Here is a 144,179-nt window from a genome sequence, read left to right as displayed (position 1 = left end):
TTTTCATCCGAGAATCGCATTGTAAAACTCGCACTGGCTGTTTGCTCTCCTGACCTGAGCTTGACAGTTGCATAGTAATCCATCATGCTGTCATGCTCGGGTCAGGAGAGGTGCTGGCCAGTCCGTTCAGTGCGATGTGATTATCGCAGGAGAAATACACCAGTGTGACTCTGCCCATATATGCTAAAACTGATGGTGTAATTCGGCGCTGGAAATTATAGGTTGGTGAGTTTAGCCTCTATTGTGGGCAAAATATTCAAATATTTTCTAAGAGATTACAACCTGATGTAGGTTACCTTAAAACCCATTATCAAAATGGGTTTGTGAAGGATTGCTCCTATCAAATTAATCTGTTCATCTTTAAAAAGGAGGTGAGGTCTAGACTGGACCAGGGTAAGGCTATGGATGTCCTCAATCTGGACGTTTCAAAAATGTTCAATACTTTACCCCAGAAATGGTTGGTACATAAAATGAGAGCAATGGGATAAGCGAGAAAATACGTGTAAATGGGTTATCATCTAACTCAATAATGGCATAAAAAGGGTGGTTATTAATGACACACAATCTGATTGTGTCACAGGTACCACAAGGGGTAGTAGTGAATGAATCACACTGACCATGGCTCAGTATTAGGCTGGTTTCACATTAGCGTATCTGTGCACAGCGTGCGATGCGCATAGATCCGCATGCGTCACGCGTACCTATATTTAACATTGTGTACGCAGGGACATGCGTTTACATCAGTTCGCATGCGGTTGCGTACGGATGCGTTGTTTCGCGGTGTGCGGCGCTGTCCAGCAAACGCAACATGTTGCATTTTTGAGATGTCAATTATGTGTAGTCATGCGCATGCGGATGAGTGCGTCAAAACAATGCATTACTGTCTATGGGAATGCATTGGTACGCAAGGACATGCATACGCATGCGTTCGAAACTCATGCGTACTTCAGAATGAGCAGGTCCAGGAAATTATTTCACCACATGCTAATTGCCAGCTGTATAAAAGGAAGTGTGGACACTGCAAGGCCATTACTCTCCAGATTCTGGATGTGAACACAAGACTGTCTATGTAAGTATAGACTAGAGGCTTTGAAAATGTCTGTCTGTCTCTACAGTCTGTACTAACTTTTTTTTTCTGTTCCTTGTAGACTGGTTGCTGCTCTGGTCCCAGACTACTGTTGTGGCTTGCTTCTCCTGTCCAGGATTTCTTCGTCCCGGTGGTGTGGTATTGGCCCTTCAGTTCTCCTGTCCAGGATTTCTCCTTCCCAGTGCTGTTCTGCTGTCCTGGTGCTGTGCTGCTGTCCTGGTGCTGTGTTGCTGTCCCGGTGCTGTGCTCCTGTCCCTGTTCTGTGCTGCCTGACTGCTGCACTGTTGGACTACTGCCTGTAATGTAAGTATGGGTGTCCATTGTGTTTTTTATTTTTATTATTCTTTTTTTGTGTTGCTCTTTACAAGTTTAATTTTTCTTCTCTGGTCTTTTCTGTAGTGTTTCATTTGACTGCTGCCTGCTATTCCAACATGTCCTCCAGTGAAGCTTCCCAGAGTGGACATGACACTAATTATGTAATCAAATTTGATATACTGATTGGAATGTATTGACTGGCAATACTATAAATGTGGTAAATCATGTATTTTCTTTACAGGTACCTTCCAGTGTGGAAGAGCTGGAGCAGTTGAGTGGAAATTAATCTTCCCAGGGTCATTGGCCTCAAGTTTCTGAGGAGGAAAAAATGGGATGTAAGTAGTCTTTTCATTATCAGAGTTGTAATTGAATTTGTTTTCAGTTTTACTTACCAATTCTTCTTTTTTTGATCTATAGGTTCCACAACCAGAGTGTCACCCTCATGCCCTGACTGATGAGCGTGTGCCAGGGGGTTGTGGCCCCACTTTGCCACAAACCTGACTACCCTGGAAGGGGCGTGACTAAGACAGCTGCCTTGGTTTTCACTGAAGCCTCTGATGGTGAGGTCAGGCTTGTGCGGCAGGCAGTTGCCGGGTGCCTCTCCAGGGTGGTGTCAGGCTGTGGCTGCTGATCCCACTTGGGGAGAGGGTATGGGCGACAGGCACGAGTAGCAGACAGGCAGGTGAGCACAGCGGGCATGGCTGAGACACTGGCAGGAGGGCACAACTGAGATACTGGCAGGTGGGCATGGCTGAGACACTGGCAGATGCAGGCACAGCTGAGACACTGGCAGGCGGGCATGGCTGAGACACTGGCAGGCAGGCACGGATGAGACACATAGACAAGAACCAACTAGAAAGGCACAGGGACACGGGCTGGAAGGAGTGGTGTATGGTAGGGTCCTGTTCACACTGTGGGTGCAGGCACTGGCACTGACAGGAAGGAATGGTGTATGGAGGAACAGGTAGAGACCTACTCACACAGTGGGTGCAGGTACTCGTACAGACAGGAAGGAATGGTGTATGGAGGAACAGGTAGAGACCTGTTCACACAGAAGGAGAACCGCAAGGCTGCAGAGAAGGGCTGTAGAGCGGCAAGAGGTTTTGCAGCAGAATCAGAACAGAGTGGAACCGCAAGAGTACAGAGCACAGGCAAAGCCACAAGAGTGCAGAACCCAGGCAGAGTCACAAGAGGGCAGAGCTGCAAGAGTGCGGAGCACAGGCAGAGCCGCAAGAGTGTGGAGCACAGGCAAAGCCGCGAGAGTACAGAGCAGGCAGAGCCGCAAGAGTGCGGAGCACAGGTAGAACTGAAAGAGTACAGAGCAGGCAGAGTCACAAGATTGCGGAACAGAGGCAGAGCCGCATGAGTGTGAAGCATAAGCAGAGGATACAAGGAAAGACACAGCAGGGAAAGAAGCCACAGACAAGGAGACAGAGAGACGGAGGTAGGACAGAGTTCAAACAAGGTAATGGTACAAGACAAGGTACAGGAACAAAGACACAGGGACAGAGGGAACAAAGACCAGGATATTCTGCCTCCTGGAGGGCAGCAAGGACAAGTACAAGATAAGGTCAGGAGCAATAGTACAGAGGCCAGGATATTCTGCCTCCTGGAGGGCGGACAGACAAGTACAAGGCAAAGCTTGGAGTGAAGACTCCAGAGAAGGCAAAACACAGAACAGGACCTGGCAGCTCAGTAGCAAGACACTAACTGAGTTAACACATTGCACAGGCCCCTACCACCGGGTGGAGCTGCTCTAAATACTAGAGGCCTCTTGGTAATTGGTCTGGGACATATTAGACAGGTGCACCCTGACTCCATAAGAACCAGGGAGTTCTGGCGCCACCCCCCTATGCACACAGCCAGGAAGCATGCCGAGAGCAGGCAGGAAGCAAGAGGCAGATAGCATAGAGCTGGCAGCAGACAGAAGTCACAGCATGCCCTGGAGCAGTGAGAAAGTTGGTGTGTGGGGGATGGGAGGTCATGCAGTGATGCCAGCAGGGTTGTAATGCAGAGATTGATAACGACCAACTCATTCAATCTGTGCAAGAGCGAGCAGCATTGTGAGACCCCCGTGATCTTAATCATTCTGACTCAGCATTGATTTGATGACTCTGGGAAGAAGTGGCAACATTGCTGCTGGCTGATTGGGACCATGCTACGCCACATGCCAGAAAGGATTTTTGTAAGTATTGCAATGTGGTCTGATGTGACAGTGAACCTGGTAATGTAGGTGCATTGTTTTACAATAAATTTTATTCCATTTTTTACCCCTTCATGGTGAAGAGAATAAAAGTCTGTTGGCGTTCGATGAAGGATCACTTCAATAAGGACATGAGAGAGGAGATTCGGTTTCAAAGTGGTGGTGCTGCAACGCTCCGAAAAAAATAAATACATTGTCTACTTTTGTTTCTGAGGCCTGCGCTTAGTCAGCGAACGTGAGTATCTTTTGTGTTGTACAACTATTATTTAAACAATATAATTTTTTTTACTAATGTTTTTCATTTATTTTCCACACAGAACCTGGTGCAGCACAACACAACCTAAATCGTACTCAGTTGGAAGGGGCCCCTCATCGACCAACCAACGAACAGGCCCAATCCCAATCATCCACCAGCGATGGAGTAACCAGGCTGGCTTCACAGGCTGGGGAACAGGCAGCCGGTCCATCTGGTTTTCCCCTCTTCCATCCCTCTGCCACTGGTTTTGTTGGGTCTTCTCGTCAGCGGCAGAGGGCCTGGGAGAGGCCAGTCATGCCAGAGTTTCTTCACTTAGGCTCGATCTTCCAAGATGGTCTAAAGGCGGTTTTAGAAAGACTGGATAGTGGGTTCACTCTGGTGAACACACTTTTCCAGGAAGTCCACAGATGCCTTGACTACCTGGAAGCCGACCTTCAGAGACCGGCATGACATTTTTTCATCAATAGAGTGGTGCGTGTCGGAAAACCTACCACCCGATCTCCAGCTGAACGTGATGCAGGCCTGTCAGGATGCTTACAACAGGCATTGCAGCAATCCCGATATCAGCAGCAGGCACAAACTTTGTTTCCTACAGGTCAACAAGGGTCAGCACAGCAGCAGTGGCAGAATCCTCTAGCACCTTTCCAAACATCTCAAGTAGAGTTGAGCGAAACGGGTCGAAAAAATTCAAAAGTCGCCGACTTTTGGCAAAGTCGGGTTTCATGAAACGAAACCCGACCCTAGGATGAGGTCGGCCACGACGTCGGCGACTTACGCGCCAAAGTCGCGTTTCAAAAGTTTGTTTTGCGCTCTTTTTCAGCCAATCAGGATCCACGGACACTGTGGGCAACGTGATGACCTAGGCATGGGTCACCACCATCTTTCAGAAGGGCATGCAAGTGATTGGCTTGCTTTGGTGGGCGTCACAGGGGGTATAAAAGGGCGTGCACGCCGACCGCCATCTTACTTCTGCCGATCTTAGTATAGGGAGAGGTTGCTGCTGATTCTGTATAGAGAGCGTTAGGCAGGGAAGAAGACAAAAAAACTGCTTCTGCTGCTAGCGATTTGGCCTGCACAACACAGAAGTCACTGTGTGTGCAGTGCAAGGGGAGGCTATATTGTGGTGTATCAGTGGTGTTGGTTGTTGGGCTGCCTTTTAAGGCTTCCTGACACGCTGGCATTGCTGTTTACCCACTGCTCCGCAAACTGCTTTTTTAAAAGCAATCCAATCTCCCTTATCCTCTAGTCACTTTTGTCACAGCTGTGCCATCGAGCGTGTCACATAGCGCTCAGATATCAGTGGGCCCCACACAATCCACAAGTGTCCAGTGTCCAAAAGTGTGCGCAGAGATTCAAAATCTCCATTATCCTCTCGTCACTTTGGTCACAGGCAGCTGTGCCATCGAGCGTGTCACATAGCGCTCAGATATCAGTGGGCCTTACACAATCCACAAGTGTCCAGTGTCCAAAAGTGTGCGCAGAGATTCAAAATCTCCATTATCCTCTCGTCACTTTGGTCACAGGCAGCTGTGCCATCGAGCGTGTCACATAGCGCTCAGATATCAGTGGGCCTCACACAATCCACAAGTGTCCAGTGTCCAAAAGTGTGCGCAGAGATTCAAAATCTCCATTATCCTCTCGTCACTTTGGTCACAGGCAGCTGTGCCATCGAGCGTGTCACATAGCGCTCAGATATCAGTGGGCCTCACACAATCCACAAGTGTCCAGTGTCCAAAAGTGTGCGCAGAGATTCAAAATCTCCATTATCCTCTCGTCACTTTGGTCACAGGCAGCTGTGCCATCGAGCGTGTCACATAGCGCTCAGATATCAGTGGGCCTCACACAATCCACAAGTGTCCAGTGTCCAAAAGTGTGCGCAGAGATTCAAAATCTCCATTATCCTCTCGTCACTTTTGTCACAGGCAGCTGTGCCTTCGAGCCTGTCACATAGCGCTCAGATATCAGTGGGCCTCACACAATCCACAAGTGTCCAGTGTCCAAAAGTGTGCGCAGAGATTCAAAATCTCCATTATCCTCTCGTCACTTTTGTCACAGGCAGCTGTGCCATCGAGCCTGTCACATAGCGCTCAGATATCAGTGGGCCTCACACAATCCACAAGTGTCCAGTGTCCAAAAGTGTGCGCAGAGATTCAAAATCTCCATTATCCTCTCGTCACTTTGGTCACAGGCAGCTGTGCCATCGAGCGTGTCACATAGCGCTCAGATATCAGTGGGCCTCACACAATCCACAAGTGTCCAGTGTCCAAAAGTGTGCGCAGAGATTCAAAATCTCCATTATCCTCTCGTCACTTTGGTCACAGGCAGCTGTGCCATCGAGCGTGTCACATAGCGCTCAGATATCAGTGGGCCTCACACAATCCACAAGTGTCCAGTGTCCAAAAGTGTGCGCAGAGATTCAAAATCTCCATTATCCTCTCGTCACTTTGGTCACAGGCAGCTGTGCCATCGAGCGTGTCACATAGCGCTCAGATATCAGTGGGCCTCACACAATCCACAAGTGTCCAGTGTCCAAAAGTGTGCGCAGAGATTCAAAATCTCCATTATCCTCTCGTCACTTTTGTCACAGGCAGCTGTGCCTTCGAGCCTGTCACATAGCGCTCAGATATCAGTGGGCCTCACACAATCCACAAGTGTCCAGTGTCCAAAAGTGTGCGCAGAGATTCAAAATCTCCATTATCCTCTCGTCACTTTGGTCACAGGCAGCTGTGCCATCGAGCGTGTCACATAGCGCTCAGATATCAGTGGGCCTCACACAATCCACAAGTGTCCAGTGTCCAAAAGTGTGCGCAGAGATTCAAAATCTCCATTATCCTCTCGTCACTTTGGTCACAGGCAGCTGTGCCATCGAGCGTGTCACATAGCGCTCAGATATCAGTGGGCCTCACACAATCCACAAGTGTCCAGTGTCCAAAAGTGTGCGCAGAGATTCAAAATCTCCATTATCCTCTCGTCACTTTGGTCACAGGCAGCTGTGCCATCGAGCGTGTCACATAGCGCTCAGATATCAGTGGGCCTCACACAATCCACAAGTGTCCAGTGTCCAAAAGTGTGCGCAGAGATTCAAAATCTCCATTATCCTCTCATCACTTTTGTCACAGGCAGCTGTGCCTTCGAGCCTGTCACATAGTGCTCAGATATCAGTGGGCCTCACACAATCCACAAGTGTCCAGTGTCCAAAAGTGTGCGCAGAGATTCAAAATCTCCATTATCCTCTCGTCACTTTTGTCACAGGCAGCTGTGCCATTGAGCCTGTCACATAGCGCTCAGATATCAGTGGGCCTCACACAATCCACAAGTGTCCAGTGTCCAAAAGTGTGCGCAGAGATTCAAAATCTCCATTATCCTCTCGTCACTTTGGTCACAGGCAGCTGTGCCATTGAGCGTGTCACATAGCGCTCAGATATCAGTGGGCCTCACACAATCCACAAGTGTCCAGTGTCCAAAAGTGTGCGCAGAGATTCAAAATCTCCATTATCCTCTCGACACTTTGGTCACAGGCAGCTGTGCCATCGAGCGTGTCACATAGCGCTCAGATATCAGTGGGCCTCACACAATCCACAAGTGTCCAGTGTCCAAAAGTGTGCGCAGAGATTCAAAATCTCCATTATCCTCTCGTCACTTTTGTCACAGGCAGCTGTGCCATCGAGCGTGTCACATAGCGCTCAGATATCAGTGGGCCTCACACAATCCACAAGTGTCCAGTGTCCAAAAGTGTGCGCAGAGATTCAAAATCTCCATTATCCTCTCGTCACTTTGGTCACAGGCAGCTGTGCCATCGAGCGTGTCACATAGCGCTCAGATATCAGTGGGCCTCACACAATCCAAAAGTGTCCACTGTCCACAAGTGTGTGCAGAAATTCTAAATCTCCCCTGTCCTATAGACACCTTGTACCTTGTTTTACATTACTATATAGTTTGTTGGATTTTGTCTACATTTCTACCAAAAATGAGGAAGGCTGGTGGAAGAGGTCGTGGAATTTGGGCGGGGGTTGGCAGCTGGTAATGATGGTGTTGGTGGTGGATCTGATGGTAGTGGCAAGAGCAAAATAGGACCGAATGCAGGAGGTGCTGACCCTGCGTCATCGTCTGGCTACATAAGGCCTCGAACGCTTAGTTTTCTAGGAGTTGGCAAACCACTTTTAAAGGCAGAGCATCAGGAAAAAGTTTTGTCTTACATTGCTGACTCAGCCTCCAGCTCTATCGCCTCCTCTTCTTCAGTTGTAAAAAGTAAAAGCACTGAGTCGTCATTGGAGGCTCATGTTCATGAACCACACCTTTCCTTGTGTCCTTCACCCCAACCAAGATTGAAGGATGACGCAGGCCATACTACTGATTACTCCATGGAGCTGTTTTCACATACCATGCCTGGATTATCAAGTGAAATGGTGAATTACCCAGGCCAAGATGAATCTGACATGGAGTGCACTGATGCACAGCCGCTGATGGATGATTCTGCTGGTACATTCACTCAGAGCACTACATTGTCCTCGCAGTGTACAGAGCCAGATTTTGACCCTGATGAGACTCAGGTGCCCCTTCCCGCACACTATACCACCATACACGGTGACACAGAGAAAGGTGCACATGACATAGAAGAGGAGGTGATGGATGACCCAGTTGTTGACCCAGATTGGCATCCATTGGGGGAAGAGGGTGCTGCTTCCAATAGCTCAGATGAGGAGCATCCACAGCAGGCATCGACATCGCAACAGCTGTTATCTGGCAGGCCCGGAGCACTCCAAAGACAGGTTCCAAACATCAAAAGAGTTGCTGGACAGCTTGTCCAGAGGGTCAAAAGATCACAGCGTGCTAGGCCGCAAATTGTCTGCCAAAGTAGGAAGAGTGCAGTGTTGCACTTTTTTGAACAAAATCCTCATGATCAGGCCAAGGTTATCTGTAAGAAGTGCACAAAAACCTTTAGCCGAGGGAAAAATCTGAAAAATTTGAATACCAGTTGCATGCTTAGACATTTAACCAGCATGCACTTGCAAGCGTGGACACAACACCAAACCTCAAGTGCCACATGTGCAACTGATCACAACGAAGGTAGTCAGCAACGCTACATTGTTTCCCCCACTGTAAGCCCACCGGTTAGCACAGCAGCAAATGTTGAGGTGTCGTTGCAAGACCACAGCAGTCAGGGAATCCCACTGTTATATCAACGAAAGACTGATTCTAGGCCATCAGAAAGAACACCAACTCCATCACCATCATCAACCCTCTCTCAGTCCGCCCTGTCCACCGCTACTTCCACCATATGCAGCTCTCAAGTCCAGCTCACCCTCCCAGACACGATGAGTAGGTCAAGAAAGTACTCAGTCTCTCATCCGCGTACACTGGGTTTGAACGCCCACATTGCCAAACTAATCTCGTTTGAGATGATGCCCTTTCGGTTGGTGGAAAGCACAGCATTCCGCGAACTCATGGCCTATGCAGTACCACGCTATGACCTACCCAGTTGCCACTTCTTCTCTCGCAAAGCCATCCCAGCCCTCCACCATCATGTGAAAGACCGCATTGTCCATGCACTCAAGCAGTCAGTGAGCGGAAAGGTGCACCTCACAACTGATGCATGGTCCAGTCGGCATGGCCAGGGCCGCTACGTGTCCATCACTGCGCACTGGGTTAATGTGGTGGATGCAGGGTCCACAGGGGACAGCGGTGGTGGGACAGTGCTGCCTAGCCCACGGTATAGGAAACAGTTGGCTGTAGGCGTTCGACCCTCCTCCTCCTCCTCCTCCTCCAGAAGCGAAAGCTCGTCCACAGAGCGCAGTCGTACGAGCACTCCATCTGCAGCTGCCACTGCTGCACACGATGTGTCCCCCTATCGAGCAGCTAGTGGAAAGCGTCAGCAGGCTGTGTTGCAGATGATGTGTTTGGGCGACAGACACACCGCCGAGGTGCTGGCCGAGTACTTGAAGCGACAAACTGAGTCATGGCTGGGCAGTGTACATCTTGAGGCAGGCAAGGTAGTTAGTGATAACGGCCGTAATTTTGTGGCAGCCATAGCCCTTTCAAAACTCAGCCACATACCTTGCTTGGCTCACACCTTGAACCTGGTGGTGCAGTGCTTCCTCAAAAATTATCCGGAGTTAACAGCCCTGCTCCAGAAGGTGCGAAGACTGTGCGCGCACATCCGCCGGTCGCCTGTACACTCCGTTCGTATGCAGAAGCTGCAGCGATTGCTCCACCTTCCCAACCACCGCCTCATTATCGACATTGCAACAAGGTGGAACTCCATCCTGCACATGGTGGAGCGGCTGTGCGAGCAGAGGCAGGCCATAATGCATTTGTGGGAGGATACACGGCCAGGCACTTTGAGAGCAGACATGGAGTTGACAGGCATGCAGTGGTCGAAGCTGAAAGACCTTTGTAAAGTCCTTCAGTGTTTTGAGGAATGCACACGGCTGGTAAGCGCAGACGACGCCATCCTAAGCATGAGCATCCCACTTATGCGTCTGCTCATGCAAACTTTGACGCACCTTAAGGAGCAGGCGTCTGCAGCCAATGTTGATGAGGAGGAAGAGGAGGAGGGAATCCTTGATGACATTCAGCCATTGTCTGCTCAGGGACCTCTCCTGGACGAGGTGGAGGAAGAAGAGGAGGAGGAGGATGATGGGGATGATTACTTAGGGGAGGAGGATGCATCTCGTGGGGCAAGTGAAAATGTTGGCGTGGCAAGGTCTGGTACAGGGTTTGTGCGTGACTGGAGGGATGTGGATTTGCCAGAAAGTGCTCCTCCACCCAGCACTCGCAGTGCATCATTGACACCGGGAACATTGGCCCACATGTCAGATTATGCCTTGCGGATCCTAAAAAGGGACCCCCGCATTGCCAAAATGATGAACGATGACGACTACTGGTTGGCCAGCATCCTGGATCCACGCTATAAAGGCAAATTACAAAACATCATGCCACAGGAGAACCTTGACCTAATATTGGCTAATAAACAAGCAACTCTGGTAAATCGGTTGCTTGAGGCATTCCCAGCACACAGCAGCGGTGATGGTTCTCACACGAGCCGTACGGGCCGGGGGCAGCTTGGCAGAGGTGTTCGTGGTGCACACAGCAGAAGTGGCGTTGGAGACAGGGGTTTCATGACAATGTTGTGGACTGATTTTTCAAATACCGCTCACACAACTGGTAATACTGCATCGATGGAAAGTGACAGGAGACAGCAGTTGTCAACTATGGTAACAAACTACTTTTCCTCCCATATCGATGTTCTCCCACACAGGTCATTCCCCTTTGACTATTGGGCCGCTAAACTGGACACCTGGCCTGAATTGGCCCAATATGCCTTACAGGAGCTCGCTTGCCCAGCTGCAAGTGTGCTATCGGAAAGAGTCTTCAGTGCAGCTGGATCAATCCTGACAGAAAAAAGGACCCGTCTGTCAACCCAAAATGTGGATGATCTAACCTTCATTAAAATGAACCACGCATGGGTTTCCAAGGATTTTGTCCCACCTTCCCCTGATGACACATAGGGTGACAGAAAAATGGCTTGCTTTGGTCCACCTCTTCCTGGTACTTCACCTATTTCGCCTTTTGCATCAGCTGAATGTCCAACATCAACATATGCCACTTTCTAAAACTCCCTAACTGTGCTGCCTCCCCCCCATGGCTGGGGTCACCACCTACCGCACGACACCGTGCGAGTGCCGTTGCCCTGGACAGGTGGGTAGGCCGACTCTTGGGCGCGGGCACTGGCACAGGGTCTCTCATAGTGCAATCAAGTGTCTCTGACGGTGGTGGTGCACACCCGCCGTCAGACACACCGCTGTACTATGAGGGGCCCAGTGCCAGTACCGACGCCCACGAGTGGGCCCCCCTTGCTTGGGCAGGGCCCCAGCATTTGCAATCTTTACCTCTCCCTGCTCCTCCGCTGTGTAATCTGGGCCGTCAAATCCATACTGTGCCTGACACCGTCTGAGCCTGCCTCCTGAGACATATATTTTGAATGTGTACGCTATCCATACATGTTATCCGGGGATACGGTACCCTTTCTAACCTTTGTGCAATCACGTGCAATCCATACTGGGCCTAACACCGTCTGAGCCTGCCTCATGCTGTATAGACATATATTTTGAATGTGTACGCTATCCATACATGTTATCCAGGGATACGGTACCCTTTCTAACCTTTGTGCAATCACGTGCAATCCATACTGGGCCTAACACCGTCTGAGCCTGCCTCATGCTGTATAGACATATATTTTGAATGTGTACGCTATCCATACATATTATCCGGGGATACGGTACCCTTTCTAACCTTTGTGCAATCACGTGCAATCCATACTGGGCCTAACACCGTCTGAGCCTGCCTCATGCTGTATAGACATATATTTTGAATGTGTACGCTATCCATACATGTTATCCAGGGATACGGTACCCTTTCTAACCTTTGTGCAATCACGTGCAATCCATACTGGGCCTAACACCGTCTGAGCCTGCCTCATGCTGTATAGACATATATTTTGAATGTGTACGCTATCCATACATGTTATCCAGGGATACGGTACCCTTTCTAACCTTTGTGCAATCACGTGCAATCCATACTGGGCCTAACACCGTCTGAGCCTGCCTCATGCTGTATAGACATATATTTTGAATGTGTACGCTATCCATACATGTTATCCAGGGATACGGTACCCTTTCTAACCTTTGTGCAATCACGTGCAATCCATACTGGGCCTAACACCGTCTGAGCCTGCCTCATGCTGTATAGACATATATTTTGAATGTGTACGCTATCCATACATGTTATCCGGGGATACGGTACCCTTTCTAACCTTTGTGCAATCACGTGCAATCCATACTGGGCCTAACACCGTCTGAGCCTGCCTCATGCTGTATAGACATATATTTTGAATGTGTACGCTATCCATACATGTTATCCAGGGATACGGTACCCTTTCTAACCTTTGTGCAATCACGTGCAATCCATACTGGGCCTAACACCGTCTGAGCCTGCCTCATGCTGTATAGACATATATTTTGAATGTGTACGCTATCCATACATGTTATCCGGGGATACGGTACCCTTTCTAACCTTTGTGCAATCACGTGCAATCCATACTGGGCCTAACACCGTCTGAGCCTGCCTCATGCTGTATAGACATATATTTTGAATGTGTACGCTATCCATACATGTTATCCAGGGATACGGTACCCTTTCTAACCTTTGTGCAATCACGTGCAATCCATACTGGGCCTGACACCGTCTGAGCCTGCCTCCTGAGACATATATTTTGAATGTGTACGCTATCCATACATGTTATCCAGGGATACGGTACCCTTTCTAACCTTTGTGCAATCACGTGCAATCCATACTGGGCGTGAGAACGGCTGGCGAGCTGTTAAGCAAGCTACAGCACCTGGCCAGACAAGTACAGGGATTCCCTAGCGAGGAGACTTATTTGATTGTTTTCAATGTTGGGACAGCAATTTTTGGGGAGCACTATACTCTGGAGAATGATAGATGGGGCCCACCATACACTGGAACATTCCAAAGGTGGACATCAGACACTGGAGCAGCATTTACAGGGCCCATTATACACTAGAGCATTAGAAATGGGGCCCATTATGTTTGGAGCATTATTTGGGCCCATAAGACAGTGGAGCTTCATCCATGGGGACCAACATATACTGTAGCATTATGTGGAGCTCATCATATACTGTTTCAAACATTATATGGGACCAATGATTCTGTATGGAGAAATAGATGGGCCTCGTCATGAGATGTAAAAAGTGAGGTATTTTTCATTGTACTATACCGCTATTTATCTGCCGTATCGGAGCATGATGAGTTGTGGTATGTGTTAAAGGGGCGCTCTTTCGCCCAGGGCACATGAAAACCTGCAGCCAGCCCTCCCCCCCCACAACTTTAGCCAAATAACCCCCATTTTTCAGTGCGTAACTTGTATTATGAAGTTAAGGTTGACAAGCTTAAGTAAGAAGAATTGATGCTTTTGGCATTCAAATGGGCACTGTAGGTGTGTTTCCTGTCCTCCTCTCACTGCCGACTTTTATTCCCCATTGACTTACATTGGGTTTCGTGTTTCGGGACGACCCCGACTTTTCCCTATAATCGGACGATCTTGCTCGACCCGTCTTTTGGAAAAGTCGGGTTTCACGAAACGAAACGCGACCCTAAAAAACCAAAAGTCGCTCAACTCTAATCTCAAGGACTTGGATACCGCAACAACCGATGACAGCGCAAGTGACTTATCCACCACCACCACCGCTGGATATTATGACTGTTCCTACAGTACTCATCTATACCATGCAGCCGAGTGCAGCAGCCATGCAGCTTTCAACTTCCACCATGCAGCCAAGTACAGCAGCCATGCAGCCTTCAACTTCCACCATCCAGCCGAGTGCAGCAGCCATGAAGCCTTCAGCGTCCACCATGCAGCCGAGTGCAGTAGCCTTGCAGCCTTCAACTTCCACCACACTGCCCAGTCCAGTACCATGCCAGCACACTGCAATAGAGGCCACCACTCCCACTCAGCCAAGCAAGAAGCACAGAGGTACCTTAAAAAATAGACTCCCACTAATGACTCTGCTCAGAAAAATGAAAATCCGGAGCAAAAAAAGTCGGCAAAAATTGTACCCACCACCTCCACCCTCACCTCCAAATGTGTCTCTATTGTCAAATATGTCACTACCTTCCCTTGTGTCTCTCCCTTCCAATTTTTCTATCCCTTCCCAAGATTCTACTCCTAATGTGCCGTCTACTCCCAATGTGTCCAGTCCTATCCATGAGCCAATTCTGCAATTTATTGCCCCTTCCCCTATAACCCCTTCATCATTGACTACCACCCAATCATCACAGCTCAACACCACTAAGGTCCACAATATCTCACTGTCAGACAGACCCCGAACATAAACCCAAATGTTGGTTAATGGAAAATAAACAGTTTGTTGTTGGTAGATAAAGTTTTTATTTTGCTTGCACAATCCCTGTGTATTCTTTGTCTCTTTATGTGAAAACACATACATGTGTGTATTGTATTGTTGAGTGAAGTAGTAATGGGTGTTTCACTGGAGGTGTTTTATTAGTAGTAAAACTGTGAAAAATGAGGATGAATGAACTCATGGAGATCAACATCCAACACTGCGGAGACACCATCACATGTTTCTCAGCGTAGTGATTCTAGAGCAATGCCCCCATCCCTTATGGGAAATATGTAAAAACATGCAAAACACAAGCCGCGGAGACACCATCACATGTTTCTCAACGCAAGCAATGACTAGCCAGGTCTTTCCTCGGGAAGGAACAACCACGGGAAGGGCATTCTCCAATGAAGTAAAACCAGCTGTCTGTGGATGGATACCATGTTTTGGCATAGGTTGTTTCCTTCATTATACCTTTAGCATATTGAATACGAAATCGGAAGTTCCCATAATGCTATGAGCCAGTTTGATTTGATTCAGCCAATGAGGAAACCTCAGAAGTGTGGGCACATTCTGTTAGGCATGTAGGCATGTTAACTAATGGCATGGCTGTGATTGGCTGCTGAAATGATGTCATGATGCACTATAAAAGCCGCCGCCGTCATCTTGGGATCACTCTGCTGTGAATTCAGTTAAGGACAGGCTGTTGTTCAAGACTCTGAGGGACAGTTAGAGATAGCGATTTGCTATATAATGTTGTGCTTTACCCAGGCTACATTATCAACCACTGTAGCTTTCTTTTGCCTTGCAGCGCTGTTCACAGCTGTCTGCAAGGTCTGTGTGATGCAGCTCACGCTGTGTAGTGTGTCCTGCAGACACCTCTGGCTGTAGGCCGCTCAGCATGCGTCACTGCCTCATACATATTTATTTTTGTTTTATTGCTGCTCATTTTTCATTAATTCTCCTATTAGTGTGCATCCATCCATATCCATCTACATTGGTTGCAAACACTATGTATGAGTAGACAGCAGAGCCTTTCTGCAGCCTTTCAGTGCTAGTGCACAGTTCTCTGCACTGTTAACGGCTGTCTGTGAGGTCTCTGTGTGTGAGTGCAGCTCACGCTGTAGTGTGTTCTGCACCACCTCTGGTTGTAGTCCGCTCAGCGTGCGTCACTGCCTCATACATTGCTCTTTTTTGCTGTAGTGCTGCTTATTTTTCCAGAATTTCTCCTATTAGTGAGCTTCCATCTGTATCCATCTAGATTGGTTGCAAACACTATATAGGAGTAGATAGAGGAGCCTTTTTTCTGGCTTGTGCCCTGCAGCCCCAGCCAGATTAGTATTAGCCTATTTTTTGGAGCCACATAAATAAAGTTCACCAAACACGCCACTTGACAGTTGTGTAGGCCACATTAGCTCATATTAAAGTGTAGTCCACACACTTTATAACATTAGTGTTTCGTATACCTGTTAGCAGCTGTTCAGGAATAAGCACACTAAGCCCCCCCTTTGTACTTTTCTGCCTATCTTTATCAGTCTACCAAGTCTACCAAGATGAAGAAGGCAGGGAGTAAGACACGTGGTCGTGGGCGTGGAGTTTCAGCAGGGAGAGGACGTGGGGATTCTGAGCCTGCTGCGGACACCAGTGACTCAGCATCCCCCAGTTTTACCAGTGAACAGTCCTTTGTGCGCTGCTTTGTAGGACCTCACCGTACCCAAGTGCTGTGAGATGAACAAATTGAAGCCGTTGTCGGATGGATGGCAGCTAACGCATCGACTTCAATTACTTCCACATCCTCTCAGGGCCAAAGCACTGAAGAGCAACCATCTGTCTCTTCACCACCTGCCAAATTGCCCAGGCAGTCAGAGAGCCCTAGACAGGAGCCATCTCTACTTCTGTTCTCTGAATCTCTTGGCTTGGAAACAGGGGGCCAGCCAAGCAGCATTCTAGAATGTGAAGAAGAGGGAGTATGCAGTGATGCGCAACTGCTTTGTCCCTCTGAATCTGAAGAGGCAGGTGGGCCAGTGCCTATGGTCAGCACACCTCAGTATGCATCAGATGATGAGTCTCAGGTGCCACTTTCTGGTGCGTACTGTGCTGGCGAGACTACCCAGGAGAAGCAGGTGTTTGAAGAGGGGAGTGTAGATGATGAGGTCCTTGACCCATCATGGCGTGAGGATCAGGAAGGTGGTGGGAGCAGCTCTGAGGAAGAGATTCCCCGAACGGCCAAAACAGGAGGGAGAGAGAGGGGGCAGACTTGGTTGCCTGTATCCTCCACTTCGGCACCTGTTAGGAGCATTCCTCTTCCAAAACCCAAAATGGGCGCTCCCAAGACTTGCAGTGCGTGGTCCTTTTTTGACACAGTTGCAGATGACATTTGCTTTGTCAAATGCAAGCTGTGTAATCAGAAAGTCAAAAGAGGGAAAAGTGTCAGCAACCTCAATACCACAAATATGTGGAAAGATGTGCGGACCAAGCACATGGTGGAGTTACAAAGACACACTGAAGATGTAGGCCAACCTACAGCACCACCTGCCACCTCTTCAGCTCGTGTTGTAGCCTCTTCCTCCAGCTCACACACAGCTGGTTCGGCTTCCTCACAGGATCGCCATGGAAGAACCTCTAGCACTGTTGTCCAGAGACCCAGTGACATTCCACCCACAGCACCACGTACCCGGTCATCAGGGCCGGCTCCAGGTTTTTGAGGGCCCCGGGCGCAATAGTCTCAGTGGGCCCCCCCTTGAACACATACCACGATTCACGATGCACAGATACAGCAGAGAAATATAGGTATAGTACAATGCCAGATTTCACTTCTTACATGAGTGATAGCCATTGTAAATTCTACAATACCATACAGCAGAGGGGCTTTATACAAGTCAACCCCTTATATGCCAATTTTTGTGATGGGTGCTGCAGCATTTTTTTGTGTGGCGAAAAAAGCCGGACATGGCCGGATGAGGCCCTCCCGGCTCAGCGGGACAATAGTACTCAATGGAAAGTTCCGTCCGCCGGATCAGGCTTCTACCTGATCCGGTCACCGGATGGACGTTTTGGGCATGCGCATGTCCGGATCTCTCTCTCCATACCTTCGTCCCAGTTAAAGCCATGTCTGTTAAAGCCATGTCTCCTAAAGCCGGATCCCCATTTCAGGTGCCGTAAGGTGCGCCGCATCTACTTACGGCACCTCCGTTTCAGGCCGGTTCCGGCACTACATCATTTTGCCACACATGGCCGGAATGAGAAAACCGGATGTGTGAAACTTGCCTTAGATCAGTTTTAATTGTAAGAAATTTCTAGTGATGATTAAGACTAATGTAACATATATATATTTATATATATATATATATATATATATATATATATAGCGCATAAACGTTATCAAAATATAACTTCATAGCTTGTAACCCTATGAGAAAGCTGAAAAGGTAAAATTCAGAAATGATTGGTCCACCATATCATTCTTTTCCAATTGTTTTGAATGTTTTCTATAAATATTTAGAACGTATTTAATACTCGTTTTATATTTCGTATGCCCTCTAATTTTCTGGCTTTGAACACTTTGCAGACTTTTGAAACAATCTGTGATCCAGTTTTCCACACCATATATTTTGCTCGGCGGGAATAAAAAAGTGTTACTTACTAGATTGCTTTTTTTTGCCTTTGCTTGGTTTAATTTGCACTGTTGTTCAGGTCTGAAATAGGACCACAGCTTGTAGTCGCTGTTGACTGTCTCAAGGAGTATGAACCCTGGCTCATTGCACAGATAAAATGCACACTATTTTTCTGACCTGTATCAGGAGATCAGCTGCCAGTGTCCGGTGCGGCAGTCAGTGGATTGGAAGCTGCTGCAGCAGGAGCCGCCGGAGTGAGGAGCCTCATTGAGCGCCTGGGCCCGGGTGCCACTGCCAGCTGGAGCTGCCGCAGCAGGAGCCGCCGGCACCACCACTCACTGTCTTGGAGTTGGAGCAAGGACTGATGAGCCTCACTCAGCGAGCCGCAGCGCCAGCCACTCACTAGGTGTCAGGACTCAGGTCAGGAGATGTGCGACAGTGCGCCGCCCGTCGCTGATGTCCGGTCACCGCCCGGTCCCTCCATGTCCAGAGAGAGGCGCGCAGCACGCTTCACAAGCTCCTGCTTCCTCCTTCCGCCCCATCCTGTCTCCGCCTCGTCACTTCCTCCCTGCATCGCACACGTGACAAGAGACAGGGGAGGGGAGCTCTCCACCGTCTCCACCAATCAAACGACACTCCTGGGCTGCTGCTGGACTGCGATTGGCTAATGGGACGCGTCTCCTGCCGGCGCCACTGATTCAGATTCAAGGTCGCATTCCCCAGCAGTCAGACAGTGTGTCACCGTGTGTGGGCCCTTCCGTCATGCCAGGGCCCCGGCACTTGCCCGGGTACGCCGGGTGCTGACGCCGGGCCTGCCTGTCATCCTCACACTCCCAGGCCACTCTACAGTCATCGGTAGCACAGGCATGGGAGAAAAGGCGGCCATACTCGGCAAACCATTCGCGAGCACAGGCTCTGAATGCTGGCATTGCAAAACTACTGGCCCTTGAAATGCTTTCATTCAGGCTGGTGGAGACTGACACCTTCAGTAACTTCATGGCATTGGCAGTCCCACAATATACCGTGCCCAGCCGCTTTTATTTCAGCAGGCAAGCCGTCCCTGCCCTGCAAAAGCATGTGGAGGGAAAAATTAAACATGCACTACTAAACGCCGACAGTAGCAAGGTCCACCTGACCACCGATGCGTGGACCAGTAACCATGGACAGGGACGATACCTTTCCCTCACTGCCCATTGGGTCAATGTTGTGGAGCCGGGTAAAGATCTTGAGAGTAGCGCTGTAGGTGTTCTGCCAACTCCAAGGACTGCAGGAATCCAGTCTGTACACATTGACTCCTCCTCATACTCCAGTTCCTCAGAATCAGCGCTGCAGGAGCCGTCACGGTCTACCTCCACATGGACCCGTGAACGCTTACCTGTTACAACCGATATGAGCACAGCCATGGCCAAACGTCAACAGGCCGTACTGAAATTAATTTCTTTGGGGAATCGAAGCCACACAGCGCAGGAGCTCTGGAATGCCATGAAGCAGGAGAGCGGCGTGTGGTTTGTGTCAGCGAATCTCAAGCCAGGCTTGGTAGTGTGTGACAATGGCCGAAATCTGGTGGCAGCTCTGGGCCTAGGCAACCTCACTCACATCCCATGTCTGGCACATGTGCTCAACTTGGTTGTGCAGAGCTTTCTGAGGGACTATCCGGATCTTGATGCACTGCTGCACAAGGTCCGCATAGATTGCGCTCACTTGCGGCGTTCCAGCATGGCAAGATCGCTTATTGCAGCTCTGCAGCGCCGATTCTGCCTTACGGAACATCGCATCATATGTGACCTACTCACCAGGTGGAATTCAATGTTACATATGTTGGAGCGGTTGTGTGAGCAGCAGGCAGCAGTAATGGAGTACCAGCTGCATCAGGTGCAAACAAGTCGCACTGCGCGCCGGTCACACTTCACCACCACTGAGTGGGCCTCTATGAAGGACATCTGCCACGTTTTGCATGCCTTCGATGATTCCACGCGGATGGCGAGTGCAGATGATCCACTAGACAGCATGACTGTCCCCCTTATCTGCCTGCTTCAAAAAACACTGCAAGCACTAAGGGAGGAGGTTTTGGAAGAGGTGGAGGATGAGGAGTCCCAAATGCCATCTGCTTCTGGACAGTCTGCACAACGTGGCTCCTCACAAAGGCCTAGGCAGGGGACACTTTGTGAGGAGGATGAGGAGGAGTCAATGGAGGAGGAAGACATCTCTCCAGAGGACGGAGGTACACAATGCTGTAGTAGTCAGTATGTAGAGCGAGGGTGGGGTGATGCAGAGCAGGCAGAGATGATGCCTCAAGCAGGGGACAGCGTTTCTTGGGCAGTTGGGAGTCTGCAGCACATGGTTGATTTCATGCTGCAGTGCCTGAGAAACGACCGCTGCATCGCCCACATTCTGAACACGGCTGATTATTGGGTCTACAGCCTCCTAGATCCTCGCTACTGGGACAACTTACAAAGCCTCATAACACCATTGAACCGGGAGCGTAAAATGCGGGAGTACCAAGACACACTGGTGCATTCCATCATATTCTCCATTCCACCCGAGAGCAGTGCTGCTAGTGCTTTACAAAGCAGCTCTATGCGTCGAGGCAGTGGAGGAAGCTCTGCACAAAGAGGGAGCAGAGGCAGCGCCTCAGCACAAGGCAAGACCAGTATGGCCCAAATGTGGCAAAGTTTTGTGTGCCCGCCACAAATGTCTACACCATCATAGACGGCTCCAGTCAGCAGGAGGCAACGTTTCCGTCAGATGGTGACAGACTACATGTCTTGCCCTGTCAGAGTACTCCCAGACGGCTCTTCCCCCTTCAAGTTTTGGGTCTCTAAGCTGGATACATGGCCAGAGCTTGGCCAGTATGCTTTGGAGGTGCTGGCTTGCCCTGCTGCTAGTGTATTATTGGAACGCTTCTTTAGTGCCGCAGGTGGTGTACTAACAAACCGTCGCACGCGACTATCCTCCGATAACGTAGACCGTCTTACTTTTCTGAAAATGAACAAGGCCTGGATCTCGCCGGAATTTGTCAGTCCTCTTCCAGAATAAATAATTGGTTGGCAACAGTATCCAAGTCTCCTGTTGTGTTCATGTTTCTACCACCTGAACTGTAATCCCTGGTCTCCAACACTGCCAGTTGTTGCTCAGAAGTGCCGTCTGCACAGAGAAAAACACTAGCTCCTGTGTTAGTGGGGTTCAGTAACGCCAGCTGCTCCTCTGCTGTATGTTCGGCAATATCTCCTGCTCCCTCCACATTCAAACTACATCAGATTTTAAACTTGCTCCAAGTAGGCCTCAGCCTACACCATGATTGATCCAGGGCTCCAACACAGCCAGTTGTTGCTCGGAAGTGCCGTCTGCACAGAGAAAAACACTAGCACCTGTGTTTTAGTGGGGTTCAGTAACGTCAGCTGCTCCCCTGCAGTGTGTCCGGCAATATCTCCTGCTCCCTCCACATTAATCCCAACATCAGATATTAAACTTGCTCCAATTAGGACTTAGCCTACTCCATGAATTACCCTGGGCTCCAACTGGGCTGGGCTGTAATCCCTGGGCTCCAACACCGCCAGTGGTTGCTCAGAAGTGCCGTCTGCATAGAGAAAAACACATGCTCCAGTGTTAGTGGGGTTCAGTAACATCAGCTGATCCCCTGCTGTGTGTCTGGCAATTTCGCCTGCTCTGTCCACATTCACACTACTCCAGATTTTAAACTTGCTCCAATTAGGCCTCTGGCTACACTCTGTTTTTACTGTAATCCCTGGGCGCCAACACCGTCAGTGGTTGCTCAGAAGTGCCGTCTGCACAGAGAAAAACACATGCTCCAGTGTTAGTGGGGTTCAGTAATGTCAGCTGATCCCCTGCTGTGTGTCCGGCAATTTCACCTGCTCTGTCCACATTCACACTACTCCAGATTTTAAACTTGCTCCAATTAGGCCTCTGGCTACACTCTGTTTCTACTGTAATCCCTGGGCTCCAACACCGCCAATTGTTGCTCAGAAGTGCCGTCTGCACAGAGAAAAACACATGCTCCAGTGTTAGTGGGGTTCAGTAATGTCAGCTGATCCCCTGCTGTGTGTCTGGCAATTTCGCCTGCTCTGTCCACATTCACACTACTCCAGATTTTAAACTTGCTCCAATTAGGCCTCTGGATACACTCTGTTTCTACTGTAATCCCTGGGCTCCAACACCGCCAGTTGCTGCTCAGAAGTGTCTTTGGCACAGGTACTCCCTCCTGCCCAGCCTGGTTCCAGCACGCCAGCTGTTTCCGGGTTGTGTCAACGTCACTTTGCCACCAATACGTTGTCCTGTCGTGTTGCGGTGGGGTTAGCCGACTCTATTGTCCCTGAAGTTTAGGTGGTTCCTATGTGGGCAGTGGGATCTGGCAATGAAGGCTGGTTCCGTAGTGCCAATAGGACAAGCACCCCCTGTAGGACTGTGGGCTTCGGTAACTGCAGCCGGCTCGAGGCCTTGCAACTTTGTTTTTCATGGGTACCTTCTGCTACCCATCTGGGTTCCAGCACCGTCAGCTGTTTCTCGGCAGTGCCTTTGGCTTAGGTGCCTCCATCTCAGTATCCGAGTTCTAGCAACGTCTGCTGGTCCTTGGTAGTGCTTTCTAGCACAGGTACCTCCTGCTTAGTCACCGGGTTCCAGTACCGTCAGCTTGTCCTCGGTAGTGCCATTGGCTCTTGTTCCTTCTGCTACCCATCCGGGTTCCAGCACCGTCAGCTGGTCCTCGGTAGTTCCATTGGCTCTTGTTCTTTCTGCTGCCCCTCCAGGTTCCAGCACTGTCAGCTGGTTCTCGGCAGTGCCTTTGGCTTAGGTGCCTCCATCTCGGTATCCGAGTTCCAGCAACGTCTGCTGGTCCTTGGTAGTGCTTTCTAGCATAGGTACCTCCTACTTAGTCACCGGGTTCCAGTACCGTCACCTCGTCCTCGGTAGTGCCATTGGCTCTTGTTCCTTCTGCTACCCATCCAGGTTCCAGCACCGTCAGCTGGTCCTCGGTAGTTCCATTGCCTCTGGTTCCTTCTGCTGCCCCTCGGGGTTCCAGCACCGTCAGCTGGTTCTCGGCAGTGCCTTTGGCTTAGGTGCCTCCATCTCGCTATCTGAGTTCCAGCAACGTCTGCTGGTCCTTGGTAGTGCTTTCTAGCACAGGTACCTCCTGCTTAGTCACCGGGTTCCAGTAACGTCAGCTGGTCCTCGGTAGTGCCATTGGCTCTTGTTCCTTCTGCTACCCATCCGGGTTCCAGCACCGTTAGCTGGTCCTCGGTAGTTCCATTGCCTCTTGTTCCTTCTGCTGCCCTTCCGGGTTCGAGCACCGTCAGCTGGTTCTCGGCAGTGCCTTTGGCTTAGGTGCCTCCATCTCGGTATCCGAGTTCCAGCAACGTCTGCTGGTCCTTGGTAGTGCTTTCTAGCACAGGTATCTCCTGCTTAGTCACCGGGTTCCAGTACCGTCAGCTGGCCATCGGTAGTTCCATTGGCTCTTGTTCCTTCTGCTGCCCCTCCGGGTTCCAGCACCGTCAGCTGTTTCAGGGAAGTGTCAACATCACTTTGGCACCAATACATTGTCCTGTCGTGTTGCGGTCGGGTTAGACGACTCTATGGTGCCTGCAGTTTAGGTGCTTCCTATGTGGGCTGCGGGATCTGGCAATAAAGGCTGGTTCCGTAGTACCAATAGGACAAGCACCCCCTGTAGGACTGTGGGTTTCGGTAACTGTGGCCGGCTCGCGGCCTTGCAACTTTGTTTTTCATGGGTACAGTACCTTCTGCTACCCATCCGGGTTCCAGCACCGTCAGCTGTTTCTCGGCAGTGCCTTTGGCTTAGGTGCCTCCTTCTCAGTATCCGAGTTCCAGCAATGTCTGCTGGTCCTTGGTAGTGCTTTGTAGTACAGGTACCTCCTGCTTAGTAACCGGGTTCCAGTACCATCAGCTGGTCCTCGGTAGTGCCATTGGCACTTGTTCCTTCTGCTACCCATCCGTGTTCCAGTACCGTCAGCTGATTCTCTGCAGTCCCTCAGCCTTCTTGTACCTTCTGCTACATTTCCAAGTTCAAACTTTTTGAAATGGTTTTTGGCAATCACTCTGGATCTCCCTGACGACGACCCTGAAGACCACCCCAAAGAAGACCAAAGAGATGACCCTGAAGAAGATGACCAAGAGGACAAAGAACATGAAGACAACCACCAAGATACAGAACAACAAGAGACAGAAGACCAAGAAGCAGAAGAACAAAAACCAGAAGAACATTAAGCATAAGACTAAAAATCAGAGCAAAAGATATTATCTAAATTATAAGCAGAAGAAGACTAAGCAGTGTATGGGGTGAGTCCGTTCCTCCTCGTGGTGCCCCTGGAAAATGCCTGCTGCTGCAGGCCAAACTGAACGCGGACAAATCCTGTTGTAAATCTTTTGTGACAGGCAGAACGGCTGGTGTAATCTTCAAACTTTTATTGATAACAACTACAGGAATGCCTGTCACAAATAAGAATATGATGAAGAAGAATAGGAAGAAGATGAAGAAGTAGAATATGAAGAAGAATAATAGTTGAATAAGAAGAATATGAAGAATGTAAAAAAAAGACTAATAGGAAGAAGGTGAAGAAGAAGAAGATGAATAAGGTGAAGAAGAAGTTGATGAAAAAGATGCTGCTGCTAAGGATCATGAAGGAGAAAGTGTGGGAGAAGTAAAAAAGAAGGTGAAGAGCATGGAAGTAGTGAAACATACATATCTGACAAAATATAAAAAAGTTTAACATAGTCAATATCTTTGTAACTCCGAACGTCTTAAAAAAAATAATTCCTGCTATTCCATTTGATTGGGCTAAACCTCTATGCCTTTAATGTCTCCTCCACCTCCCCCTACATTATTCTTAGTTGTTTTTCTTCATGTAGAATTAACCTACAAGGAAAGAAAGAAATTTTAATTCCGATATTTCTGTCCCTTTGACTTGCATTGGTTTCCGGTACCGGAATCGGCGATATCCGATACTTTTTGGGTATCGGTCCGAACCAATCTGATCCGATATTTCACGATATCGGATGGTATCGCTCAACACTATCTGTGAGTCATTTCCTCATCCAAATGAGCCAACATCAACGGCGACAAATCAACATTCAGCATCTGCAATTGCCATGAGAACAATGGAAAAGTATTTTTTGTAATTGAAATACTCGGGATCCACTTTCAGCAGGTTTCATAATCCGAATGTGTTTCCGCTACAGCCCCCACACAGTTTGGAAAATTACAAATGTCCTGGAATTTTGCAGCATTTTCCAGCCACAGTTCAGTTATGGGTTGGAGGAAATCTTCACACAGAATGTCACATAAAGCATGACAGGTGTCTCCAACAATCCCAGAAAGGGTGGACACTCCAATCCGGAATTGAAAATGTAGAGGTGATAAGGTCTCTCTGAAAGCCAGGAATCTGCTGAACAGAAAATAGGAGAAAAAAATAAGTACATGGTTTTTCAAACAATAATACTAATGTACTAACGACATGTGTCTGTTTTTCAAAATTACCCACCTCAGGGTCACCAACAGATGTTCCTCCGAAGGAATTGCTCGACGTAACTGTGCGTCCTGCCTGGTAATGGATTCTCGGACACGTTGTAGCAAGTCATCGAAGCACTGTTCCGACATCCTCGTGTAGTCTAAAAACTTTTGCATGTTTTTACGCAGCTCTGAGTACAACGAGTGGTAGACTCCACGGCTCTCTCGGACTTCAACAATGGGGTGTTGCCAATAGGGACGACGGCGTCTTCTCCGTCTTTCTCTTCTTTCTTCTTCACAAGTCACAGCAAAGGCAACAGCCATTTTCAATTGCAAATCAAGATTAATAATGAAGCTCTCCACGCTAAGATCCATCTTGCAGCTGGATACAGCAGCAAAAGATTGAGATTTCATCATTGCAGTATGTCTATATATAAAAATCCCATGAGACATGCCCATTGGGTGTCTGGTGTCAAGGAAACTCTACTGGAAAAGCATTGGGAATATTGAACGCATGCGCAGAAACAATGCAAACACATGCAAAAATTATACAAATGCATGCACACACAGCTTTTTTTGGCATGCGTAAGATGATGTGGATAAAAAACACTGCGTAAACATGTGTTTGCATGCGTTTTTGCATATACTTGTGCATGCAGATGATACGCTGTGCATAAAAACGCTAATGTGAACTTAGAACAGTCACAGTTATTAGTGGGGAACCACAGGGGTACTAGTGGAGTCACAGGTATCAGTGGGGTACCAAAGACGGTCAATACTGCAGGGGTCATAGTTAACAGCGGGGGTATTACAAGGGTCAGTATTGGACCCTCTTCTCTTTTAATACATTTATTAATTACTTTGTTAAGGGCATGCAGAGTACAAGTTCAATATTTGCAGATTATATTAAGCTCTGTACGGTAATAAAAATGCTCGCTACACATAAATGTACTGTTTCATTCTGCACTCTGAGATGTCAGAGCTTTTCAATTCGACCAGGGATATTGCAGGATTTTTCCTGTTAGACTAATTACCAAGCTTGAAACAAATTTATATCTTTCTAATGTCGTTATTTCCTTATAATTCAACAATCACTGAATTTCCCACTTGGTCCAGTTCTTTCTAAACTACTCTCACACTCTTGTCCATGTCTTGACTTTACTCTTGTCACCCCAGTTCACACACCTCCAGCTCCTGAAGTTAAATACAGACTTTTTCCATACTTTTTTCTCTGGGAAGGGAAGTCATCATTGTTTACCTCTTCATTTTTACCTTTGATTTGGACTATTTGGTAATTGAACATATATCTTTGTGGACTTGGTCCTCGCGTAAAGAGTGCCCATTCACCTCATGTCAGTAAAATAAAAAATGGCCCTTACCTGATGATTTTATTCACAATTAATGATGTGATCATGCTCACAGTGACCCTTTCTTTGTCATACTCCTGAATGGTTGATAACAAAGAACAACAAAGATTTGTCAACACTATGAAAAACCCAAGAATCCAAAAGGGAAAATGAATTTTCCTGATTTACCAGTAGAGGGTGATCATGTACAGGGAATCGTGCTGATCGAACTTTTAGTTTAATTTAATTATGTCTTGAAGGACTAGAAATGCATGACAATTGTATTCACTTAGGAAAGGATATTTCTATAGCTCAGCAATATACATAACTTACCATAAATGTATATAAATGACTATGTGTTCTGATAGATGTTGGGGTCAGCTGCTATCCCAACTCATGTTGTTAGACTCAATAATGGGTCAACATTAGCTTGCAGGGTACTTACCTATCTGTGACACTAAAAAGAAAGTTTTCTTTTCTCCTCCGAGAGCTAATTTACACAATTTTTATATGAAGGATTACCAATAGAGATGAGCGAATATGCTCGGATAAGGTGTTATCCAAGCATGCTCGTTGTGGAGACACAGCATTGTATCTTAATTAACCAGACGACTATTTTTAGCAAGCCAGAACGAATAGACTGTTATCTATATGTGGACTTTTTAATTTGTGTTTCTTTCTTATTGGTCTAGAAAACAGACTTTTGATGTGTAAGCCTGTAATATTGACCTGTAAGTTGACATTTAATATAACATATTGTGCTCTTATCCTTGATGACTAGTGATGTTTACTGATATGCTAATTATACATTGTCCATGCCAGCCAGTTTGTTGGCATTCCAAACCAAGGAGGAAAATCTATGCAAATAAAGTACATAATCAAACAATATGACTTGGTCATCACTAGAGTTGAGCAAAACGGGTTGGTAAAATTGATAAGTCGCCGACTTTCGCTAAAGTCGGGTTTCGCTGATCGAAACCCGACCATAGCGTGAGCACGGCCATGAGGTCGCCGACCCATGCACCAAAGTCGCGTTTCCCATGATGCTTCCAGCGCCTTTTCTCAGCCAATCATCAAAAACGCACACTGTGGGCAACGCGATGACATCTGCAGCGACCACCACCATCTTAGAGAAGGGCATTCGTGTGATTGGCTTGTTTTGTGTGGTGTCACAGTGGCTATAAAAGCCCTGACTGCTGACCGCCATTTTAGTTCTGCCGATCTTAGCATAGGGAGAGGTTGCTGCCGCTGATTCTCAATAGGGAGAGCGTTAGGCAACAAAGAAAAAAAACCTGTGCTTCTTCTGATGGCGACTTCAACTGTACAGTTAGTGTGCAGTAACAGGGGAGGATTTTTGTGTGTGCAGCAGCACAGGGTGGTTATTAGGCTGCCTTATAAGGCTACCTGATAGCTGCATTGCTGTGTGCACACACATACACTGTATAGAGCTGTCTGCTTGTCAAACAGTATCTTATATCGGCTGTTTGATAACGGTCAAATCTATACAGAGACAGCGTGTATGTGTGACTCCGTAAAAAAATAGACGGAGATATTAAAATTTCCATACATACACCGTATAGCGCTGTACGCTCCTCACACACTACCGTGTACTGGCTGATATCACGGACAAATACATGCTATTTGTGTTTGACTCTGTAAAAAAACAGATGGAGATTTAAAATTTTGCATACATACACCATATACAGCTGTCCGCTTCTCAAACAGTATCGTATATCTGCTGTATGGATTACGGTCCAATCTATACAGAGACAGCGTGTGTGTGTGTGAGTGCGTAAATACATAGACAGACATTTCCATTTTTCCATACACCATATAGAGCTATCCGCTTCTCTAACAGTATCGTATATATCTGCTGTTGACTCCGTCAAAATATAGACGGAGATTTAACATTTTCCATACATACAGTACATTGTATAGAGCTGTCTGCTCAAACAGTATTGTATATCTGGCATTTGTCTTACGGTCAAATCTATACAGAGGCAGCGTGTGTGTGTGACTCCGTAAAGAAATAGACAGATTTAAAATTTTCCATACATACACTATATAGAGCTGTACGCTCCTCACCGCTACCGTGTACCGGCTGGTATCATGGACAAATATATACTATCTGTGTGTGACTCCGTAAAAAGATAGACAGAGATTTTCATTTTTCCATACATACACCGTATAGAGCTGTCCAATCTATACAGAGACAGCGCGTGTGTGTGTGAGTGCGTAAATACCTAGACGGACATTTCCATTTTTCCATACACCGTATAGAGTTGTCCGCTTCTCTAACAGTATCGTATATATCTGCTGTGTGACTACGGAAAAAATAGACGGAGATTTTCATTTTTCCATACATACACCGTATAGAGCTGTATGCTCCTCACACACTAATGTGTACCGGCTCATATCACGGACAAATACATGCTATCTGTGTTTGACATACACCGTATAGAGCTGTCCACTTTTGATACAGTGCCGTATAGCTGCTGGTTGGATCACGGTCAAATACATACTGGGAGAGCGTCTGTGACTAAGGAAATATATATGGAGATTTAAATTTTTACCTGCACCTTAAACAGCTCTACGCTCCTCATACAGTACCATATATCTGCTGGTATTTTTGTTACATTTTCACAAACATGAGGAAGTATGGTGGAAGAGGCCGTGAATGTGGGCGGGGGGGCAGCTGGTACTGATGGTGGTAGTGGTGCATCTGCTGGTTATGCCAAAAGCACAATAGCAGCTAAGGCAGGAGGTGTTGAGCCTGCATCATCGTCTGGCACAAGAAGGCCTGTAAGATTCCCTTTTCTGGGAGAAGGAAAACCGCTTTTAAAGCCAGAGCATCAGGAACAGGTTTTGGCTTACATTGCCGAAACAGCCACCAGCTCTATTGCCTCCTCTTCTGAACTTTCAAAACCTGCAAGCACTGAGTCTTCAGTGCAGGGTTCTGGTCAGGAAAAACACCTTTCCTTGTGTCCTTCACCCCCACCAAAAGTGAAGGATGCGGCAGCCCACACTTCAGATTACTCCATGGAGGTCTTTTCACATACCATGCCTGGGTTATCAAGTTAAATCCTGAATTCCCCTGTCTAAGATGAATCTGACATGGAGTGCACTGATGCACAGCCACTGCTAGATGATTCTGCTGGTACATTGACCCACAGCACTACATTGCCCTCGCAGTCTACTGAGCCAGAATCTGACCCTGATGAAACTCAGGTGCCCCTTCCCGCATACTATACCACCTTACACGGTGACACAGAGGAAGGTGCAGATGAAATTGAAGAGGAGGTGATGGATGACCCAGTTGTTAACCCGGATTGGCATCCATTGGGGGACTAGGGTGCCGCTGTTAATAGCTCAGATGAGGAGAAGGATCCGCAGCAGGCATCGACATCGCAGCAGCGGTTGTCTAGCAGGCCCGTAGCTGTCCAAAAACATGGAACAAAAGCCAAAAGAGGTGCAGGACAGCTTGGCCACACGGTCAAATTAGCACAACGTGCAAGCCCTGAAAATTTATACCATAGTAGGAAGAGTGCAGTGTGGCACTTTTTTGTCAAAAATTCTACTGATGAGGCAAAGGTTATCTGTAAGAAGTGTGGAAGGACCTTTAGCCGAGGTAAAAATCTCTGAAATTTGAATACCAGTTGCATGCTTAGACATTTTACCACCATGCACTTGCAAGTGTGGACGGACTTCAAAACCTCTGGTATCACATGTGCACCTGCTCCGACTGAAGGTAGCCAGCAACGCTCCATCACTTCCCCCACTGTAAGACCAACGCCACCGGTAAGCACACCACCAGCAATAAATGTTGAGGTGTCGTCGCAAGGCCAAAGCACTCAGGGAATCACAATGGTTTTGCAACGAAACACTGAATCTAGGGAATCACCACCAACACCATCACCCACCCCCTCTCAGTCCATCCGATCCACCGCTAGATCCCCCATATGCAGCTCTCAAGTCCAGCTCACCCTAGCAGACACTGTGAGTAGGACAAGAAAGTACTCATCCTCTCATCTGCGTACACTGGCTTTGAACGCCTACATTGCCAAACTGATCTCATTAGAGATGATGCCCCTCCGTTTGGTTGAAAGGGAAGCTTTCCGAGAGCTCATGGCCTATGCAGTCCCATGCTATGACCTACCCAGTCGGCACTTCTTTTCTCAAAAAGCCATCCCTGCCCTCCACCTGCATGTGAAAGACCGCATTGTCCATGCACTCAAACAATCAGTGAGTGGAAAGGTGCACCTCACAACAGATGCATGGTCCAGTAGGCATGGCCAGGGCCATTACGTGTCCATCACTGCGCACTGGGTTAATGTGGTGGATGCAGGCTCCACAGGGGACAGCGGCGGTGGAACAGTGCTGCCTAGCCCATGGTATAGGAAACAGTTGGCTGTAGGCGTTTGACCCTCCTCCTCCTCCAGAAGCGAAAGCTCGTCGACAGAGCGCAGTCGCACAAGCACTCCATCCGCAGCTGCCAGTGTTGCACACGAGGTTTCCCACTATCGAACAGCTAGTGGTAAGCGGCAGCAGGCTGTTTTAAAGATGTCTTTGGGCGACAACAGACACACTGCGGAGGTACTGGCTGACTACTTGTAGCGACAAACTGAGTCATGGCTGTGCAGTCTACATCTTGAGCCAGGCAAGGTAGTCAGTGATAATGGCCAGAATTTTGTGGCAGCCATAGCCCTTGCAAAACTCACACACATATCTTGCCTGGCTCACACTTTGAACCTGGTGGTGCAGTGCTTCCTAAATAATTATCCGGAGTTTTAACAGTCCTGCTCCATAAGGTGCGAAGACTGTGCTCGCACATCCGTCGCTCGCCCGTACACTCCAGTCATATGCAGAAGCTGCAGCGATTGCTCCACCTCCCCAAGCACCGCCTAATCATAGACGTTGCAACAAGGTGGAACTCCACCCTGCATATGGTTGACAGGCTGTGCGAACAGAGGCAGGCTGTAATGCATTTGTGGGAGGATACATGGGCAGGCAGTTTGAGGGCAGACATGGAGTTGTCGGGTGTGCAGTGGTCAAAGCTGAAAGACCTCTGTAAAGTCCTTCAGTGTTTTGAGGAATGTACATGGCTGGTAAGCGCAGATGACGCCATCATAGGCATGAGCATCCCAGTTATGCGTCTGCTCATGCAAAGTTTGACGCACATTAAGGATCAGCTGTCTGCTGCGGAGGAGGAACAGGAGGAGGAGGGAAGCCTTGATGACAGTCAGCCATTGTATGGTCAGGGAACTGTCCTGGATGAGGTGGAGGAAGAAGAGGAAGAGGAGGAGGAGGATGAGGGGGATGATTATTTTTGGGAGGAGGATGCTTCTCTGGGGGCAAGAGAAAATGTTGGCATGGCAAGGTCAGGTACAGGGTTTGTGCGTGACAGGAGGGATGTGGATTTGCCAGAAAGTGCTCCTCCACCCACCACTGCCAATGCATCATTGACACCTGGAACATTGGCACACATGTGTGATTATGCCTTGCGGATCCTAAAAAGGAACCCCCGCATTGCCAAAATGATGAAGGATGACGACTACTGGTTGGCCAGCATCTTCAATCCACGCTATAAAGGCAAATTACACAACTTCATGCCACAGGAGAACCTAAAGATAATACTGGCTAACAAACAAGCAACTCTGGTGAACCATTTGTTTGAAGCGTTCCCAGCACACAGCAGCAGTGCTGGTTCTCCCACGAGCCGAAGTGGGCAAAATGGAAGAGGTGTTCGTGGTGCACACAGCCGAAGTGGCGTTGGAGACAGGGGTTTCATGACCATGTTGTGGACTGATTTCTCAAGTACCGCTCACACGACTGGTAATACTGCATCGATTGCAAGTGACAGGAGACAGCAGTTGTCAACTATGGTTACAAACTACTTCTCCCATATCGATGTTCTCCCTCAAAGGTCATTCCCCTTTGACTATTGGTCCTGTAAACTGGACACCTGGCCTGAATTGGCACAATATGCCTTGGAGGAGCTTGCTTGCCCTGCTGCTAGTGTGCTATCTGAAAGAGTCTTCAGTGCTGCTGGATCAATACTGACAGAAAAAAGGACCCGTCTGTCGACCCAAAATGTTGATGATCTAACCTTCACTGAAATGAACCATGCATGGGTTTCAAAGGATTTTGTCCCACCTTCCCCTGATGACACATAGGTTGCCAGAAATTTGGCTCGCTTTTGTCCTCCTCTTCCTTGGACTTGTCAAATTCCTCAATTTGCAGCTGCTGAATGTACAGCCTACACATCAACATATGCCATTTTTTAAACCTCCCTAACTGGGCTGCCCCCCAAGGACTGGGGTCACCACCTGGCGCACACGGGCAAGTGCCGTTGCTCTGAACAGGTGGGTGAGCACACTCTTGGCCGACGGTACTGACGCAGGGCCCCTCATAGTACAATACAGTGTCTCTGACGGTGAGGGGGCTCACTCGCAGTCAGACACACCGGCATACTATGAGGGGCCCTGTGCCAGTACTGTCGCCAACAAGTGGGCCCCCCTGCTTGCGCATGGCCACAGCACTTGCAAGTTGCAATACTTACCTCTCCCTGCTCCACCGCTGTGTAGTCTGAGCAATTAAATCCTTCACAGGGACGGCCACTACAAATTTGGTGAAATGATCGATGATGGTTAAGATGTAGCTATGGCCTGTCCTACTGGCCTCTACCTTCAGATGATCATTGCCTACCATTTGTAATGGACGTCAACTCACAATCGGATGCAGTGGTGCATTATGATCAGCTTTCACAGTTTTCCCAGTCACAGACGTGTGTCATTCCTGCCACCATTTTTCAATGTCTCCTCTCATGCCAATCCATGTCTCCTCTCAGGCCTACGGCCTGTGGCTACTGTCTTTTGCACTCCAAAGTGACCAGACACATCATGAGAGGCAGTGAGGACCATGTCTACATCTCTCCCTGTGATCACAATTTGATGGAGACGAGTAACGGTGATGGGATCCACTCTACTGCTATACAGCAATCCTTTCTTCACAAATAACGGTTTTCGCTGTCTCCACAGACAAAGTAACTGAGGGTCAGCATTGCCTTTGCAAAATCTACCGGGAGGTTTTCCTGTGATTAGTAATTCCCAAATTTCTGCAAACACTCGACTTTCCGTCTGTACTTGTATCCATCTAGTTTCCAGTAGCGGAGAGTCTGGACTGGCTTACTGAGACTGAAATATATACAAAGATTTAAAAGTGCCCCAAAAATGTATACTGGTGTACGCTTCGAATACATTTCCCTTTTTCTACTTTTTATATTCTGGTGTAATCCATACTGAGCCTATGAGTGTCTGTGTCTGACTCCGGAAATATAGATGGAAATTTACAATTACCCCTAGACTGGATACACCTGGTATCTGCTGATACAATACCTGTGTTCTAAATTTTTTATTATGGTATAATCCATACTGAGTGAGCGTGTGTGGTTTCTTCCTTCTATATATACGGAGATAAAAATTCTACCCTATACTATATACAGCTTCTATCTTGCGATACAGTTCGACATTTAGTATTATGGTCAAATCCATACTGAGTGAGCGCCTGAGGGTGACTACGGGAATATCTATATGGAGATTTAAATTGTACCCTATAATATATATACTTGATATCTTGTTATCCAGTACCTTTTTTTCAACATTTTGCATTATGGTCAAATCCAGACTGAGTGAGCGTCTGAGGGTGTCACCGGAAATATATACCGAGATTTCAAATTTGCCCAACATTGTATACAGCTCTACGCTTCTGATACAGTACCTTTTTTGTTACTTTGATTCTGGTGTAATCCATAATGAGCCTGTGAACGTCTGTCTGTTACTCTGGAAATATATTTGGAGATTTAAGATTACACCAACACTGTATACAGCTGTAGGCTTGTGATACATTACCCATTTACTGCTTTTTATATTCTTGTCTAATCCATACTGGGCCTGAGAGCGTTTGTGTCTGCCTCCTGAAATATATACAGAGATTCAGAAAGTTTAAACTATACTATACAGGTAGTCCTCGACTTACGACGTTGATCCGTTCTTACGCGGCGTCGTAAACCAAATTTTGACGTAAGTCGTACCATACGTTCATACAGTACTGTACCATAATAACAGTACAGTACTGCAAACACTTAGCCTATCCAAACACCTATCCTAACACAGTACCCTACATAATTATCAATAAACATAGGTACAGTAAAATATTGTGCAGTACAGTACGTTTAATAATGAAACACTGTACTGTAAGTGCTGTAACAGTAATAAACCGTGTACTGTAATAAACAAAGATAACAATTCCAAAGAGAGAACAGGCTTATGGGGAGGAAGCTGCAGAAGGTGCTGGAGATACTGGGGCAGGTGAGTCAAGAGGGGCAGGTGAGTCAAGAGGGGCAGCTGAGGTAGAGGGTACAGGTACAGGATCTGTTGCAGGATCTGTTGCAGGATTCTCTACCTTCTTGAAGTACTGCTGCACGTTAGTTTGGAAGGAGACCATCTTCTACTCCTCCAAGATCTCCTTATAACACCTAAGGGAATCCATGACTCCTCTGGCAACCCTAGTGTACCTTTCCATGTTGGGATCCTCAGCCTCAAACCTTGACAACCCTTCTTGTATCAGGGCTAAACCTCCTGCCAAGATCTGCCTTGTAAATCTCAGGTTCTGGGGTTGGTATGTCTTCCTCTTCCTCTATCATCTGCTTCTCCAGTTGAATAAGGTCCTCAGCAGCTAACTCCTCTCCATGGGATGCCAGTAGCTGTGTGACATCATCCTCCTCCACCTCCAGATTCATTGTCTTACTCATATCAACAACGTTCTTTATGACACTAGTCACTGACTCTTGGACCTCTGTGACATCATTCACAAACTGGGGACACAGTTTCTTCCACACACCATTCATACTGATCTGCTTAATCTCATCCCAGGAATCAGCAATGTTATTCACAGCATCAAGGATGTTGTATGTTTTCCAAAAGTCCTTTAGAGTCAAGTCCTTATTCTTTTCAGTTGCTGCTAAAGCATTACCAATGACCCTTCGGAGGTAGTAGGCCTTGAATGTAGCAATGACTCCTTGGTCCATAGGCTGTATTAGGGCAGTGGTATTAGGTGGAAGGTAAACCACCTTGACATTAGGGTTAAAGTCATCCAGATGGGCAGGGTGTCCAGGGGCATTGTCCAGAATTAGCAACACCTTAACGTGGATATCCTTGGAGGTACAATACCGCTCCACGCCTGGCACAAAATGGTTGGTGAACCAGTCATCAAACACTGCAAGTGTCACCCATGCCTTCCTATTAGACTTCCAGATGACTGGTAGTTGACCCTTTGAAATGCCCTTGAGTGCCCTTGGATTCTCAGCCTGATACACCAGCATGGGCTTCAGTTTGTAGTCGCCAGCAGCACTGCCCCCAAGAAGCAAAGTCAGTCTCTCCTTGCCGACTTTATGACCTGGTGCAGACTTCTCCTCCTTGGCGATGTACGTACGGTTAGGCAGACGTTTCCAAAACAAGCCTGTCTCATCCATGTTGAACACTTGTTGAGCACAGTAACCACCCTCCTCAATTATCTCAGCCAATGCTTTAGGAAACTCAGTTGCTGCTTTCTCATCAGCACTAGCAGCTTCACCTTGCACTTTAATGTTATGGAAATTGGCATGATCCTTAAACCTTATAAACCAACCTCTACTCGCCACAAATTCTTCACTTTCACTTCCTTCGCCCTTTTCTCTTTTCAACGCCTCAAACAGTCGCCTAGCCTTCTCCTGAATAACCATAAGGCTCACAGGGATACGGCATTGATTTTGGTCTTCCAACCAAAGCACCAATAATCTTTCCATCTCAATAATAAGCCCACTACGCTGCTTTGTTATCACTGTCGCTTTCATAGGAGCAGATCCTTTCACATGTTCAAGGATTCAATCTTTATTCTTGATAATCGTTGAACGACTAAGTCCTAATGACCTGCCAATTTCTGTTGGTGTTTCCCTCTTATCAGAACGCCTTATGATATCCACTTTCACCTCCATTGTGATGGCCTTCCTTTTCTTTGATGCACTGGTGTTGTGAGTTCATTTTCCCCTTCACTACTGAGGCCCAAGGAACTCCCTCTTCTGGTAAAGAAAGGTAGTGAGCCTGATTATCAAACACCTGAGGCTGATGATGATGACTGGCTGAGTGGAGTTACTGACTGGATATAAGGCAGCCGACGCCCTTCTGCCCTGCGGGTGATTTCTCTGTGGGATCCTTGGAGACCAGTCTGAATTCCTGCTCCTCTAAAGCTAAGTTTGCTTCTCGGCTTTTTGCATTGGCACTTTGACTTTGTTTTGCTTTGTTTTTCTGGATTTCTGCCATTCCCTGCTGGGGTGTGCTGAATTCCTTTAGCTCTGTCTTCTGAAAATACCTGAGTGCTGATTTAGTTTTTGAAGCCTAGCTTCTTCAGGGCCTTTTTCATATCAGCTTGTTGGCTTATGTCTTTGATAGGGTTTTGGCAGATTGCAGACAGCAGCCTTCCTGTCCTTTCCTATCTAGGTAGTTTTTGGGCCCAGTCTATCTTTCTGTCTGTGTTAGTGTTTTCATCTTGCTTCACCATCATTATATGTTGGGGGCTGCCTATTGCTTTGGGGTCTGCTCTGGGGCAGTTTAGATTTCCCCTTTCTTTCTTTAGGCCTATTTAATTCTCCGGCTGTGATCGAGGGGTCTAGGGCATCGTAGGAACCCCCCACGGCTACTGCTAGTTGTGTTGATAGGTTCAGGGGTCTGCAATCTGATAGTTGCCAACTTCTCTGGTTTTCTGGACTTAGCTTGTATTTCTGTTTTTGCCTCCTACGGTGACTCATTCATAACACACTGGTATCAGATGAGTCTAGCTTACGTTTGGGAGCCATAATGAAGGGTGTTATGGCATGCAGGAGACTCGTTTTCCTCATGTAACTGGGTACAGTGTACAGTACTGGACTCTATTCCGCCGCTGCACGTAGTTGCACGTAGTTCGACTTACGACGCAAAACCACGTAAGTCGGAATGAGGTGTCGTATAAATCGTCGTATCCACGAAGCGACGTAACTTGAGACCGTCGTAAACTGAGGACTAACTGTATATACCTTGCATCTGGTGATACTGTACCCTCTTTCAACTTTTTATATTATTGTGTAATCCATACTGAGCCTGTGAGTGTCTGTGTATGACTCGTGAAATATATATGGAGATTTACCATTATCCCTAGACTGTATAGAGCTGTACGCTTCTGATACAGTACCATATATCTGCTGGTATTTTGGGTACATTTTCACAAAAATTAGTAAGTATGGTGGAAGAGGCCGCTGATGTGGGCCTGGGGGGCCATCTGGTACTGATGGTGGTGGTGCATCTGTTGGTAGTTCCAAAAGCACAATAGCAGCTAAGGCAGGAGGTGTTGAGCCTGCGTCATGATCTGGCTCCAGAAGGCCTGTAAGACTCCCTTTTCTGGGAGTAGGTAAACTGCTTTTAAAGCCGGAGCATCAGGAACTGGTTTTGCCTTACATTGCTGAAACAGCCTCCAGCTCTATCGCCTCCTCTTCTGAAGTTTCAAAAAATGCAAGCACTGAGTCGTCAGTGCAGGCTTCTGGTCAGGAGAAACCCCTTTCCTTGGGTCCTTCACCCACACCAAAAGTGAAGGATGCGGCAGTCCACACTTCAGATTACTCCATGGAGCTCTTTACACATACCATGCCTGGGTTCATTCTAAATGGGTCAAATTATATATGGAGCATTATTTGGGCCCATAAGATACTGGAGCATCATCCATGAGGCCCATCATATACTTGTCACGAGGGCTTAGTTCAACTAAGGCTGAAATACCCGGGGCCCCTGTGGTGTCCCTTTTACTAGGGGAAACCCTGTCTGACCCTCAACCCAGGGTTTTTGCTGAAGGTGCAAATGCCTGAGCCTCCGACCTTTCCTTATCTCCTGCTCAGCCCTGCACTTAACCCTCCACCCTCCACCCAGTGAGGAGACACACCACCAAAGCTCCCACACAAATAATGACAGACAGGGAGAACTTAAACTGCACTGCGCCACACACACACAGGAATAAACAGTAATGTGAACAGGGCACAACTAAACACAAATATGGGAAGGAGAAAGGATAACGACGGATCATACGACACCAGATATGAATCTCTCTCTTGAACACCTCCACTCCAGACCGGAACCACTTGGTATGAAACACAAGCTATAATCGGCGACGCCCATATGCCAGTAAGACTATTTAAAGACCGTGGGCGTGACTAACCTTCCAACCTGGTCTCCAGCAGGATTAACCCCCGAGAGCCTGAAGATCAAGCCGGCGCCACTGAGGCTATAGTGGCTGGAGGTGGAACTACCTCTGCCTGCCGGACGCTGTGGTGTGAACAGCGTCCGACATGACAGTACCCTGTCTTCTACGAGGGACCCCAGGGCCCTCAAGACTCATAGGACCCGGCTTGTCCGGATGACGACGGTGAAAAGAACTGACCAGCCGATCCGCATGTATGTCTGAGGCTGGAACCCAAGACCTCTCCTCCGGACCATACCCCCGCCAGTGCACCAAATACTGAAGAGTACGGCGTACTACTCGAGAGTCCACTACCTTGGCGACCTCGAACTCTAAATCGCCATCCACCATGACTGGAGGTGGCATCGGCGTCGTGTCCACCAAGCCTACCACCTTTTTCAATAAAGCCCTGTGAAAAACGTTATGTATTTTGTACACCGCAGGAAGTTCCAACCGATAAGCCACTGGGTTAATGATGGCAGAAATCCTAAAAGGCCCAATAAACCTTGGACCCAGTTTTAAAGATGGGATTTTGAGTTTTATGTTCTTCGTAGCTAACCACACCCATTCACCCACACACAGGTCCGGACCTGGCACGCGTCTACTGTCAGCCACCCGTTTGTACCTGGCACTCATGCTCAACAAACGCTGTTTCACCCGCCTCCAGACTGATGACAATTGGGCTCCTAGCTGATCCTCCTCCGGGACACCCCCGGAGTCACCCTGACGTAAGGTACAAAACTGAGGATGTTGACCGTACACACAAAAGAATGGAGACTCTCCTGATGACTCTTGGCGGTGATTATTTAACGCGAATTCGGCCAGAGGAAGGAAAGTAGACCACTCCTCCTGGTTGTCGGACACAAAGCATCGTAAATACTGTTCTAGATTTTGGTTCATGCGCTCAGTTTGTCCATTAGACTGTGGATGAAACGCCGATGAATGTGACAACTTGATCCCCAACCTTGAGCAAAAAGCTTTCCAAAACCTCGCCACAAATTGCGTACCCCTATCAGATACTATGTCAGACGGTACTCCGTGAAGTCTGACCACCTCCTTCACAAATACCTGAGCAAACGTCTTAGCATTGGGCAAAGAAGACAACGCCACAAAATGCGCCATCTTTGAAAAACGGTCAACCACCACCAGGATGACCGTGTTCCCTGCCGAGGCTGGCAAGTCAGTGATAAAATCCATGGAGATTTCTGTCCATGGCCTATTGGGTACCCCCAGAGGCTGTAGCGTGCCAGCAGGACGGGTTCGGGGTGACTTAGCCCTAGCGCACGTGATGCAAGCTGCCACGTACGAGACCACGTCCTGCCGGATTTTGGGCCACCAGAAACGACGCGATACCAGCTCTAAGGTGCCCTTCACCCCTGGGTGACCAGCCAGTACCGAATCGTGGTGTTCCTTCAACACCTTAAGCCGAAGATGCAGGGGTACAAATGATTTGTTGGCGGGAAGACCTGGTGGTACCTCCTCTTGGGCCTCGGCAATCTCCGCCTCTACCTCAGTCGTGAGAGCCGAGACCACTACCCCTTTCTGGAGGATGGGTACCGGCTCTTCCAGAGGTTCTCCCCCCCGGAAAACACCTAGACAAAGCATCCGCCTTGGTGTTTTTAGCCCCGGGACGGTACGTCACAAGAAAATTGAAACGAGTAAAAAACAATGCCCAGCGAGCCTGCCTAGGAGACAGACGCTTGGCCGACTCCAGGTAGAGCAGATTCTTATGGTCAGTGATAACTGTGACCTGGTGAGCCGCCCCCTCCAAGAAGTGTCGCCATTCCTCAAAAGCCAGTTTGATGGCCAACAACTCCCTGTTGCCGATATCATAATTCCGTTCGGCCGGCGACAGCTTCTTGGAGAAGTAGGCGCATGGATGCATCTCGCTCAAGGACGAGCCTTGAGACAGTACTGCCCCCACTCCCACCTCCGACGCATCAACCTCTACCACAAAAGGTTTAGTCACGTCTGGTTGCACCAGAATGGGGGCTGAAGCAAAACTATTCTTCAGACGCTCAAATGCACGTATAGCCACCTCAGGCCAGTTCGCCAGATCGGCACCCTTTTTTGTCATGTCCGTGAGCGGTTTGGCGACAGTCGAAAAGTGTTTTATAAATTTCCTATAATAATTCGCAAACCCAAGGAACCGCTGGAGTGCTTTCAGACTCTCCGGCCTCTCCCATTGCAGCACCGCTTGCACCTTAGCGGTGTCCATTTTAAAACCGGCTGCGGACACAATATATCCCAAAAAGGGCAACTCCTGGACAAAAAATAAACATTTTTCCAGCTTAGCATAGAGCTGGTTCTCCCGGAGCAACTGTAACACCTGCCTAACATGCTCCAAATGAGTGTCCCGATCGCTAGAATAAATGAGGATATCATCCAGGTATACAATCACAAATCTCCCCAGGACATGAGCAAATACATCATTAATAAAATGTTGGAAAACGGCAGGCGCGGTGGTCAACCCAAACGGCATAACCAGACTCTCAAAATGACCCTCAGGAGTGTTAAACGCCGTCTTCCACTCATCCCCCTGACGGACCCTTATGAGGTTATACGCCCCCCTGAGGTCCAGCTTGGAAAACCATTTCGCCCCCGCTACCTGGTTGAACAAATCCGGGATCAACGGCATTGGGTAGGGATCACGGATAGTAATCTGGTTTAACTCTCGGAAATCCAGACACGGGCGTAACCCCCCATCTTTCTTCTTAATGAAGAAAAACCCCGCGGCTACAGGCGAGGACGAAGGCCGGATGTGACCTTTGCTCAGACTCTCCGCGATGTAGTCTTTCAGAGCCTGTCTCTCAGGACCAGAAATATTAAACATCCTGGCCTTAGGTAATTTGGCCCCGGGTTTTAACCTAATCGCACAGTCATAGGCTCTATGTGGAGGCAGTTCTGAGCAACCCTTCTCAGAGAAAACATCCGCGAAATCCTGCAAAGCCTCCGGCAGGCTGGGCGTCACGGCGGACACACATGTGGCCAAGCAATTGTCTTGGCAGAAACCACTCCATTGTACTATGTCCTGAGTTTTCCAATCAATTACCGGGTTGTGCCTGGACAGCCATGGAAAACCCAGGACCATTTGAGCTGGGAGATTACGGAGGACCCTACATGTAACCGACTCAGAATGTAGGACCCCAATGTGGAGTTTCACCTCTGCCACAAACTCAGTAATCTCCCCTTGAGGGAGGGGAACAGCATTAATGGTCACCACCTGTATGGGGTGAGGAAGTTTTTCGATCTTAAACCCGGCAGTGTGTGCAAACTCCTCATCTATGAGATTGGTGGTGGAACCGCTATCCACAAACACTGATATAGGTAGCTCTCTGCCGGCGATAATAACCTTGGCAGGGAGCATACATTGAGATACCATCATGGAGGATATGCATACGCTCAGTTGGGTCTCCTCCATACCCTCTGAGCTTAACAGTTTTCCGCCGGTGTGACCCTCTTAGGTAGTACCGGGCAAACGTTAACATAATGACCTCCTTTACCACAGTAGAAACATGCTCCGGGCTTCCGGAATCCCGGAGCGCGAGGCTGAACCTGTGCCACGCCAGCAATCTGCATAAGTTCAGGGGACTCATCTACTTCAACCACACCTGCACCTCTGTTTTCCCCCAGAGGTAGCGTCTCCTGTGCCCCCTGACGAAAACGGCGATCAATACGTATCACCAAACTCATGGCAGACTCCAATGATGCCGGAGTCTCATACATCAGGAGGGCTTGTTTCACCCTCCCTGATACTCCATGAATAAACTGACTCCGCAGTGCTGGGTCATTCCACTGTGTGTCTACAGCCCAGCGGCGAAATTCCGAACAATAGTCTTCTGCCAAACGCTCCCCCTGGCGGAGGGCGCGGATTTTAGATTCCGCTAGAGCCACTCGGTCAGGGTCATCGTAAATGAGCCCGAGGGCAGAAAAAACATTATCGACCGAATGAAATGTAGCAGAGTCAGCTGGTAAGGAAAATGCCCATGCTTGGGGGTCACCACTCAGTAATCACAACACCAGCCCTACTCGCTGGGCCTCATTACCTGAGGATATTGGCCGCATGCGGAAGTATAATTTGCAGGCCTCCCGAAATACGACAAATTTGCTGCGATCGCCTGAAAATCGTTCTGGCAGCGGAAACTTCGGCTCTGCACCGATACCTGCAGATGCCGTTTGCACCTTTGCTACTACCAGGCCCTGCTGCTGAACTGCCCCTTTCAACTCGGAGACCTGTATGGACAGCGCCGCCAACTGGCGGGTTATGGAATCTAATGGATCCATGGACTCCTGAAAAAATGTGGGCCGATTATAATGTCACGAGGGCTTAGTTCAACTAAGGCTGAAATACCCGGGGCCCCTGTGGTGTCCCTTTTACTAGGGGAAACCCTGTCTGACCCTCAACCCAGGGTTTTTGCTGAAGGTGCAAATGCCTGAGCCTCCGACCTTTCCTTATCTCCTGCTCAGTCCTGCACTTAACCCTCCACCCTCCACCCAGTGAGGAGACACACCACCAAAGCTCCCACACAAATAATGACAGACAGGGAGAACTTAAACTGCACTGCGCCACACACACACAGGAATAAACAGTAATGTGAACAGGGCACAACTAAACACAAATATGGGAAGGAGAAAGGATAACGACGGATCATACGACACCAGATATGAATCTCTCTCTCTTGAACACCTCCACTCCAGACCGGAACCACTTGGTATGAAACACAAGCTATAATCGGCGACGCCCATATGCCAGTAAGACTATTTAAAGACCGTGGGCGTGACTAACCTTCCAACCTGGTCTCCAGCAGGATTAACCCCCGAGAGCCTGAAGATCAAGCCGGCGCCACTGAGGCTATAGTGGCTGGAGGTGGAACTACCTCTGCCTGCCGGACGCTGTGGTGTGAACAGCGTCCGACATGACAATACTGGAGCATTCTAAATGGGGGACATCAGACACTGGAGCAGCATCTATGGGGCCCATTATACACTGGAGCATTAGAAATGGGGCCCATTATACACTGGAGCATCTATGGGGCCCATTATACACTGGAGCATTAGAAATGGGGCCCATTATATATGGAGCATTATTTGGGCCCATAACACAATGGAGCATCATCCATGGGGCCCATCATATACTGGAGCATTCTAAATGGGGCAGTTTATATATGGAGCATTATTTGGGCCCATCATACACTGGAGCATCATCCATGAGGCCCATCATATACTGGAGCATTCCAAATAGGGGACATCAGACACTGGAGCAGCATTTACGGGGGCCATTATACACTGGAGCATTAGAAATGGGGCTCATTATATATGGAGCATTATTTGGGCCCATAAGATACTGGAGCATCATCCATGGGGCCCATCATATACTGGAGCATTCAAAATGGGGCCCATCATATACTGTAGCATTATATGGAGCTCATATACTGTATGGAACATTATATGGGACCAATTATTCTGTATGGAGAAATATATGGGGCTCATTATTCTGTATGGCGCACCATGTGGTGGCCATAATACTGTATGGAGTAGTATACTGTCCATTTTTTGAGCTATTGTAGAATTTAAAATAGATATCAGTCATGTCATGTAAGAAGTGAAGTATTTTTCATTCTACTATACCTATATTTCTGTTACGTATCGGAGCATCATGAATTGTGGTATGTGTTAAAGGGGCGCACTGACACTTTGGCCCGGGGTACACAAAAACCTGGAGCCAGCCCTACCCCCCCACAACTTTAGCCAAATAACCCCCAGTTTTCAATGCGAAACTATTATTATAAAGTAAATTAAGGTTGACAAGCTTAAGTAATAAGAATTGATGTTGTTGGCATTGAAATGGGCACTGTAGATGTGTTTACTGTCCTCCACTCCCTGCCGCCTTTGCTTCCCCGTTGACTTGCATTGGGTTTCGTGTTTCAGTCGGACCCCCAACTTTTCACTATAGTTGGCCGATTTCGTTCGACTCGACTTTTGAGAAAGTCGGGTTTCATGAAACCCGACTCAACCCTAAAAAAGGTAAAGTCGCTCATCTCTAGTCATCACCATTCTTCTCCTTATCTGTGATGCTGGATTGAAAGACACATGTTAATTATAAAAAGAGGCTACATGCCTCTATATATAGACATAGAGAGAGAGACTGAGATCTCCCGAGATCTTGGTGCCGAGATTGCCATTTGCGCATGCACCACCCCTGGCAGCCATTTTCCAGGAGTCCACCGCATAAGAAACCATGGCAACTGCGGTGGCTCTGGCCTTTCACAAAATGTCGGCAGAGCCCCCACAGCAACTCCAGACTCCAGCAGAAGAACTGGACATCCGCAGCACCACCGGACACACGCAGCACCACTAGACATCGCAGCACCGAACACCCACAGTGGCGCGCCGCACATCTGAACACCCCCTCATCCCAGCCTGCGGCCTGCAGCAACGCTCCACTCTTGCCTCCTCCTGCCGCGAACCTGGGCCCTGCTTCACCGCTGCCTCCACCCCCAGCAATAAGACGCATAGATTATAAGAAGCACCACCATTTTATTAAAAAAAAAGTTTTATGGGGTGCGTCTTATAATTCAGAGCGTCTTATAATCTGCAAAATACGGTAAATGAATATCTCTTGATTTATCAAGCTTTGAAAATCGGTATCTTCTTTACCTTTATTTACCCAGGTTATGCCACTCAATGTACTAAGCACTAGCCCTTGATGAAGCCACCTTTTGGTGCACGACACGCGTAGGGCACTCCACAAGCTCCCCCTTTGTAAGTGGCATTATATAGGGATTATGCAGGCAGGATTTAATCTTGGTCATTTTAGCCTCTTGGCTACACCATGATTGCTATACTTTACATCTATGCTTAGTACCCTATGGTGTTTATTTTCATGGCTCAGTTACTTACATTTGTTATTACTTGCATTCATTATTGTACTATAGTCTATTTGGATGGATTATTCAATGGATCATTATGTTTAGTATTACATCTCTGAACATTTCTTCATTGCAGGTATGCTATTGTATGTGATATATTCTAGAGCCTTTTTTATGTATGTCCACTTACTAGAGGGAGCTCTTTGGGCTTTATTATAAGCCTTTGTGATAGTTTCATGTCATTGTATGACTTTTTAAATGTTGTTACATGGATGTTGTCTTTTTGTTACCAATAAAATTTGTAATTTTGCAGTGATCCCTGCATTTTGGTCAGTAGCTTTTTCTCCATTTTCTCAATGTACTAAGCACTGCATATGTTTTTTTCCATATTTGTCATTTTCATGTTTGCTGTCATTTTCATGTTTGCTATATGATGAAATTTAATCTATTTTTTTTCTGTTTTATATCCCTGTCTCAGGAAGGTCTGAATTAAAGACCAAATTGTTATAATTCTATTGGGATTGTTTTACTACAGATAAATATCTTTTTTAATGCCAATTTAAGAGTGCCTGATTCTTCTTTTTACATTTGATTGTGAGTGGTATCCTTTTTCTGTGCACCAGATTTGTGAACGGAGTGTCGTGTAATGCTGTCTATTATACCTATACTGCTAAAATCCAGCTGCTGAATTTGATTGATATTTTAATAACTCTTGAAATCTCCCCTATGAGGGTCACGAGAGTGTCTTGTCCCCCTGAAAAACCTGGACGGTCACGTGGGGTAATCGCAGGTGGTCTTAGGATATGATGTGATTTATGTGCCCCTTATTAAATGGATTTAGCTTCCTCTGGTGCTGAAGAGGTTAATGACCCTTTCTATGCTGGTCGGAAACATGCAGCTCCATTTCTGCTGCTTCTGATCTGGTCATCACCTCTTCCTATAAAAACTGGCCAGACCTTCAAATTCCTGTGCTGTGTGGTAAAGCTAAATGGTTGGAGGGGAGTTGTAGTAGTGATCTGTGGTTTGCTGTAATGCATGTGTATTTATCTTCTGGTTTCTGTTCCCATTTAATTTAATCCTTCCTGTCCCTATCCTCTTCCCTATTGTTGATTAATGCTTTTGTATTATAGAGGTTTTCTGTTATCCCTTTGTGTCTCATTTACCTTGCATTTCTGTCCTATGTCTCAAGGACTTGGGTAGGAAACAGATCAGAGTTTAACAGGAGCATAATAAGGTCAGAGACCTGGGCCTCTCTATCTTCAAGCTTACCCCCGGCACAAGGATCGTTAAAGTCCAAGTTCTAGGGACAGTTTGAGACTTCCCTTCCTCACTGAAGGCCTTTACAGTATGACAATGAGGAGTAGAAGTACGTGAATATCTTGTGTTCAGTCTTGTATATACCAGTGTCTACAGCTACCCTTTCTTGATTGCATTTATCTTCCTACCTACCCTCCTACTTCACTGGGCCAGTTCTGGTTTTCAAACTCCTCTGCAACTCAGCTTAGCTACCCTAATTCCTCATTGCTTAGTCTAATGTGCTCCCCAGTTGATTCTATGTCTGCCACAGTTACTTCAACTCTGCTTCATCCAGTCCTATGGTTCCAGCCATGGGCGTAGCCAGGATCAAACTGGGGGAGGGGGCAAGTCATGGTCGTTCAGGTTGTAAAATTTTAGAACCAAATAGGTGAATGAAACAAAAATGAACAAATGAATGCCATACACAACACAATCCCCTATACCAAGTCCAATAATACCACATACAGGGGAGAAATACCACCCCACCATGAACAGATCACATAGTGATTGAATAATACCACATGCAAGGAGAAATACCACCACACCATAACTAGACTACATATTCCACCTCATAGTAACCAAAAAATACCACATACTAAGGACAAATACCGTCACACCTTGACCAGACCACAAATTACCACTGCACAGTGATTGAATACTACAATACTGATCATGAATACAAACCACAATACTAACAACACTGTTATTACCACCAGTGCCATTATACACAGAAGTTCTGTATATAGTGTATAGGTAATACAGTGAGCACCAGTGACATTATAAACAGGAGTTCTGTATATAGTGCCAGTGTACAGGTAATACAGTGATCACCAGTGACATTATACACAGGAGCTCTGATTATAATGTATAGTGTACAAGTAATACAGTGATCACTAATGACAATATACTGTACACAGAAGCTCTGTATATAGTGTATAGTGTAAAGGTAATGCAGGGATCACCAGTGACATTATACACAGGGGCTCTGTATGTAATGTACAGGCAATACAGTGATCATCCTTGACATTATACACAGGAGCTCTGTATATAGTCTCAGTATTCAGGTAATACAGTGATCACAAATGACATTATACACAGGAGCTCTGTATAATGTCAGTGTACAGGTAATACAGTAATCACCAATGACCTTATATACAGAAGCTATGTGTATAGTGGCAGTGTACAGGTAATATAGTGATCACCAAAGACCTTATATACAGAAGCTCTTTGTATAGTGTCAGTGTACAGGTAATACAGTGATCACCGGTGACATTATACACAGGAACTCTGTATATAGTGTAAGTGAACAGATAATACACTTGTCACCATAAACTTGTCACCATAAACAAATACAGCATGTTCCTCATTCTGGCCCCCAAAAAGTAATGAAGTCCCTCTTTATTTAATAATCTCGCCCAGCCTGGCACCCTTTATTTTATAATATGCCCCATCCTGACCCCAATATTTGCAGCCTGGGCCCAAGATATCCATCCTGCCCCCCAGCTATCCATACAGGCCCCCATACATGTCCATTGTCCTCCTCCCCCCATATATCCGTCCCTTGTGCTGCTCCCCCCATATATCAATCATGGGCCCATGTGCTGCCCCCATTATATATCCATCCTGATCCTTTGTGATGAATCATAGAATCATAGAATCGTAGAGTTGGAAGGGACCTCCTGGGCCATCTGGTCCAACACCCTGCTCAAAGCAGGATTCGCTAAATCATCCCAGTCAGATGTCTGTCCAGCCTCTGTTTGAAGACTTCCATTGAAGAAGAACTCACCACTTCTCGTGGCAGCCTGTTCCACTCATTGATCACTCTAACTGTCAAAAAGTTTTTTCTAATATCTAATCTGTGTCTCCTCCCATTCAGTTTCATCCCATTGCTTCTAGTCTTTCCTTGTGCAAATGAGAAAAAAGTTGATCCTTCTACAATGTGACAGCCCTTGAGATATTTGTAGACAGCTATTAAGTCTCCTCTCAGTCTTCTCTTTTGCAAACTAAACATTCCCAAATCCTGCAACCTTTCCTCATAAGACAGGGTTTGCAGACCGGTCACCATTCTGGTCGCTCTTTTCTGAACTTGCTCCAGTTTGTTGATGTCTTTTTTAAAATGTGGTGCCCAAAACTGGACACAATATTCCAGATGAGGTCTGACCAAAGAGGAGTAGAGGGAAATAATGACTTCACGTGATCTAGACTGTATGCTTCTGTTAATACATCCTAGAATTGCATTTGCCTTTTTTGCTGCTGCATCACACTGTTGACTCATATTCAGTCTGTGATCTATTAGTATACCCAAGTCTTTTTCACATGTGCTGTTGCTTAGCCCTATTCCTCCCATTCTGTATATGCTTTTTTCATTTTTATTGCCCAGATGTAGTACTTTGCATTTTTCCCTGTTAAAAACCATTCTGTTAGTTGCTGCCCACTTCTCCAGTTTATTTATATCTTTTTGAATCCTCTCTCTCTCTTCTCTAGTATTAGCTATCCCTCCTAGCTTTGTATCATCAGCAAATTTAATCAGTTTACCCTCAATTCCTTCATCTAAATCGTTGATAAAGATGTTGAACAATACAGGGCCCAGGACAGAGCCCTGTGGTACCCCACTTGAGACATTCTTCCAACTGGATGTGCAGCCATTTATGACCACTCTTTGGGTCCGATCACTAAGCCAGTTAAGAATCCACCTAACAGTTGCCTTGTCCATTCCATACTTAGTCATTTTTTCAATAAGGATTGTATGAGATACTTTGTCAAATGCTTTGCTGATGTCAAGATATACTATATCTACAGCATTTCCTTGATCCACCCAATCAGTGATGCCGTCATAGAAGGAAATTAAGTTAGTCTGACATGACTTATTAGTTACAAACCCATGCTGACTCTGTTTAATCACTTCATTCTTATCCAGGGACTGACATACATGTTGTTTAATAATTTGTTCAAAGATCTTTCCTGGTATAGAAGTCAGACTCACCGGCCTATAGTTGCCTGGGTCCACCTTCTTCCCCTTTTTGAAGATAGGAACAACATTTGCTCTTCTCCAGTCTTCTGGGACTTCTCCTGTTCTCCAAGAATTTTCAAAGATTATGGAGAGGGGTTCAAAAATTTCTTCTGCTATCTCCTTCAGTACTCTGGGGTGTAATTCATCTGGACCTGGAGACTTGAATTCATTTAGGTTAGCTAAGTGTTTCCTCACTAACTTTTTGTTTATAGATATCCTGGATTCTTCTATTCCCTTAATAGGACAGTGAGGAACAGTTGATGTTACATTTCCTTTCTGAGAGAAAACAGATGCAAAATAGGAATTTAAAAGTTCGGCCTTCTCAACATCCTGTCTTACCATTTCATCATTTTTATCCTGTAAAAATCCTATAGCATCTTTGACTTTTCTTTTACTTTTGACATACCCCCAAAATCTTTTATTATTGCTTTTGACATCTCTTGCAAGCCTCAATTCATTGTCAGCTTTAGCTAATCTGATTTGTGCCCTGCAGGTTCTGCAGACAGCATTATATTCTTCTTTAGATATGCCTCCCCCGTGTAACAATCATGCGCTCATGTGCTTCTCACCCCATTATATCCCTCCTAGTCCTTTATGCTGCCACCCCCCATGTATCCCATCCTGGTCCCTTGTGCTGTTCCACCCCATATATCAATCATGTGCCCATGTGCTGCTCCCCCCATATATCCATCCTGGTCCTTTGTGCTGCCATTCCCCCCATATATCCATCCTGGCCTGTTGTGCTGCTCCCCACATATATCCATCCTGGCTCTTTGTGCTGTTCCCCCATATGTCATCCTGGCCCCTTGTGCTGCTCCCCCCCATATATTCACCCTGGCCCCTTGTGCTGCTCCCCCCATATATCATTCTGGCTCTTTGTGCTGCTCCCCCCATATATTCATCCTGGGCCGTTGTGCTGCCCCACCCCCACATATCCATCCTGGTCCCTTGTGCTGTCACCCTGCCATGTATATCCATCTTGGTCCCTTGTGCTGCCACCCCCATATATCCATCCTGGGCTTTTGCCACCCTCATATATCCACCCTAGTCCCATGTGCTGCTCCCCATATATCCATCCTGGTTCCTTGCGCTGCTCCCCTCCATATATCCATTCTGATCCCTTGTGCTACCACCACCCCCAAATATCCATCCTGGTCCCTTGTGCTGCCACCCCCATATATCCATCCTGGCCTTTTGTGCTGCTCCACCCCATATATCCATCCTGGTGCCATGTGCTGCCCCTCATAAATCCCCCATATATATGCATCCTGTCTATACCATATATATGCATCCTGGCTCCCCCATACATCCATCTTGGCCCGCATATATCCATCCTGATACCTTGTCCTTCCCCCCATATGTATCCATACTGGCCCCCCATATATATCCATCCTGGCACCTTGTCCTGCTGCCCCCATGTGTCTCCAGCCTGGTTCCCCCATGTGTCTCCAGCCTTGTCCCCCCGCCAAGTGCCAACAGCCTGGTTCCCCCCATCAAGTGTCTCCAGCCTCGTCCCCCCATGTATCTCCAGCCTTGTCCACCCCATGTGTCTCCAGTATCGTCCGCCCCATGTGTCTCCAGCCTGGTCCGCCCCATGTGTCTCCATCCTGGTCCGCCCCATGTGTCTCCAGCCTGGTCCCTCTCATGAGTCTCCAGCCTGGTCCCCCCATAGTCTCCAGCCTCGTCTGCCCCATGTGTCTCCAGCCTCATCTGCCCCCATGTGTCTCCAGCCTCGTCCCCCCATGTGTCTCCAGCCTCATCTGCCCCCATGTGTCTCCAGCCTCATCCCCCCATGTGTCTCCAGCCTCATCCCTTCATGTATCTTCAGCTTGGTTACTCCTTGTGTCTCCAGCCTTGTCTGCATTCATGTGTCTCTAGCCTCATCCACCCCCATGTGTCTCCAGCCTGGTCCCCCATGTGTCTCCAGCCTGGTCCCCTCATGTGTTTTCAGCCTGGTCTCCCATGTGTCTCAAGCCTCATCCACCCCCATGTGTCTCCAGCCTGGTCCCCCCAATGTGTCTCCAGCCTGGTCCCCCCAATGTGTCTCCAGCCTCATCCCCCATGTGTCTCCAGCCTCGTCCTCTCATGTGTCTTCAGCGTGGTCCCCCCACCAAGTGTCTCCAGCCTTGTCCCAGCATGTGTCTCCAGCCTCATCTGTCCCATGTGTCTGCAGCCTGGTCCCCCCAATGTGTCTCCAGCCTGGTCCCCCCCATGTGTCTCCAGCCTTGTCTGCCCCCATGTGTCTCCAGCCTCATCTGCCCATATGTGTCTCCAGCCTCGTCCCCTCATGTGTCTTCAGCCTGGTCCCCCCATGTGTCTCCTGCCTTGTTCACCCCATGTGTTTCCAGCTTTGTCTCCCCCCATGTGTCTCCAGCCTTGTCTTCCCCATGTGTCTCCAGCCTTGTCTGCCCCATGTGTCTCCAGCCTCTTCCTCTAATGTGTCTTCAGCCTAGTCCCCCCATGCTTCTCCAGCCTTGTCCACGCCCATGTGTCTCCAGCGTGGTCCCCCACCAAGTGTCTCCAGCCTCGTCCCCCCCATGTGTCTCCAACCTCGTCCGCCCCCATGAGTCTCCAGCCTGATCCGCCCCCTTGCGTCTCCAGCCTGGTCCCTCCATGTATCTCCAGCCAGGTCACCCATGTGTCTTCAGCCTTGTCCCCCCATGTGACTCCAGCCTTGTCCGCCCCCATGTGTCTCCAGCCTTGTCTGCCCCATGTGTCTCCAGCCTTGTCCCCATGTGTCTTCAGCCTGGTCCCCCCATGTGTCTCCAGCATCGTCCGCCCCCATGTGTCTCCAGCCTCATCTGCCCCATGTGTCTCCAGCCTCGTCCCCCCATGAGTCTCCAGCCTCATCCCCTCATGTGTCTTCAGCCTGGTCCCCCCACAAAGTGTCTCCAGCCTGGTCCCCCCCACCAAGTGTCTCCAACCTCATCCCCCCATGTGTCTCCAGCCTCGTCCGCCACCATGTATTTCCAGCACCGTCCGCCCCATGTGTCTCCAGCCTGGTCTGCTTCATGTGTCTCCAGCATGATCCCCCCCATGTGTCTCCAGCCTGGTCCCCCCATGTGTCTCCAGCCTGGTCTCCGCATGTGTCTCCAGCTCATCCCCCCATGTGTCTCCAGCCTCGTCTGCCCCCATGTATCTCCAGCCTCTTTCTTCATGTGCCTCCAGCCTCGTCCCCTCATGTGTGTTCAGCCTGGTCCCCCACATGTGTCTCCAGCGTCGTCCGGCCCCAAATGGCTCCAGCCTGATCCCACCCCATGTGTCTGTAGCCTGGTCCGCCCAATGTGTCTCCAGTCTGGTCCCCCCAATGTGTCTCCAGCCTCGTCTGCCCCCATGTATCTCCAGCCTCATCTGCCCACATCTGTCTCCAGCCTCATCCCCCCATGTGTCTCCAGCTTCGTCCCCTCATGTGTCTTCAGCCTGGTCCCCCCCATGTGTCTCCAGCCTCATCCACCCCATGTGTTTCCAGCCTGGTCTCCCCCCAATGTGTCTCCAGCCTCGTCCCCCCAATGTGTCTCCAGCCTGGTCCCTCCATGCACACATGCAAGTACACACACACACGAAAAAAAAATTCCTCTTACCATCCTGCGCTCCCAGCGCTGGGCGGCGTCCTCCTCCTCTCTGCAGGTCCGGCGTGCACAAGATAAAATGGCCACCGGCATAGCAGAGGTCGGCAGTGAATATGTGTGCCCGTCGCATGACACTGATGTCATATGCCAGGTGCACACTTGCCAGAATACATCAGGACGAGCGATGTGGCGGTTCAGGTAATGAATGCTGCGTGCGCGCGCCCCTGCACATACGCAGCTTTTAAAGGGCCCGCACCCCTTAAAACTGCAGACTTTTTTTTTCTTCTTCTCCCCCTGCTTCTAGGGAGGGGCAGCTGCCCCCCCTGCCCCTCGGTGGGTATGCCCATGGTTCCAGCTCTATTCCTCCAAGTTTTATCCTGCTGCAGAAACCTCAATTGAGCCAACTTAATTGCCCTCCTGCAACAATCTCATCTGTCTGTGCTTTGCAAGAACTTCTCTGCCAGACCAATGGCTTTGGGGATCCACCCTGACAGGTGAGACATAAGCTGATAAAAGGGAGGGGGGAAATTCCCATCAGATACAATATTGTTGTCCAACTAACAAGTCTGAATGCTACAACTCATTATTCCTTAGCATCAATGGGCAATAACACCAAATAACCAGTTCCATTGCATTTAAATGAAACAAAAAGGCAAAACACCAATTGGCAAAAGAGCAGAAAAATTCAAACGCTTAGCATTGAAAAATCGTCTGGTCAGATGAGTCCAGATTTCTGTTCCACCATGAGGGTCACAATTTGGAACAAGCAGCGTGAATCGATGAACTGTTCCTGTGAGGTGTCAACAGTTCAGGCTGATGCAGGTGGATTAAGATGTGGAGAATGTTTTCTTGGCACATCCTAAGTCCTCTGATACGTGTGAATGGATTGTTTGGCACTAGAGTTAACCTATGCATTGTGGCCATCCAAGTACTTCCCTTCATGATAGCTGTTTGCCCATATAGCAAAAGGATTTTGGTTTCATCTGACCAGCACCTTCTTCCACATGTTTGGTTTGTCTCCCAGGTTGCTTGTTGCAAACTTTAAATGACACTTTTTATGGATATCTTTGAGAAATGGCTTTCTACTTGCCACTCTTCCATAAAGGTCAGATTTGTGCAGTGTACGACTGATTATTGTTCTATAGACAGACTTTCCCACCTCAGCTGTAGATCTCTGCAGTTCATCCAGAGTGATCATGGGCCTCTTGGCTGCATCTCTGATCAGTCTTCTCCTTGTTTGAGATGAAAGTTTAGAGGAACGGCCGGGCCTTGGTAGATTTGCAGTGGTATGATACTCCTTCCATTTCAATATGATCGCTTGCACAGTGCTCCTTGGGATGCTTAAAGTTTTGAAAATCATTTTGTAACCAAATCTGGCTTTAAACTTCTCCACAACAGTTTCACGGACCTGCCTGTTGTGTTCCTTGGTCTTCATGATGCTCTCTGTGCTTCAAACAGAACCCTGAGACTATCACAGAGCAGGTGCATTTATACAGAGACTTGATTACACACAGGTGGATTATAGTTATCATCATTAGTCATTTAGGACAACATTGGATCATTCAGAGATCCACAATAAACTTCTGGAGTGAGTTTGCTGCACTGAAAGTAAAGGGGCCGAATAATATTGCACGCCCCACTTATCAGTTTTTGAATTTCCACAAAAATTTCAAATAACCAATAAATTTCGTTCAACTTCGCTTTTGTGTTTCACTTGTTGTTGATTCTTCTCCAAAAATTTACATTTGGTATCTTTACGTTTGAAGCATGATATGTGGGAAAAGGTTGAAAAGTTCCAGGGGGCCGAATACTTTCGCAAGGCACTGTAGATGATATCTACCGCTACCAGTGTTATGAACACCAATATATGAACAATAATACTTCTTACCTCCATTTTATAAATAGTTATAATAGGAAAGTCTCATGATCCAGACCGGGCTTTGAGTCCTCTTTTCCCTTTTCCCGGTGTCCAAGAATTGTCCTTTCTGGGGTTTATTCTGACTGACAAGGGGTTTCGTATGGACCATGGGAAGGTACGGGCCAGTATTTTGGGGGGTTTGCAAACTATTATAGGAAATCCATTAAGGGGTTTTCACAGGTGGTCAAGCCCCTCACAGATCTGACTCGTAAGTGGGCTGATCTAATGAACTGGTAAGCTCCAGCTATGTCGGCATTTGCTTTATTAAAGAAATGCTTTTTGTCTGCCCTGTCTTGGTCCAGCTTGATCCGTCTGAACCGTTCATCATTGAGATGGACGCGTCGGAGGTGGGGGTGAGGGCAGTGTTATCCCAAGAACCCACCACTTTGACTAACTTGAGGTCCTGTGCCTTCTTCTCGAAAAAATTCTCTCCTGCTGAGAGGAATTATGATGTTGGGAATCAGGAGCTTTTAGCTATCAAGTTGGCCTTTGAAGAATGGAGACACTTTTTGGAAGGGGCTGTTCATCGGATCACGGTGATTACAGACCACAAGAATCTGTCTCATATCGAGTTGGCCAAAGGTTTTACTCCCAGACAGGCTAGGTAGTCACTTTTTTTTCTCTTACTTTTTGGCCAAGTTCCAAGAATGTCAAGGCAGATGCCTTATCTCAGAGCTTGGATCCGATATCACTTCCTGAACCTTTTTCTTCCTTTCTTCAACATGGGATGGTCGTGGCAGTTGTGTATTCAGAATTGGAGCAGGAGAGTTGTGAGGCTCAGTCTCTTGCTCCTCCATCATTGCCTGACAACAAGCTCTTTGTCCCGGTTCAGTACCAGTTGAGGGTGCTTCAGGAGTTCTACGATTCTGCTCTTAGTAGGCATCCTAGAATCTCGGCCACTCGTAGAGCTATTGCTTGGCTGTTTTGGTCGTCCTCTATGGCTTCTGATGTCGCTGTGTTTGTGTCTTCCTGTGATACTTGTGCCTGTGCTAAAGCTTCCCATAACCCTCCGGCCAGGGAATTGGTGCCATTGCCAATTCCGGATAGACCTTTGACTCATTTGTCCATGGACTTTATCACTGATCTTCCGCCTTCCAATGGCAAAACTGCGGTCTGTGTGGTGGTGGATAGATTCAGTAAACAGGCACATTTTGTACCTTTGGCGGGACTGCCTAATGGTGAAACACTTTCTAGGTTGTTTGTTGAGCACGTAGTGCGATTGCATAGTGTGCCTTTGAGTGTTGTTTCTGATAGAGCAGCACAATTTGTGTCCAAATTGTGGAGGGCTTTTTGCAAAAGGTTAGGTATTAGTTTGGCCTTCTCCTTGGCCTATCATCCCGAAACCAACAGTCAGACGGAGCGGACCAATCAGTCTCTGGAAAAAAATTTGCAGTGTCATTTTCCAAGGGATTATCGCTTGGTCACATGAAGTGACTGCAGCCCACTACAGTAAGGGTGTGTGCACACGCTGCGGATTCTGAGCAGTTTTTGCTGCGGTGTACAGTACCATTATAACCTATGAAAAACAAAAACCGCAGTGCATACGGTGCAGAATTTTCCGTGCGGATTTGCTGCGGTTTCAAAACCGCAGCATGTCAATTCTTTGTGCGGATTCCGCAGCGGTTTGGCATCTGCTCCATGACAGGTGTCAAACCGCAGGGGAAAACCGCAGACCAATCTGCAGAAAAACTGCAGATAAACCGCAGGTCAAACCTGCGGATTTACCTGCGGTTTTTCACAAATCCGCACGGAAAAATCCGCAGGTGAATCCGCAGCGTGTGCACATAGCCTTAAACCCTTTCATTTTGCCCAATCTCATAGACCACAGACTGTGAAAATGTCATAATTTCATGTACTAGATAAGACAGTCACTAGATGGCAGTGTTGTGACACCACCCGTGGCACTTGTAGGTAGTAATATAATAGTTCTCTAATAACCAGTTCAGAACTTAATGAAAATCAACTTGCAGCATTACAAATAGGCTGCAGATTCATTCACAATTTCCACATAGCTTTCTCCGCAAATTATTCAAGGAGGACAGGACTACTTAGCGCCATTGTTTACTATTGTAGCTCAGAACATACAGTGTTTTTCTATAAATCTTAAAGACAAATCTATAATCTGACTAGACATGATAGGAATGTCCTATGGATGTAGAGATTTAGACTTCAGATATGTGACTACTAGAGATGAGTGAACCCGAACTGTAAAGCTTGGGCTCTGTACCAAACACCTTCTCCAGGAAGTCTGTGCTACTTTTCAAGTTTGGCACCCTGAACATGGCCTGTTTCCCACGTCGTCATCTTTGTGACATCTGTGTGACAGAGAGCTGCGGTTCACAGGCTGCGAGATGACAGCGTAAGCCAACAGCTGTGACTGGCAGTAAAAAGGTTACCGATGGTCACAGGCATCAACTGATGAGAGAGTACTACTCTTATCAGTGTACGTCTGCTGTCTTTGTTAACAGTGAGGGCAGGTGTCGCTGATGGGAGTATTCATCAGCCAGCACCTGTGCTATAAATAATTTAAAAAAATGAGGTGGGGTCTCAGCTATTTTTGATAACCAGCGCAAGTAAAACCATTAGCTGTGGGCTGAAAATCTCAGCTGTCAGCTTTATCATGGCTGGTTATCAAGAATAGAGGGGTCCCATGCCGTTTAATAAATTATTTAAAAAGGAAAAAAATGCATGTGATCCACCCCCATTGTTGACAACCAGCCAAGCTAAGGCAGACAGATGGGGGCTGGTATTCTCAGACTGGTAAGGGGCCATAGATATTGGGCCTCCCAGCCTAAAAATAGGAGCCTGCAGCCACCCAAGAAAAAGCGTATCTATTAGATGCACCAATTCTGGCGCTTTGCCGGGATCTTCCCACTTGTCCTTGTGCAGTGGCATGTGGGGTAATATTGGAGGGGCTGATGTTGCTGTTTTATGGCCCCTGAAATCAAGCACAGGGGCTAGTAATGGAGAGGTTTCTATGAGACACTCTCATTGCTAATTCAATTGTTAGAGTATAAAAAAAACACATCCAGAAGAAAAACCTTTAATTGAAATAATGACACATACTCCTTTATTTGAAATAAAAATAAAAAAGCAAAGTTATAGTCACCTTTATGCCTAATCCACTGAAGCCCATGTCACCTGTAAAAGACAGATAAATATAAAAGTCAACAAACATAATACTCGCCTTTACGCCTAATCCACTAATGGCCATGTGCCCTGAAAAAGAAGAAAAATAATAAACAACCAAAACTTCCAACGTGTGATAATCCATATCTGTCCCATAAAGATCAGGATGATTTGGAAAGTGGTCACATCAGAGATGTGACCGCTATCCACTACAGTAGGTTCACACTGAGACAAGAGCGTAATCATGTGCTTTTTCATTGGTAGCGCTGTGCTACCAATGAAAAGGTCACTGGAGTACATAGTTGATGAATCCTGGTCATCTCACTTACGGCACCTATCGCTGTGTGAGAACTGAGAACTGCATGAGAACACGCCCCTTTACAAAGGCTATATCCCAAAATGCGCTTTGCGACCAGGCGCCATTCCAACAGGAGGAGATGAATGCAGGTAAACTTATATATACACCCCTCTAACTTGTTTACCCACTGAATCTATTGTTATAAAAGTTTTTGCAGCCAGATAATATTTTACAGGATTTTAATGGTAGTTATTAATCATTTGTGCTGCTTAAAACACTCTGTGTACTATATCTTACCTCATCCCCTCTTGTTGTTATGTGTTGCCACTAGTGTTTGCTCACTGTACCATCACATTTAAATTATGTTTACTCTTATATGTTTAAAGAGAATCTGTCACCCCTTTTTTTGAACTATGAGCTGCCGGCATCGACTTCAGGGGCTTTTCTACAGCATTTTGTAATGCTGTAGATAAGCCTCGGATGTAACCTGAAAGATAAGAAAAAAGTTAGCTTATACTCACCCCGGCGTCTGGTTCGGTCCAATGGGTGTTGCTTCGGTCCAACAGGGCAGAGCAGTGCGCCTGCGCTGGAGCCACGACAGGAAGGGAAGAAGAGGATGGCATCATATGAAGATGGGAGGCGCCAGACCGGACGGAGACAAACATAGGACTGGACCGGACACCTGGGTGAGAATAATCTAACTCTTTTTCTTATCTTTCAGGTTACATCAGTGGCTTATCTATAGCATTACAGAATGCTGTAGATAAGCCCCTGATGTCAATGCCGGCAGATCATAGTCCAAAAAAAGGGTGACAGATTCTCTTTAATAAAAATTATATTTTTGTGAACCCTTTGTTGGGCTGTCTGCTGATGAGAGTAGTACTCTCTCATCAACCTACACCTGTGAACAGTGGTACATTTTATAATGCCGGTCCCATCAGCTGGCTCACACGCTGTCATCTGTATGAACTGCAGCGCTCTCACCAGTGTTAATGATCTTACTGCTGATCAGAGCCTGTGTTTGCCGTGCTTTTACGCAGATGACAGCGTGGCAAACAACGAATGTTCAGACCCCCAGATTAATTCGTTCTGGTACCCGAACTAAACTTTTTTTTTTTAAATGTTTGGCCAAACTCGCCGGACCCGAACATCCATGGGTTCGCTCATCACTAGTAATGACTAGTACAACATCTACATTTCTTCCACCTCATCTTTTTAATAGCAAATGCGGTAGGGAACAAAGGATGGTATACAAGGACTCGATCACCTAGACCTCAGCTTAGCCCTTACTTCAATGACAAAAGAGTATCCAGAGGAAGATGTAAGAAGACGTGACTGCCGCGAGATGTTCACAATATTATGTAAATCGTATGCAGCTCAGCTCTATGAATGAACACAGATCTGCTAGGGCAGCACAATGGACGGCCACGTACAAAGCAAACCGCTGTGTGCATCACACTGACGCATCCTGAGCCGCCTCTTCTTCCTGTGCAAGAGGGAAATGATGGATACTCCACAGAGATCAATTACTATACAAATAGTACAAAATGTAATGTGTTATTTACACAGCATTAACATATTCTGCAATGCTAAAACAATACTAAAAAATTAGCATAGTACAAGTATAATACATTTACCTATTTGCATAAGAAGCAGTATTATAGTAGTTATATTCTTTTACTTAGACAGCAGTATTATAGTAGATATATTCCTGTACATAGGACGCAGTATTAAAGCACTTACAGTGGGTACGGAAAGTATTCAGATCCCTTTAAATTTTTCACTCTGTTTCATTGCAGTCATTTGGAAATTCAAAAAACTTCATTTTTTCTTATTAATGTACTGTACACTCTGCACCCCATCTTGACTAAAAAACAGAAATGTAGAAATTTTTGCAAGTTTCTTAAAAAAAAACAACTGAAATATCACATGGTCATAAGTATTCAGACCCTTATTCTAATGAGTAGAAGCACCTTTTGAGCTAGTACAGCCATGAGTCTTCTTGGGAATGATGCAACAAGTTTTTCACACCTGTATTTGGGGATCTTCTGCCATTCTTCCTTGCAGTTCCATCAAGTTGGATGGTGAATGTTGATGGACAGCCATTTTCAGGTCTCTCCAGAGATGATCAATTATGTCTAGGTCAGGGCTCTGGCTGGGCCAGTTAAGAATGGTCACAGAGTTGTTCTGAAGCCACTTCTTTGTTATTTTAGCTGTGTGCTTAGGGTCATTGTCATGCTGGAAGGTGAACCTTCGGACAAGTCTGAGGTCCTGAACACTCTGGAAGAGGTTTTCATCCAGGATATCTCTATACTTGGCCGCATTCATGTTTCCTTAAATGGCAACCAGTCGTTCTATCTCTGCAGCTGAAAAACATCCCCATAGCATGATGCTGCCACCACCATGTTTCACTGTTGGGATTGTATTGGGTAGGTGATGAGCAGTGCCTGGCTTTCTCCACACATATGGCTTAGAATTATCACCAAAAAGGTCTATCTTCATTTCATCAGACCAGAGTATCTTATTTCTCATAGTTTGGGAATCCTTCATGTGCTTGTTAGCAAACTCTATGCGGCTATCATATGTCTGGCACTGAGGAGAGGCTTCTGTCATGCCTGCCATAAAGGCCCGACTGGTGGAGGGCTGCAGTGATCATTGACTTTGTGGAACTTTCTCCCATCTCCCTACTGCATCTGTGGAGCTCAGCCACAGTGATCTTGGGGTTCTTCTTTACTTCTCTCACCAAGGCTCTTCTCTTACCATTGCTCAGTTTGGCTGGACAACCAGGTCTAGGAAGACTTCTGGTAGTTCAAAACTCTTTCCATTAAAGGATTATGGAGGCCACTGTGCTCTTAGGAACCTTGAATACTACAGCAATTCTTTTGTAACCTTGGCCAGATGTGTGCCTTGCCACAATTCTGTCTCTGAGCTCCTTGGCCAGTTGCTTTGACCTCATGATTCTCATTTGGTCTGACATGCACTGTGAGCTGTGAGGTCTTATATAGACAGGTGTGGCCTTTCCAAATCAAGACCTATCAGTTTAATTAAACACAGCTGGACTCCAATGAAGGAGTAGAACCATCACAAGGAGGATCACAAAGAAATGGACAGCATGTGAATAAAATATGAGTGTCTGAGCAAAGGGTCTGAATACTTATGACTAGAGTTGAGCGAAACAGGTCGGTCAGATTCAAAAATCGCCGACTTTCGCCAAAGTCGGGTTTCACCGATCGAAACCTGACCCTAGCGTGAGGTCGGCCATGAGGTCGCCGATCTGCGCGCCAAAGTTGCGTTTCAAATAATGCTTTCAGCGCCTTTTCTCACCCAATGATGGAGGACGCACACTGTGGGCAACGCGATGACATGCGCAGTGACCAGCACCATCTTAGAGAAGGGCATTGAAGTGATTGGCTGGCATTGTGTGGCGTCACAGGGGGTATAAAAGGCTGTGAACGCAGACCGCCATCTTACTTCTGCCGATCTTACAATAGGGAGAGGTGCTGCTGCTGATTCTGAACAGGGAGAGCGTTAGGCAGGGAAGAAGAAAAAAAAACTGCTTCTGCTGATAGCGCTTTTCACTGTACAGTTAGTGTGCTCCTCACACTCTACCGTGTATTCCGGCTGGTATCACGGACAAATAGAAGCTACCTGTGTGTGACTCTGGAAAAAAGAAACGAGGAGTTTGTCCGTTTTTCCACACCTACACCTTAGAGTCGTGTCCATTTTTCAAACAGTTTCGTATATCTGCTGTTTGATTACAGTCAAAACTAGACAGAGACAGCGTGTGTCAGTCCGTATATGGGTCACCCTCCCAGGGCCGTGGGGTACTCGGTACTGGGCTGGCGTCGGCGGGATGTGTCTCAGCAGTAGTGACCCGGTCCGTGGCCCTGGGCGCCCAATTAACAGGGGAAGTTTGAATGGTGGAATGTAATTAATGGAATAGTTCATGACTAGTGTTGAATTCCGATACTGACTTCCGATACTTTTTTCGTATCGGATACCGGAATCGGAAGTTCCCATAAAGCTATCAGCCTGCTCGATTTGATTCAGCCAATGGGAATCCTCAGAAGTGTGGGCACATCCTGTTAGGCATGTTAACTATTGGCATGACTGTGATTGGCTGCTGAAATGACGTCATCATGATGCACAGTCTGAGCCGACTGCGGGGGGTCTGGGCCGACTGCGGGGGGTCTGTGCCGACTGTCATGGGTCTGTGCCGACTGCCGGGTGCCTGTGCCGGCTGCCGGTGGTCTGTGCGGGCCTGTCGGGGGTCTGTGCAGGACTGCCGGGGGTCTGTACGGGCCTGTCGGGGGGGCTTGTGCTGGCTGCCGGTGGTCTGTGCGGGCCTGCCGGGGGTCTTGTGTGTGTCCCATCGGGCGATGCCTGCTACACTGACAGTGATTGACACATTAGCCAATGATGGGAGATTAGTAGTAATGTGTTGAATGTAAAAAAAAAAAAAAACATACTACATACATACTACATACATACTACTTACATGCTACATACATGCTACATACATGCTACATATATACATACTACATAGATACTACATATATACTACATTCATACAACAAACATATATACTACATACATACTACATACATGCTACATACATACTACATATATACATACTACATAGATACTACATATATACTACATTCATACAACAAACATATATACTACATACATACTACATACATGCTACATACATACTACATATATACATACTACATACATACTGCATTCATACAGCATACATACATACTACATACATACTATATACATCCTACATATATACTACATTCATACAACATACATATATACTACATACATACTACATACATACTACATACATGCTACATACATGCTACATACATACTACATATACATACTACATACTACATACATACTACATACATACAACATACATATATACTACATACATACTATATACATACTACATACATACTACATACATAATACATACATACAACATACATATATACTACATACATACTACATGCATGCTACATACATGCTACATATATACATACTACATACATACTATATACATACTACATACATACTACATACATACTACATATATACTACATTCATACAACATACATATATACTACATACAACATACATACATACTACATACTACATATATACGACATTCATTCAACATACATACATACTACATACATGCTTCATATATACTACATTCATACAACATACATACTGCATACAACAGACATACATAGTACATACATACTACATACATACTACATATATACTACATTCATGCAACATACATAGATACTACATATATGCTACATATATACTACATTCATACAACATACATATATACTACATACATGCTACATACATACTACATACATACAACATGCTACAGACATACAACATACATACATACTGCATACATACAACATACATACATTCATACAATACATACATACTACATACAATACATTCATACATTCATACAATACATACATAGACATACAGTACATATAACACAGAGTACATACTCACCAATACTTGTCACATTGTTCCCCGAAGCCGGTGTCATCTAAGGAAAAATATGAAAATAACAAACAAGCCATATACTCCCTGATCCGCAGAAATCCATGCGTGTCCCACGCTGATCTCCCATGGAGAGCAGCAGCATCAGCTGATGTGACCGCTCTCTAGGGGCTCAAGGAATCCACTGTCGGGAGATAGGTATCCTTCCGCACTGTATTCCTCCGCCACTGTAAAAAAATAGTCCCTAGTCTCACTTTTGGCATTGCTGTGTGAAAAAGTTCCCACGCAGCATTTGCCATAAAGTGAGACCAGGGACTATTTTTTTACAGTGGCGGAGGAATACAGTGCGGAAGGATACCTACCTCCCGACACTGGATTCCTGAGCCCCGTAGAGAGCGGTCGCATCAGCTGATGCTGCTGCTCTCCACGGAAGATCGGCGTGGGGCACTCACTCCTGGATTTCTGCGGATCAGGGAGTATTTGGTGGTTTGTTATTTTCATATTTTTCCTTAGATGACACTGGCTTCGGGGATCAAAGTGACAAGTAATGATGAGTATGTACTCTTTGTTGTATGTACTATATGTCTATATGTATGTATTGCATGAATGTATTGTATGTATGTTGTATGTCTGTAGTATGTTGTATGTATGTAGTATATATGTATGTTGTATGAATGTAGTATATATGTAGCATGTATGTAGCATGTATGTACTATGTATGTATGTATGTTGTATGTAGTATGTATGTTGTATGTATGTAGTATATATGTATGTTGTATGAATGTAGTGTATATGTAGTATGTAGTATGTATATATGTAGTATTTATGTAGTATGTATGTAGTATGTATGTAGTATATATATATATATATATATGTAGTATGTATGTAGTATATATGTAGTATTTATGTAGTATATATATGTAGTATGTATGTAGTATGTATATATGTAGTATGTATGTAGTATGTATGTAGTGTGTGTATATATATTTATATATATATGTAGTATGTATGTAGTATTTATGTAGTATGTATATATGTAGTATGTATGTAGTATGTATGTAGTATGTATATATGTAGTATGTATGTAGTATGTATTTAGTATGTATATATGTAGTATGTATGTAGTATGTATATATGTAGTATGTATGTAGTATATATGTAGTATGTATGTAATATGTATATATGTAGTATGTATGTAGTATGTATATAGTATGTATGTATGTAGTATGTATGTAGTATGTATATATGTAGTATGTATGTAGTATTTATGTAGTATGTATGTAGTATGTATATATGTAGTATGTATGTAGTATGTCTGTAGTATGTACATATGTAGTATGTATGTAGTATGTATATATGTAGTATGTATGTAGTATGTATATATGTAGTATGTATGTAGTATGTATATATGTAGTATGTATGTAGTATGTATATATGTAGTATGTATGTAGTATGTATGTAATATGTATGTAGTATGTATGTAATATGTATATATGTAGTATGTATGTAGTATGTATATATGAAGTATGTATGTAGTATGTATGTAGTATGTATATATGTAGTTTGTATGTAGTATGTATGTAGTGTGTTTTTTTTTTCTTACATTCAACACATTAGCCGGATGATGGGACTACTACTGTCCCATCATTGGCTAATGTGTCAATCACCGTCATGGTAGCAGGCATAGCCCGATGGGACTTGTAGTCCCATCGGACGATGCCTGCACAGACCCCCGCAGCCTGCACAGACCCCTGGACAGTCGGCACAGCCCCCCGGCAGGCCGGTACAGACCCCCGGCAGTCCGCACAGACCCCCGGGCAGTCGGCACAGACCCCCGGCAGCCGGCACAGCCCCCCGGCAGGCCGGTACAGACCCCCGGCAGTCCGCACAGACCCCCGGCAGGCCGGCACAGACCCCCGGAAGGTCCGTACACACCCCCCGAGAGGCTGTACAAGGACAGAAAAGGGTTTTTCTTATTCCGATACCGGAAGTTCCATAGACTTGAATGGGATTTCCAGTATCGGAATCGGCGATACCCAATACTTTTTTTAGATCGGCCGATCCATTCCGATACGATATTTTTCAGTATCGGCTGGTATCGCTCAACACTATTCGTGATGCCACCTGTGGTGTTCGGCAAGTGAGATGTTGAGCTGACGCTGCATGCAGATCCTCTGGGGCTGGTGGTGTGTTGCAGCCAAGATGGTGAAGCTCCCCACAGGTGGAGCTGTAGCCCCAGGGGAGTGTAGATGTAGGGGTAGAGGAGAGGCACAAGCGGTGTAGAAGCTGGTACCCAGATGTAGTGGTGCTGGGTGTGTTGGCGCAAGAATCAATGGAGGACACCAGGCTTGTAGTTCCAAAGCTTTACTCACAGTCGGTAGTACACACAGGTGCCTGCCTCCATGCTGTGTCCTCCGGGTCAGGGACTCAATCAACCTCCAGGCCAGATGGAATGCTCCCTTCCAACGCTCTGCCAACATGTGCCTTTCTGAACGTCTCCTCTTATAGCGCCTTTAAGTGTGAAGTACTCCCAGTACTGAGTTACACTGGAGTGCCTCCTGACAGGTGTTCCCAAGAACTCTACTTGTACGGCAGACAGCTGTAGCCTGCTTCGGGGACTCCTTACTCCTGAGTCCCGGCTAACTATCCAAGTTGTTGTTGTGCCCCCAAGTCTCTGCTACACTCCAAACAGGGAGCCGCAATGTGGCTTTGTTGTGTGGGATGCAGGTGTTGGAGCGTGGTCAGGAGCCTCCAACTTACCTGGATGGTGGGGCACCACACCTCAGGAGGAGGTGCAGTACCTCTGTGGCGACTGAGCCTCAGGGGCGCCACATATACAAATACACGGAGCTTGACAATTTTACATACACACACTGTACAGCGATGTACGCTCCTCACACACTACCGTGTATTCCAGCTGGTATTACGGACAAATAGAAGCTACCTGTGCTTGACGCTGGAAAAAAACCGAGGAGTCTGTCCGTTTTTCCAGACCTACGGCTTAGAGTCGTGTCCGTTTTTCAAACAGTTTCGTATATCTGATGTTTGATTACAGTCAAAACTAGACAGAGACAGCGTGTGTCAGTCCGTATACAAATACACGGAGCTTGACAATTTTACATACACACACCGTACAGCGGTGACGCTCCTCACACACTACCGTGTACCGCCTTCTAGCACGGACAAATAGAAGCTACCTGTGTGTGACTCTGGAAAAAAAAAACGAGGAGTTTTTCCGTTTTTCCAGACCTACACCTTAGACTCATGTCCGTTTTTCAAACAGTTCCGTATATCTGCTTGTTGGATTAGGGTCCAATACATACTGTGGGAGCGTCTGTGACTAACATAATATATACGTTGATTTAATTTGTTTAATACACCTTACACAGCTGGACGCTCCTCATACAGTACCATCTCTCTGCTGGTATTTTTGGTACATTTTCCCAAACAAGAGGAAGTATGGTGGAAGAGTCCGTGGACGTGTGCAGGGGGGCGCAGCTGGTACTGATGGTGGTGGTGCATCGGCTGGTTCTGGCAAAATCACAATAGCAGCTAAGGCAGGAGGTGTTGAGCCTGCGTCATCCTCTGGGCCAAGAAGGCCAGTAAGGTTGCCTTTTCTTGGAGTCGGAAAACCACTTTTAAAGCTGGAGCATCAGGAGCAGGTTTTGGCGTACATTGCCGAAACAGCTACCAGCTCTATTGCCTCCTCTTCTGAACGGTTGAAAACTCCAAGCACGGAGTCGTCAGTGCAGGGTTCTGGTCATAAAAAAACCCTTTCCTTGTGTCCTTCACCCTCACCAAAAGTTACGGATGCGGCAGCCCACACTTCAGATTACTCTATGGAGCTCATTTCACATACCATGCCTGGGTTATACAGTCAAATCCAGAATTCCCCAGTCCAAGATGAATCTTACATGGAGTGCACTGATGCACAGCCACTGCTAGATGATTCTGCTGGTACATTGACCCACAGCTCTACATTGCCCTCGCAGTTTATTGAGCCAGAATCTGACCCTGATGAAACCCAGGTGCCCCTTCCCACATACCATACCACCTTACACGGTGACACAGAGGAAGGTAAAGAGGAAGGTGCAGATGACTTTCAAGAGGAGGTGATGAATGACCTAGTTCTGTACCCAGATTGGCATCCATTGGGGGAGGAGGGTGGCGCTGGCAATAGTTCAGATATGGAGAAGAATCCACAGCAGGCATTGACATCGCAGCAGCAGTTATATAGCAGGCTCGTAGCTGTCCTAAAACGTGGAACAAAAACTAAAAGAGTTGCAGGACAGCTTGACCAGACGGTCAACTTAGCACAGCGTGCAAGGCCAGAAAATGTTTACCATAGTAGTAAGAGTGCAGTGTGGCACTTCTTTGTCCAAAATCCTACTGACGAAGCAAAGGTTACCTGTAAGAAGTGCGGAAAGACCTTTAGCCGAGGTAAACAACTCAGAAATATGAATACCAGTTGCATGCTTAGACATTTAATCAACATGCACTTGCAAGCGTGGACGGACTACAAAACCTCAGGTAGCACATGTGCACCTGCTCCGACTGAAGGTAGCCAACAACGCTCCATCGCTACCCCCACTGTAAGACCACCGCCACCATTAAGCACGCAACCAGCACTAAATGTGGAGGTGTCGTCGCAAGGCCAAAGCACTCAGGGAATCACAATGGTTTTGCAACACAACACTGAATCTAGGCCATCACCACCAATACCATCACCAACCCCCTCTCACTCCATCCAGTCCACCGCTACTTCCCCCATATGCAGCTCTCCAGTCCAGCTCACCCTACCAGACACTCTGAGTAGGACAAGAAAGTACTCATCCTCTCATCCGCGTACACTGTGTTTGAATGCCTACATTGCCAAACTAATCTCATTAGAGATGATGCCCTACCGTTTGGTTGAAAGCGAATCTTTCCGCGACCTCATGGGCTACGCTGTCCCACGCTATGACCTACCCAGTCGTCACTTCTTTTCTGGAAAGCAATTCCTGCCCTCCACCGGCATGTGAAAGACCGCATTGTCCATGCACTAAAACAGTCAGTGAGTGGAAAGGTGCACCTCACAACGGATGCATGGACCAGTAAGCATGGCCAGGGCCGTTACGTGTTCATCACTGCGCACTGGGTTAATGTGGTGGATGCAGGCTCCACTGGGGACAGCGGCAGTGGAACAGTGCTGCCTAGCCCACGGTATAGGAAACAGTTGGCTGTAGGTTTTCGCTCCTCCTCCTCCTCGTCTATCAGTGAAAGCTCGTCCACAGAGCGCAGTCGCACGAGCACTACATCCGCAGCTGGCAGTGTTGCACACGAGGTGTCCCACTATCGAACAGCTAGTGGTAAGCGTCAGCAGGCTGTGTCAAAGATGATGTCTTTGGGCGACAACAGACACACCGCGGAGGTACTGGCGGCTACTTGCAGCGACAAACAGAGTCATGGCTGGGCAATCTACATCTTGAGGCTGGCAAGGTAGTCAGTGATAACGGCCGTAATTTTGTGGCAGCCATAGCCCGTGCAAAACTCACACACATACCTTGCCTGGCTCACACTTTGAACCTGGTGGTGCAGTGCTTCCTTAATAATTATTCTGAGTTAACATCCCTGCTCTATAAGGTGCAAAGACTGTGCTTGCACATCCATCGCTCAGCCGCACACGCCAGTCGTATGCAGAAGCTGCAGCGATTGCTCCACCTCCCCAAGCACCGCCTAATCATAGATGTTGCAACAAGGTGGAACTCCACCCTGCACATGGTTGAGAGGCTGTGCAAACAGAGGCAGGCTGTAATATATTTGTGGGAGGATACAAGGGCAGGCAGTTTGAGGGAAGACATGGAATTGTTGGGTGTGCAGTGGTCAAAGCTGAAAGACCTGTAAAGTCCTTCAGTGTTTTGAGGAATGCACATGGCTGGTAAGCACAGACGACACCATCATAAGCATGAGCATCCCACTTATGCGTCTGCTCATGTAAAGTTTGACGCACATTAAGGATCATGCGTCTGCAGCGGAGGAGGAGGAGGGAAGCCTTGATGACAGTCAGCCATTGTCTGGTCAGGGAACTGTCCTGGACGAGGTGGAGGAAGAAGAGGAAGAGGAGGAGGATGAGGATGAGGGGGATGATTATTTTGGGCAGGAGGATGTTTCTCAGGGGGCAAGAGAAAATGTTGGCATTCCAAGGTCAGGGGCAGTGTTTGTGTGTGTCTGTAGGGATGTGGATTTGCCAGAAACTGCTCCTCCACCCACCACGGGCAGTGCATCATTGACACCTGGAACATTGGCCCACATGTGCGATTATGCCTTGCGGATCCTAAAAAGGGACCCCCGCATTGCCAAAATGATGAGGGATGATGACTACTGGCTGGCAAGCATCCTCGATCCACGCTACAAAGGCAAATTACACAACATCATGCCACAGGAGAACCTAGAGATAATATTCACAAACAAACAAGCAACTCTGGTAAACCGTTTGTTTGAGGTTTTCCCAGCACACAGCAGCGGTGCTGGTTCTCTCTCGAGCCGTAGTGGGCACAATGGAAGAGGTGTTCGTGGTGCACACAGCAGAATTGGCGTCAGAGACAGGGGTTTCATGACCATGTTGTGGAATGATTTCTCTAGTACCGCTCACACGACTGCTAATACTGCATCGATTAAAAGTGACAGGAGGCAGCAGTTGTCAACTATGGTTATAAACTACTTTTCCTCCCATATCAATGTTCTCCCTCACAGGTCATTCCCCTTTGACTATTGGGCCTCTAAACTGGACGCCTGGCCTGAATTGGCACAATATGCCTTACAGGAGCTCGCTTGCCCTGCTGCTAGTGTGTTATCTGAAAGAGTCTTCAGTAGTGTTGAGCGATAACTTCCGATATCGGGAAATATCAGATCGGATTGGATCGGACCGATAGCCCAAAAATATCGGATATCGCTGATTCCGATACCGGAAACCAATGCAAGTCAATGGGACACAAATATCGGAATTAAAATAAACCCTTACTTTCCTTGTAGGTGAATTGTACATGAAGGAAAACAACTAAGTATAATGTAGAATGTATTGGGGGAGGTGGAGGAGACATTAAAGGCATGGAGGTTTAGCCCAATCAAATGGAATAGCAGGAATTAATTTTTTTTTAAGACGTTCGGAGTTACAAAGATATTGACTATGTTAAGCTTTTTTATATTTTGTCAGATATTTATGTTTCACTACTTCCATGCTCATCACCTTCTTTTTTACTTTTCCCACACTTTCTCCTTCATCATCCTCTTCAGCGTCATCTTCTTGGTCTTCTTCGGGGTGGTCTTCAGGGTCGTCGTCTCCAGGGTCGTCATTTTTGGGGTTGTCGTCTTCTTCGGGATGGTCTTCAGGGTCGTGATCTTTAGGGTCGTCGTCAGAGAGATCCAGAGTGATTAGCAAAAACCATTTCAAAAAGCTTGAACTTGGAAATGTAGCAGTACAAGAAGGCTGAGGAACTGCTGAGAACCAGCTGACGGAACTGGAACCCGGATGGGTAGCCGAAGGTACAAGAGCAAATGGAACTAGCGAGGACCAGCTGACGGTGCTGGAACCTGGATGGGTAGCAGAAGGAACAAGAGCCAATGGCACAACCGTGGACCAGCTGACGGTGCTGGAACACGGTTACTAAGCAGGAGGCACCTGTGCTACAAAGTACTACCAAGGACCAGCAGACGCTGCTGGAACTCGGATACTGAGAAGGAGGCACCTAAGCCAAAGGCTCTGTCTGGAACCAGCTGACGTTACTGTAACCCAGGGGGACATATTCAAGATTGACTTCCAAAGAACCAGATAATGGTACTGGAACGCAGATAGGCAACAGAAGGTAAAAAAATTGCAAGGCCGCGAGCCGGCCGGAGTTACCGAAACCCACAGTCCTACAGGGGGAGCTTGTCCTATTGGCACTATGGAACCAGCCTTCATTGCCAGATCCCGCAGCCCACATAGGAAGCAACTAAACTGCAGGCACCATAGAGTCGGCTAACCTGACCGCAACACGACAGTACAACGTATTGAAGGCAAAGTGACGTTGACACTACCCGGAAACAGCTGGTGTGCTGGAACCAGGCTGGGCATGAGGGAGTACCTGTGCCAAACACACTTCTGAGCAGCAACTGGCGGTATTGGAGCCCAGGGATTACAGTAGAAACAGAGTGTAGCCAGAGGCCTAATTGGAGCAAGTTTAATATCTGTAGTAGTGTGAATGTGGACAGAGCAGGAGAAATTGCCGGACACACAGCAGGGGATCAGTTGACGTTACTGAACCCCAATAACACTGGAGCATGTGTTGACTGTGCAGACGGCACTTCTGAGCAGCAACTGGCGGTGTTGGAGTCCAGGGTAAATAATAGAAACAGAGTGGAGGCAGAGGCCTAATTGGAGCAAGTTTAATATCTGTAGTAGTGTGACTGTGGACAGAGCAGGAGAAATTGCCGGACACACAGCAGGGGATCAGCTGATGTTACTGAACCCCAGTAACACAGGAGCATGTGTTGATTGTGCAGACGGCACTTCTGAGCAGCAACTGACGGTGTTGGAGCCCAGGGATTACAGTTCAGGAGGTAGAAACATGAACACAACAGGAGACCTGGATACTGTTGCCAACCAATTATTTAATCTGGAAGAGGACTGGCAAATTCCTGTGAGATCCAGGCCTTGTTCATTTTCAGAAAAGTAAGCCGGTCAATGTTATCGGAGGATAGTCGCATGCGACGGTCTGTTAGTACACCATCTGCGGCACTAAAGACGCGTTCCGATAATACACTAGCAGCAGGGCAAGCCAGCACCTCCAATGCTTACTGGCTAAGCTCTGGCCATGTATCCAGCTTAGAGACCCAAAACTTGAAGGGGAAGAGCCGTGTGGGATAACACTGGCAAGACATGTAGTCTGTCACCATCTGATGGAAACATTGCCTACTGCTGACTGGAGCCGTCTGTGATGGTGTAGACATTTGTGGCGGTTACACAAAACTTTGCCACATTTGGGCCATACTGCTCTTGCCTTGTGCTGAGGCGCTGCTTCTGCTCCCTCTTTGTGCAGAGCTTCCTCCACTGCCTCGACGCACTGAGCTGCTTTGTAAAGCACTAGCAGCACTGCTCTCGGGTGGAATGGAGAACATGATGGAATGCACCAGTGTGTCTTGGAACTCCCGCATTTTACGCTCCCCGTTAAATGGTGTTATGAGGCTTTGTAAGTTGTCCCGATAGCGAAGATCTAGGAGGGTGTACTACACTCAATAATCAGCCGTGTTGAGAATGTGGGCAATGCGGCGGTCGTTTCTCAGGCACTGCAGCATGAAATCAACCATATTCTGCAGACTGCCAACTGACCAAGAAACACTGTCCCCTGCTTGAGGTGTCATCTTTGCCTGCTCTGCATCACCCCACCCTCGCTCTACATACTGACTACTAGAGCATTGTGTACCTCCCTCCTCTGGACAGATGTCTTCCTCCTCCATTGACTCCTCCTCATCCTCCTCACAAAGTGTCCTGCTATGAACGAGTCACCGTAGGAGGCAAAAACAGAAATGCTAGCTAAGTCCAGAAAACCAGAGAAGTTGGCAGCTATCGGATTGCAGACCCCTGAACCTATCAACAACAACTAGCAGTAGCCATGGGGGGTTCCTACGGTGCCCTAGACCCCTCGATCACAGCCGGAGAAGTACATAGCCTAAAGACAGAAAGGGAAATCTAAACTGCCCCAGAGCACACCCCAAAGCAATAGGCAGCCCCCAACATATAATGACGGTGAAGCAAGAAGAAAAAACACTAACACAGATAGAAAGATAGACTGAGCAAATGATGGGGCCCAAGCTAACTAGATAGGACAGGATAGAAAAGCTGCTGTCTGCAATCCGCCAAAAACCCTATCAAAACAAGAGCCAACAGACTGACAGGGAAAAAGGCCCTGAAGACGCTAGGCTTCAAAAAGACTATGTCAGTACTCAGGTATTTTCTGAAGACAGAGCAAAAAGACACAAAGGAATTCAGCCCACCGCAGCAGGGAATGGCAGAATCCAGAAAAGCAAGGCAAAATAAAACTAAAACACAAATGCAAAAAGCAAGGCAGAAAACTTAGCTTTTGAGGAGCAGGAATCAGACTGGTCTCCTAGAATCCCTCAGAGAAATCACCAGCGAGGCAGAAGGGCGTCGGCTGCCTTATATCCAGTCAGCAATTCCCGTCACCCAGTCATCCTCTACCAGCTCAGGTGTTTGGTAATCAGCCTCACTACCTTCCTTCACCAGAAGAGGGAGTTCATCAGACCTCAATGGTGAAGGGGAAAATGAACTCATAAGTGTCCCCTGCCTAGGCCTTTGTGAGGAACCACGTTGCGCAGACTGTCCAGAAGCAGATGGCATTTTTGACTCCTCATCCTCCACCTCTTCCACAACCTCCTCCCTTAGTGCTTGCAGTGTTTTTTCAAGCAGGAAGATAAGGGGGATAGTCATGCTGACTAGTGCATCATCTGCACTCACCATCCACGTGGAATCATCGAAGGCACGCAAAACGTGGCAGATGTCCTTCATAGAGGCCCACTCAGTGGTGGTGAAGTGTGAACGGCACGCAGTGCGACTTGTTTGCGCCTCATGCAGCTGGTACTCCATTACTGCTGCCTGCTGCTCACACATATGAAACGTTGAATTCCACCTGGTGGGTAGTTCACATATGATGCGATGTTCCGGAAGGCGGAATCGGTGCTGCAGAGCTGAAATGTGCGATCTTGCCATGCTGGAACGCCGCAAGTGAGTGCACTCTATGCGGACCTTGTGCAGCAGTGCATCAAGATCCGGATAATCCCTCAAAAAACTCTGCACGACCAAGTTGAGCACATGTGCCAGACATGGGATGTGAGTGAGGTTGCCTAGACCCAGAGCTGCCACCAGATTTCGGCCATTGTCACACACTACCATGCCTGGCTGGAGATTCGCTGGCACAAACCACACGTCGCTCTCCTGCTTGATGGCATTCCAGAGCTCCTGCGCTGTGTGGCTTCGATTCCCCAAAGAAATTAATTTCAATACGGCCTGTTGACGTTTGGCCACGGCTGTGCTCATATCGGTCGTAACAGGTAAGCGTTCACGGGTCCATGTGGAGGTAGACTGTGACGGCTCCTGCAGCGCTGATTCTGAGGAACTGGAGTATGAGGAGGAATCAATGTGTACAGACTGGATTCCTGCAATCCGTGGAGTTGGCAGAACATGTACAGCGCCACTCTCAAGATCTGTACCTGGCTCCACAACATTTACCCAATGGGCAGTGAGGGAAAGATATCGTCCCTGTCCATGGTTACTGGTCCACGCATCGGTGGTCAGGTGAACCTTGCTACTGACGGCGTTTTGTAGCGCATGTTTAATTTTTCCCTCCACATGCTTTTACAGGGCAGGGAAGGCTTGCCTGCTGAAATAAAAGCGGCTGGGCACGTTGTATTGTGGGACTGCCAATGCCATGAAGTTACGGAAGGTGTCAGTCTCCACCAGCCTGAATTAGAGCATTTCAAGGGACAGTAGTTTTGCAATGCCATCATTCAGAGCCAGTGCTCGGGGGTGGTTTGCCGAGTATGGGCGCCTTTTCTCCCATGCCTGTGCTACCGATGGCTGTAGACTGGCGTGGGAGTGTGAGGATGACAGGGAACGTGGTGCTGTGGGTGGAATGACACTGTCCCTCTGTACAACAGTGCCAGAGGTTCTTCCTTGGCGATCCTGTGAGGAAGCCGAAACAGCTGTGTGTGAGCTGGAGGAAGAGGCTACAACATGAGCTCAAGAGGTGGTAGGTGGCGCTGTAGGTTGGCCTAGGTCTTCAGTGTGTCTTTGTAACTCCACCACGTGCTTGGTCCACACATGTTTCCACATATTTGTGGTATTGAGGTTGCTGACACTTTTCCCTCTTTTCAGTTTCTGATTACACAGCTTCGAGGAATCTCTTCCTCAGAGCTGCTCCCACCACCTTCCTGTACCTCATGCCATGATGGGTCAAGGACCTCATCATCTACACTACCCTCTTCAAACGACTGCTTCTCCTGGGTAGTCTCGACAGCACAGTATGCACCAGAAAGTGGCACCTGAGTCTCATCATCAGATGCGTACTGAGGTGTGCTGACCATAGGCACTGGCCCACCTGCCTCTTCAGATTCAGAGAGACAAAACTGTTGCGCATCACTGCATACTACTGTGGTGCCCCTGAGGCTTAGTCGCCACAGAGTTACTGCACCTTCTCCTAAGGTGTGGTGCCCCACCATCCAGGTAAGGTGGGAACTCCTGACCACACTCCAACACTCACACCCCACACAATAGAGTAGTTAAGCAAAGCCACATTTCGGCTCCTTGCTTAGAGAGAAGCAGAGCACCTTTGGTGTTTCCTTGCTCGGAACACTAAACGTGCTGGGAGGTGGGTGGAGTTGAGAATACATAAAAGAGTGGGAAGGTTTAGGATTACAGGTCAGTCAGTCAGTCAGTCTGAAGGAGAGTCAGAGGAAGTCACTCGGTGAGGAGTGAGGGAAGGAGATCCCTGGAAGAGGGATGGAGGAAGGAGTGCTGCAGCGGGCCTGAGTGACCCGGGTCCGCTGGCACGGGAAAGGAAAGAAAGAGAAAGACATTGAACTGAAGCCTGAACTTCCATAGGAAAGAAAGACAAGTATGGAACGTAGGAGAAGAGGGAACACAGAGGACGTGGGTTAGGAGAGAACCCTGCCTAGACGTTCTAAGCGCAAGGCCGGGGCCCGGTCCCCGAGGTTGTATGGACACTAATGGTTCTGCAGCAGACACCGGTGGAGTAGTGGGCTGTAAATGCACTACTCCCATCTAAGACTTGGGGGCACAACAGCAACACGGATAGAGAGCCAGGACTCGGGAGTAATGAGTCCCCGAAGCAGGCTACTGCTGTCTGCCGTACAAGTAGAGTTCTTGGGAACATCTGATAGGAGGAACTCCAGTGTAACTCAGTACTAGGAGATCTTTACACTTAAAGGCGCTATAGAGGAGACGTTCAGAAAAGATACATAAGTTGGCGGAGTGTTGGAAGGGAGCATTCCATCTTGCCTGGAGGTTGACTGAGTCCCTGACCCAGAGGATACGGCACGGAAGTGGGCACTACAGACTGTGAGTAAAGCTTTGGAACTACATGCCCTGGTGTTCTCCATTCCTTCCTGCGTCTGCCTGCTTGGCACTGCTGCATCCCCTGAGCCGGACACTACACCATCCAAGTGTCACTTCACTTATTCTGCCCTGGGACAACAGCCCTGCCTGTGGAGGGCTATATCATCACTGCTGCACCACACCACCTGTCCCAGAGGATCTGTCTGCAGCGTCGGCCTAAAATCTTACTTGCCGAACACCACAGGTGGCGTCACGAACTATTCCATTAACTACATTACACCATTTCACATTCCCCGCCATTACTTGGGCGCCCAGGGCCACGGACCGGGTCACCGCTGCTGTGACACACCACCCGCTGAGACCGGCCCGGTACCGAGTAACCCCGCAGCCCTGGGAGGACGACCCACTACCTCTTCTTCAAATTCTCGAATGCTGCTTGGCTGGCCCCCTCTTTCCAAGCCAACAGATTCAGAGAACAGAAGTAGAGATGGCTCCTGTCCAGGGCTCTCTGACTGCCTGGGCAATTTGGCAGGTGGTGAAGAGGCAGATGGGTGCTCTTCAGTGCTCTGGACCTGAGAGGATCTGGAACTAATTGAAGTCGATGTGTTAGCTGCCATCCATCCGAGAACGGCTTCAATTTGTTCGTCCCGCAGCAGTGGGGTACGGCGAGCTCCTACAAAGCTGCGCATAAAGGACTGTTCCCTGGGAAAACTGTGGGATGCTGAGTCACTGGTGCCCGCAGCAGGCACAGAATCCCCACGTCCTCTCCCTGCAGAAACTCCACGCCCACGACCACGTGCCTTACTCCCTGCCTTCTTCATCTTGGTAGACTGATAAAGATAGGCAGAAAAGTAGTAAGGGCTTAGTGTGCTTATTCCTGAATAGCTGCTAACTGGTATACGAAACACTAATTTTATAAAGTGTGGACTAGACTTTAATATGAGCTAATGTGGCATACACAACTGTAAAGTGGCGTGTTTGGTGAACTTTATTAACTTTTTTTTTTCACAAAAAGACACTGGATGAGCCAAAAGATGTAAAACCGATAGTATCACAAACTTTTTGTAGCTATTACAATGCAGGAAGGTAACCTACAATGCAATAGATGAGTGTTATGATTGAGTCACCGTAGGAGGCAAAAACAGAAATGCTAGCTAAGTCCAGAAAACCAGAGAAGTTGGCAGCTATCGGATTGCAGACCCCTGAACCTATCAACACAACTAGCAGTAGCCGTGGGGGGTTCCTACGATGCCCTAGACCCCTCGATCACAGCCGGAGAATTAAATAGGCCTAAAGAAAGAAAGGGGAAATCTAAACTGCCCCAGAGCAGACCCCAAAGCAATAGGCAGCCCCCAACATATAATGACGGTGAAGCAAGATGAAAACACTAACACAGACAGAAAAATAGACTGAGCAAAGACGGGGCCCAAACTAACTAGATAGAAAAGGACAGGAAGGCTGCTGTCTGCAATCCGTGAAAAACCCTATGAAAATAAGAGCCAACAAACTGACAGTGAAAAAGGCCCTGAAGACGCTAGGCTTCAAAAAAGCTATGTCAGTACTCAGGAATATTCTGAAGACAGAGCTACAGGCAAAAGGAGATTCAGCTCACCCCAGCAGGGAATGGCAGAAGACAGAAAAGCAAGGAAAACAACAATCAAACACAAATGCTAACAGGCAAAGCAGAGAACTTAGCTTTAGAGGAGCAGGAATCAGACTGGTGTCCTAGAGGTCCACAGAGAAATCACCCGTAGGGCAGAAGGGCGTCGGTAGCCTTATATCCAGTCCGTGACTCCACTCAGCCAGTCATCCTCATTAGGCTCAGGTGCCTGATAATCAGGCTCATTACCTTCTTTTACCAGAATAGGGAGTTCACCAGACCTCAGTGACGAAGGGGAAAATGAACTCACAACAGTACCTCTTCCTTGAGGAGGGGTCACCGAACCCTCAACCACGCCACCAGGGCGATCAGGGTGAGCCCGATGAAAGGCACGCACCAATCTCTTGGCTTGAATATCGGAGGCAGAAACCCAGGAATTATCCTCCTGACCATAACCCTTCCACTTAACCAAATACTGGAGTCTCCGTCAAGCCAGACGGGAATCCAGTATTTTCTCTACCTCATATTCCATGTTACCTTCAACCAATACAGGGTCTGGAGGTGCCACCCCAGGAACATCTGGTTCAACAAACCTCTTCAACAAGGACTTATGGAACACATTATGGATTTTAAACGTGACAGGAAGAGCCAAACGAAAAGAGACCGGATTAATAATCTCCAAAATCTTGTAAGGTCCAATAAATCTAGGCTTAAACTTAGGAGAAGCCACCTTCATAGCAATATTTTTTGATGATAACCACACCATATCACCAATCTTAAACTGGGGACGAATGGTCCTATGTCGATTGGAAAACCGCTGGGCCTTTTCCTGGGAGAGAGATAACTTATCCACCAATTGGTCCCAGATCTGGTGCATTCGCTCCACCACAGTGTCAACACCTGGGCAGGCAGAAGGCTCCACCTGCCCTGAAGAAAATCGAGGCTGAAACCCAAAGTTACAAAAAAAAGGTGACATCAAAGTGGCAGAACTAGCTCTATTATTTAAAGCAAATTCGGCCAAGGGCAAAAATGAAACCCAATCATCCTGATCAGCGGAAATAAAACATCTCAAATATGACTCCAAGGTCTGGTTTGTTCTCTCTGTCTGCCCATTGGTCTGAGGGTGAAAAGCAGAGGAGAAGGACAACTGAATTCCCAGCTTAGAACAGAAAGTCCTCCAAAATCTAGACACAAACTGAACTCCTCTGTCAGATACAATGTTCTCAGGAATCCCGTGTAAGCGAACCACCTGTTGCAAAAACAGGGGCACCAACTCAGAGGAAGATGGCAACTTAGGGAGTGGTACAAGATGAACCATCTTAGAGAACCTATCACAAATCACCCAAATAACAGTCATTCTTTGAGAGACCGGCATATCAGAGATGAAATCCATTGAAATATGGGTCCATGGCCTCCTGGGGACCGGCAAAGGCATCAACAACCCACTAGAGCGAGAACAAGATTTAGACCGGGAGCAAGTCCCACAGGACTGCACAAAATTCCTGACATCATGAGACAAGGTGGGCCACCAAAAAGAACGACTCACCAGATCACTAGTACCAAAAATACCTGGATGACCAGCCAATGCAGAGCAATGAACTTCAGACATCACTCTCTTCTTCCACTGGTCAGGAACATACAACTTTCCACTGGGACAACGCTCAGGTTTGTCCTCCTGGAACTCTTGCAGAGCAAGTCTCAAATCGGGCGAAATGGCAGAAAGAACTACACCTTCGCCTAAGATGGTAGCAGGCTTGGTCACCACAGGAGAATCAGCAAAGAAACTCCTAGAGAGGGCGTCTGCCTTGACATTCTTAGTTCCAGGAAGAAAAGAGACCACAAAATCAAAACGTGTAAAAAACAAGGCCCACCTAGCCTGTCTAGGGTTCAAGCGTTTAGCCGACTCTAGGTAAATCAAATTCTTGTGGTCAGTGAGGACCACAACTTGATGTTTAGCTCCCTCCAACCAATGTCTCCACTCCTCAAATGCCCATTTCATGGCCAACAGTTCCCGATTCCCCACATCATAGTTACGTTCAGATGGAGAGAACTTTTGGGAAAAGAAAGCACAGGGATTCATTTTAGATGTTACAGGATCCTTTTGGGACAAAACAGCTCCTGCACCAATCTCAGAAGCATCCACCTCTACCTGGAACGGGAGTGAGACATCAGGTTGCCGCAAAACCGGGGCGGAGGTAAATCTTCGCTTCAGCTCCTGAAAAGAAACAACAGCCTCCGGAGACCAATTCAACACATCAGCACCCTTCTTAGTCAGATCAGTCAATGGCTTGGCAATACTAGAAAATTTTGCTATAAATTTCCGATAAAAATTAGCAAAACCCAAAAACTTCTGGAGGGCCTTCAAAGAAGTGGGCTGAACCCAATCATAAATGGCCTGTACCTTGGCCGGGTCCATTTCAATAGTTGACGGAGACAAAATAAATCCCAAAAATGAAATCCTCTGTACTCCAAAAAGGCATTTCGATCCTTTGACATACAGGGAATTCTCCCTCAAGATCTGGAACACAGTCCGAATATGTTCCACATGAGAATCCCAATCCTTGGAGAAGATCAAAATATCATCCAGATAGATAATCAAAAATTTATCGACAAAGTCTCGGAAAATATCGTTCATGAAGCACTGGAAGACAGAAGGGGCATTAGTGAGCCCAAAAGGCATCACCAGGTACTCAAAATGTCCCTCCGGAGTATTAAACGCCATCTTCCAATCATCCCCCTGCTTAATGCGGATAAGATCATACGCCCCCCTGAGGTCAAGCTTGGTAAACCAGCAAGCACCTCTAACTCTAGAGAATAGATCCGAAATCAGGGGTAACGGATACTGATATTTAATAGTAATTTTATTGAGGGCACGATAATCAATACAAGGCCTTAAAGAACCATCCTTTTTGGCCACAAAAAAAAAAACGGCACCTAAGGGTGAAGAGAATGGTCTAATATGACCCTTCTCCAACGCCTCCTTAATATAGGACCGCATTGCCTCGTGCTCGGGTACAGATAAATTGAAGAGCCGACCCTTGGGAAATTTACACCCCGGGCTTAGTTCAATTGCACAGTCATAACTCCTATGATTAGGCAAGGACGCAGACTCATTCTCACTAAATACATCATAAAAGTCCGCCAAATAGTCAGGAACATCATGCGACTGAGGAGAGGTGGAAAAAAACGGAGCCTCATTAAAGGCACACCGACAACCCCAACTCACCACAGACACATATTTCCAATCCAAAACTGGATTATGAATTTGCAACCAGGGAAACCCCAGAACAACGGCATCATGCAGACCATGCAACACCAAAAATCTGCAATTTTCTTGATGGTCTGGGGTGACCCGCATGACCACCTGGGTCCAAAACTGAGGTTTATTTTTAGCCAAAGGAGTAGCATCAATCCCCCTCAAAGGGATAGGCGTCTGCAGAGGTGTCATCAGAAATCCACAACGTTTAGCAAAATCCAAGTCCATTAGGTTTAGCGTTGCTCCCGAATCCACAAAAGCCTTGGCGGAAAATGTGGACAGGGAGCAGATCAGAGTAATTGCCAGAAGAAACTTAGGTTGAACACCACCAACAGAAAACGTGTGTGCAAAAAGTTTCTCTCGTTTAGGACAAACAGAAATAATATGCGAGGCATCTCCACAGAAAAAACACAGCTTATTACACCTTCTGAACTCCTGACGTTGCGCCTTAGACAAAACTCTATCACATTGCATAGGTTCAGACGTCTGTTCAACCGGTGGCGACACCTCTCGTGCAATCCTGCGTTCACGTAAACGCCGATCAACCTGAATGGCTAATGACATAGAAACGTCCAGACCAGAGGGAACAGGAAATCCCACGATAGTATCTTTTACGGCTTCTGACAAACCCTTCCGAAAGAGAGCAGCCAAGGCATTATCATTCCAGGTAGTAAGGACCGCCCACTTTCGGAACTTTTGACAGTACAACTCTGCAGAATCTCGACCCTGGTTCAATGCCAACAGGGTCTTTTCAGCCTGATCAATAGCATTAGGTTCGTCATACAACAACCCCAAAGCTTGAAAAAATGCGTTCACATTAGTCAGAATAGGATCATCTGGTTTCAAAGAAAACGCCCAATCCTGGGGATCACCACACAGCAAAGAGATGACAATTTTAACCTGCTGCGCGGAGCTCCCTGGCGAGATAGGCTTCAAGGCAAAAAATAATTTACAATTATTTTTGAAACTCAAAAATTTAGATCGATCCCCAAAAAATACATCAGGTGTAGGGATCTTTGGTTCAACAGCATGCGAACGAGCAAGGTAGGCAGAAATTCCCCGCACTTCCGCAGCGAGCTGCTCCACATGGTCAGACAATTGCTTTATCTCCATTGAGAGAGAAAAAAAAATTCCCCCTACGGCCTCAGAGATATAGAGGAAAGAATATACACACACCTTTTTTTTTTTTTTTTAAACACAATTCTTTCCTGCTATTGAGTACCCTAGGATCTGCAGTATGGCGGGTGATTCTGTTACGAGTGAGTCACCGTAGGAGGCAAAAACAGAAATGCTAGCTAAGTCCAGAAAACCAGAGAAGTTGGCAGCTATCGGATTGCAGACCCCTGAACCTATCAACACAACTAGCAGTAGCCGTGGGGGGTTCCTACGATGCCCTAGACCCCTCGATCACAGCCGGAGAATTAAATAGGCCTAAAGAAAGAAAGGGAAAATCTAAACTGCCCCAGAGCAGACCCCAAAGCAATAGGCAGCCCCCAACATATAATGACGGTGAAGCAAGATGAAAACACTAACACAGACAGAAAAATAGACTGAGCAAAGACGGGGCCCAAACTAACTAGATAGAAGAGGACAGGAAGGCTGCTGTCTGCAATCCGTGAAAAACCCTATGAAAATAAGAGCCAACAAACTGACAGTGAAAAAGGCCCTGAAGACGCTAGGCTTCAAAAAAGCTATGTCAGTACTCAGGAATATTCTGAAGACAGAGCTACAGGCAAAAGGAGATTCAGCTCACCCCAGCAGGGAATGGCAGAATACAGAAAAGCAAGGAAAACAACAATCAAACACAAATGCTAACAGGCAAAGCAGAGAACTTAGCTTTAGAGGAGCAGGAATCAGACTGGTGTCCTAGAGGTCCACAGAGAAATCACCCGCAGGGCAGAAGGGCATCGGCAGCCTTATATCCAGTCCGTGTCTCCACTCAGCCAGTCATCCTCATTAGGCTCAGGTGCCTGATAATCAGGCTCATTACCTTCCTTTACCAGAATAGGGAGTTCACCAGACCTCAGTGACGAAGGGGAAAATGAACTCACAACAGATGAGGCTCCAAAAATAGGCTAATACTAATCTGGCTGGGGCTGCAGGGCACAAGCCAGCAGAAAGGCTCCTCTATCTACTCCTATATAGTGTTTGCAAATATTCTAGCTTGATACGGATGGAACCACACTAAGGAGAAATCTGGAAAAATGAGCAGCACTAATGCAAAAAAGGACAATGTATGAGGCAGTGACGCATGCTGAGTGGACTACAACCGGAGGTGGCTGGCTGCAGAACACACTACAGCGTGAGCTGCACTCACACACAGAGACCTCGCAGACAGCCGTGAACAGCGCTGCAAGGCAAAAGAAAGCTACAGCGGTTGATAAAGTAGCCTGGGTAAAGCTCAATACAGTATAGCAAATCGCTAGGTCACACTGTCTCTCAGAACAGCAGCGTCCTATCCCTAGCTTAATTCACAGCAGAGTGAACCCAAAATGGCGGCGGCGGCTTTTATAGTGCATCATGACATCATTTCAGCAGCCAATCACAGCCATGCCAGTAGTTACATGCCTAACATGCTCTAACAGGATGTACCCACACTTCTTAGGATCCTCATTGGCTGAATAAAATCAAACTGGCTCATTGCATTATGGGAACTTCCGATTCCGGTATTCGATATACCAAAAGTATCGGAACTCAGTATCGGAATTCTGATACCGCGAATATCGGCCGATACCCGATATTGCAGTATCGGAATGCTCAACACTAGTCTTCAGTGCTGCTGGATGAATCCTGACAGAAAAAAGGACCCGTCTGTTGACCCAAAATGTTGTTAATCTAACCTTCATTAAAATGAACCATGCATGGGTTTCAAAGGATTTTGTACCACCTTCCCCTGATGACACATAGGTTGCCAGAAAAGTGTCTAGGTTTTTCCCTCCTCTTCCTCGGCCTTGCCCAATTACACCCTTTGCAGCAGCTGAATGTCCAGCCAACACATCTACATATGCCAATTTTTAAACCTCCATAACTGGGCTGCCCACCCCTCCCCCAACGGCTGAGGTCAAGACCTGGCGCACCTGGGCAAGTGCCGTTGCTCTGAACAGGTGGATGGGTTCACTGATGGCCGACGGCAATGGCACAGGGCCCCTCATAGTACAATACAGTGTCTCAGACGGTGGGAGGGCCCACTCGTCGTCAGACACACCAGCGTACTATGAGGGGCCCTGTGCCAGTACCGTCGACCATGATTGTGCCCCTTCTGCTGGGTCATGGCCACAGCACTTGAAAGTTGCAATACTTACCTCTCCCTGCTCCACCGCTGTGTAGTCTGGGCAGTTAAATCATTCACAGTGACGGCCACTAGAAATTTGGTGTATTGATCAATGTTGGTTAAGATGTAGCTAAGGCCTGTCCTGCTGGCCTCTACCTTCAGATGATCAACAGCTACCATTTGAAATGGACGTCAACTTACAAGCGGATGCAGTGGTGGTTTATGATCACCTTTCACAGTTGTGATAGTCACAGACATGTGACATTCCTGCCACCATTTTTCAATGTCTCCTCTCATGCCAATCCAATAGAATCGCCTATGACCTGTGGCTTCTGTCTTTTGCACTCCAAAATGACCAGACACATCATGATAGGCAGTGAGGGCCATTGGTATATCTCTCCCTGTGATCACAATTTGATGGAGACGAGTAACTGTGATGTGATCCAAGCTACTGCGATACAGCAATCCTTTCTTCACAAAGAACCTTTTTCACTTTCTCCACAGACACAGTAATTGAGGGTCAGCATCGCCTCTGCAACATATACCGGGAGATTTTCCCGTGATGAGTAATTCCAAAATTTCTGCTAACACTCGACTTTGCTTCTATACTTGTATCCATGTAGTTTCCAGTAGCGGAGATTCTTGACTGGCTTACTGAGATTGAAATATATACAAACATTTAAAAGTACTACAACACTGTATACTGATGTACTCTATGAATACCTTTCCCTTTTTCTACTTTTTTAATTCTGGTGTAATACATAGTGAGCCTGTGAGTGTCTGTGTCTGACTCCGGAAGTATAGACGGAAATTTAACCCTAGACTGGACACACCTGGTATGTGCTGATACACTACCTTGTTTCAAAAATTTGTATTAAGGTATCATCTGTAGGATAACCAACTGTGGGGGGGACCCTCTTCTTGCCGCAGACAAACACGAGACTGAGACAGAGTTTGTATTGAACAGGTCCATTTTTAGTGCCCATCCTTCTGTCGACAACAGCAATTCACTACAGCCGTTTCACATTTCTCTGTACACAGGCCCCGGTACCTTCACTTCCTTTGTAACTATAATCGTGGCGTCCTCTGTGGCTCTTCCACTTTGGCTGGCCTAGGCCCAACCACCATAGCGCTGCACCAGTCTGAGCACATCGTCCGTATGATAGCCCCAGGCCGTCTTCGTCTGTGGCTACCGTCCTCTGAGCCACCCCTCCATGACCGCCTCAACTGTCAGTCCTCTCTGGAGCCTTTCCACTGTCTCTATTTCCTCAGCAGAACTTCCTCTTTATTGTGCTCCCTTCGCTGACTGACTCTTCCAGAACCTTCCCTCAGCCTTTTACACTTCCAGTTCTGGTAACTCCGCCCACCATCACCTAACAGTTTCTCTGACCAATGGCAGTTATTCAGTCCCACTCCTACACTCGCCACTGCCCTCCAATGGGCAAGCTAAAACACTGCACCCTTTCTCTTTATCTTAGCTGTTTCACACCTACACTGCGCTACACCTCTGCTTCTCACTACAGGCTGGTTTGTCTGTCAGTCCACCTTCCCTACATCATCCATAGTGAGTGAGCGTGTGTGGGTTACGGCTTCTATATATACGGTGAATCGAGAGAAACAAATTTTTATACTATACTCGATACAGCTTGTATTTTGTTATACAGTACCTTTGTTCGACATTTATCATTACGGTCAAATCCATACTGTGAGCGTCTGAGAGTGATTACGGGACTATTTATACGGAGATTTCAATTGTACCCTAAAAAATATATACTTGCTATCTTGTTATCCAGGAACTTTTTTACAACATTTTTTATTATGGTCAAAACCAAACTGAGTGAGCGGCTGAGGGTGACTACGGAAATATACAGTTGTGGCCAAATGTATTGACACCCCTGCAATTCTGTCAGATAATACTCAGTTTCTTCCTGAAAATGATTGCAAACACAAATTCTTTGGTATTATTATCTTCATTTAATTTGTCTTAAATTAAATTAAAAAGCACAAAAAGCAAAACATTGATCATTTCACACAAAACTCCAAAAATGAGCCAGACAAAAGTATTGGCACCCTCAGCCTAATACTTGGTTACACAACCTTTAGCCAAAATAACTGCGACCAACCACTTCCGGTAACCATCAATGAGTTTCTTACAATGCTCTGCTGGAATTTTAGACCATTCTTCTTTGGCAAACTGCTCCACATCCTTGATATTTGAAGGGTGCCTTCTCCAAACTGCCATTTTTAGATCTCTCCACAGGTGTTCTATGGGATTCAGGTCTGGACTCATTACTGGCCACCTTAGAAGTCTCCAGTGCTTTCTCTCAAACCATGTTCTAGTGCTTTTTGAAGTGTGTTTTGGGTCATTGTCCTGCTGGAAGACCCATGACCTCTGAGGGAGACCCAGCTTTCTCACACTGGGCCCTACATTATGCTGCAAAATTTGTTGGTAGTCTTCTGACTTCATAATGCCATGCACACGGTCAAGCAGACCAGTGCCAGAGGCAGCAAAGCAACCCCAAAACATCAGGGAACCTCCGCCATGTTTGAATGTAGGGACCGTGTTCTTTTCTTTCAATGCCTCTTTTTTTCTCCTGTAAACTCTATGTTGATGCCTTTGCCCCAAAAGCTCCACTTTTGTCTCATCTGACCAGAGAACATTCTTCCAAATCATTTTAGGCATTTTCAGGTAAGTTTTGGCAAACTCCAGCCTGGCTTTTTTATGTCTCGGGGTAAGAAGTGGGGTCTTCCTGGGTCTCCTACCATACAGTCCCTTTTCATTCAGACGCCGACGGATAGTACGGGTTGACACTGTTGTACCCTCGGACTGCAGGGCAGCTTGAACTTGTTTGGATGTTAGTCAAGGTTCTTTATCCAACATCCGCACAATCTTGCGTTGAAATCTCTTGTCAATTTTTCTTTTCCGTCCACATCTAGGGAGGTTAGCCACAGTGCCATGGGCTTTAAACTTCTTGATGACACTGCGCACGGTAGACACAGGAACATTCAGGTCTTTGGAGATGGACTTGTAGCCTTGAGATTGCTCATGCTTCCTCATAAATTGGTTTCTCAAGTCCTCAGACAGTTCTTTGGCCTTCTTTCTTTTCTCCATGCTCAATGTGGTACACACATACACACAAGGACACAGGACAGAGGTTGAGTTAACTTTAATCCATGTCAACTGCCTGCAAGTGTGATTTAGTTATTGCCAACACCTGTTAGGTGCCACAGGTAAGTTACAGGTGCTGTTAATTACACAAATTAGAGAAGCATCACATGATTTTTCAAACAGTGCCAATACTTTTGTCCACCCTCTTTTTTATGTTTGGTGTGGAATTATATCCAATTTGGCTTTAGGACAATTATTTTTGTATTTTTTTCATTTAAGACAAATTAAATGAAGATAATAATACTAAAGAATTTGTGTTTGCAATCATTTTCAGGAAGAAACTGAGTATTATCTGACAGAATTGCAGGGGTGTCAATACTTTTGGCGCCACTTGTATACCAATATTTTGAATTTGGCCAACACTGTATACAGCAGAACGCTTCTGATACAGTAACCTTTTTAGCTATTTAGATTCTGGTGTAATCCATAATGAGCCTGTAAACGTCTGTCTGTTACTCCGGCAATATATTTGGAACTTTAAGATTACGCCAACACTGTATAATAGAGCTGTACGCTTGTGTTACATAACCCATTTACAGCTTTTCATATTCTTGTGTAATCCCTACTGGGCCTGAGAGCGTTTGTGTCTGCCTCCTGAAATGCATACGGAGAATCAGAATGTTTACAATGTACTATATATACCTTGTATCTGGTGATACTGTTCCTCTTTTTCAACTTGTTATTTTATTGGATAATCCATACTGAGCCTGTGAGCGTCTGTGTATGCCTCATGAAATATATACAGAGATTTACTGTTATCCATAGACTGTATAGAGCTGTATGCTTCTGATACAGTACCATATATCTGCTGGTATTTTGGGTCCATTTTAAAAAACATGAGGAAGTATGGTGGAAGAGGACGCGGATGTGGGCATGGAGGGCCACCTGATACTGATGGTGGTGGTGGTGCATCTTCTGGTAGAGCCAAAAACACAATAGCAGCTAAGGCAGGAGGTGTTGAGCCAGCGTCAAGGTATAGCTCTGGAAGGCCTGGAAGGCTCCCTTTTCTGGGAGTAGGTAGACTGCTTTTAAAGCCGGAGTATCAGGAACTGTTTGTGGCTTACATTGCTGAAACAGCCTCCAGCTCTATCGCCTCCTCTTCTGAAGTTGTAAAAAATGCAAGCACTGAGTCGTAACTGCAGGCTTCTGGTCAGGAGCAACCCCTTTCCTTGTGTCCTTCACCCACACCAAAAGTGAAGGATGTGGAAGCACACACCTCAGATTACTCCATGGAGCTCTTTTCACATACCATGCCTGGGTTAATTTAAAATAGGGCCCATCATGTACTGGAGGAATGTAAATGGGCCAGATCAGACACTGGAGCAGCATCTAAGGGGCACATTATACACTGGAGCATAACAAATGTGGCCCATTATATATGGAGCATTATAAGAGCCCATCATACACTGGAGCATCATCCATGAGGCCCATCATGTACTGGAGCAATGTAAATGGGGCAGATCAGACACTGGAGCAGCATCTTAGGGGCACATTATACACTGGAGCATAACAAATGTGGCCCATTATATATGGAGCTTTATTAGAGCCCATCATACACTGGAGCATCATCCATGAGGCCCATCATGTACTGGAGCAATGTAAATGGGGAAGATCAGACACTGGAGCAGCATCTAAGGGGCACATTATACACTGGAGCATTACAAATGTGGCCCATTATATATGGAGCATTATGTGGACCTCATCATATACTGTATGGAACATTATATGTGACTAATTATTTGGTATGGAGAAATATATGGGGCTCATTATTTTGTATGGCGCACTATGTGGTGGCTAGATCAGCATGTCATGTAAGCAGTGAAGTATTTGTCATTGTACTATACCTATTGTCATGCCCCCTACCGGCCATACTTACCAGCGCGGCCCCGCTGCTCTCCTGCACGCCTCCCGGCGCGCTCCTGCTCCACGTCGCATCCCCGCTCCAGACATCCGGACTCCCCGTCGTCGTTCCTGCGCGCCTGCACCAGTCTATTCCCTTGGCGCTCGGACCTCTGGGAGCAGTGACGCAGTGGCTCCGCCCACAACATGGCGGCGCCCACCGGCTATTTCAGCAAGGCATCTTGTCAGGTAAGATGCCTGATTATCTTCTGCGGTGACGCTGTTCCTGCTCTAGCGTTTCCGCTCCTCTCAGGTCCCTGTATCCTCTGCGCTATCCTTCTGTCCTGTTTGCGCCGCCCCCGGTAGCGTCTCTGCTCCGTTGCCCCACCTGCCTTGTCCACTGTCTCTGTCTTGTCCTTAGTGCATCTCTGGTCCGTTACCTGACTCTCCTTCCTCTCTCGCCCACAGTCACCAGCCTCCGTCTGCCTCTAATGCTCCCGGTCCTGCTTGTCTCTATTCTCCCTAGTTCCTGCAGTCCCTCCGTGTGCCTGGACTCTGTCCCTCCTCGCCACAGACTCTCATATTTCTAGCCCTGGTCGTCCCTTTGGCTCCAGCTGTTACGGTTCCATCCCTCGGGGGCCTGCTCCTAACGCTCCCTGAATAGGGGGTGGGTTTCACCTCGTCAGCTCGCCCTCGGGGGCTCTGGAGCCGTGACCCAGAGGGTCCACCTCCTGGTTCCTCCTTTATTTCCCACACCGTAACAGCATAATCAGGCCATGGATCCCGCTGGAGCCTTGGTCCTTAATGAAATCCTTGGACTCGCGCTTTTCTTCTCTCCAATCCGCTGATCCAGGGAATGCTTCTCAGCTGGTGGGTTTACAGCAGGAATTGGCCCAGCAGCGAGACACCCAAACGCATTTTCTTAGCTACATGGCCTCTGTGGACACTCGATTGCTCTCCTTGCAGTCGGCTGCCTCAGCGTCTCCTCCCATTGCGCTTTCTCACCCTCTGCCATGCTTGGCCAAACCGCACCGGTATGGTGGTGATGCTAAACTATGCCGGGGTTTCCTGAACCAATGTAGTCTCCATTTTGAACTGTTGCCCCAACAGTATCCCACTGACCGGTCCAAGGTGGCCTTTATTGTTTCTCATTTAGAGGAGGACGCTTTGGCGTGGGTGAATCCCCTTTGGGAGCGTGACGATCCCGTAGTTTCCCAGCTGACCCTTTTTCTGGACACTTTTCGGCAAGTGTTCGACGAACCTGGTCATCTAGCCTCCACTACGGAGTCCCTGTTCAGCCTTTGTCAGGGTTCACAAACCGTGAGTCAGTATGCCATCCAATTTCGGACCCTGTCGTCCGAATTAGGGTGGAACAATGAGGCATTGGTAGGAGCCTTTTGGCGGGGGCTCTCGGGTCGTATAAAGGACGAACTCGCTAGTCGCGATAACCCCACCACTCTGGAGGATCTAATTTCTCTAGCCACGCGGATTGACCTCCGGTTCCAAGAGCAGTCCCGCGAGAGACGACTTTCTCGTCCAATGCCATCCGCCCGCAGATCACCCAGTCCTCGACCCAGGGCTTCTACCTCCGATCCCGTTCCGGAGCTTCTCCGCCTAGGTCAGGTAAGGGAGGCCTCCCTAGGTGGTCAAGATACCGCTCAACCCCTTACTTTGTCGGTCCTCCTGCATGTCAGTGGTAAGCGGGTTTCTTTGATGGCCTATGTGGATTTGGGTGCTGCTGGAAATTTTATCAGGCTCGATGAGGTCACTAAATTGTCTATCCCCGTTAGGACCCTCGAAAAGCCTCAGGTCCTCGCCTCTGTGGATGGCAGACCTTTGCTAGAGACCGTTACGTTGGTAACACAGGAGGTAGAGTTACAGGTAGGGGCCTTGCACAAGGAGAGAATTTCGTTCTATGTTTTGGCTGGTATTTCGCATCCAGTCCTTCATGGCCTTCCTTGGCTGCAGCTCCACGAGCCCACCTTGGACTGGCGTAATGGCAATGTTCTTCGCTGGGGGGAGTCTTGTCGTGCGCGGTGTCTGCTGCCGGTTCGTCCAGTAGGTGTTCCCCTTCCCCTCCCTGTCCTCTCCGGGCTGCCGTCCGCGTACAGTTCCTTCTCGGATGTCTTCAGCAAGAAAGAAGCTGAAGTCCTTCCTCCTCACCGTTCCTACGATTGCCCCATTGAGCTCATTCCTGGTACTATGCCTCCTCGTGGAAGGATTTACCCTCTCTCTCCAGCGGAGTCCCAGGCCATGTCCGAATATGTTTAAGAAAACCTAGCCCGAGGCTTCATTCGGAAATCCTCGTCCCCTGCTGGAGCAGGCTTCTTCTTTGTAAAAAAGAAGGATGGGTCTCTTCGTCCATGTATCGATTATCGTGGCCTGAACCGCATTGCAGTGAAGAACAAATATCCACTGCAGCTTATCTCGGAGCTTTTTGACTGCTTGAGGGGAGCAAGAGTCTTTACCAAGCTGGACCTGCGAGGAGCCTACAACCTTGTTCGCATACGATCAGGAGATGAGTGGAAGACCGTATTCAACACGCGAGACGGCCACTACGAATATTTAGTCATGCCTTTTGGCCTCTGTAATGCGCCAGCAGTCTTCCAGGAGCTCGTTAACGATATCTTCCGAGACCTCCTATACTCCTGTGTCGTAGTTTACCTAGACGACATCTTGATCTTCTCCCCAGACCTATCCACTCATTGCCGAGATGTCTGCCAGGTTCTCCAATGCCTCAGGGAAAATCTCCTTTTTGCGAAATTGGAGAAGTGCATTTTTGAGCAATCTTCGCTGCCCTTTCTTGGGTACATCGTCTCGAGCTCCGGGTTGGAGATGGATCCTGAGAAGGTTTCTGCGGTCCTCGATTGGCCACTTCCACTTGGGGTGAAGGCAATCCAGCGTTTTTTGGGATTTGCCAATTATTATAGGCAATTTATCCCTCATTTTTCGACTCTGACTAAGCCCATTTCTGCTCTTGTCTGCAAGGGGGCCAATCCCAACCACTGGCCCACGGACGCTGAGGTCGCCTTCGAGGCTCTGAAACAAGAATTCGCAAAATATCCTGTGCTCCACTGCCCTGATGCCAATAGGCCGTTCATCCTCGAGGTAGACGCATCTTCAGTTAGAGCAGGAGCGGTTCTTTTGCAGAAATCCTCCTCTGGCCGCTTAGTCACCTGCGGATTCTTCTCTAAAGCCTTTTCCGCCCCGGAACGAGATTACTCCATTTGGGGTAGAGAGTTGCTGGCCATTAAGCTAGCCCTTGAGGAGTGGCGCTATCTCCTTGAAGGGGCAGTTCATCCGTTCATCATCTTCACGGATCACAAAAATTTGGAGTATGTTCAGTCCGTCCAAAGACTCAACCCACGGCAGGCCAGGTGGTCTTTGTTCTTCGGTAATTCGATTTTGAACTCCACTTCCGACCGGGGGACAAGAACATCAAGGCTGACGCCCTATCCCGGTCATTTTTGCCCATGGACAGCGAGGATGAACCTACACATATTATTAACCCGGCCAAGATTCTCACCGTGGCCCCGCTAAGCCTAGCCACTCCACCACCGGGCAAAACCTTTGTGTCAAGTGGGGACAGGCAGAAGGTCATACGATGGAGCCATTCCTCGAAGTTTTCTGGGCATGCTGGAACCAAGAAGACTCTCTCTCTCGTCTCCCGCCACTATTGGTGGCCCTCGCTTCACCAAGACGTAGTGGAGTTCATCGCCTCCTATCCCTCCTGCACTAGAAACAAAGTCCCTAGACAACGTCCTTCTGGTCTCCTACACCCATTGCCTGTGCCTTCGGTCCCATGGACCCACATTGCTATGGACTTTATTACCAATTTACCTTCGTCCTCTAAGTGCTCTGTGATCCTGGTGGTCGTAGATCGGTTTTCCAAAATGGCCCATTTCATTCCCTTACCTGGTCTGCCTATGGCCCCCGAGTTGGCAAAGATTTTCTTGCTCCACATCTTCCGCCTCCATGGTTTTCCTCATCATATTGTCTCGGACCGAGGAGTCCAGTTTACCTCCCGCTTTTGGCGAGCTCTCTGCGGATTAATGAAGATCTCTCTAGATTTCTCCTCGGCTTATCATCTGCAGTCGAATGGGCAAGTTGAACGAGTCAACCAAACTCTAACTTCCTATCTCCGTCATTTTTCCAACGCCCACCAGGACGACTGGGTTTCTCTTCTGCCCTGGGCCGAATTCGCCTACAATAATCATCCCAGTGAAGCCTCTTCCAAGTCTCCTTTTTTCATAGTTTTTGGACAACATCCCGGCATTCCCCTTCCCGTTTCCCCCACCTCTGGCGTGCCGGCGGCGGACTCCATGACCACGGACTTCTCTCAGATTTGGAGAGAGATTAAGGGGGCTCTTGAGGCTGCCAGTTGCAAAATGAAGCAGTATGCCGACAAAAAACGTTTAGACGCTCCTCCGTACCGCCCAGGAGATAAGGTTTGGCTGTCCTCACGATACATCAGGCTAAAAATCCCATCCTATAAGTTAGGTCCACGTTACATTGGCCCCTTGGAAATTGTAAAACGCATCAACGACGTGGCCTACAAATTGAAATTACCTGCCTCTCTGCGTATCCCTGACGTCTTTCACGTATCACTCCTCAAACCAGCAGTGTTTAATTGTTTCCACTCAGCTCCTTCCCTCACCCCCCTAACAAATAGTGCTGACAACACTTTTGAGGTGAAGGATATACTTGCTATGAAGACGGTTAGGGGAAAAACTTTGTTTTTGGTCAATTGGAGGGGTTTTACCCCAGAGGAGAGATCTTGGGAACCCCAAGAGAATATTGATGCTCCTCGTATTATGAAAAGATTTCTCTCCGGCGTTAGAAAGAGGGGGAGTAAAGGGGGGGGTACTGTCATGCCCCCTACCAGCCATACTTACCAGCGCGGCCCCGCTGCTCTCCTGCATGCCTCCCGGCGCGCTCCTGCTCCACGTCGCGTCCCCGCTCCAGACATCCGGACTCCCCATCGTCGTTCCTGCGCGCCTGCGCCGGTCTATTCCCTTGGCGCTCAGACCTCTGGGAGCAGTGACGCAGTGGCTCCGCCCACAACATGGCGGCGCCCACCGGTGTTTACTGTCTTCCACTCCCTGCCAACTTTGCTTCCCCATTGACTTGCATTGGGTTTCGTGTTTCAGTCGGCCTCCGACTTTTCCCTATAGTCGGCCGATTTTGTTCGACCCGACTTTTGTGAAAGTCGGGTTTCATGAAGCCCGACTCGACCTGAAAAAAGGCAATGTCGCTCATCTCTACTTATGACCATGTATTATTTCAGTTTTTCTTTTTTAATAAATTTGCAAAAATTTCTACATTTCTGTTTTTTACCGTCAAGATGGGGTGCAGAGTGTACATTAAAGAGAAAAAAAAATTAGCTTTTTAGAATTTACCCAATGGCTGCAATGAAACAAAGAGTGAAAAATTTAAAGGGTCGGAAAACTTTCTGTACCCACTGTATATTTTTGTACATGGGGGCAGTACTATGGTACTCTCATAAAAAGGATCACTATTATAATAGTCATATTGTTGTTCATATTGGCAGTATTATAGTAGTAATACTCTTGTACATTGTAGCAGTAATACAGATTCTTCTGCATAGGAGCAGTACTATAGTAGTTAAATTTATGTACATTGGAGCAGTATTATAGTAATTTTATTCTAGCACATATTTTGATTTTTATATTCTTGTACGTACATAGAGGTTAGTATTATAGTAGTTATATTCTTGTACATAGGGGCCATAATACAGGAGTTATATTCTTGTACATAGAGGATAGCATTATAGTAGGTATAGTCTTGTTCATAGGAGCAGTATTGTAGTAGTTGAATTCTTGTACATAGGGGCAGTATTATAGTAGTTGTATACTTGTACATAGGGGCCATAATACATGAGTTTTATTCTTGTACATAGAGGATAGTATTACAGTAGTTATATTCTTGTACATAGGGAGCAGAATTATAGCAGTTATATTCCTGTACATAAGTGCAGGAATTTTTAGTATTATAGTAGCTATATTCTTGTATATAGGGACTTAGGGGCCATATTACAATAGTTATATGGCTCTGTACATAGGGGACAGCATAATAGAAGTTATATTCTTGTTCATAGGAACAGTATTATAGTAGTTATATTCTTGTACGTATGAGCAGTATTATAATAGTTATATTGTACATATGAGAAGTATTACAGTAATTATATTCTTTTAAATAGAAGGCATTACTATAGTAGTTATATTCCTGTACAAAAGAGCAGTATTATAGTAGTTATATTCTTGTACATAGGGGCAGTACTATAGTAGTTATATTCTTGTACATAGGAGGCAGTATTATAGTAATTATATTCTTGTGCATAGGAGCTGTACACTAGTAGTTATATTCCTGTACATAAGAGCAGTGTTATTGCAGTTATATTCTTGCACATAGGAGCAGTATTATAGTAGCTATATTCGTGTACATAGGGGCAGTATTATAGTAGTTATATTCTTGTACATAGGAGGCAGTATTATAGTAGTTATAGTCTTGTGCATAGGAGCTGTACTCTAGTAGTTATATTCCTGTACATATAGGAGCAGTGTTATTGTAGTTATATTCTTGTACATAGGGGCAGTATTATAGTAGTTATATTCTTGTACATAGGAGTTGTATTCTAGTAGTTATATTCCTGTACATAGGATCAGTATTATAGTAGTTATATTATTGTACATAGGAGGCAGTACTATAGTAGTTATATTCTTGTACATAGGAGGCAGTATTATAGTAATTATATTCTTGTGCATAGGAGCTGTACACTAGTAGTTATATTCCTGTACATAAGAGCAGTGTTATTGCAGTTATATTCTTGCACATAGGAGCAGTATTATAGTAGCTATATTCGTTTACATAGGGGCAGTATTATAGTAGTTATATTATTGTATATAGGAGGCAGTATTATAGTAGTTATATTCTTGTGCATAGGAGCTGTACTCTAGTAGTTATATTCCTGTACATATAGGAGCAGTGTTATTGTAGTTATATTCTTGTACATAGGAGCAGTATTATAGTAGCTATATTCTTGTACATAAAGGCAGTATTATAGTAGTTATATTCTTGTACATAGGAGGCAGTATTATAGTAGTTATATTCTTGTGCATAGGAGCTGTATTCTACTAGTTATATTCCTGTACATAGGATCAGTATTATAGTAGTTATATTCTTGTACATAGGAGCTGTATTATAGTAGTTATATTCTTGTACATAGGAGCAGTATTATAGAAGATATATTCTTGTACATGGGGGTAGTATTATAGTAGTTATATTCTTGTACATAGTGTGAGAAGCATGGGTGAATTGTGGATGAGGGCAGGTATATCTCGCCCAGATACCTTTCCTATGTGGCCTAGTCTGAGCAGTATCTCACCTGATGACTAATGAGTAAGGGGAGGCGGATATAAAAGGACGCCAGGTGGTGTGTTAGTCGCTCAGCTTGGGGAACACAGAGAGCCTGTCTGTGTGAGAGACACTTGTGAGTGAAAGCAGTGCTCATGGTAACAGTGGCTGGGCTTGGCTGTTGGGGAGAAGCCCTCCAGCTGGTAGTTAGTTCGGACCCTTTTTAGTTAGTGCCGGACAGGCAAGGATTTGTTTTATATTTTATTCCCTGTATGTTTTGGCTTTCACCTTAAATAAACCTGACCCAGTGTCAGTTATGTCCGGATCCCGGCTGTGGATCGGAGTTTCATGCTAAACCCACGTGGCCTTTAACCCTAGCAAAGGAGACCCCGGAGTGTTTTGTCACAGTATGGTGGAGAATGCGGGCACCACATTGAAAGCATGAACATGGAGGACGTGGTGAAAGCGCTGGTACAGTCCACTGCCGTGCAGCAAGAAGCTAATCGGGAGATTATGGCCCAGCTGAAGGAGTTGGTGGACATGACAGCTATGGATCGTTCACTTCTCCAGCAGGTGAAGCAGCGCCTGGCGGCCTTACCTGAGGTTAATCCAGAAGCCGAGTCGAGAGTGATTCACGTGAGTCGGTACTGGCAGAAGATGACAACCGAAGATGACGTCGAGGCATACCTGACCACGTTAGAACGGATGGCAGTGCGAGAAAAATGGCCGAAGGCCCGCTGGGCCAGCCTGATTGCCCCGTTTCTTTCCGGTGAGGCCCAAAAGGCTTATTTTGACTTAGAACCTGAAGCCGCGCAGGACTTTGACAAACTGAAAGCCGAGATCTTGGCCTGGCTGGGAGTGACAACCGCTGTCCGTGCACCAAGAGTGCATCAATGGACTTATCAGCTGGATAAACCACCGCGGTCATAGATGTTCGACCTGATCCAGCTGACGAAGAAGTGGCTACAACCTGAGGTGCTGACGGCGCCAGAGATGATCCAGAGAGTCGTCCTGGACAAGTACCTGAGAGCTCTACCGCCAGCCCTGAGGAAGTGGGTAAGCCATGGAAATCCAACGACGGCAGATCAATTGGTGGATATGGTTGAGCGTTACTCCGTGGCGGAAGGACTCTGAGATGACGCTACCCCACCTCAGTCTTCATCATCTCCACGTGGAACCAGTAAGACTGTTCCCGGGAGTAGGGGAGAAGGAAAAATCCCTAAGACAGTGGGGGAGGAAAACGGGACTGCCCGCACGGTGAGGCCAAGAGTAACAAACGTTGGTCTAGGCAAGGGGCCTGTTAGGTGTTTTCGCTTCAAAGAGATGGGCCACATCGCTGCAAACTGTCCGGTGACTACTGAACCCATGCAGTGCGACGCCACAGACTCTCAAAAACGCATGTCTATGGTTGCCCGGGTAGTGAGTGTGAATGCCGGTCAAAATAAGGTGGAAAAACACCTGTGTGATGTAACGGTGGATGGAAAAAGGGTGGTGGCATTGGTAGACTCAGGAAGTGTTGTGACTTTGGTGAAGGCCAGTCTGGTGTCAGCCCCGACTGGACCATCAAACAAATTTTCTGTAACATGTGTGCATGGAGACACCTGTTCGTACCTCACCGCGGTCATATGCATTCCTACTTCCTATGGGTCTGTGCAACATAAAGTGGGACTTGTCCCCGCATTGTTGCATGATATTTTGGGCCGGGATTTCCCCCACTTCTGGCAATTGTGGGAGAATCAGTTGATTCCCCAGGGTAACAGTGTACGGGTTTCCTCCCCCAGGGCGCGTGTGGGTCCCGAACCCCTGGAGGAGGTTCCCCAGGGAGACTCTAGTGACGAGTCTACTGGAAATGAACTTCAGTTCCCGTTTTCTGTCATGGCGGGGGATACGGAGGAGACCAGGGAAGAGGAGGGGACAGGCAGCCGACCACCTCCCCCAGTAGCGTAGCTACCGGGGGGGCATAGGGGGCGGTGGCCCCGGGCCCCGAGCTCTGAGGGGGCCCACCGGAGCTACACTACTGTAACTGTATCGGCTTGCGCAGCGTGCCCATACAGTTACATTCTGCGGCAGAGCAGGGAGAATCAATCTCCCTACTCTGCAGCCCAGCCGCTGTGGGCCCTGAGAAGGCGGTGGGGGGCCACAGTGCCAGCAGTGCGCCCCTCACCTCACAGCCAGCAATGTCATCCTCGGCTATTCTGTGCGCACAGGACCTGTGATGAGGTCACGGGAGGGGCGGAGTCAGGGGGTCACATGATCAGGGCTTCAACTTCTGCACTGCAGGGCTCTGCTGTGCTGGTTGTCATGGTGCTGGATGAGGTGAAGTAAGTTTCTGTGTGGGCTCAGGAGGGGTTTACAGGGTGGATGTAGCAGAGCTGTGTGTGTATGGGGTGTAGAGAGCGGAGCCGTGTGTGTAGAAGGTGTACGGAGCAGAGATATGCATGTATGAGGTGATCGGAGGAGCGGAGCCGTGTGTGTATGGGGTGAGTGGAGCTGTTTGTGTACGGAGCGGAGCCAAGTGTGTACGGGTCGGGGTGTACAGAGCAGAGCCGTGTGTGTACGGGGTATATGGAGCAGAGCAGTGTGTGTGCGGGGTGTATGGAGTGGAGCCGTGTGTACAATGTGTACGGATTGGAGACGTATGTGTATGAGGTGTATGGTGCGGAGCCGCATGTGTACAGGGTGTGCGGAGCAGAGCCGTGTGTGTACAAGGTGTACAGAGCGGAGCCGCATGTGTACAGCGTGTACGGAGCAGAGCCGCATGTGTACAGCATGTACGTGGCAGAGCCGCATGTGTACAGCGTGTACGGAGCAGAGACGCGTGTGTACGGGGTGTAGGGAGCAGAGCTGCATGTGTACAAGGTGCACGGGGCAGAGCCGCATGTGTACAAGTGCATGGAGCGGAGCCAGGTGTGTACAAGGTGTACGGAGCGGACCTGCGTTTGTACAGCGTGTACGTAGCAGAGGCGCGTTTGTACAGCGTGTACGTAGCAGAGGTGCTTGTGTACAAGGTGTATGGAACATAGCTGCATGTGTACAAGGTATACGGAACAGAGCCGCATGTGTACAAGGTGTATGGAACAGAGCCACGTGTGTACAAGGTGTACGGAGCAGAGCCTTGTGTGTATAGGGGGTGTAGAGCAGAGTCGTGTGTGTATAGGGGGTATCGGGTGCAGTAATAAGGACACATACGGCAGCAGAGGCTCAGTATTGGGGTATCAAGTGCAGTAATAGGGACACATACGGCAGCAGCGGCTCAGTATTGGAGTATCAGGTGCAGTAATAGGGACACATACGGCAGCAGCGGCTCAGCATTGGGGTATCAGGTGCAGTAATAGGGACACATACGGCAGCGGCGGCTCAGCATTGGGGTATCAGGTGCAGTAATAGGGACACATACTGCAGCAGCGGCTCAGTACTACTACACATACGGCAGCAGAGGCTCAGTATTGGGGTGTCAGGTGCAGTAATAAGGACATATACGGCAGCAGCGGCTCAGTATTGGAGTGTCAGTTGAAGTAATAGGGACACATACGGCAGCAGCGGCTCAGCATTGGGGTATCAGGTGCAGTAATAGGGACATATACGGCAGCAGCGGCTCAGCATTGTGATATCAGGTGCAGTAATAAGAACACATACAGCAGCAGCGGCTCAGTATTGGGGTATCAGGTGCAGTAATAGGGACACATACGGCAGCAGCGGCTCAGTATTGGGGTATCAGGTGCAGTAATAGGGACACATACGGCAGCGGCGGCTTAGCATTTAGGTATCAGGTGCAGTAATAGGGACACATACAGCAGCAGCGGTTCAGTATTGGGGTATCAGCAGGATGAGGGGTTTGTGCAGGTTGGGGATACATGGTGATGGGGCTGGAATATGAGAAGTGAAACGTGTCGTTGTTGTATTCTCTGTAGCAGAGTCGTGGCTGGAGGAGTTGTCACGTCGGTCTGGGCCAGATGGAAAAGACGTGAAAAGTGACCGATTCCATCAGAAAGAACGTCAGCGGAAAGACACCAACTATACCTGTACAGTAATCACATATGTTTTGTAGGACTGGTATTTACCACTGACCATATTGCGGTAATATCCATGTTGGTCTTTATATAGGGATTATTTTCAGTAACAGCGCAGTCATCTACTACATCCACTATTAGGGTGCATCACCGAGTTGTAATCACAGTTACCTAGTTAGGGGCCCACTCAGAAGTTTCGCCCCCCCTGAAACAAACCCTAGCTACGCCTCTGACCTCCCCATTTGCCGGATGTGGAAGTCCAGAAAGATGACTTCCAAAGCAAGCAAATAAAGAATCCTACCTTTTCTCAGTCTAGGACAAATGTAAACATGATAAATGGGGTACCCGTAGAACCTGGCACTAGGCTGGCATATCCGTACATGGTCCTGGAGAATGATTTATTATATCAGATAGAGAAAAAAGGGGAAGACACGGTGCAAAGATTAGTTGTGCCAAAACCCTACCAGCGGAAAGTGCTGGACCTGGCCCACAGACATGTGATGGGAGGGCACTTGGAAGTCCAGAAAACCACCAAAAGGATATTACACTGTTTTGTTTGGCCAGGCATGCATCATGATGTTCGTGTATATTGTGAGTCTTGTCCTGTGTGACATCGGCGGGTATGCCCGCCGATGCCCCTGCTGCTGCGGCGCGTGCCGCAGCGTTCCCTCACCTGCGCGCTCCCGTCCGGTCACGCGCCCGCCGTCCACTCGGCCTCACGGCGGCTCCTGGCTCCCGCCCCCTGGTTCGCGCACGCCACCTCCCACGCCCTCTCTCCAGCGGTGGGCGGCGCTGAGGGGCGGGTCCAGGGGACGCACTTCCGGGGGTGTGCTGTATTTCAGGCGTCCTCGCTGTCAGGAGGACGCCTGATGATTGTGTAGTTTCTCTGCACCCTCTGGCCTCTACAGTTTTCCTGTAGTTTAAACCTCTCTCTGCCTGTTTCGCCCTGTCATCCTCAGTCTCGTGTCTCCCTTCCCACCCAGCCTGCCTGGGCGCTGTTTTCCTTCCATCCCCTGTGCCGTCCTCTGTCTCCAGTCCGCCTTGGTCTTCCACTTGCCTTTCTCCCGTAGTGTTCCTCCCCTGTGCCACTGGTCCTTGCTCGTTATTCGCTCCGTCACCTCCCCAGTCCTTTTTGTCCGTGGAGCCGTCCCTCTTGGTTCCGGCTGTCGCGCCTCCGTCCTCTGTGGTCCTGCCCCTAACGATCCCTGTATAGGGGTCGGTCTTCACCTGGCGTGTTCGGCCCAGGGGCTCCGGATCCGTGACCCAGAGGGTCCACTCTCTAACGTAGTGTTCCCTCAATATTACAGTATCATCAGGACATGGACCCCGCCGGTGCCGCGGCTGCCACTCAAAAGGAACTGCTTTTCCTTAGAGAGAATCAGACCCGTATCATGTCGTTCATGAAGTCCATGGACTCCCGGCTCTCCGCTCTTCAAACCGCAGACCCAGCGCACGCACCCCTCTTAGTCAGTCTCCAGCAGGAGCTCGCACAACAGCGCGATGCTCACATTTTGGGGTATATGGCGTCCGTGGATGATCGGCTGCTTTCTTTGCAGTCCTCTGCGGCCGCTTCCTCCCAAGCCCGGGACGCCGTCTCTTGTCCTCCCCCCCGTCTCGGTAAACCGCCCAGGTACTGTGGGGACCCAAAATTGTGTAGGGGATTTTTAAATCAGTGCAGATTGCACTTCGATCTGTTACCCCAACAGTACCCCACGGATCGTGCTAAGGTGGCCTTTATAATCTCCCATCTAGAGGGGGAGGCGTTGGCTTGGGTGAACCCCTTATGGGAGAGGGATGACCCGGTGGTGACCAACATTCAGTGTTTTTTGGAGACATTCCGTAAGGTTTTTGATGAACCTGGACGTCATGCTTCCTCTACAGAGGCCCTTTTTAACCTCAGCCAGGGGTCCCTTACGGTAGGGCAATACGCCATCCGTTTCCGGACCTTGTCCTCAGAGCTGGGGTGGAATAATGAAGCCCTGGTTGGTGCGTTTTGGAGAGGCCTTTCTAGTAAAATCAAAGACGAGTTGGCCGGGCGTGACCTTCCCACCACCCTGGAAGATCTCATCTCCCTGGCTACCCGTATTGACCTGCGTTTTCAGGAACACGCTAGAGAGTCAGCCAGGGAGAAGAGGCCCTTTAGATTATACCAAGCTCCCATTCCGCGCTCCGTTGCTCCCCCTAGTAACCCTACCCCTGAGCCTATGCAAGTAGATCGCATCAAGCTGTCTGAACTACGGCGGAAGGAGAGGATGACCAAGGGACTCTGTCTCTATTGTGGAGGGGCCAATCACTTCATACGCACTTGCCCTGAGAGACCGGGAAACGCATCCGCCTAGGCCAGGTAGGAGAGGGCCCCCTAGGTGATTCTACCCCCTCTCTTCCACTTACTGTTTCAGCTCTACTTATTTCAGGTCGGGGGCGTAGCTCTGTGGAGGCGTATGTGGACTCGGGCGCGGCAGGCAACTTCATCCACCAGGAGGAGGTTGACAGACTCCAGATTCCCGTGGTCGTCCTAAGTAACCCTCGAGCAATCACCTCCGTTGATGGCAAACCTCTTCCTGGGCTCATCACCACGGTAACCACTGAAGTAAACCTGCAAATTGGCGCACTTCATTCTGAGAAGATTGCCTTTTATGTCCTGCCTCAATTATCCCACGCCATTCTCTTGGGACTACCTTGGCTTAGGCGGCATGAGCCAGTTGTCGACTGGCGCTCCGGAGAGATCCTGCGCTGGGGGCACGCCTGCCATGTAAACTGTTTACGTACCCTGGTTCGTTCCCATCCTCAGTTTAAGTCTGCAGACCTCCCTGGTCTTCCTGTGCCATACCACGCTTATGCTGATGTTTTCTGCAAGAAAGAGGCGGATTCCCTGCCTCCGCACCGGCCTTATGACTGCCCCATCGACCTGATTCCTGGAGCGGTCCCTCCCAGAGGTAGAACATACCCTCTCTCTCCAGCCAAGACCTCTGCCATGACGGAATATATCCACGAAAATCTGTCCAAGGGGTTTATCCGAAAATCCTCCTCTCCCGCGGGCGCGGGTTTTTTCTTCGTCCGGAAGAAAGATGGATCACTGCGGCCTTGCATTGATTACCGGGGTCTGAACAAAATCACCATCAAAAATCGTTACCCCCTTCCGTTGATTCCGGAGCTTTTTGACCGACTGAGAGGAGCCCGGATCTTCACGAAGTTAGACCTGCGGGGAGCTTACAATTTGGTCCGGATCCGTGCTGGGGACGAGTGGAAGACGGCCTTCAATACCCGTGATGGGCATTATGAATACCTAGTCATGCCTTTCGGCCTTTGCAATGCCCCCGCTGTGTTCCAAGAATTTATCAATGAGGTATTCCGGGATCTACTTTATTCCTGTGTTGTCATCTATCTGGACGACATTCTCGTTTTCTCCCCCGATCTGCCCTCTCATCGCAAAAGTGTACGCTTGGTCTTGCACCGCCTTCGAGAGAACCAACTCTACGCCAAGATCGAGAAATGCCTTTTTGAACAGTCGTCTCTACCCTTCTTGGGATATGTCGTCACCGACTCCGGTCTAAGGATGGATCCCGAAAAACTCGGTGCGGTACTCAAGTGGCCCCGTCCAGTGGGGATTAAGGCCATCCAGCGGTTTCTTGGGTTCGCAAATTATTACCGTCAGTTTGTGCCTCACTTTTCTACGGTTACCAAACCCATCACGGACCTGACCCGCAAGGGAACGAAGCCCAATACCTGGTCCCCTGAAGCGGAAAACGCCTTCCAAACTCTGAAACGTTCCTTTTCGTCAGCACCCATTTTGCATCGGCCTGTGACCAGCAGACCCTTTGTCCTGGAAGTGGATGCCTCCTCCACTGGAGCGGGGGCGGTCCTGTCCCAGCAGGCTTCGTCCGGACGGCTGGTTCCTTGCGGTTTTTTTTCTAAAGTCTTTTCACCGGCGGAGTGCAACTACTCCATTGGAGATCGAGAATTACTGGCCATTAAGATGGCCTTGGCCGAATGGCGGTATTTACTCGAGGGGGCTGTACATCCCTTTACCATCCTCACGGACCACAAGAACCTGGCTTATCTGCAGTCTGCCCAAAGGCTCAATGCCCGGCAAGCCCGGTGGGCCCTGTATTTCTCCCGCTTTGACTTCCAACTTCGCTTCCGACCGGGTAATAGGAACATCAAGGCCGATGCCCTTTCCAGGTCGTTGCAGTCTTCAGAGAGGGATGAAGTCCCATCCTATATTATCGAGCCGACTAAGATGATCACCGTGGCTCCTGTGAATTTTGCTATCCCTCCGCCCGGTAAGACCTTCGTCCCTTCAAGCAGACGTATAGAGGTGTTGGGTTGGGGACATTCCTCCAAAATTGCTGGACACGTTGGGACAAAGAAGACTCTCTTACTGCTGTCCCGGTATTACTGGTGGCCCACGCTTCGCCAGGATGTGATGGACTACGTGGCCTCTTGCACAATCTGTGCCCAGAATAAGGTGGCTAGGACTTTGCCCGCCGGTCTTCTTCACCCGTTGCCAGTTCCTGAGGCCCCCTGGCAGCAGATCGCCATGGATTTCGTGACTGACTTACCCCGCTCAGCCGGATGTACCACCATCTTAGTCGTGGCAGATCGTTTTTCCAAAATGGCCCATTTTATTCCCTTACCGGGACTACCGTCCGCCCCGAAGTTGGCTGAGATCTTCATCCACCAGGTCTTCAGGCTGCATGGTCTTCCTCAGCGGATTCTGTCGGATCGGGGGGTCCAGTTCACCTCCCGCTTCTGGAGGGCACTCTGCCGGCTTATGGGTACATCTCTTGACTTCTCCTCCGCATATCATCCTCAGACCAACGGGCAAGTGGAGCGAATTAATCAGGGGTTAACCACCTTTCTACGTCACTTCACCAACGCTCATCAGGACGACTGGGTTGCGCTCTTACCTTGGGCTGAATTCTCGCACAATAATCATCCCAGTGAATCTACCACTAAGTCACCTTTTTTTGTGGTAACCGGTCAGAACCCAGGTATTCCGTTGCCTTTCTCCACCTCTACAGGAGTACCCGCAGCCGATTCTCTTGCTAAAGAATTCTCGCAGATTTGTAGAGAGACCAGGGACGCGCTCAAAAGTGCCAACAACCGAATCAAGAAACATGCGGACAAGAGACGGAAGGACGTGCCCCCATACCATCCTGGTGACAAGGTCTGGCTTTCAACTCGACATATCCGTCTGAGAGTTCCCTCTTACAAGCTGAGTCCTCGGTACATTGGACCATTTGAAGTGATTGGACGTATTAATGCAGTGGCTTACAAACTGAGGTTGCCTGCTTCGCTCCGGGTGCCCAACGCTTTCCATGTCTCGCTCTTGAAACCCGTAGTCCTGAATCGGTTCCAACCAGTTTCCATCGTCCCTCCCTCACCTGCGATCTCGGACAACGTCTTCGAGGTCAAGGACGTCTTGGCTATGAAAAGAATCCGGGGTAAGACCCTTTTTCTTATCGATTGGGTGGGTTTTGGTCCCGAGGAGAGGTCCTGGGAGCCTCGGGAGAATATCAACGCCCCTCGCATTCTGAAAAAGTTTTTGGCCAATCTCAGTAAGGGAGGACGTAAGGGGAGGGGTACTGTGACATCGGCGGGTATGCCCGCCGATGCCCCTGCTGCTGCGGCGCGTGCCGCAGCGTTCCCTCACCTGCGCGCTCCCGTCCGGTCACGCGCCCGCCGTCCACTCGGCCTCACGGCGGCTCCTGGCTCCCGCCCCCTGGTTCGCGCACGCCACCTCCCACGCCCTCTCTCCAGCGGTGGGCGGCGCTGAGGGGCGGGTCCAGGGGACGCACTTCCGGGGGTGTGCTGTATTTCAGGCGTCCTCGCTGTCAGGAGGACGCCTGATGATTGTGTAGTTTCTCTGCACCCTCTGGCCTCTACAGTTTTCCTGTAGTTTAAACCTCTCTCTGCCTGTTTCGCCCTGTCGTCCTCAGTCTCGTGTCTCCCTTCCCACCCAGCCTGCCTGGGCGCTGTTTTCCTTCCATCCCCTGTGCCGTCCTCTGTCTCCAGTCCGCCTTGGTCTTCCACTTGCCTTTCTCCCGTAGTGTTCCTCCCCTGTGCCACTGGTCCTTGCTCGTTATTCGCTCCGTCACCTCCCTAGTCCTTTTTGTCCGTGGAGCCGTCCCTCTTGGTTCCGGCTGTCGCGCCTCCGTCCTCTGTGGTCCTGCCCCTAACGATCCCTGTATAGGGGTCGGTCTTCACCTGGCGTGCTCGGCCCAGGGGCTCCGGATCCGTGACCCAGAGGGTCCACTCTCTAACGTAGTGTTCCCTCAATATTACATCCTGACTGCCAAGCCTCTGCGCCTAAGCCCCGGTTCTGTAGCCCTTTGGTACCCCTACCTATTATTGAAATCCCGTTTGAGAGGATTGGGATGGATTTAGTTGGCCCCCTTCCACGGTCTGCCCGTGGTCACCAACATATCCTGGTCATCTTGGATTATGCCACTCGTTACCCGGAGGCCATCCCTTTGCGTAACACGGCCACCAAGACGATTGCCAAGGAACTAGTGCATGTGTTTAGTCGGGTCGGTATTCCAAAACAGATACTCACCGACCAGGGGATTCCCTTTATGTCACGGGTAATGAGGGAGCTCTGCAGGCTGCTACAAATAGAACCATTACGCACATCCATGTATCACCCTCAAACAGAGGGGCTGTTCGAACGGTTCAATAAAACTGAAGGAGATGCTGAGAAAGACGATAGATAAGGATTAGTGTTGAGCATTCCGATACCGCAAGTATCGGGTATCGGCCGATACTTGCTGTATCGGAATTCCGATACCGACTTCCGATATTTTTTCAATATCGGAATTCGGCATCGGAATCGGAAGTTCAGTTGATTGACAGCCTGACGTCATCATGATGCGCGGTGTGTGCGCATCATGATGCGCCGTCATTTCGGGCCTTCCGGGGGTCTCTGCCGGCCTGCCGGGGGGCTGTGCCGGCCTGCCGGGGGGCTGTGTGGACTGCCCGGGGTCTGTACCGGCCTGCCGGGAGGCTGTGCCGGCCTGCCGGTGGTCTGTGCACCCTGTGGGGGTCTGTACCGGCCTGCCGGGGGGCTGTGCCGGCCTGCCGGTGGTCTGTGCACCCTGTGGGGGTCTGTACCGGCCTGCCGGGGGGCTGTGCCGGCCTGCCGGTGGTCTGTGCACCCTGTGGGGGTCTGTACCGGCCTGCCGGGGGGCTGTGCCGGCCTGCCGGGGGGCTGTGCTGATGTCCGGGGGTCTGTGCAAGCATCGTCCGATGGGACTACAAGTCCCATCTGGCGATGCCTGCTACCATGACAGTGATTGACACATTAGCCAATGATGGGACAGTAGTAGTCCCATCATCCGGCTAATGTGTTAAATGTTAAAAAAAAAAATACTACATACATACTACATGCTACATACATACTACATATATACTACATACATACTACATACATGCTACATACATGCTGCATGCTACATACATACTACATACATACTACATGCATGCTACATGCATGCTACATACATACATGCATGCTACATACATACTACATGCATGCTACATACATACTACATGCATGCTACATACATACTACATGCTACATACATACCACATACATACTACATACATACTACATACTACATATATACTACATGCATGCTACATACATACTACATGCTACATACATACCACATACATGCTACATACATACTACATATATACTACATACATACTACATACATACTACATACATACTACATGCATACTACATGCATACTACATACATACTACATGCATGCTACATACATACTACATGCATGCTACATACATACTACATGCTACATACATACCACATACATACTACATACATACTACATACTACATATATACTACATGCATGCTACATACATACTACATGCTACATACATACTACATGCTACATACATACCACATACATGCTACATACATACTACATATATACTACATACATACTACATACATACTACATGCATGCTACATACATACTACATGCTACATACATACCACATACATACTACATACATACTACATACATACTACATGCTACATACATACTACATATATACTACATGCATGCTACATACATACTACATGCTACATACATACCACATACATACCACATACATGCTACATACATACTACATGCATACTACATGCATACTACATACATACTACATGCATGCTACATACATACTACATGCTACATACATACCACATACATACTACATACATACTACATACATACTACATGCTACATACATACTACATATATACTACATGCATGCTACATACATACTACATGCTACATACATACCACATACATACTACATACATGCTACATACATACTACATATATACTACATGCATGCTACATACATACTACATATATACTACATGCATGCTACATACATACTGCATGCTACATACATACTACATACATACTACATGCTACATACATACCACATATATACTACATACATACAATACATTCATACAATACATACATAGACATACAGTACATATAACATAGAGTAACATACTTACCAATACTTGTCACATTGTTCCCCGAAGCCATTGTCTTTTCCGGAATAAATATTAACATAACAAACCACAAAAATACTCACCCACGATCCGAAGCAGTCCACGAGTGTGTCCCACGACGATCTTGGGTAGAGAACTGCAGCATCAGATGATTCTGCCGTTCTCTACGGGCTGCAGGAATCCAATGACGGAAGGTAGGTATCCTTCCGCACTGTATTCCTCCGCCACTTAAAAATAAAAAAGTCCCTAGTCTCACTTTATGCCATTGCTGTGTGGGAATTTCCCACACAGCAATGGCATAAAGTGAGACTAGGGAGTTTTTTTTTTTTTAAGTGGCGGAGGAATACAGTGCGGAAGGATACCTACCTTCCGTCATTGGATTCCTGCAGCCCGTAGAGAACGGCAGCATCAGCTGATGCTGCAGTTCTCTACCCAAGATCGTCGTGGGACACACTCGTGGACTGCTTCGGATCGTGGGTGAGTATTTTTGTGGTTTGTTATGTTAATATTTATTCCGGAAAAGACAATGGCTTCGGGGAACAATGTGACAAGTATTGGTAAGTATGTTACTCTATGTTATATGTACTGTATGTCTATGTATGTATTGTATGAATGTATTGTATGTATGTAGTATATATGTGGTATGTATGTAGCATGTAGTATGTATGTAGTATGTATGTAGCATGCATGTAGCATGCAGTATGTATGTAGCATGCATGTAGTATATATGTAGTATGTATGTAGCATGCATGTAGTATATATGTATGAATGTATGTAGCATGTAGTATGTATGTAGTATGTATGTGGTATGTATGTAGCATGTAGTATGTATGTAGTATGTATGTAGCATGCATGTAGTATGTATGTAGTATGTATGTAGTATATATGTAGTATGTATGTAGCATGTAGTATGTATGTAGCATGCATGTAGTATATATGTAGTATATATGTAGCATGTAGCATGTATGTAGTATGTATGTGGTATGTATGTAGCATGTAGTATGTATGTAGCATGCATGTAGTATATATGTAGTATGTATGTAGCATGTAGTATGTATGTAGTATGTATGTAGTATATATGTAGTATGTATGTAGCATGTAGTATGTATGTAGCATGCATGTAGTATATATGTAGTATATATGTAGCATGTAGCATGTATGTAGTATGTATGTGGTATGTATGTAGCATGTAGTATGTATGTAGCATGCATGTAGTATATACGTAGTATGTATGTAGCATGTAGTATGTATGTAGCATGCATGTAGTATATATGTAGTATGTATGTAGCATGTAGTATGTATGTAGCATGCATGTAGTATATATGTAGTATGTATGTAGCATGTAGTATGTATGTAGCATGCATGTAGTATATATGTAGTATGTAGCATGTAGTATGTATGTAGCATGCATGTAGTATATATGTAGTATGTAGCATGTAGTATGTATGTAGCATGCATGTAGCATGTACTATGTATGTAGCATGCATGTAGTATATATGTGTTATGTATGTAGCATGTAGCATGCATGTAGCATGCATGTAGTATGTATGTAGTATGTATGTAGTATATATGTGGTATGTATGTAGCATGTAGTATGTATGTAGCATGTAGTATGTATGTAGCATGCAGTATGTATGTAGCATGCATGTAGTATATATGTAGTATGTATGTAGTATATATGTAGTATGTATGTTGCATGTAGTATTTATGTAGTATGAATGTAGCATGTATGTAGCATGTATGTAGTATGTAGTATGAATGTAGCATGTATGTAGTATGCATGTTGTATGTATGTAGCATGTATTTTTTTTTTTTTTTTTTTACATTCAACACATTAGCCGGATGATAGGACTATTACTGTCCCATCATTGGCTAATGTGTCAATCACTGTCATGGTAGCAGGCATCGCCCGATGGGACTTGTAGTCCCATCGGACGATGCCTGCACAGACCCCCGAAGCCTGCACAGACCACCGGCAGGCCGGCACAGCCCCCCGGCAGGCCGGCACAGCCCCCCGGAGCCTGCACAGACCACCGGCAGGCCGGCACAGCCCCCCGGCAGGCCGGCACAGCCCCCCGGAGCCTGCACAGCCCCCCGGCAGGCCGGCACAGCCCCCCGGCAGGCCGGCACAGCCCACCGGAGCCTGCACAGACCACCGGCAGGCCGGCACAGCCCCCCGGCAGGCCGGCACAGACCACCGGAGCCTGCACAGACCCCCTGGCAGGCCGGCACAGCCCCCCGAAAGGCCCGTACAGACCCCAGAGAGGCTGTACAAGGGCAGGAAAGGGTTTTTCTTATTCCGATACCGGAAGTCCCATAGACTTGAATGGGACTTCCGGTATCGGAATCGGCGATACCGATACTTTTTTTAAAGATCGGCCGATACCATCCGATACGATACTTTGAAGTATCGGACGGTATCGCTCAACTCTAATAAGGATGGGAAAAACTGGGACTATGTACTTCCGTATTTGCTTTTTGCCATCAGGGAAGTGCCCCAGTCTTCCACTGGATTCTCGCCTTTCGAGTTATTGTACGCCCGACTTCCCTGCGGACTGTTAGATGTCGCAAAAGAAACCTGGGAGGGTCAGGTCACTCCATTTAAAACGATGATAGATCATGTAACACAAATGCAGGACCATATTGCGGCTGTTATGCCCATCGTCAAAGAGCACATGATGCAGGCTCAGGGAGCCCAAAAAAGAATCTATGATAGGGGCGCCAAGATCTGTACATTTGCACCCGGAGATAGGGTGTTGATTCTGGTCCCCACGGCCGACTGTAAATTCCTGGCAAAGTGGCAGGACCCCTTTGAGATTAAGGAAAGAGTTGGTGAGGTAAACTACAAAGTGTATCAGGCAGGTAAAAGGAAACCTGAACAGATTTATCATGTAAATCTGATAAAATCCAGGAACGATTGGTCTGCCTTATCAGCGGATCTGGCCCGGCCAGTGTGCTCGCATACCGTACCGGAGGTTGGGGGTCATAGAGTAGTCGCACAGTGCTTGGTCTAGCCCGATTGTGTTAATTCCTAAACCGGACGGCACCATCCGGTTCTGCAATGACTTCAGGAAACAATGCGGTCTCAAAATTTGATGCTTACCCTATGCCTCGGGTCGACAAGTTAATAGATCGGTTAGGGAAGGCCCGGTATATTACGACCCTAGATCTAACAAAGGGATATTGGCAGATGCCTCTGGCGGAGGCTGCCAGAGAGAAGATGGCATTTGCTACACCGGAAGGTTTATTTCAGCATGGACTGCACGTAGCGCCAGCGACATTCCAGAGACTGATGGATCGAGTCCTGAGGCCACATAGGCAATACGCTTCTGCCTATTTGGATGACATTGTCATTTACAGCTTGGACTGGGAGACTCGCCTCTGGAAAGTGCAAGCTGTGATTGAGGACCTGTGGGGGGCAGGTCTAACCGCGAACCCAAGAAATGTCACATCGGGCTAGTAGAAGCCCGGTATTTGGGTTACGTAATTGGGAGGGGTATTGTTAAACCCCAGCTCGATAAAATTCAAGCGGTTCAGGACTGGCCGCAACCAGTTAACGAAAAGCAGGTGCAAGCCTTTCTGGGGATGGCCGGCAATTATCGCCGGTTCATCCCCAATTTTGCAGCCATCGCTACCCCCCTGACGGATCTTGCCAAAGGGAAATATTCCATCATGGTTAAATGGAATTTAGTGGCTGAAGAAGCCTTTCATAGCCTAAAACGGGCACTCTGCTCCCAACCCGTACTGGTGACTCCAGATTTCCGCAGCGAGTTTGTGGTACAAACTGATGACTCTGAGACCGGTATCGGGGCCGTACTGTCAAAAGCGAGGGACGGAGTGGAACACCCGGTCCTCTATCTCAGCAGGAAGCTGAATAAACATGAGCAAAAGTATGCGGTAGTGGAAAAAGAGTGCCTAGCCATTAAGTGGGCTATAGAGTCCCTCAAATATTACCTGGTGGGCAGAAAGTTCAGGCTGATCACTGACCATGCCCCTCTCAAGTGGATGCACTTGCACAAGGAGCAGAATAGCCGTGTGACCTGGTGGTTCCTTTCCCTGCAGGCCTACACTTTTACGGTGGAGCACCGCCCGGGGGTACAGATGGGGAATGCAGAAGCACTGTCCCGAGTGCACTGTTTGGCAGGTGTCATTGCTCGACCGGCGTGGTCTGAGCAGAGGAGGGGATATGTGAGAAGCATGGGGGAATCGTGGATGAGGGCAGGTATATCTCGCCAAGATACCTTTCCTGTGTGGCCTAGTCTGGGCAGTATCTCACCTGATGACTAATGAGTAAGGGGAGGCGGATATAAAAGGACACCAGGTGGTGTGTTAGTTGCTCAGCTTGGGGAACACAGAGAGCCTGTCTGTGTGGGAGACACTTGTGAGTGAAAGCAGTGCTCACGGTAACTGTGGTTGGGCTGGACAGGAGAAGCCCTCCTGCTGGTAGTTAGTTCGGACCCTTTTTAGTTAGTGCCGGACAGGCAAGGATTTGTTTTATTTTTTATTCCCTGTATGTTTTGGCTTTCACCTTAAATAAACCTGACCCAGTGTCAGTTATGTCCGGATCCCGGCTGTGCACCGGAGTTTCATGCTAAACCCATGTCGCCTTTGACCCCAGCAAAGGCGACCCCAGAGTGTTTTGTCACAATAGGGACAGTATTATAGTAGTTATATTCTTGTGCATAGTGTGAGGTAGCGCTGTCATTCACATAGGGGATCACTCACTTGGCTGCCAAATTATCACGTCCGGCACGGGTTTTCCGCAAAATCATACTTCCATGCGGTTTATTAGGCATCATAAACCCACAGCAGCAACATAAAGTTCATATCAGCAGCATAATGTCCATGACAGAGCTTCACTCTGTAAACCCTGTGGTCACACAGGTTGTGCACTGTTCAATGCGCAGGCTCTCAAGCCTCACCACAGTTATATCCCCTTGCTGTCAGGGTTACAGTATCTCATGGCTGTTTCTCACTGCAGATGTACATTCCCTCCTCTGGGAACTCTCAGGCACGTGCAGCCATTACTCATAGCATTCACAGTTATCAGGCAGGAAGCCCCATCTTCCCAGCGGGACCTTCCACAACGGATCAACTGGGTCCAAGCATTCACCCATGTGACCTGCCCTGGCCACCTTATATGGTCCGTGTCATGCCCACCATGTCCGTTATGCCTGTCATGTCCGTTATGCCCACCATGTCTGTTATGCCGCATGACCCCCTTCTCTTCTCTCTCTATACAGCCCCAATTGGACAGACCATCAGCAGATTTGGCTTTCAGTACCATCTTTATGCTGATGACACACAACTGTACACATCATCCCCTGACCTTACCTCCGCTGTACTACAGAACGCCACTGACTGTCTGTCTGCAGTCTCCAACATCATGTCTGCTCTCTATCTGAAACTCAATCTCTCCAAAACTGAACTTCTTCTGCTCCCACCATCTACTAACCTCCCTAAATCTGACATTTCCCTCTCTGTGGGTGGCACCATAATAACACCCCGACAGCAGGTGCGCTGTCTGGGTGTTATGTTCGACTCCGATCTCTCCTTCACCTCCCATATACAATCTCTTGCCCGCTCATGCCGCTTACACCTAAAGAACATCTCTAGAATCCGCCCTTTTCTCACCATGGAAACAACAAAAACTCTCACTGTCGCCCTGATCCACTCCCGCCTAGACTACTGTAATGCTCTATTAATTGGCCTCCCTCTCACTCGACTCTCCCCTCTCCAGTCTATCCTTAATGCAGCAGCCAGGGTTGTCCATCTGGCTAATCGTTTCTCAGACGCGTCCGCTCTTCGCCAGTCGTTACACTGGCTGCCAATTCATTACAGGGTACAATTCAAAGTACTTGTTCTCACCCACAAAGCTCTCCACAGTGCGGCACCCCCTTACATCTCCTCCCTCATTTCTGTCTATCGGCCTAACCGACCGCTGCGCTCTGCAAATGACTTTCGACTAACCTCTGCCCTAATCCGTACCTCCCACTCCCGACTCCAAGACTTCTCCCGTGCTGCGCCAATCCTCTGGAATGCTCTACCCCAAAATATTAGGACCATCCACAATTTGCATAGTTTTAGGCGCTCGCTCAAAACACATTTGTTCAGAGCGGCCTATCACATTCAGTAATCAAAGTCATGTTTGTATGTGTGTAGCCCATTCACTATCTCCATCTAACCCCCACCCCCTGAAGATGGCTGGACCATCATTGTAAATACATCATTGTAAATACAAACCTGTGCTTTGTATCTCCCCCACCTCATTGTAGATTGTAAGCTCCACGAGCAGGGTCGTCTTATTTCGCTTTAATTATTGTATTGTTAACGTTGTTACTTATGACTGTTGTGTTTGAAACTGTTCAACTGTAAAGCGCTGCGGAATATGTTGGCGCTATATAAATAAAGATTATTATTATTATTATTATTATTATGACCCCTGGAGCAATGTGCACGTGCACCGAACTATCATGCCCGCCATCTCTGGTATGCCACATGACTCATGAATCAGTGTGCACGTGTACTGAATTCTCATGCCCGTTATGTCTCCTGCTGCAAGATGCCTGGAGCGGTCTGCATGCACGCCTTACCTCATGGCTGCACGCCGTTGCTAGGTAACCATTCGCCTCTGCTCTGATTCTGCAATCCTCTGTATTCCTGGGGCCCCTGATCATGTGACCTTTCCTATGTTCCAACGCTGTCTGATTCTGCAATCCTCTATGTATTCCTTGACCCCCTGATCATGTGACCTTTCCTATGTTCCAGCACTGTCTGATTCTGCAATCCTCTATGTATTCCTGGAGCCCTGATCATGTAACCTTCTCTATGGTTCTGCCCAGTCTGATCTAGCAACACTCTCTATGATCCTGGAGGATCTGAACCGGAAGTCCTTCCCTGATCCTGACCCGGAACTGCAGGTGCTATGGTGCTATATCAGACCGCCCCTTCCTATGGTCGGGGCCTGAGTATCGTGTTGCTTCCCTGCATGGCTGCTTGGTCTGCTCGGTTGCTTCCTGTATTCTGTGCCCCTGCACTCTGCTCTGTAGTGCGTCTCTGCACACGCTCTGTGCTTGTACTCTGCCTCTTGTTTCGTGCCTTGTCTTGAGTTGTCTCTCGTGCCATGTTTTGTCCGTGTCATGCTTGGACTTGTAGTCCTTCCGATGTTCTCTGCCTTGCCTGCTTTGCCATGTCTTGCCTTTGCTATGCTTTGCCTTGTGGTCCTTCCTACGTTCTCTGTCTTTGCTTGTTCTTCCTTGCTTTTATTTATGGTGCTCGGTTGTGCCTCCTGGCACATGCACCATTCCTCCTTTCTTACCTATGGTGCTCTGTAGTGCCTCCTGGCACACACACCGTTCCTCCTCTCTTACCTCTGGTGCTATCTTGCACATTTCCATGCTAGTCTCAAGATTCTCCCTTGACCCGACTCTGGGCTTCGGCCTACGCTCCACTGCTAGCTCTGTTCTCGCTCTGGCCTGGCTCTGTGTTTCTGCCTAAGTTCCACTCTCTGTTCCGTACCCTGCCTAGCTTTGCCTTGTTTCTTGCTTTGCCTTGCCTTGTTTCTCCGTGTGCCCTTTGCATGCGCCTGGCCTTCCTAGCCTCCTGCTTGTGCCTCAGCCGTGCCCGCCCAAGCCGTGCCGCCTGCTTGTGCCTCAGCCGTGCTCGTCGGTCAGTGACAGCTGTGTCACCTGCTATGCCCCAGCCGGGTTCGCTGGAGTCTTGCCCGCCTGTTTGTGCTGCAGCCCGTCCAGCTAGCCAGTGCCCCAGCCGTGCTCTCTGTGCTTCCTTGCACCTATGCTGTCTCTGCACTGTGCTCTCCGTGCTTCTCTTAGCACGCGCAGGCCCTCGCCTGCCCCGTGGCATACCTCCCCGTGCTTCTGTAAAAGTACACGCAGGTCTAGCCATGTACCCTGTCGTGCCCTCTCGCATGCACAAGTCCTAGCCTGAACTCTGACTGACGTGCCCTCTGCACGCGCAGGACTCTGCCTCGAACCCTGACCCTGGCATGTCTCTCTGCAAGCGCAGGATTCTGCCTTGAACCCTGACCCTGGCGTGCCCCTCTGCACGCGCAGGACTCTGCCTTGAACCATGACCCTGGCGTGTCCCTCTGCACGCGCAGGACTCTGCCTTGTCCCTTGTGTCTTGGCATGTCTCTATACACGCATCCAGTCTTGTATGTTGAACTTTGAACCTGGCATGTCCCCTACACACGCACCTTGTCTTGCACCTTGCCCTGGACCCTGGTGTGCCTCTAGCACACACCCTGCCTGGAATATTGCCTTGGACCTCGGTGTGTTCCCTAACACGCACCTGTGACGGACTCAGCTCCTGCTGAGCCCATTTTTTGAGTGAACCCTCTGGGTCGTGGCACCCACCCACCGAGGGCGAGCTGACCTTGTGAGAATCCACCCCCTATACAGGGAGTGTCAGGGGCAAGACCAAGGGGGTGAGCCACCACGACTGCTGGGACCAGACGGCCGGCTCAGGGGACACTAGACGAGTGTCTGACGACAAGGATGAGCAGGAAGCAAGACGAGACTAGACGTAGGTGCAAGGTATCTTCATTAGAATAACACAAGATCACATACAGAGAAAACAAGCAAAACATGCAAGGTGCGCGCGTGGGCACGCCAAGGTCCATAACATGGTACGTGCCAGATGGCACGCCTAGGCACAGGTAATGGCATAATGGCATCGGACTCCGGACTGCTGGAAAACCGACAGGGTCCAGGGATCAGGCTGCGGACGTCAGCTCCGGACATCAGGCCGTAGTCATCTGGTTCCGGACCTCTGGCAACGGTCGGCAGGTTCCGGGCATCCGGCAGGCAAACCAGGGTTCAGGCAAGGAGGCACGACAGATATCCAAGCAGGGTGCGTGTTTAGGGAACACGCCAAGGTCCAAGGCTAGGTGCGTGTGTAGGGGACACGCCAGGGTCCAAGGCTAGGTGCGTGTGTAGGGGACACGCCAGGGTTCAAAGCGAGGTGCGTGTGTAGGGGACACGCCAAGGTTCGCAAACGAGACAGGGTGCGTGTGTAGCCACGCCAAAGCATAGAATAAGACAGTGCGTGTAGAGACACGCCAAGGTACAAGGTATAAGACAGAGTGCGTGTAGAGACACGCCAAGGTACAAGACAGAGTGCGTGTAGAGACACGCCAAGGTACAAGACAGAGTGCGTGTAGAGACACGCCAAGGTACAAGACAGAGTGCGTGTAGAGACACGCCAAGGCACAAGACAGAGTGCGTGTAGAGACACGCCAAGGCACAAGACAGAGTGCGTGTAGAGACACGCCAAGGCACAAGACAGAGTGCGTGTAGAGACACGCCAAGGCACAAGACAGAGTGCGTGTAGAGACACGCCAAGGCACAAGACAGAGTGCGTGTAGAGACACGCCAAGGCACAAGACAGGGTGCGTGTAGAGACACGCCAGGGTTCAGAGCAGGGCTGCGTGCTAGGAGCTACGCAGGGACGCACACCTCACTGGCCAATGCACACGGCTGTAACGCCAGCACGAGGCATGACTAAGGCACAGGAGGGGGCAAAGGAACCTTCGTGCTAGGAGCCACGCCAGGTTCAGGGCAGGGTGCGTGCTAGGAGCCACGCCAGGGTTCAAGGCAGGGTGCGTGCTAGGAGCCACGCCAGGGCACAAGGAAGGGCTGCGTGCTAGGAGCCACGCAGGGGGCACGCCACACTGGCCAGTACACACGGCTGTACACAAACACGTGGCACTTACCACGGCACAGGAGACGGCCAAGGGGAACCCACGCCGGGGTTCAATGCAAGGACAAGGCAGGGAACAAGGCAAGGAATACAGGCAGAAACAGAGCCAGGTCAGAGAGAGGACAGAGTCTAGCAGCGGAGCGTAGGCAGAAGCCCAGAGCCGGGCCAAGGGAAGACCTTGGGACTAGACAAAGAAACGAGCACTAAGGAGAGGAGAAATGGTGCGTGTGCCAGGGAGCACTACAGAGCACCATAGGAGAGAGCGAGGCAGAGCAAGCAAAGACTGAGACCATAGGGAGGAACACAAAGCAAGGAATAGCAAGGCAGAGAACACAGGGAGGACTACAAGTCAAAGCATAGCAAAAGCAAGACATAGCAAAACAGGCGAGGCAGAGAACACAGGAAGGACTACAAGTCAAAGCATAGCTAAGGCGAGACATAGCAAAACAGACTAAGACAAAGAACAGCAGAAGGACTACAAGGCAAAGCAAGGCAAAGACAAACATGGCACGAGAGACAACACAAGACATGGCACAAGACAAGAGGCGGAATACGAGCACGGAGCGTGTGCAGAGACGCACTACAGAGCAAAGTGCAAGGGCACAGAATAGAGGGAGCAACCCCACAGACCCAGAGCCTTGCAGGGAAGCAACACAATAATCAGGCCCTGAGCATAGGAAGAGGCGGCCTGATATAGGGCATAGCACCTCCTCCTCCAGGTCAGGACCAGGGGAGAACTTCCGGGATTCTAGACATGACGAGATGATAACAGAACCAGACAGTGCAGGATCTTAGGAAACGTCACATGATCAGGGTTTCAGACATGATGAGATGATCACCGAACCAACCAGTGCAGGATCCTAGGAAGAACACATGATCCGGGATTCTAGACATGACGAGATGATTGCAGAACCAGACAGTGCAGGATCTTAAGAAACATCACATGATCAAGGACTCCAGACATGACGAGAAGATCACAGAAGGCAGAGCAGAAACGCAGGGATCCTGCAGCTCAGACATGAGGTGAGTCTGCACACAGCTCTAGCGAACATGCAGGACAGCAGACAAAACATGCGCATGCACATCGCTCCAGGAGTTCTTGAGACAAACAGACATGGCGGACGTGACAGCACCATGCCTGGAGATCTGCCGTGCCTCCTTGCTTGTACCCTGGTTTGCCTGCTGGATTCCCGGAGCCTGCCTTCCCCGCCCGAGATCGTAAGCATGAAGTCTACAGCCTGATGCCCTGATCCCTGCCAGCTGTCCGGAGTCCGATGTCATCGTGTCCTTGCCGGTAACCAGGCTTGCCTTCTAGCATGTACTATTCCATGGACCTTGGCGTGCCACACACGCACCTTGCCGTGTTTGCTTGTTATCACGTTTTGCACTGAATGTTATCCTGAATTTGTCTTAATGAAGATACCTTGAACTTACGTCTTGTCCTGTCTTGTTTCCTGCACGTCCTTGTCGTCAGACACTCGTACCTAGTGTCTATCTGAGCCGGCCGTCTGCGTGCCAGCAGTCGTGGTGGCTCACCCCCTTGGTCTTGCCCCTGACACTCCCTGTATAGGGGGTGGTTCCTCACAAGGTCAGCTCGCCCTAGGTGCCACGACCCAGAGGGTCCACTCTAAAGAAAAATTCGACTCAGCGTAAGCTGACCTCGTCACAGTCCGTAGCCACGCCCACCGGGTCACATGGCTATGACCTCATCACAGGTCCTTGAACCATTCTCACACTCTTTACACTATCGCTCTTAACCACACCCCTGGGTGGATTTGTAGGTAACTAGTTCCGCCCGACTCACCAGCTACCTGGAGACTTCTCTCAGACACGTTGAAACAGCACCTCAGCATTATCACTGCTGATCAACACACACATAAGTCTCCATCTCAAGGCCACCCACTTAGAGATACACAACGGTCATCCAGTATTCTGCAATTCATCCTCTCTCTTAGGACATCCACACAGCGCCCCCTAGCGGACACAGTGGTCACTACACCACAATAGGAGCAATATTATAGTAGTTATATTCTTGTGCATAGGAGCTGTATTATAGTAGATATATTCCTGTAAATAGGAGCATTGTTACAGTAGCTATATTCTTGTACATAGCAGTATAGTAGCTTTATTCTTAAATATAGGGGGCAGCATTATAGTAATTATATTCTTGAATACGGGGACAGTGTTATAGCAGCAATTTTCTTTCACATAATATTATACAGTGAAGTTTGTAGACATATATACATGACACATTTTTTGTCCTGACTTCAAGACAGATTCAAATTACATCTTCATTTAACTGTGAATTTTCAAGCCTTTGTAGAGTAAAATTATATTTCCAGAAGCTTGGCTATTAGCCACATGCAATTACATTGTTAGTCACTGGCTCGGAAAGGATATAATTTTCCTGCATTTTCACATTTTTGGACTTGTGGAAGATATTTTGGGTCAGTGCAGAAGTTATTCTCATTCAATATTTAATTGGCTTTTGACAATCTAATATATAAAGCTCAAAGTGTGTATGTATGTATGTATGTATGTATGTGTATGTGTGTGTGTGTGTGTATGTCCGGGATAGGCAACCACACCGTCGCAGCTACAGCCACAAAATTTGGCACAGTCACATGTCTGGACCCCGAGAGCATCCTAAGCTATGTTGTGAGGTGAAATTTTAACCCCGCGCATTCCAATTCTCAAAACAATTTTGCCCCTGTCTACATACTGGGGAAAAAGTGTGTGAGCGTCAAGCCCCGCCCCTGATTATGATGTCATAATTCCCCTATCTACATAATGGGGAAACAGTATGTGCGTATCAAGCCCCGCCCCTCATTATGATGTCACAATGGTTGCCATGGCGATGCTGATGTCATCATAGGTTGCAAGCCCCGCCGCTCATTATGATGTCATAATGGTTGACTATGGGATGGAGGATGTGTGATGGGTATATATGGGCACTGGACTATGGGATGGAGGATATGTATGATGGGTATTTGGGCACGGGACTATGGGATGGAGGATGTGTGATGGGTATATGGGCACTGGACTATGGGATGGAGGATATGTATGACGGGTATATGGCACGGGACTATGGGATGGCAGATATGTATGATGGGTATATGGGCACGGGACTATGAGATGAAGGATGTGTGATGGGTATATGGGCACTCGACTATGGGATGGAGGATGTGTGATGGGTATATGGGCACTGGACTATGGGATGGAGGATATGTATGACGGGTATATATGGGCATGGGACTATGGGATGCCGGATATGTATGATGGGTATATGGCATGGGACTATGGGATGGAGAATATGTATGATGGGTATATGGGCATGGGACTATGGGATGGAAGATGTGTGATGGGTATATGGGCACTGGACTATGGGATGGAGGATATGTATGACGGGTATATGGGCACGGGACTATGGGATGGCGGATATATATGATGGGTATATGGGCACAGGACTATGGGATGGAGAATATGTATGATGGGTATATGGGCATGGGACTATGAGATGAAGGATGTGTGATGGGTATATGGGCATGGGACTATGGGATGGAGGATGTGTGATGTGTATATGGGCACTCGACTATGGAATGGAGGATGTGTGATGGGTATATGGGCACTCGACTATGGGATGGAGGATATGTATGATGGGTATAAGGGCACGAGCCTATGGGATGGTGGATATGTATGATGGGTATATGGGCACGGGACTATGGGATGGAGGATAATTATAATTTGTTATAACTAACCACAGTTAGTTACTATGCCCGGGCAGCGCCGTGCTCTTCAGCTAGTGCTACTATAAAGACCTTTTTTTTATCCAGAAGAATTTACTTTGCTTTTCATCCTTGTGTTCTAACCCTCCATCTATAAGTCAGAATGGAGAGCCACCAAGGAAAAGCAGCTCCTTTTCTGTGTAATACTGCACTTTACCTGTAGTGGCTGCTACAGAAGAGGAGTTTTCATATAGAGAAAATGGCAAATATGTTTGCCTGCCCCTGACGGAGGTACATTAGCTGTGGAGCATGAGGCGGAGATATAATAAATGACTTCTGGCCCAGTAAATTTTTAACCTTTGCAGCATGTCTTACTATAAAATGGGATGAAGGATGAACCGAGTTTCACAGCATATCATATTACTATTACAGATGTGTGAATATTTTGAAATATCACTTCGCTGACTTTTTTAAAGAAATCGATCTACCCTGAATCACAAGTACTTTAAAGTCTCCAATTGCCCTGAAAAGACATGTGTAGAGCTCTGAGGTCTTCGAGGACTGTATTAAACCTCTTTCAATTTCTTTAACGCAAGCACATACATGGCTATGGGTAAACTGATGGTAGCTGTTCTTCACTGCTGTGCAGTTGCACATGATCGGTAATGTTTATTCAGTGTTTCATGGCTTTCTCTCCCTGTCTATGTCCAGATTTCCCACATAATGGCTGATACATTTCCTGCTTCTGCTTTTTTGAAGGCTACAATAGTCAACTCGTGATTGTGCTATACCATATGATATGATCGCTGCAAGGTGTTATAAGGGAGGCTGTGCCTGAAATCAGGGGAGCCTTCTCTTGCTAATGCACTTTTCTGCTTTTTGCTGGCATGTTTCTGATGATTCGTGCAAATCAAATTCCAAAATTATTAATTTCCTAAATTATTTATTTCATTAAAAATTTAACACAAATTTAAGTCGCATCAAATAGATAGGCTCAGCTCTAATTATAATTAATAATTATAATAATTATTATTCTATTTTTTTCATAGTTTCATAATTTGCAGAAACCATTATGTAGGTTGCATGCATATGTGAAAAATAGTCCATGATTTTTCAGTGAGCTGGTAGCATTTTTAGTCTGTATTTCAATTCCTTGCTTCATCCGTTTTTCTCCCATAAATAAAAGAATTCTTAGCTTCTTCTACATATCATACAGTAAAATACATCTATGTGCCATTTTTGTAATGGGGCCATTAGTGATTTTGATCTGCAACATGGATCAAAGTATTACTTATCTGCAGGGTATCCCTTCTATGTCCAATTAGAGTGGGACTTTGACTGTAACAGGTTGCAGGATGTAGTGACGGACAGGAGGCAGAGCAAGGGTTAACAATTTTAATTAACAATGGGATACTACATGCAGGGAGGTAAACAGTTAAGTGAGGGAATAAACAGTTAAATTTGCAAAGGATATGCAGAGTTATGGAACAATGAATCAGGTAATGGCAGTACTTGTGAATCATTTAATGTGTCAGAAGTTCCTCAGAGTAAGAATTCCACTCAACAGCACCAACAATGGTTATCCAAGAAGGTCCTGTAGACAATGAGGATGCGTCTTCTGGTGGCAGCGGTCGGTCTCCAGTATCTTCCGCTGAGCCCCTAGCCCTTAAGTTGATGCGGCCGAGACAATTAAGGCCACAGCACTGTCCGGGTCCAACGTAGGCCGGCAAGTATAAACTGGCAAATCAGGGCACAAGTGTCGGTCCCACGCTCCGTTTCTCTTATGTGGCACATGCGCTGTACTCACGGACACGGAGCATATGGCACCTTGCTCTCTGGTAGTCACCGGGCACACTGAACCTCTCTCACTCAAGTCCCCGCTGATGATGGCGGGAGTAATCGAAAGCAGGCCTGCACAGCACCGGTGCTCTAAGGACGGAGCACTCCTCTCAACCTGCTGCACGCCGCCTGCCCGCGCCAAAACTGTCTGCTGTCATGTGCGCTTCCTCTTAGCCTCTCCTCCTGCCTCTAGGTCACCGGGTCTGTCTGCTGCAGTGCGTTGCAGCGCCGGTGGATTGGGTGTGGAGCGCGCTGCCTGCCTTGCTGCTCACATGCTAGCGAGGGGGGCCTCTCTTCAGCTTCGTGCACTTTTTTCCTCAGCTTGCGGCCAGGTTCCATGACTAAACACACCTCCTCTTCCTGGGTCATGGGGCCTGTCTGGTCCCCTATTACTTCTCCCAGGAAACAGGGGATGCAGCCTCGACAGTTCCAGACCCGGCTCAGCACAGGTACCCGCAGCCTGGTCTTCCTCCTTACATGACCACTGTCACTCTCACGAAAACTAAGTTGCACTATGGTGGACAAAAGTATCTCCATCATAGATTAAACTTGAAACTTTTTGACCCCAATGCAAATTTGTAACTCTCACCTACCATTAGTTGCTTAAATACTTGAAAGAGGGTCCTTTATATCTCTCCAGACACAAAGACCTGGTTTAGACTGCTATTTTATCACCCCATATAACTATATTCCTGATCACAGACCTCTCTTAGTTCTTGTGATTGGCAACGGTCTTCAAATCTTAGGAACCAAAACAACTTTTGATTCAACATAGTAAAAACACTACTCATAAGATAGTTATTGATCGAAATCTCATCTGACCTATCTCTGCCCCCTCACTTACTTGCATGCTTTTGTTATTCCAAGATTGTGTGTTTCATTCAGTATGGGATGAGTGAGGGTCCTTGTTTCTTGAGATATCTACCATTGGCTAGTAATAGGTGGGAGAAGCTCACATATATTTGAAATATCGACAGGATCCATAAATAGCTGCAGTTTTTGAAAATGAATCCTAATTAATAAACCTTGAAGTTAAATTTCTTTAGTTTTCTCCATAATAGTGATGAGTCTGGAATCTCCATATTTGAACATTGTTACAGGGGATATATATCAACCAAAAACATTTCTGACCATTGCATGATCAGCTGTCAGTCTCAGACTTCACTCACAATAGTGGCCAATTTTTCTTATCTTCCCTTCTAATTTGGAACCATATTTGTCAGCCATGTTCTACAACAACTTGGGTTATGGGACACCAGTTTCCTAGTAGATGAGATCCTTTAGGTGATAAACCCATATACTGTATGTTGACTTTTAATTTATGCGTTTTTTTTCTTCGGTTGGTCAAGAACCATATACTGTTTTCATATCAGTCTTAAACATTGATTTTTGATATTTTTGAATGGCTAATGTTTGCCTCTTATATCAACTCCTACAATTTAAGGCCCCGTCACACATAGCGAGATCGTTAGCGAGATCGCTGAAACGTCACAGGTAGAGTTGAGCGAAACGGGACGGTCAAATTGATAAGTCACCGACTTTCGCTAAAGTCGGGTTTCACCAATTGAAACCCGACCATAGCGTTAGGTCGGCAATGAGGTCGCCGACACGCGCGCCAAAGTCACGTTTCCCATGATGCTTCCAGAGCCTTTTCTCAGCCAATCATCAAGGATGCACCACCATCTTAGAGAAGGGCATTCGTGTGATTGGCTTGCTTTGTGTGGCGTCACAGTGGCTATAAAAGCCCTGACCGCCGACCGCCATCTTACTTCTGCCGATCTTAGCATAGGGAGAGGATGCTGCCGCTGATTCTCAATAGGGAGAGCGCTAGGCAACAAAGAAAAAAAAAAGTGTGCTTCTTCTGATTTCAACTGTACAGTTAGTATGCAGTGACAGGGGAGGATTTTTGTGTGTGCAGCAGCGCTGATGGTTATTAGGCTGCCTTATAAGGCTACCTGATAGCTACATTGCTGTTTGCACACTGCTGTGCAGACTGCTTTTTTAAAAGCAAAAAAACTTTTATTCTGACTTTCTGCAGTTTCAAAGCGTTCATTTTTTCACACACCGTATAGAGGTGTACGCTCCTCACACACTACCGTGTGGCGGCTGGTATCACGGACATCTACATGCTATCTGTGTGTGACTCCGTAAAAAAATAGACAGAGATTTCAAATTTTCCATACATACACCGTATAGAGCTGTCCGCTTGTCAAATAGTATTGTATATCTGCTGTTTGATCACGGTCAAATCTATACAGAGACAGCGTGTGTGTGTGACTCCGTAAAAAAATAGACGGAGATTTAAAAATTTCCATACATGCACTGTATAGAGCTGTACGCTCCTCACACACTACCGTGTACCGGCTGGTATCACGGACAAATACATGTTATCTGGGTGTGACTCCGTAAAAAAATAGACGGAGATTTTCGTTTTTCCATACATACATCATATAGAGCTGTCAGCTTCTCATACAGTACCGTATATCTGCTGGTTGGATTACGGTCAAATACATACTGGGATGCATCTGTGACTAAGGAAGTATATACGGAGACTTAAATTTTTAACTACACCTTATACGCTCCTCATACAGTACCATATATCTGCTTGTATTTTTGTTACATTTTCACAAACATGAGGAAGTATGGTGGAAGAGGTCGCAAACATGGGCGGGGGGGCAGCTGGTACTGATAGTGGTGGTGGTGCATCTGCTGGTTATGCCAAAAGCACAATAGCAGCTAAGGCAGGAGGTATGGAGCCTGCGTCATCGTCTGGCACAAGAAGGCCTGTAAGGTTCCCTTTTCTGGGAGTAGGAAAACCGGAGCATCAGGAACTTACATTTCCGAAACAGCCACCAGCTCTATTGCCTCCTCTTCTGAACTTTCAAAACCTGCAAGCACTGAGTCGTCAGTGCAGGGTTCTGGGCAGGAAAAACACCTTTTCTTGTGTCCTTCACCCCCACCAAAAGTGAAGGATGCGGCAGCCCACACTTCAGATTACTCCATGGAGCTCTTTTTACATACCATGCCTGGGTTATCCAGTCAAATCATGAATTCCCCAGTCCAAGATGAATCTGACAGCCACTGCTAGATGATTCTGCTGGTACTTTGACACACAGCACTACATTGCCCTCGCAGTCTACTGAGCCAGAATCTGACCCTGATGAAACTCAGGTGCCCCTTCCTGCATACTATACCACCTTACACGGTGACACAGAGGAAGGTACAGATGTAATTGAAGAGGAGGTGATGGATGACCCAGTTGTTGACCCGGATTGGCATCCATTGGGGGAAGAGGGTGCCGCTGGCAATAGCTCAGATGAGGAGAAGGATCCGCAGCAGTCATCGACATCGCAGCAGCGGTTATCTGGCAGGCCGTAGCTGTCCAAAAACGTGGAACAAAAACTAAAAGAGGAGAAGGACAGCTTGGCCACACGGTCAAATTAGCACAGCGTGCAAGCCCTGAAAATTTATACCATAATAGGAAGAGTGCAGTGTGGCACTTCTTTGTCCGAAATCCTACTGATGAGGCAAAGGTTATCTGTAAGAAGTGTGGAAGGACCTTTAGCCATGGAAAAAATCTCAGAAATTTGAATACCAGTTGCATGCTTAGATATTTAACCACGGTGCACTTGCAAGCGTGGACGGACTACAAAACCTCAGGTAGCACATGTGCACCTGCTCCGACTGAATGTAACCAGCAATGCTCCATCGCTTCCTCCACTGTAAGACCACCGCCACCGATAAGCACACCACCAGCAATAAATATTGAGGTATCGTCGCAAGGCCAAAGCAGTCAGGGAATCACAATGGTTTTCCAACAAAACACTGAATCTAGGCCATCACCACCAACACCATCTCCATCACCAACCCCCTCTCAGTCCGTCCGGTCCACCGCTGGTTCCCCCATAGGAAGCTCTCAAGTCCAGCTCACCCTAGCAGACACTCTGAGTAGGACAAGAAAGTACTCATCCGCGTACACTGGCTTTGAACTCTTACATTGCCAAACTGATCTCATTAGAGATGATGCCCTTCCGTTTGCTTGAAAGCGAAGCTTTCTGAGATCTCATGGCCTACGCTGTCCCACGCTATGACCTACCCAGTCGGCACTTCTTTTCTCGAAAAGCCATCCCTGCCCTCCACCTGCATGTGAAAGACCGCATTGTCCATGCACTCAAGCAATCAGTGAATGGAAAGGTGCACCTCACAACAGATGCATTGTCCAGTAGGCATGGCCAGGGTCGTTACGTGTCCATCACTGCACACTGGGTTAATGTGGTGGATGCAGGCTCCACAGGGGACAGCGGCGATGGAACAGTGCTGCCTAGCCCACGGTATAGGAAACAGTTGGCTGTAGGCGTTCGACCCTCCTCCTCCTCCAGAAGCGAAAGCTCGTGGACAGAGCGCAGTCGCATGGGCACTCCATCTGCAGCTGCCAGTGTTGCACACGAGGTGTCCAACTATCGAACAGCTAGTGGTGAGCGGCAACAGGCTGTTTTAAAGATGATGTCTTTGGGCAACAACAAACACACCGCGGAGGTACTGGCCGACTACTTGCAGCGACAAACTGAGTTATTGCTGGGCAGTCTATATCTTGAGCCAGGCAAGGTAGTCAGTGATAATGGCCGGAATTTTGTGGCAGCCATAGCCCTTGCAAAACTCACACACATACCTTGCCTGGCTCACACTTTGAACCTGGTGGTGCAGTGCTTCCTAAATAATTATCCGGAGTTAACAGCCCTGCTCCAAAAGGTGCAAAGACTGTGCTTGCACATCCGTCGCTCGCCCGTACACTCTAGTCGTATGCAGAAGCGGCAGCGATTGCTTCACCTCCCCAAGCACCACCTAATCATAGACGTTGCAACAAGGTGGAACTCCACCCTGCACATGGTTGAGAGGCTGTGCGAACAGAGCCAGGCTGTAATGCATTTGTGGGAGGATACACGGGCAGGCAGTTTGAGGGCAGACATGGAGTTGTCGGGTGTGCAGTGGACAAAGCTGAAAGACCTCTGTAAAGTCCTTCAGTGTTTTGAGGAATGCACATGGCTGGTAAGCACAGACGATGCCATCATAAGCATGAGCATCCCACTTATGCGTTTGCTCATGCAAAGTTTGACGCACATAAAGGATCAGGCGTCTGCAGTGGAGGAGGAACAGGAGGAGGGAAGCCTTGATGACAGCCAGGCATTGTCTGGTCAGGGAACTGTCCTTGACGAGGTTGAGGAAGAAGAGGAAGAGGAGGAGGATGAGAGGGATGAGTATTTTGGGGAGGAGGATGCTTCTCTGGGGCAAGAGAAAATGTTGGTGTGGCAAGGTCAGGTACTGGGTTTGTGCATGACAGGAGGGATGTGGATTTGCCAGAAAGTGCTCCTCCACCTACCACTGCCAGTGCATTATTGACACCTGGAACATTTGCCCACATGTGTGATTATGCCTTGTGGATCCTAAAAAGGGACCCCCGCATTGCCAAAATGATGAAGGATGATGACTACTGGTTGGCCAGCATCCTCAATCCATGCTATAAAGGCAAAGTACACTACATCATGCCACAGGAGAACCTAGTGATAGTATTGGCTAACAAACAAGCAACTCTGGTAAACCGTTTGTTTGAGGCATTCCCAGCAAACAGCAGCGGTGCTGGTTCTCCCACGAGCCGAAGTAGGCAAAATGCAAGAGGTGTTCGTGGTGCACACAGCCGAAGTGGCGTTGGAGACAGGGGTCTCATGACCATGTTGTGGACTGATTTCTCAAGTACCTCTCATACGACTGGTAATACTGCATTGATTGCAAGTGACAGGAGACAGCAGTTGTCAACTATGGTTACAAACTACTTCTCCCATATCGATGTTCTCCCTCAAAGGTCATTCCCCTTTGACTTTTGGGCCTGTAAACTGGACACCTGGCCTGAATTGGCACAATATGCCTTACAGGAGCTCGCTTGCCTTGCTGCTAGTGTGTTATTTGAGAGAGTCTTCAGTGTTGCTGGATCAATCCTGACAGAAAAAATGACCCGTCTGTCAACCCAAAATGTTGATGATCTAACCTTCATTAAAATGAACCATGCATGGGTTTCAAAGGATTTTGTCCCACCTTCCCCTGATGACACATAGGCTTGCAGAAATTTGGCTCGCTTTTGTCCTCCTCTTCCTCGGACTTGTCAAATTCCTCCATTTACAGCTGCTGAATGTACAGCCTACACATCAACATATGCCATTTTTTAAACCTCCCTAACTGGGATGCCCCCCCCAAGGGCTGGGGTCACCACCTGGTGCACCCAGGCAAGTGCCGTTGCTCTGAACAGGTGGGTGGGCACACTCTTGGCCGACGGCACTGGCACAGGGCCCCTCATAGTACAATACAGTGTCTTTGATGGTGAGAGGGCCCACTCGCTGTCAGACACACCGGCGTACTATGAGGGGCCCTGTGCCAGTACCGTCGCCCATGAGTGGGCCCCCCCTGCTTGCTCATGGCCACAGCACTTGCAAGTTGGAATACTTACCTCTCCCTGCTCCACCGCTGTGTAGTCTGGGCAGATAAATCCTTCACAGGGACAGCCACTACAAATTTGGTGAACTGATCGATGATGGTTAGGATGTAGCTATGGCCTGTCCTGCTGGCCTCTACCTTCAGATGATCAATGGCTACCTTTTGTAATGGATGTGAACTCACAATCGGATGCAGTGGTGCTTTATGATCAGCTTTCACAGTTTTCCCAGTCACAGATGTTGTAGCTGCTTTTTGTTCTGACTAAGCGTCAGCTATGCCAGATCACCAGTGAGTCCGAATTGTGAGGTTTTTCGCCCTTCTGTTGCAAGCGCTTGGAGACAAAGAGACTCAACACACAAGCCGTGGTCAAATCACTTTATCTGATGTAATGAAATACAAGGAAACTTTTATACCATTTACAACAATATGCAATCCTATGGAGCTCATGTAGCCCCCACCAACACCCTCAAAGTTATGCCATGTTTACAATGTACCCAGAACATGTTGTTGAGAACAAATATGATAACAAGTATAGTTTCCTTGAACACAGAGACTAGTAGTCTACATAAGAATAGTTCTAGCAATATTAGGCAAAAGGCAATTGAAGTCTTAAAGGCATTTAAAGGGATATGAAAGCAAGCCATTAACTCTTCTATATCACAGATGTGTGACATTCCTGCCACCATTTTTCAATGTCTCCTCTCATGCCAATCCAATAGAATCACCTACGGCCTGTGGCTTCTGTCTTTTGCACTTCAAAGTGACCAGACACATCATGATAGGCAGTGAGGACCATGTCTACATCTCTCCCTGTGATCACAATTTGATGGAGACGAGTAACGGTGATGGGATCCATGCTACTGCGATACAGCAATCCTTTCTTCACAAATAACCGTTTTCGCTGTCTCCACAGACAAAGTAATTGAGGGTCAGCATTGCCTCTATGAAATCTACTGGGAGGTTTTCCCGTGATTAGTAATTCCCAAATTTCTGCAAACACTCGACTTTCCGTCTGTACTTGTATCCATCTAGTTTCCAGTAGCGGAGAGTCTGGACTGGCTTACTGAGACTGAAATATATATGAAGATTTAAAAGTACCCCAGCATTGTATACTGGTGTGCGCTTCGAATACATTTCCCTTTTTCTACTTTTTATATTCTGGTGTAATCCATACTGAACCTGTGAGTGTCTGTGTCTGACTCCAGAAATATAGACGGAAATTTACAATTACCCCTAGACTGGATACACCTGGTATCCGCTGATACAGTACCTTTATTCTAAATTTTTTATTATGGTATAATCCATACTGAGTGGGCGTGTGTGGTTTCCTCCTTCTATATATACGGAGATAAAAATTTTACCCTATACTATATACAGCTTCTATCTTGTTATACAGTACCTTTGTTCAACATTTAGTATTACGGTCAAATCCATACTGAGTGAGCGCCTGAGGGTGACTATGGGAATATCTACTGTATACAGAGATTTAAATTGTACCCTATAATATATATACTTGCTAGCTTGTTATCCAGTACCTTTTTTTCAACATTTTGTATTATGGTCAAATCCAGACTGAGTGAGCGTCTGAGGGTGACTCCGGAAATATATACCGAGATTTCAAATTTACCCAACACTGTATACAGCTCTACGCTTCTGATACAGTACCCTTTTTTTGCTATTTTGATTCTGGTGTAATCCATAATGAGCCTGTGAACGTCTGTCTGTTACTCCGGAAATATATCTGGAGATTTAAGATTACACCAACACTGTTTACAGCTGTACGCTTGTGATACATTACCCATTTACTGTTTTTTATATTCTTGTCTAATCTTGTCTAAACTGGGCCTGAGAGCGTTTGTGTCTGCCTTCTGAAATATATACGGAGATTCAGAATGTTTAAACTATACTATATATACCTTGTACCTGGTGATACTGTACCCTTTTTCAACTTTTGATATTATTATGTAATCCATACTGAGCCTGTGAGCGTCTGTGTATGAAATATATATGGAGATTTACAATTATCCCTAGACTGTATAGAGCTGTACGCTTCTGATACAGTACCATATATCTGCTGGTATTTTGGGTACATTTTCACAAAAATTAGTAAGTATGGTGGAAGAGGCCGCGGACGTGGGTGTGGGGGGCCAGCTGGTACTGATGGTGGTGGTGGTGCATCTGCTGGTAGTTCCAAAAGCACAATAGCAGCTAAGGCAGGAGGTGTTGAGCCTGCATCATGGTCTGTCTCTGGAAGGCCTGTAAGGCTCCCTTTTCTGGGAGTAGGTAAACTGCTTTTAAAGCCGGAGCATCAGGAACTGGTTTTGCCTTACATTGCTGAAAAAGCCTCCAGCTCTATCGCCTCCTCTTCTGAAGCTTCAAAAAATGCAAGCACTGAGTCGTCAGTGCAGGCTTCTGGTCAGGAGCAACCCCTTTCCTTAGGTCCTTGACCCAGACCAAAAGGACCATGGAGCTCTTTTCACATACCCTGCCTGGGTTCATTCTAAATGGGGCACATTATATATGGAGCATTATTTGGGCCCATAAGACACTGGAGCATCATCCATGAGGCCCATCATATACTGGAGCATTCCAAATGGGGGGCATCAGACACTGGAGCAGCATTTACAGGGCCCATTATACACTGGGGCATTAGAAACGGGGCTCATTATATATGGAGCATTATTTGGGCCCATAAGACACTGGAGCATCATCCATGGGGCCCATCATATACTGGAGCATTCTAAATGGGGCAGATCAGACACTGGAGCATCATCCATGTGGCCCATCATATACTGTAGCATTCTAAATAGGGCAGATCAGACACTGGAGCAGCATCTATGGGGCCCATTATACACTGGAACATTAGAAATGGGGCCCATTATATATGGAGCATTATTTGGGCCCATAACACAATGGAGCATCATCCATGGGGCCCATCATATACTGGAGCATTCTAAATGGGGCAAATTATATATGGAGCATTATTTGGGCCCATCATACAATGGAGCATCATGCATGAGGCCCATCATATACTGGAGCATTCTAAATGGGGCAGATCAGACACTGGAGCAGAATATATGGGGCCCATTATACACTGGAGCATTAGAAATGGGGCCCATTATATATGGAGCATTATTTGACCCCATAACACAATGGAGCATCATCCATGGAGACCATCATATACTGTAGCATTATGTGGAGCTCATCATATACTGTATGCGACCAATTATTCTGTATGAAGAAATATATGGGGCTCATTATTCTGTATGGCGCACCATGTGGTGGCCATAATACTGTATGGAGTAATATACTATCCATTTTTTGAGCTATTGTAGAGTTTAAAATAGATATCAGTCATGTCATGTAAGATGTGAAGTATTTTTCAATGTACTATACCTATATTTCTGTGCCGTATCGTAGCATCATGAATTGTGGTATGTGTTAAAGGGGCGCACTGACACTCTTTGGCCCAGGGCACACGAACACCTGGAGCCAGCCCTACCCCCCCACAACTTTAGCTAAATAACCCCCAGTTTTCAATGCGTAACTAACTATTATTATAAAGTAAATTAAGGTTGACAAGCTTAAGTAATAAGAATTGATATTGTTGGCATTGAAATGGGCACTGTAGATGTGTTTACTGTCCTCCACTCCCTGCCGACTTTGCTTCCCCATTGACTTGCATTGGGTGTCGTGTTTCAGTCAGACCCCCGACTTTTCACTATAGTCGGCCAATTTCGTTCAACTCGACTTTTGAGAAAGTCGGGTTTCATGACACCCGACTCGACCCTAAAAAAGGAAAAGTCACTCATCTCTAGTCACAGGTTTTGTGACGTAACAGCGACCTCGCCAGCAAGCACGCTACGTGTGACACATAGCGACGGCCGCCCCCCCCCCCCGCTGGATATCGCTGATCATGCACGAATGTCCTAGGCCATTTTTTGATTGTTGGCATCCCGCTGGCCAGCATGCATCACTGTGTTTGACGCCATAACAACGACGAGCGACCTCATTGAAGCACGCCTATCGAGGTCTGAGTCGTCAGAATAGCTGCTGTGTGTCAAGGTCCCAACGACTGCCGAGGGATCGCCGTATCGTTGCTGCATCGTTGAGTAGATCTGCCTGTTTAACAGCTTACTAGCGACCATGTAGCGACGTACCAGCGATCCTTACCAGGTCGTATTGTTGTCGGGATTGCTGGAGCATCGCTACCGTAACCCTTATTGTCTGCTATCTTTTCAACACAGTGATGAAGGGTCATTTAACAATGGATGTTTGCTTAACATGTTGAATTACCATTGTGTGGGTCCTGTGACTTGTTGGCTTGCAAAACAGCGGAGTAAAAACTATGCAAAATGATTAAATAGTCAAAAAATGTGAGTTAATCTCATCACATCATCCTCTTGACCTCTGGATGCTGGCTTAAAGGACAACAGTTGTGAGCTATATAAGAGGGATATGCCTCTTTAACAGATCAGCCAATAAATCCAGAGATCCAAAGAACCAGAGACTGTTTACAAAACTACAGCCAGGAACATTCTACAGGAAACCTGCCAGACCATGGCTCCATCACGAGGGACACAGATTTGACATTCTAAAGGATGCCAGCTTAGGGGACAAAGGCCCCTGCTGATAGAATACAGATCTGCTCTATTGACGATCACTGAACCCATTGATACATTTGCAGTAGTCAGGATTTGGACTCATTGGTTATCTGAGCCCATGGATATGTTTGGAAAAGCCAGGTTTTGGGACCCACTGGTCACCTGGCTCCATGGAGATGTTCAGAGAAGCCAGGATGTGACTCTCCGGCCACCTGACCTTGTAACTCAATGGACTGTTATCTTCCTAAGCTTGTCTTTACCTCCTCTATGTGCGTGGCACAGGTGGGGGTAGTCAGCCCTGGTAGTCACAGCTGGTTTTAATCCTGGCGAGTCGGCGGAAGGGTGAGACTAATTTTGCACCATCTTGGGTATTTTGATCGGACTGTTCTATCTGTTATTTGCCTGCTTTGTGGTTCAATATAGTATTGCCACACTGTTTTACCCTTACCCTGTGTTGTCTAAGTAGTATTATGCCCATGGTAAAAGGAGAGCGGAGATTCGGTGGGATGTGCACTGGCCCATGCGGTTTCTGCTAGCGGACTAGAGCACCCGCTGACCCCTGTGTCTCCACAGCATATTTTTTGTACAGTATTTCTGGGAACCAAGCAGGACAAGCTTGCCATCTTCTTGGATCAAACCTTTAGTATTATGATAACCGAGATGTTTTTCTGCTCATCTCAATGGATAAAATACCTCAGTGACATTCTTGAAGACCAGATCTCTATATTGACCTCCTAGAGATAAGCAAAACAGTTTGATGCAAGTTGAATTCATGATCATAACAAAGTTTACAAAATCTGCTGGCCCCAGTGTATTTGAACAAGTAGAGTGAAGGGGCTCCATGGGTCAAGATGTAGTACTATAATCGCAGCCAGCTGTGGTGGGCTCCTCTGAGTATGTGGGTGTTGTTAGTACATTGAGATGTTCTTCATTTAGGCCGCATACAATGATATCTTTGTTGATGAAATTCGTCTTGTGGCTGTTGTTTAATCTTTATTATTTATTTTCAGTTTTGAGTTAATGAGATTTTCATGCTCCAGGGCGGCCTGTGGAATGGTCTTCATGTGGTGCTCTGATTAGATATTCATCTGTATGGCTTCTGACAGGTCACTGATCCCTAAGTGACCTGCCCCCTATTTTACATAATGAATATTATATACATATATTGAAAAAAAAAATCACCTACAGCAGGCAGACACCGGCGGCGGTGCCTGCACTGCAGCATAATTGCATGTGTAATGTACAGTTAATTGTTTTCTTTGACGTTATCCATAAATTCCTAAAAAAAAAAATCAGTTTGAAAATCAGTATAGCCGCACCAACCTGACACTGTCTGTAGATTACTGTGCACAATCCAGCTCATAGAGCTGAAGATGGGGGGAGGCTTGTGACAGGGGAGGCTGGTGCTGTATACTGGTGAACAGGGGAGGCTGAAGCTACAGTATACTGGGGAACAGGGGAGGCTGGTGACCGGAGGCTGTGCTATATACTGGTGAACAGGGGAAGCTGGTGCTGCTGTATACTGTTGAACAGGGGAGGCTGTGCTGTATACTGGTGAACTGGGGAGGCTGTGCTGTATACTGGTGAACAGGGGAGGCTGGTGCTGCTGTATACTGGTGAACAGGGGAGGCTGCTGCTATATACTGGTGACAGGGGAGGCTGTGCTGTATACTAGTTAACAGGGGAGGCTGGTAACGGGAGGCTGTGCTGTAAACTGGTGAAAAGGGGAGGCTGGTGCTGCTATATACTGGTGAACAGAGGAGTCTAGTGCTATGCAGACTGGGGATTTGGCTGAGGCTGATACTTTAGAATGGGAATTAGGGGGCATATTCCTATAGAATAGTTTTTATTGGCTCTATAAAGTAAATTCTACTTTAATATGCAAATGAGGGTGTTTTGCAGCACTCTTGTATTTGTATACTAAAGCTTGTCTTAATTGTCAGCGCTCCGTTAGTAAAAGTCAGTGCTGTCTAAAATCAGCTTGCAAGTCTGCGCTTACTCACTGAGGCTGGTTTCACACTTGTATTTTTTTCAATTCAGGCAAAATCAGTTTTTTTCAGCCAAATACTGATCCTTTCAGGATCCAGTTTTTGTCCATTCACTTTAATGGTGTCAGGAAGCAACCTGAAGTAACTGGATTCTACCTGACATCATCAAAGTGAATGGGCAAAAACTGGATCCTGAAAGGATGTCGTGTGCACAGACTCAGTGTGTGATGTCAGTAAGGGACGCGACCACAAAAAGTGCCTAGGGCAGCATAAAGGCCAAATACGGCCCTGGAAATGTACTGTAGCTGGCAGAACCTGGGACCAGGACAAAATGTCTGGGAAAGAAAAGGAAGTCCAGGAAGTATTCTTGACCATAAGCTTAGATAACCCTAAAGACCCTTTGGATATCCAACCTATTAGGTCAATAAAAGACAAAAATGGCAAAAGACTAAAGTACATTCTTAACATGGTCATACACTTAATTAATGGTCAAATACACCACTGTCAAACCGATTTGGCATAAAAATAGAGCATGTTGAAATCCTGTATGCATGATCTTTTCTTCTGAAATCTACCATCGAAATGCATGATGAGGGTGTTCTTGATTTTTCTTGGGCTAATGATATTCATACAATACAACATTCACAAATCGCAATCTAAACCCAATTCATGATTTTATAATTCAGTTGAATTTATTAATTTTTTGTTGGTACTTGCTTCCCTCCAGCTTCTGATTTCATCCAACAGTCTCATTAATTTTTTAATTTGATTTTGAGAACTTGATGACTTTGATTAAGTTGACTTTGTACACAGTATCTAGACTTGACCTTGTGGTGGAAGAAGAAACACAGGTTTATCATTCTGGAGCACAGAGGCTCATCTAAAGATACTCTGTCATGGGATGGCACCTATATTGATCTAAAAAAACTTACTAGAATTCATTAAAGAGGTTGTCCAGGACTTCAACATTGATTGCCTATCCTTAGGATAGGTTATTAATGTCTGATCGGTGGGATTGGGACGCTCGGCACCCGCGCTGATCAGCTGTTCTCGGTGTCAGCGGTGGCAGGAAATGCTCAGTTACGAAGCTGCACAGCACATCTCTGTCAACTGTATAGTGGCTGTGACTGGATATTGCATATCTTCCCCATTCAAATCAATACGGGGCGGATTTGCAGAACCCGACTGTGGCCACTATTCCGTCAACAATGATGTGCAGCTCCGCAACAGAAGAGTTCCAGCTGAACAGCTCATCAGTGGCCATCAATGTTAAAGTCTGGAGCAACTCCTTTAAACAATGGTAGGGAGAACATAGAACTTGTTATCTTATGTGGGGACTATTCTCAATGATTTTGGCAGCTCTCTTTCCCCAGTCCCATACGCTCGGTGCCTTGGGGTGATCCTCGACTCTGCGCTCTCTTTCAAACCACAAATCCAAGCCCTCGCCTCCTCCTGCCGCCTCAAACTCAAAAATATTTCCCGGATCCGCTCATTCCTCAACCATGAAACCACAAAAACACTAGTGCATGCGCTTATCATCTCCCGCCTCGACTACTGCAACCTTCTACTCTCTGGCCTCCCCTCTAGCACTCTGGCTCCGCTCCAGTCCATCCTACACTCTGCTGCCCAACTAATCCACCTGTCTCCCCGCTATTCCCCAGCCTCCCCCCTATGCCAGGCCCTTCACTGGCTTCCTATCGCCCAGAGGCTCCAATTCAAAACCCTAACCATGACATACAAAGCCATCCACAACCTGTCTCCTCCATACATCTGTGACATGGTCTCTAGGTCCCTACCCGCACGCAACCTTCGATCATCTCAAGATCTCCTTCTCTACTCCCCCCTTATCTCTTCTTCCCACAACCGCATGCAAGACTTCTCCCGTGCTTCCCCCATAATCTGGAACTCCCTGCTGCAACACATCAGACTCTCACCATCAACGGAAACCTTCAAGAAGAACCTGAAGACCCCCCTGTTCCGACAAGCCTACAGCCTGCAATGATCCTCGGTCTACTGAACCACAGCATGACCTGCTCTACCCTCTCCTACTGTATTCTCACCCATCCCTGTAGACTGTGAGCCCTGGCGGGCAGGGTCACCTCTCCTTATGTACTTGTGGGTCCCTTGTCTTACACATGTTTACTATACTTGTCTATATTTCCCCTTTTCACATGTAAAGCGCCATGGAATAAATGGCGCTATATAAATGCATAATAATAATAATAATAATTTCTCTCAAAATGAGCCAAGAAGGCCAGCCATTCCCTGGGGCTGCTAAAAAAACCTTTTGATCAAATCACTTTTTCACGTTCGTCTTGCGACACTTCCCCTCTTCCAATTTTGATGGTGTACTACAGTTATGTTATGGTATTGGAGGCACAGTATGGGCTTGAGTTTTTTAGTTTTCACTTTACAGGAGAATTTGCTCATTATATCATATAAAAATTCGATATGGGCTTATAATTATGTGTTTACTGGAGACAAGATGTACCCCAACACATTTCTAGCACCTCGACTAACACACCACCAAATGGAAAAAGCAATTTAGGTGATTGGTGTTTAGCCACCTCCCTTAGCTTTCCAGTAACCATACTGTATGCTCTGGTGGCACCAATAAATATGCACCCTATCACCTTTACTGTTCAAGAATGATCTCCATTCTTGCATGAAGGTCGATACATCTAACCTTCTGCAAAGCAATTATCTGAAAAGCAGAATTACAGTGGAAAACTCCATGCCAAAAAATAAAATTCTTCTGACCATTTGATGGTTAAGTATAGGCTTGATATATAATTCTGCAGTAGGAATACAGGGATGATGAGTGAGCTATCTTTAGGAAACAATTCATGTTCAACAGAGCAAGACCTACCAGGAGATGATTTATCAAAAATAGAAGTATCTGCAATGGAGGCTGAACTATGGACAAAGTATCACTGCACTCAGATCCCTGAGTAATATGTCACGCTGTGGGAGATTGCCAAGACAAGGGCTTGACTAGGTCCTGGATCACTGCTACAGTACATCTGTCAGTATCAAGTAAATTTATACATCCCTACACTAAAACCTCATAGGAAAACTTTATTTTTTTGCAATAAACTTTCTTTAAAACCTCCAAAAATTGTATTGAAAATAATCTTCTGAAAAGGTGATAGTCACAAAGAAGAAAGATGAGAACGCAGGTCTTTAAAAGCTAAATTCATTCACGCCTTTATATCTTCTATCACATGCTGTATTCCTGAAAACTCAGCATTTTATTTCATATGCAAATTGGGTATTTAGTGCTTTGGGTGAGACCCAGCACTTCCGGAGCCTCTTCCTCCCAAAAGTTGTTTCCCCGCCTAGCTCCATTGTTAGATCACTGTCTGTTTGGCATCAGGTAAGTAAATCTGACAATGAGCCATTAATCAAGCTAAAGAGACAGGTGCTAGGCATGAAAACATCCTCAAGATGCAGAGGCTTAGGAAGTGCTCTGTCACACCCAAAGCACTTAATGCTTTGTTTGCATGTCAATTTAATATTTATATCTTGGGAATGCAGCAACAGAGCTTATGAATAATGGTTGGATGTGTCCTTCTGCTGAAGCCGGGATGGGCTGCAACTGCGCAGTCTGGCACAGGAGTCATTGGTTCAGCCGGTGGGGCGGGGAATTTGAATCCCGCGCCGCTCAATGGCTGAGCCGCCTGCCGGCTGAGCCAATAAGCGTCATGGGATTCAAATCCCCCACCCCGCAGGCTCAGCCAATGAGCGGTGCCACGTGAAACTTGCGCCGCCCGCCGGCTAAGGCTTGGCGGGGGATTCAAATCCTGTGTGCATGCGCCCTACCGCTCTGCTCACGTGATCCGACTCATGTCCACGTTGGCAGCGCCTTCGGATCACGTTACCAAACTGTCCATCCTGACCCAGTCTCAGGATGCGCCCCTTCTGAGTGGCGGGTGCGTGGCGTGCCACAATAGGATCTGCATGAGCTTGTGACCCCTAGGTAGCCACATTGACTTCATTGAGTTGAAACGCGTTGGATTTTTTTACCATCCACTGGGGTGTCCACTACCTGTAACATGTTCTTTTAACTAAAAGAAATAAAGGAATATTTTTTACCTACCTTCCTGCCTGAGATCGCTGGAGATTACTGTGTGTTTGGACTTGTATCCGCCAGGCCAGGGAGGCTCCATGCGATGGTGTGGTTCCTGCTATCCAGAGGATGCTAAGGGGTGAGCTGAAACATTTTTTTCATGTAAAAGGAATGGGTCAGAGACTAAGGTAAAAGAACTCCTAAAGTAACCCCTCTTTTTCACCAAAAAATACCAGCAAAAGGAAAAAAAAGCGATGTACTTTAGGGGTGAGGCTAAACAGGGAATGTTGCCGTTTGGTTTCAAATGAAGTGTCCATAATTTGGCAGATGCCCTAATGGAAACTAAACAGACTCCATTATAGATAAAGGGATACAGATACGTATGATTGTTTTTAAAGAAGCACTCCGCCATCCA

Source organism: Dendrobates tinctorius, unplaced genomic scaffold (assembly GCF_039654945.1).
Source record: "Dendrobates tinctorius isolate UK_male_01 unplaced genomic scaffold, ASM3965494v1 ptg000014l, whole genome shotgun sequence".
Taxonomy (NCBI): domain Eukaryota; kingdom Metazoa; phylum Chordata; class Amphibia; order Anura; family Dendrobatidae; genus Dendrobates; species Dendrobates tinctorius.
Note: the sequence above shows the minus strand (reverse complement) of the source record.